The 143,380-nt window shown below is 49.3% G+C and overlaps 1 protein-coding gene across 1 annotated transcript; it reads right to left on the minus strand.

Annotated features, from left to right (window-relative positions):
* Positions 1–37,700: 37,700 nt before the first annotated feature.
* XDH (xanthine dehydrogenase) lies at positions 37,701–105,746 on the minus strand. The gene is made up of 36 exons (XM_062209212.1): positions 105,650–105,746; positions 97,306–97,363; positions 94,681–94,777; positions 93,354–93,462; positions 90,775–90,901; positions 89,810–89,871; positions 83,996–84,064; positions 83,646–83,732; positions 82,107–82,248; positions 78,319–78,411; positions 77,587–77,738; positions 76,340–76,433; positions 74,643–74,752; positions 72,645–72,829; positions 71,090–71,267; positions 69,192–69,275; positions 67,539–67,708; positions 65,262–65,385; positions 63,157–63,276; positions 62,599–62,695; positions 60,904–61,028; positions 60,240–60,373; positions 59,759–59,846; positions 58,460–58,546; positions 51,909–52,100; positions 51,562–51,707; positions 50,423–50,504; positions 49,799–49,894; positions 49,081–49,209; positions 48,477–48,551; positions 46,542–46,594; positions 44,032–44,146; positions 43,192–43,257; positions 41,863–42,051; positions 40,405–40,581; positions 37,701–38,962 (listed from the first exon to the last, which is right to left on the minus strand). Exons 1-36 carry the CDS (start codon positions 105,689–105,691, stop codon positions 38,912–38,914), a joined length of 4,005 nt encoding a protein of 1,334 aa, XP_062065196.1. The 5' UTR covers positions 105,692–105,746; the 3' UTR covers positions 37,701–38,911.
* Positions 105,747–143,380: the final 37,634 nt, after the last annotated feature.

Below are 143,380 nucleotides of genomic sequence, written 5' to 3' on the forward strand. Positions count from 1 at the left end.
GCCTGGGTAAAAAGAACCCTCACTTTATGTACCAAGGACTTCAATCAGGTTACCTTGCCTGGATCATGACAAAAGTCCTCAAAGATTTCCCAAGACCCAGTGCAAATATTGCCACAAGCAAGTGTTAAGACCCTATCCCCCTCATCCCCGCTGTCTGCAAACCCCGAGACTTTGGAGGCTCACCTGCCTTATGCTACCGCACAGTGTTGCCATTGGCTTTGCTTGTTGAATTCCACCCATTTAGAATATACTTGGCACAGCACGGGGGAGACCTTGCCGGGCCTCCAGGGATGAAAGACTTATTACCCCAGCTGCTGCCAGTGCTGCCAGCTGCCAGCCCTCAGCTTCAAGCTGTCTCTGGAAACGCCTTCAGCTGCAGAGACCTGCCTCCCCAACCCCATCAGCCACTTTATTCCCATGGGCAGAGCTGCGTCCAACAACAGGCCAGTGAGGGCAGTAAAGCTGTGCCCCCCTGCTCCAGAATGGAACAACTCACCCTCAGAACTCCTCGTGGGGTCAGCTAAGCCCTTGCGACTGCATTCACTGCTGCCCACTGCTCCCTCTGCCCATTCCTGCAACTTCCTCTCGGTTTCCAAGTGGAAAACTCCAGAGCACCTGCCAATACATTTCCTGCATGCATAACCCTGTCTCAGGCTGCTTCCCAGGGAGTGGGACCTGGACTGAGTACCTGGCAAATGGGAGCTGCTGTTTCAGAGTAAACCAACAGTCAATCAGAGGATGCCTTATCCCACCATGCAAATAGGTCCCTAGGCCTTGCCAGAATATAAGTGCCACGTGGCACCAGACCCTACTTGGAAAGCTATTTTGAATTACTGAGCAAAGACAGAACCATGCGACATGCAGGAGAAGATGAGCATGGTCCCAGAGTTACACCTTGGGCAGTTCCAGCCAGAAGGTTCTGAGTAGATGATGAAAAGGACCACAGGTCTTAGATTCTGTGCAAAATGCGATCTCAATCTGCAGCTGCTTCTTTTCTTTGAAAAGCAAGTCCCTCTACTGGGGGCGGAGGGGGGGGGGGCATGCCACAGTTCAGGGAGCCAGCAGGGCTGAGAGGTGAAGGAGAAAGCATCCTTTCCCAGGGTGCAGCTCCAGCCCCAGCGTTTTCAAGACACAAGCATTCGAGAGGAGGATGCTTCCTTGGGAATGAAACGGATGGCAGTGTCCTAAGCAGCAGCCCAGAATCACCACCGATGAAGGCTGAGATGTGCAGACATTTGACATAAAAGCTCCAGTGATAAGAACGACTTAGTTTTAAAATTCAGACTTGTAGGATATAAAAGATCAGTGATGACAAAGAACTGGGGAAACCAAAGAAGAGATGATAGGGGTCAAGATACCCACAGCGGGCTTCAAAGCCCAGGTGGAAACTGGGGAATTTTGGTACATGCATCCTAAAGTTTCGCCAGTTCCCCAATGAAGAATAACTGCATTTAATGTCAGCTATATCTAGCTTATTATATAATTATGTGCTGTACATAATTAACAGTTAGGTATGCCACACAGATCTTATTCCATAGGCTCAATCATTTTACCAGGTGAAAGATTTTAAGAGAAATTGTCATATTCAGGTACTTTTAAGAAAATAACCATCTGGCCATAGTCAATCCCAATGGGTTTTTATGGTGAGGACCCTAGTGATCAGAGCAGGTAAGTAGCACCTTTCTAGAAATGCTTTTATGTGGATTTCTGATGGAGAATGGCCTTACAGAACCTCAGCATCTTGACACTGATTGGGCTGTTGGAAGTCATCATGTCCCCCTGTCTCCCACATGCACCAATGAAGCTCTGTCTCCTTGTGACTCTCCCTGGCCACCCACATGTCCACACCAATCACTTCTGGAAGTAACATGTTCTAAAAGTGACTATCTGCTCATCACAATGTTTGCCTTTGAAGCATGCACACATAGAACTGGTTATAAAAAGGAATTAGGGGGGCCCGTGCTGTGGCACAGCGGGTTAACACCCTGGCCTGAAGCACCGGCATCTCGTATGGGCACTGGTTCGAGACCCGGCTGCTCCACTTCCCAACCAGTTCTGCTTTGGCCTGGGAAAGCAGTAGAAAATTGCCCAAGTGCTTGGGCCGCTGCATCCGTGTGGGAGACCTGGAAAAAACTCCTGGCTTCTGGCTTCAGGTCGGTACAGCTCCGGCCATTGCGGCCAACTGGGGAGTGAACCAGTGGATGGAAGATCTCTCTCTGTGTAACTCTAACTTTCAAATAAATAAATAAATATTTTTAAAAAAGGAATTAGGGTCATCATATATCTTTTTCCAAGTCTACAGAATGCACAACAGCAAGAATGAACCCTAGGGGCCATCACTGTGGCACAGCTGCCACTGTGCCACATAAGTTGCCACTATGATGACACCAGCACCTGCTATGAGCATTGGTTCTAGTCCCACCTGCTCCACTTCCAAACCAGCTCCCTGCTAATGTACAGATGAGGGTAGTAGAAGGTGACCCAAGTGCTTGGGGTTCTGCCACCCACGTGGGAGACCTGGAAGAAACTCCTGGCTCCTGGCTTTGGCCTGGCCCTGCCCCAACCACTGTGGCCATTTGTGGAGAGAACCAGAAGATAGAGGTTCTCTCTCTCTCTCTGTATCCCATCCCCTGCCCTGCTGTAACTCTGCCTTTTAGTGAACCCTAAAATAACTTCAGGTGACAATGATGTGTCAGTGTAGGCTCATCACAAGTAACAAATGTCCCCTGTGGTGCAGGATGTTGGCAACAGGACGTGTATGAGGCTAGGGACAGGAGGTACATAGGAACTCTCTGTACTTTTTTTCAATTTTGCTGTGAACCTAAAACTGCTATATGACTTGCAGTTTATTAAGTTAAAAAAAAAGAGTAATAATTAAATAAATCAGGGCTCTCTCTGTACAGGTGGCCAATAGCTGTATGTAGAAAGAGGTTAACAGAGTTGAGGCTTGTGGCCCCTTTTTTCTCCATCTCCTGAGAAGAAAATCAATTAGGTATTAGGAGGGATTGTTTGTGTTCTGAGCTGGGGCTTGGGGCACAGTCATTCAACCAATTATCAGCAATTTGCTCATCTTTACAGCTGTAACTTAACTGGGAGCTCCTGGTTTCCTTATCCTGGGATCCCCTTCTCTGCACCCCATTTCAATTCTGTCATTGAGAATCTGCTTCCATCCCAGGCAAGCTTTGAGGTCATCATGTCCCATCACTTCCCTTTGTTTTTGTTAACATTCGATCCCTGCATGGAAAAAAAGTAACCCAGGATGACTTATTGTTGAAGGGAAAGGAGATAAGTCACGAGAAGGGAAAGATAGTTTGTTCTTTGCAGTTCAGGAAGTGCAACTCTCTGCATACGGAAAAAAGAAAAAAAGTGAACTCCAATTTTCTTCCGATGCAAAAATAAAATTTCCCTTGAAAACCAGATGTACTGTCCATGTGTTCCCAAGCCACAGTCTTTTGTGTGAGTGTAGAATAAAGTCAAATTTATGATAAGAGTAAAAAGGTCACTTTCAGTCCACCCCCTTCTCTATGAGCATTAATTAAAAAGCATAAATGGTGAAATGATCTTCCCTGCGCCCTTCCTCTGAGTCCTCCCGCTGCCTGCAAGGCTCAGGTACTGTAGTGGCTGGGCCTGAGCCAGCGTTTTCTGCCAAGGCCTTGGGAGCACTGCAGTGCCTACGGGGCACCAGCATCCCCCAGTGTGTGTGTGTGTGTGTGTGTGTGAGAGAGAGAGAGAGACAGACAGATAGAGAGGAGAGAAACTGCATGCATTTGTGCACATGATTTATACCTGTGCACATTGTGTATGTGCTCATTTGTGCATCCATGCATAGTCATGTATGTGTATTTGTGCACACCTGCGTGGGTACTTGTGTGTGCTTGTGTGTAGCTGTATGTGCACATGTGTGGCTTGTATTTGTGTGCATGCTTTTGCATGTGTTTGTGCTCTGTGTTACGTGCATGTCTTGGTAACTGGTTTGTCCCCGTTTCTCTAGTGCTGCAACCATTTGGTGTGCCCTTGCCTTCCTCTCCTGCTTCTGTTAAGCAATTGTAGTTCTGGAAGGGGGACAGTGACAAGTGCCTCTGGCCAAGCAACTTGAAGATCCAGGATGATGATGCATATGATTAAGCAGCCCATTCTCCAGGCCACTGAGCCCATTACCAGCCCCTCTGCAGGGTATCACCGGGGCAGGTTGCTGAACTGTCTTTGGACCACCTCTGCGAAACACAGATGAGTAAACCCATTGTCACAGTGTCTCAAACCAAACGCAACAGTATCTGTGATGGGTGAGGCACGGAGGAGGCACCCTGTAAATAACCCTTACCTTCCACTCCCTCACGGCTTTAGGCAAGGGTGTGGCTCTGTAGCCTTTTCTCCTGAAGGTGCTTCCCCAAGAAGGCACGCAGGGAGGAGCCCATCCTGGTTGTCACCATTTCCCCCTCATGTTCGCCCTGGTCACAAGCCCACAGTGATCTCTCCCTTTTCTGCACTTGATAGCACTCACGAATTCAGGACCTGATAACCTATGACTCAGCTGCTCACTGAGGGCTTCCAGAGCCTTCTCTTTGTCTGCCAACCCAGCTGTAAGCTACCCAGATAAAGCTTGCTTTGCCTATTCCCATTGTTTCTTCTTTAGAAACACCTGCTCGTGTTTCAGGTTTGGCAAATTGGCACAGGCCCAGTGCTGGAGACCCTGGAGGGCAGTGGTCAGAACAGCCTCCAGCCTTGCACAGCTGGGTGGTCACATGCCTGTGATGTGGCCTTACAACCAGCGGGAGACCGCCTACCTTTCCACCTCCACAGCTTCTGCCCCTTCTGTCCTCTGACACTGAGGCGGACAACTGGTGACAAGGACAAACCTTGGAAAGCAAGAGTGCACCTGTTATCTACAGCTCATCTCCAAGTCCCTTTCCACATGGGTGGCAGGAGACGCTCCCCTATGCCCAACAGATACCAGAGACCTCAAGCAACCTCAATTTCTGGAACTAATTCCTTCCATACCATTGTGAAATCCTGCTCCCTGAGGACTGAAACCTTCTATTTGCTTTCCAGAGTCCATTACTGGGACAAAATTACACTGTGTGGGGGTAGGAAGAGTTTCCTAACAGCAAATACTAATTGTACAGAGTCAGCTGCCCAAACTGGAAACCCAGATCTACCATACAGGGACCTTGGATGACTAAATACCTGTTTTCTTCACCTGCGAAATCAAGGTTCTACCAGCAGTACTTGTGTGAGTTTCAGGGTTCGTAGTGATTGTTCAGTACTTAATGTTTACCCGACTAGGTTTCTCATGTGAATTTCCTTGGAACTCCACAACAACTCTTTAAGGTAAACACTGTTATTAAGACCTCTATTTTACAAATAAGAAACTTAAAGGTTAAGGCTATGGTAAGTGAGAGAGAAAGCTCTGTGCCCAAAGTTACCATCCAACCAATGGCAGATCTGGAACTAACAACAGGAAGTCTTCTTATTTCTAATGAAGACTTCTCAAAGATGGAGAGAGACAGTCAACTGCCTTTATATCCAACTTGATAGTCTTTAAAGCACACCAAAAGTGTTTCAGAAAGGAATGAAAAAAATTTTAACAAAAAGGAGCAAAGGGCACAAACTCTTTGGGGAAATAACAAAAATTAGAATGTAGGAAATAATGAGATTATTTACATAAAGCCCAACCAGGGACCAAAGAATAAACAAATTGCTCTTCAAAGTCCTTTTAGACTTGAGACATGGAATGCCATAAACAGTTTAAATATTCAAGCCATTGACCTTGTCCATGTCTAACATTACTTGTGCTCTATCTGTTCATTAGTTGCCTATCATTATGGGCTCACTATGTTGTCACTCTCTGCCCCTTAATTATAATGGAAAGATGAATGAATCTGTGATGAGTGAAAAGACTTTCATTATCTGGGAGACCTTTTTATTTTTTCACATTAACAAGGCTCCCAGGACTTGACTAGCTGGTCCTCATCTGTTCCCATCAAGGTCATGACTGCCCTTTGATGAACTGTGTGACAAGGAACTTGTTGATCAGCCACTGGGGGTAGGGATAGTACAGAGTTAGAGAGGAGAAGAGCTTGCTCAACCCAACGCAAGGCCAAGAGCTAGTCTCCCAAGGCAAAGATGGGTATTTTCAAAAGTTCTGTTGCTCACAGTGTGAGGGTTTCCTGGGACATGGGACTTTGCTTGCTAAAACCAGCAAGTCTTAGACAACCCTGAAAGAATGGGTCTTCCTACAAAACCCAAGGGGGTCCCAGCAGGATGCAGCAAGGAAATTGCTGGGTCCTATTGGAGGGCAAAGGTTAACCTGGGGGAGGAAGACATATTTTTCCCACCAATTTTATTACACCAAGAAGGATCTCAATGCACAAAGGACAGATGGATTTCTAATTACAGAAGCACTCTCTCGGTCACTCAGTTAGCTTGGCACAGGGCTGAAGTCTTAGTCTCTCTCTGCTACTCCCAATCTCATGCTCATGGTCTGATCACCACTGCTATCAAGAACCTTCTGGTCACCGGCCTTCAGCTCCCTGTCCTCTAGGTCAAGCTATGACTTTGTCAGTCCTCGGTCCTGGCAAGCTCCTAGAAGCCAGCCAGTGGGTCATCTATTTCTCATCACATCACTCTGCCAGCCATTGCCAAGTCCCCTAAACTCCGCCTGCAGGAACTCTCAGAACTTGCCTCTGCTCCAGGGACCTCCCTGGTACCCTCTCTGACTGTGCCCTGCCCTTCATCGTCGCTGGCAGTTTGCTCCTGGCTTCCAGCTCCCAACACAGCCCTTTTCCGAAAAACTCAAGCCCTCACCAGGAGTCCCAGGCCTGGGGAGGAAGTGCTCAGCCCTGCAGCAGGTGTACTGGCAACCAGAGAGTCCCTCTCTGCCTCCTATCCAGCCTTGTACCCCTGGGACCCACATTCTCAACTTCCTTTAGGGCTTCATCCTTCCCAGCCTGCCCCTCCTGGGCCCACTCATTGTAACAGGGATCTTTCTCTGTCTTCAGAGTTTGAGACCTTCTCCAATGCTCACAAAGCTCTCCCCTTTCATCTAGAAAAGATGGAACCTGCGACCTAGGAAACCACAGCTGGCCCTGCCATGATTAGTCGCCATTCTGGGTAGTTAACTTTTTAAACTTTTAAAAGCTTATTAGATTTATTTGAAAGGGAAAGAGACAGAGAGTGATCTCTCTTCTGGTTCACTCTCTAAATGCCCACAACAGTCAGACCAAAACCAGGGGTCAGAAACTCCATTCAGGTCTCCCATGTGAGCGACAGGAACCCAAGTACTTGAACCATCACCTGCTGTGCCTCAGGGTGAGCAGGATACGGATGTGAGCCAGCAGGCCAAACGCCCACTCTCTGGGTAGGTAATTTAAGTCCTCTAAGTCTCTACTCCTTCACCTGTAAGTGGGCACAGCCATTGCCTGCATGTTTGTGTCCCAAAACTCCCATGTTGAGGCCCAATCCCCATGTGCTAGCATTAGGAGGCCGGGCCTCTGGGAGCGATCAGCCTCAATGGTAGAGTTCTCTTGAATGGGACTGGTGCCTTTGCAGAAGAGAACTTGGAGAGGACTGTGAACCAGGAACTGGGCTCTCAGCAGACACTGAAAAACACTAGCACTTCCATCTTGGACTTCCCAGTCTCTAGAACTGTGGGGAATAATTTTCTGTTGTTTATCAGCTGCTCACTCTGCAATATTTTGTTATAGAAACCCAAACAGATCAACACAGGCATAGGCTGCCTACTTCCAAGTATTAGCCTAATGATTGAATTGGAAAGGACAAGCGAAAACAATTTGTCAATTTGAAGGCACACTATACATGAGCTAGCAGCCTCAAAGGTAGCAAAGAGTTAGAAAGACATAATGGAAAACCAACAATAAATATTTAGTGGATGAATGACAAGATGAATGAACGAATGAGTATGGGATTGCTCAGGTCAGATTTGTGGAGGATCCCCAAACCAGTCAGTGTTAACTAACCTAGGTATAAAAACAGGATAAACAGACACAAGCTCAGGACCCCAGAGGGAGGGGCAGAAGTTGAAAGTGGGCTTGAAGACAAGGCAAAGTGGCAGGACACAGGACACAAGGCAAAGCACCAGAGACAGAGGAGGCCTTGCAGCAGGGGACTGCCACTGTTGGTTTAAAAAAAAAAAAAAAGTCTTAAATAAGAGCCAAGTCCGGGGGGGTGGGGGGGCGGGCAGGGACCGCCCTGGCATCACATCCTCGGGGGCTACTGGCCCCGGGAGAGTCCATGTGAGGTTTCTTGTCTGAAGATCCAGACTCAAATGCCGATGAGCAAGCAGACAGGTGCAGTAAGGAAAGCTGGATTTATAGTGGGCTTGAGACCCCATGGCCTTCTAGAGAATGCCAGTTAAAAACTAATTAAAAACAAAATCTTTTGCCATCAAACAAAATACAGATGTGGAAGCTGGCTCAGAGAGTAGAAGAGCCTTCCAGTTTGTGACAGCCTTGTTACTAGAATCTAGAACTTCTTACTCCTAAGCAATGCATTACCAGGACAAGGGAGAGAGAGGAGGGGGTGTAGACAAGGAGATTTGAACACAGATCTGCTGTCCCCCCCCCCCAGGGGATCCTCAGCCTGAGATGGGGCTCTGAGCATTTTCAGCCCTGACTTTTTCCTAATGCAGAATCTGGGGTAAGGATTCTTTTAACAAGGAGGTTGAGATGACAGCCAAGGAGCCAGTTGAGAACAGAACACCGATTAAGCAATGAGAGACACAGAAACAGGGACACCAGCCCTTGGTGACAAAGCCTCGGCATCTTGAGATACCACATCTTCGATGCTGTGTACCCTGGAAATAGCCAAAAGACAGCCTGGGAATGGGAGCAAGGAGATCCAGACACAGGTAAACCTCAGATAACCAGCCTCCCACCTCCACCCCGACCTTAATTCTTTCATTCAAAAAATATCAAGGGCCTGCCTGCTCCTGCCTGAGCACTCTGCCAAGAGCTGTGGATGCAGAGGTGAGCCCTCCCCACCTGCCTGGGCCCCTGGGTCATGTACAGTCTATTGGAAACCTATTTCTTCCGCTGCCACTCTCGGCCAAGTTGCTTAACCCTAGTGAGCCTCAGTTTCCACATCTGGGAGAGAGCATAGCTGGACTCACACATCCCCAGTAGAGGCAAATGTCCCCTCAGTCCCAGGGCCTGAGGTTTCACATCCAACTGCACATACAAAAGAAAAGAGCTTTCCGAGCCTAAAATGGAACTTTTTTTTTTTTTTTTTCCTGCCTGAATTTTGTCCTTCCCATTCCAGGGCAAGATTAAAAGCAGGACCATAAGTTATTAGTGGAGACAATGAACGCGTTATCCGCAGAAATGTACATTCCAAGATAATGCAGATCCTGACTCCCAGCACCCAGCCCATCCCTCCTGCTTCTCCCCCAGTGGGTGGAGGAAGGCCTGGCGCCATCTTGGACCATCAATCACCTCCAAACAGTTACCGGAGGGCGCAAACCCCCCAGGCAGCACCTTCCACCCAGCTGAAGAATTTCCTGCCAAAGGGGATAAGAATTTCCTGTTTTGCTTTTCATTATTACTGTAAATAATCATATCGAGAGTCTTGCAGGGGGTCAGCAGCAGCAAGGGCTCCAGAGGCCGTGTCCACAGGGGTCCTAGGTCTTCTCAGGATGCGAGGAGCAGCCTTGGAACTGGCACATTGGGATCTGATTGAAACTCGCAAAATGACGGGTCAGAGTCGAGTCACCACCAGAAGGGCCCGTGTGAAGCCAGTGCAGCTGCTTGGCCAGCTCAAGGCTGCTGGGGGCCAGGGGTTCCCACCTTGGCCAGGTGGAAACAGGTGCTCCTTCAGCCACCCATGGCGGGGACCCCAAACTGTTAAGTTTGTCATCTGCTCCCCATTTCTGAGGAGCAGTCTGTGCCCAGGGAGAGCAGGACACATACAAACGGCCCTTTAGAGGTGGACCTACCCCTGCAGGTCCTTCCTTCCCCTGGCACTGGACTTTGCCTGTACCTTTGACAGTGAGTCCTGGCCACACAGCCTGATCCTCCCCGCAGAGTTCAGGAGGGAGCTCCCAAGACCCTGAGGCCATGAGAGGGACACATCTATCCCTTGTCCTGCCCAAGAAGGATTCCGAAGAAGTACCTTGGCTCCAGGCCACTGCCAAACAAATTGCCTCTGTCCCTTTGGGAGTCCAAGGCCACTGGACACATCTGTCCAGGCTCAGGGAATTCAGGCTGGATGGCTCGAGTCTTCTCCTGTCCTCCCAGAGAATTTGGGGGACTCTGGCTTGCAATGTCATGGCCCACTGCACTTCACCTCCAAGGTCCCCACACAAGGGGAGCAGAGAGCCTCCCTCTGTATGTCCAGAACTGAGTGCTGTTCCCCTTACTCCAAACCTGCTCACCAAATTCCAGCCATTTGTCTAAGGTGCCAAGATCCAGGATCTTTCAGTCAATCCTCCTGCACTTGTCCTCTGCCCCCTGCTACTCCCACCTGAGAGAGAAGCCTCCGGGTACCCTGCAGGTAGCAGTGGCTCCCTTCTTTGTCTCCCCCATCCCACTGTATCCTTAGCATCGCTTCTGCAGGGATACAGCCCCTTCCACACACAGCTTGGGAAGCTCACACACTTGCCAGAAATTTCCAGGAAGATAGGACAGGGGTCTGCGACATTCAGAAGTGGGAGCTGCTATGGACTGAGTGTTTGGGTCTTCTCGAAAAGGGCTTGTTAATGTTCATGATCTCCTATTAGGAGATAGGGCATTTGGGAAGTGATTGGGTCATGAGGTGGAGCCCTAACAAATGGGATGAATGTGCTTATAAAAGACTCCCTGGAAAGCTGTAGCCCTTCTTTCCAGCCTAAGCAAGTGCAGCTGGAGTGCACACAAGGAAACTCAAGGCCTGAGATGTGAATCTCACAAAGTGCCCAGCTTCCGAGCCAGGGTTAAAACCCAGATGTCCTGAAACACTCTTAGAGTTGTACCCCTTTAAAAAGGGGGTGGGAAAACTCTTCAAGCAAAAAAGGCATTGGGTTATCACATTCCAGACACAAGGCTAAGTGGATATTAGCAGCCTTATGCGAAGGAGTCATGCAACTTGCAAGTTCCAGCAAGCTGGGCACAGAGCAGATCGCTGGCTGCTCTCAGGGAGGAGGCCCAGCCAAGGCAGCGGTCCTGCTAAGCCGACAGATGCTCGCTCCTGGCCACACGCTGGCCACACCCACACAAGCAGCTACTGGGGCCTTCTGCTTTGCTTTGACCTGCAACAAGATGTGAAACCAAAGAAAAAGACAAGAGAACAAGAGCAAGAGCCCTGGATGTGCCCAGTCTCGGTCAGCTCTCTCCAGAGAGATGCTGACAATGCTGATGGCTGCTAGAAGCCGGAATGGGCTGGCCCATCCTGGAACGTGCCAGGCACAGTCAGGCCTCGTGACACTTTGGCTTCACCTCTCCTGATGGCTTTAGAGAAGTGAGATGCCAAGTGCAAGGGCCACGTTTTGGACAGGGCCATCAGCAAGGGCCTTCGGTGAGCATGAGAACACTGCTCACCTGAGATGCTCAGTGAATGTTTCAAGCAGCTTTCCAGGCCCACACACCTCCCGCTCCCAGGGTTACCCTCAGACAGCACTGCTCCCTGGGACTAGAAGGAACCCAAGTTAGGCTGGCAAAGCTCTTGGTCTCACCGCCATATGCCGCCATCTGCCGCCATCTTGGAGAGAAAACCCAGAGAGCAGCCATTATGGAGCAGAGCTGCTCAGCGGGGGGATAAATTTGGAGCATGGCTTGGATATGGGAGAGCCTTTCTCCCCTGTTATATTTTTAATTCTAACATCGAGTAAAAATAGAATTTCCTGTTGATCTGATAAGAGATTCCTGTTTTTCCAGGGAGTGTGGCAGTCCTTCCCGGGGGGCATGGACAGTGGGGGTTACCAACTATTTCCGAGATGAATAGTTAAAGACAGGAGGGGCCGGGTGGGCCTCCATTCATATTTACTTATTTTTAAAGTGTACAGACAGCTCATACCAAGAAGAATCACAGGGTGTGATGAATAATTTCCTACATACATTGAAGACCTTGGCCGGCTTTGGGAAAGCTCTCTGCTGGCTCCCTGCAGCCTGGATATTTTTAGCTTCCAGATGCCGTATGGTGTGGACACATCAAGCCCAAGCCCCTGGACTCCATGCATTATGAATGGTCCATAAGGGCAGCACCTGGTAGAGGCTGTGCAAGTGCTTGGCCCCAAGTTTCACCCCAAATCCTAGACTAGTCCAAGTCATGTTCTGTTTCCATGGCAGCTCCAGGGCCTTTGGCTCGGCAGTCCCAGCCTTGCTTGCCTCTGCATCAGCAGTGCAAAGGGAAGTCTCAGGCTGGCAGTTGAGGCTTTAGGAGCCTCCCAGCATCCACTCCTCTTCTCTCCTTTCAGCAGCTCTCTGGTTTCCTTTTGGGGAATCAGCCCTTCCCGCAGTGTGCAGCCTGGTGGGATTGTCAATCAAGGATCCTTGCCCTGCCCTAGTCAAGCGGTGCATCCATCCTCTGTCCTGGGAGTTTGAACCTTGAGTGGAGTGAAGCAAAGACAGAAAAACAACCATCACCCATTCACTGCGGCAGCCAGCCCTTGCCCCTGGAGTCCTAGACCTTGCCTGGTCGCTGCACTTTACAGGCTGATGGTTTATTTCTCCTTCAATTCTGTGGGCTAGCCAGTAGCCCCCAGTAGAGCTCCATTTTTTACTATTTGCAAAGAGTGCACCGTGACTAACACAAAGCATTCTGCTGGAGTCATCAGTGTTTCGTTGTGTGTCCTCTGACAAGGGAGTAACAGTCACAGCACACATGTGTGACACTTGACCTGTGCAAGCACCCCCACATCGGACAGTGCCTTTGGTCTTTAATAGCTCTGTGTGGAAGGCAAGCAGTGATCTTGGCACCTTCAAAGAAACCAGGAAGCTGAGGGTCAGAGATCCATCTACTCTGCTGCTACACAGCCTGGGAGCAAGAGGACCGTCACTCAAACACAAGTCTGTCTTCTGGCTCAAAGCTTGGCTGCCCCCCACCAGGCCACACTGCCTCTCACTGGCCCCATGGGCCGAATTTGAGCTGTTACCCCAGGAACTGGATTATCCAGTCTTTTGCCTCTTTTGCCTAGGGATACCCATGGCTCCCTGGTAACTAAAATTGGGACCCCCCAACTTCTTAAGTATATTTCTGGAAGTCTTGCTTGCCAAAGCACCCAAGCAGAGGATGTATAAAAGCATGCAAAAGCATTCAAAGTCATCTTTAAAATGTCATCAGGTGGGCCAAGTATTTGGCACAGCAGTTAAGCTGCTGCTTGGGATGCCTGCATCACATATCTGTGTGTGTGGGTTCAAGTTTCAGCTCCACTCTCCATTCTAGCTTCCAGCGAATGCACACTTGGGAGGCAGAAGGTGGTGGTTCAAGTACTTCAGTCCCTGTCACCCACATGGGAGACCTTGATAGAGTTCCCAGCTCTGGGATTTGACAAGGCCCAGGCCCTGCTGTTGTGGGCATTCAGGAAGTGAAATAGCAGATGCAATTCTCTCTCTCCTCTCTCCTCTCTTTCTCCTCTCTCTCTCTCCACCCCACTCAGTTTTCTTAAGATTTATTTATTTATTTGAAAGTCAGAGTTACATAGAGATAGAAGGAAAGGCAAAGAGAGAGATCCGGTGCCCATATGGGATGCTGGCACTGCAGGTGACAGCTTTACCTGCTATGCCACAGCGCTGGCCCCTCACTCAGCCTTTTAAATAAATAAAATACAATTTTTAAATGTCATGAGGAATGTACAAACATGTTCATATTGACTATTCAAAATAGTCAAAAAATGGACAAAGCACAAATGCCCATCAACAGATGGATGAATAAACACAATATGCTCCATCCATACAGCAGACTATTACCCAGGGGCCGGTGCTGTGGCATAGTGGGTAAAGCTGCCACCTGTAGTGCTGGCAGTTCTAGTCCCGGCTGTTCCTCTTCTGATCCAGCTCTCTGCTGTGGCCTGGAAAAGCAGTAGAAGATGGCCCAAGACCTTGGGACCCTGTACTCTTGTGGGAGACCCAGAAGAAGCTCCTGGATCCTGGCTTCAGATCAGCACAGCTCTGGCCATTGTGGCCATCTGGGGAGTGAACCAGTGGATGGAAGACCTCTCTCTGTCTCTGTCTCTGCCTCTCCATGCAGCTGGAAGACAGAGGGCAGTTACCAGAGGCTGGAGGGAGGCAGGACTTTGGCGGGGGGGGGGATCACTCAATGAATTGAGGTCTTTCTGCATGCTGGAAATGTTTTGGAACCAACTAGAGATGATGGCTGTATCGCATTATGAACTGTACCAAATGCCATTGCATTGTACATTTTACAATGATCAATTTTATGTTGTGTGAATTTTGTCTCAATAAATTATATGAGAAACTTACCTTGATATAATAAAGTGAATATAGAATAAACTAACAAGACGAAGATGTCATGGGACTTATCCCTTAATTTCTTTCCCTGTTGACCTCCCTGCCTCCTCTCCCGTCTTCCTGAAGCACTCACAACACTCACACCCAGCTCCCCTCCCATCATTCTCAATGCTTTCTCTCTCAACACTGACCCCCAGTGACTGCAGACACAGGCTCACCCTGATGTGCAAAATCTTCCAACCTCTGTATCTCAACTGCCAAGCACAGCCTTGCTCCAGCCAGGCTGTTCTCACTGTCACTGTAGTAGGCAGCTTTTCTTGGCCCAGCCTGCACAGGAGAGGTGGTCCTCAGGCACCATAATCCTCCAAAAAGTTAGATGAAGATGAAGATGATGATGGCAACTTCCAAACTCCTGCTCCTTACACAAATAGCTACCATTCACCAAACCCCCTATTTTCCCGAGCTGTACGAGGTGTTCTACATTGGGTAGGGCTGTTTCTCATCAGAATCAATACGGAGCCCCCTGTCTGGAGGGTGGGTGTGGTATGAACTGTGCTCTGGTCCACTTTTTCCCCTGGGTTACGGTGCTGGCTTCTCTCCCTCCGCCTTCATACTAGCGATAACCTCTACTCCCTTTTGTTCTACACTTCCCCTTCACCTCTCCCCTAGTTGACAAGCAGGATTTATATGGCTTTGGTATCTGTGTGACCTGTTGAGGCTGGACGATGCCATGAGACCCAATCTGTCAGGACCATCATCATTCATCAGGAACCGACCTGGGGTGGTGCTGGGGGTTCCAACAGGCCACGAGCTCCTAAATAGAAGATAACATGAGATCTTCAAGAACAAATATCTTGGGCTGGGGGGCAAAGGTCCCATGGGCACGGTGGCTTTCTCTCTCCATCACTGAAAGAGGATGTGGCCTCATTAGAGCAGCAGGAAGGGCTGAAAGGGAGGGGTTTGTCGATGCTGCCATGAGTGAAGGGGAGAATCTGTGTGGGGTTTTGGCCGATGGAATGGTTGGTTGTTTATTTGCTTCCATTCTTTCTGATTTATTTGGCTTCGTCAGACACACACCTCTGAGCTACTCCATAAAGTGCCCAGCTCATGGTCAGCAGGCATGGTAGTCAGTGAGAGCTGAGATTCTGAGAGTCAAATTTCAAGAACTAGGTCTACCAAAATAAATAAATAAATAATGTTCTAGTAACATTTCATATATGTTTTCTTAGTTAGTATTTATAATATTCATAGATAGAGAGATTAGAAATATATATTAGAGGGGCTGGCATTGTGGCATTGCAGATAAAACTGCTGCCTGCAAAGCTGGAATCTCACATGGGTGCCAGTTCATGTTCTGGATGCTCCAGTTCCAATCCAGCTCCCTGCTCATGCACTTGGCAAGAGCAATGGGAAGTGGCCCAAGTGCTTGGGCCCCTGCCACCCACAAGGGAAACCTGGATGAAGCTCCAGGCTCCTGGCTTCGGCCTGGCCCAGCTCTGGCCACTGTGGCTAAGTGGGGAGTGAACCAGCAGATGGAAGATCTCTCTGCCTCTCCCTCTCTCTCTATAACTCCTACTTTCTAAATAAGTCAGTAATTTTTAATATATATATATATATATATATATATACACATATATATATAATAAATGAGGAAATGGAGAGTTGAAAGTGCTAGCCAAATTGCCCAAGCCCATAGCTAGTAAACTCGGAGTTAGGACTGAATTCCAAAGCCCCTGCTTCTTCCTCCACACCATCCTCAGGACCCCTCCTCCCCTTTCGTATCCGTTCCTGCAGGCTCTACACTCCAAGAATGATCCTGCCTTAGACAGGCTCCCTGACACAGGGCCCCTCTCCTGAGCGTCTGTGGTGCATGCCAGCTCTGTTGCTCACTTGAATGTTAATTTTCGTGATCTTCTCATATAGCCCATTGTAGTCTAATCTTCTAACATGTCACTGCTTATTTCAAGCATGAATATCTTGTGCTTCCAACGAAAGCATAGCTTCCTTGAGCAGGACAGGGAGGGGGGGAGGCCAGCTACTCTGCTCCCCTTTCCCTATCCTGGCCTTGCAAAATGCAGAACAAACAGGAAGTGACAGGATCCCTGCCCTGTTGCTGGGATCTAGAAATTGAAATGGTTCTTAACTTTATTTTCTCACCCAGGACCAAAGGTGCTTTAAAAACCCCTTACAATCAAGTAAGCAAATGAACAAAGAGATACATAGTTCCAACTGACTCCACTTCCTCTAGCTCTTTCTGCCCTTCTGGAGAATCCATTATTTCTTTTTAAAAAAGATTCATTCATTCATTCATTCATTTATTTATTTGACAGGCAGATCAACAGAGAGAGGGATGGATGGAGGGAGAGAGAGGGATCAATCTTTCATCTGCTGGTTCACTCCCCAAATGACTCCAACAGCCAGGGCTAGGTCAGACCAAAGCCAGGAGCCAGGATCCCCATCCTGGTCTCCCCCATGGGTGGCAGAGGCCCGAGTGCATGGGCTGTCACCTGCTGCCTTCCCAAGCACATTAGCAGGAAGCAGAGCTACAAGTGGAGCTGCTAGGACTGAAACCCGCGCTCCCGTTTGCGATGCCAGGGTTTCAAGCAGCAGCTTAACCTGCTGAGCCAAAACACCACCCCCCAAATCCATTGTTTCTTGAAGGAAAGGGGAGAGTCAAGCCTGTGCCTCGCAAGGTTTTGGCCCTCACAGCTATTGTAACCCAAACAGTGGGCACACAGGCTCTACTCTTAAAAGTAATACAGGCTCAGGGGCCAGCGTTGTGGCATAGCAGGTAAAGCCACCACCTGCTACGCCGGCATCTCAAATAGGAGCTGCTTCAAATCCTGGTTTCTCTGCTTCCGACCCAGCTCATTGCTAATGTGCCTGGGAAAGCAGCAGAAGGTGGGCCAAGTCCTTGGGCCCCTGCACCCACGTGGGAGACCCGGAAGAAGCTCTTGGCTCCTGGCTATGGACTGGCCCAGCTCTTGCCATTGCAGCCACTTGGGGAGTGAACCAGTGGATGGAAGATATCCCTCTCTCTCCCTGCCCTGTGTGGAACTCTTTTCAAGTAAGTAAATAAATATTTTTTTTAAAGTAATACAGGTTCAGAATCCCAAGTGTGTTTTGGAATTCATAATTCCTCAGATTCTGGAATCTACCTGGAAACGAGGTAAGGTACGTGTATAATCTAGGACTGAACAGCCCAGATAGGGAACAGGGCAGCATCTTGTTAGTATTTCTGCAGTAAAATACACGCATATTTGTGCTAACTGGGATGAATAAAACATCAACCTAGCTGTGTTTCACTCCAGGACAGGTTTTTGCTTCCAAATGATCTTTGATACCAACCATACAATTTCCAGGGCTATTTAGGGCTTTTAGAATTGTAGGTGATGAGCTGTGGGCCAAAGACAATAATTACTGGGTGTCTGTCACATACCAAACTGCTGAATATCTTTGGTGAGTTATCTCACGTCATCCACCAACAGCACTGTAAGGTAGGTTCTCATTTTATACCCATTGCACAGATGAGGAAACTGAGGCTTCAGGAAGTTAGCAACCCAAGAACACAGAGAGTGGGGATTGAAGCAGGATGCCACGGGTACAGAATTCAGAGCCATCCTCTCTCCCTCATCTTTGTGGTGCCCTTTTGGGGCATCTAGGATAGTGGACCAAGAAGTGGCTCCCATGCGTACTCTGGGCTACAGGACTGGGCAGATTTCACCCTTGGGCTGGAGAGGCTGAACCCTAGTTCTTGGAAACAGGAGACAAAAGAAAACCAATCACCTTTCCACATTCATTGAATGACAGCTTCAAGGACCAATCCATCTTGTTTGTGAATGAGATAAGGTGACAAGGACTCACATAGTGTGCCTGCAAAGAGCAGGAGCTCTGAGGACAGAACGGGTGACCGACTGCCGTAGCCAGCTGGGAGATGCTGGGCACACGTCCCTCCTTGCCAAGACTCAGTTCCCTCTCCTGTAACACGAGTTCATGATGCTTCTTTGCAAGGCTCTTTGGAAGGATAAATACAACAATTTACATAAGCACAGCACCTGGCACCAGGAGTGATCTCAATATTCGCCTTCAATAAAATGTGTCATGGAAGAAAACAAGAGAGTAAACAGAAGCAGGCAAGGGGGGAAGGAGCTGGTGTTCTGATGGGCCAGGGTCAAGTGCCCGGTCCGAACCTTTTCACTGCTAAAACGGCCTCATTGCATAGTCCTTCACGGCTCAGCCATGCCGGACTGGTGCTTTCAGATGTGCTGTGAGCGACAGAGGCCACACCATTGTGGTGACAGAAGTCGGGACTGGCCACAAAAGGCATGGCTGCTTCACACCGGCAGGGGGTGGGAGGAGTGCGTGGAAGAGCTGCACGGGTTGAAGCACAGTGGGCTGGGTAAGCCACAGCAATGATCTTGCCCTTGCGCCACACTCTGAGCAGCCCACACACAAATCGAGAGGTTGGTATTCCTGCAAGCTCCTTCTCGCCCAGATCCCTTGGAAAAGCTTCCGGTTGACCACGACTTTCCTCCATACTCCTGAGAATATCCATAGTATCGGCAGGTCCCTACACATGGACAGTCTGTCCGTCCCCACTAAACATGTGGCATCAGAAAAGTCCCTCCGTGCGGCCCGCCTGGTGGCATGAGGAGTCAAGCAGCTGTCTACAATGCTGCTGGTATCCCATAGGGGGCGCAGTTCCAGCTCCCTGCTAATGTGCTTGGGAAAACAGAAGAAAATGGCCCAAGTGCTTGGGCCCCTGCCCTCACACGGGAGACCTGGATAGAATTCCAGGCTCCTGGCATCAGCTTGGCCCAGTCATGGCTGTTGTGGCCATTTTGGGGGCGGGGGGGTGAACCAGTGGATAGAAGAACTATCTTCTAACTCTGCCCTTCAAATAAATAAATATTGGAAAAAAAGAGAAAAAACAAAGAAGCAGTGTGAGCAGTCAGCTGTCCAGCTGGCCTTTGAGACCAGACCAGATGGCCAACATGGGCCTAGGGGTGTTCCCTGGGCCATCCACAGGGCCTTCAAGATATTGCAGGAAATGTGCATCATGGAAAAACCATGCATGGATTAAACAGAAGAATCACACTAGAGTACACTTATCTTTTAATTCATTTTCTGAGAACTTCTAAAGGATCTCCATGCCTCTTCACTGGGGTTTCCCAGGGCCACCCCTGGGGCCACCTCTAGGCCACACTCAAGGACACACTGTGTTTACCTGCATGTAAACTCGTGGCCAGGCCCCAGATGGACTGAAGGGCAGCGGAGAACAAAGGTCCTAGGAGACAGACTTGACCAACGGCGCTTCCAAAGCGCTTGCTGGGTCAGCACATAACCGGGCTCACCCCTGCTGGATGTTGCCACGTACAGCCTGGCTTCCCCTGAGTCAGGGTCCCTGCCTTGCCCTCCTCCATCCAGGCTTCAGGCTCCCCCCCTGGCCCATGGGGTCATCCATCTCGGCACCCTGCTCCCCTGAGCAGGCGAGAAGAGAGCCAGGAGTGGCAGCCGTGGACTCTGCCTGCCGGGCTGGTTCCTGTCTGCCTTGGCCTGTCAACCCTCTATTTGGAGCTCACGCTGTCTGCTCTTGTTCCGCAGAGAGACCTGCCATTAGCAGCGTCCAGACCCAAACCCAGCTGCTCTGAAGAGCGGTAATTAAATCAGCAGACCATGCTGTCTGCTCTCTGCTCTTTCCCACCTGTCTGCCACCAGCAGGATCTCCGGGTAAGGAAACATGTGGGACGTGCCCAGACTGACACAGAAAGATCCAGAAGGCCTGGGCTCTGGGGAGCAAGGGCGCTGGTCAGGCACGTGAGGGCCAGCTTCCAAGGCCACACAGCAGCTTGTTGAGCTGGAGAAGCTCAAGATGGGAAGTTGTGGGGCTGGAATGAAGATGCACAGAGATGCCAAGGCCGTGGGTTTCAGCTAGAAAGTTCATTTACTTGGTGTTTGTTGATGCTCCTACGTGGCAGGCACTGTGTTGACGTCTCTGTGGCTCAGTTTCCACCTTATGTTGCCCACAGGTTAGCAGTTTCTAGTGCCACGACCATGCCCCCAGGAGAGGTTCTGGAAATACTTGCAGCAGTGGGCGACGGCTCAGGTTGGAAGCTGGCACCGGTGAGAGGCTCCAGGGCAGGTGCCCCTCTTCTCTGCAGAGCTCAGCTGTGTGCACTGGCTGCGGGCAGCGGGCTGGGAGGAGTGAGACGCAGAGGGCTCCAGGCTCCCAGGAGCGTGTCAGAGGTCAGTGAGTGGAGCTCCTCTCACAGGACCCCTGTGGCTTTCCGTAAACACGCATGGCTCAGAATTCCTGCCCAGCTGAGGTCCAGGAAAGGGGAAAAAAAAAAACACAACACAGGGTCCTGTGCTACCCCCATCCTGGGCCAGGTCCCATAAATGCCTGTGATTAAAAATACTGGGGGCCCTGCGGGTGGGACCCCTGGTCCGAGCAAGGCAAGAACAGCCCTGTTGAGCAGAAAGCGGAGGCTGGGCTCTGGGTGGCCTGTTCCCAGGAGCTTTGTAAGGAACCTGGAAGGCCCTAGAAGAAAATCGCACAGGAAGCTCGTTGATTCTGCATCAGGATGGAATCCAGCGAAGGCCCATTGCCTCCTTCCTTGTAGTTATCATCAAGTGGAAAAGTTGCCTGTTCTTCTCCAAAGACTCCCTGGCGACTCTAACTGCCCGGTCCTTCCTATCTTTTCAACACCCCCAGGAAAGGCTTGGGAATGCCTAGGGTACAGAGACCCCTGGAGAGGGGCTGGGAGCAAAGGAGAGTTTGAACCCTGGGGGGCAGGCTGTGGCCAAAGCTGGAGCTAGAGCCCAGGGAGGCAGCCATGGGAGCAGAAAGACTCAGGGGTGCGCCATGGTCAGGGTTCCAGCTACCCTTGCCGAGCCAGGAGGACACCCTGCACCCTTCTTGCCATGACTTCAAAGTCCTCTTACAACAGGCTCTGAGTCACCAGAGGGAGCACTCCTAAAAACGTTGAGGTGACAGCAGGTGGCTTTGTTTCGGATTGCTTGCATGAACCTCCTTGCCCTTCCCAGATCCCCCACTTAGGGGGCTACAGCCCCCCTGGGTAGAACCCAGGCCTTGGGAAGCAATGGGAAGAGGCCCCACCTGCCACCACTTTCAGCAACCTCCCCAGGAAGCTCTCTCTGTCTATCCCTGAAGCCCTGGGCTCTGCATGTGTAGAGGCTCTCGTTACCCATGGCGCAGGATGTGTGTCTATGTGTGTGTATCTGGCATCACATAAGACTCTCATAGAACTACAAGCTGCCACCCGGACATTTTGCCTTCCTCCTGCCAAGGAGGCAGGAATTTGGGGCAGTCAGCCCTGGCCAGCAGGGGGAGGTAGAGCTGCTGCTGCCCACTGAGGGCAGGAAGGGCTGCCCTTGGCACCAAGTAGTGAATCTACTTGGCTGCCTTTGACAGTGAGTGAAAATCGAGCAGTCACGGGGAGGAGATGCTTCCACAGCCTCTAGGAAGTGCTGGATCCCAGTGGTACAAAAGCAGAACTTCTGTAGACACTGGGATGGGCAGCCCAGACCCCTCTTCAGGGCCGAAGGACTTGTGCCCTTGACTGCCATAAGTGCTGCCAGCTGCCAACTCTCTATAATCACCTTGGTAAGGAGCTGGCATTGTGGTGTAGCAGGTAAGGCCATCACCTGTGATGCCGGCATCCCATCTGGGTGCCAATTAGTGTCCTGGCTGCTCCACTTCTGATCCAGCTCCCTGCTGGTGGCCTGGGAAAAGCAGCAGAAGATGGCCCGAGTACTTGGGCCCCTGTACCCATATGGGAGAACCGGATGAAGCTCCCAGCTTCGGCCTGGCCCAGTACTGATCATTGCAGCCATCTGGGGAGTGAACGAGTAGATGGAAGAACTCTCTTTTTCGGTCTCTCCGTCTCTAACTCTTTCAAATAAATAGCTAAAAAAATCTTTTAAAATAATAAATATTCACCTTGGTAGAAGAGAGTCACCTTGCCCAAAGTCACACCCCATCCTGGGGGAACTTGCATGCATGACCAGTTGGCACCAGAGCTGAAAAATCCTACATCCTTGCCACAACTCAAAACAGACATGAGCAGCAAGCCCATCTCTTCCTTCACTGGGAGAGAAAAGGGAAGGGGTGCAGCCCAGAAGCAAAGGGAAGAAAAAGGACCCGAAGGAGAAGGGGCCTGGCAGGAGGCCAGGACTGGAGACAGAAGAGTTCACAGCCTTGGCCGGGAAGGGGAAGGCATGGGAAGACTTGCCGTTACAGAAGGGGCAGAGCAAGGAGTTCCAAGTGTCCCCTTGTGTTTCCCAAGGGTCTCGTCCATTGCAGTTACAAGCTTCCCTCGCAGCCAGCGGTCTGGCCACCCACGTGTAGAAGAGAACCCATGGCCTGGTGGGGGTGCACACAGGCCCTGGGCACTGCCAGCCAGGAAAGGAATGAGGCAAGGCCCAGCAAAGGCCAGGTGCAGGCCATCAGTCCAGACCCCGCTCTGTGTGTGTTCTAGGCCTGACGAGTTTCTCAATCAGGGGCTCAGAGTGTTATCCAACAACAGCCTCGAGATTTGAGTCAATTAACTTAGATTCCAGATCTGACTCACCTTCGCATCCACAGGCTAGGCGACTTGAGTGAGCCAGCCAACCTCTCTAAGCCTGTTTCCTTATCTGGAAAATGGGATTCGTGCCCAATCATGAAATCACTGTAACTCAAAGCTGTCACTAAGCACCAGAGCGTCTGTGGGGTATGGAAGGCACCAGGGAGGTGGGACAGCAGAGGGGTGAAGAACACAGCCCTGGAAGGGGAACAGCCCTGCATGCCAGGCCCAGCGCCACTGCTCACTAGCCCTGGGACCTTGGACAGGGACTGAAAGTTTTTCATGGGTACTATAATTTTTAGGGCAGCTTTAGGTCCACAGCACAGCTGAATGGAAAATGTGGAGCCCTCTTATACACAGCCTCTCCCCTGTCAACATCCCCTAACAGAGCAGAGTATTTGCTACAATGCACGAACCTCCATGGACACAACACTAACCTCCAAGGTCCAGCGTACACTAGGGCTCCCTCTCAGCATGGCACTTTGTCCATGGGTTTGGACAAATGTGCAATAACACACACCTACCACCTTAGTATTACACAAATCCCCAGAGCTTCCTCTGTTCATCTCTTGCTATCCCCAAGCCCCTGGAAACCACTGAACTGTTGTCTCTGGAGTTTTGCCTTTTCTAGAATATCATCCACCTAGAGTTCTAATCACAGTATGTAACCTTTCCAGATGGGCTTCTTTCATTCAGTAATGAGCATCAAGTTCCCTCCATAGCTTTTCATGGCTTGATAGCTCATTTCCTACTCATGTTAAGTACTATTCCATTGTCTGGACGTGACCCTTTGCCCATGCACCTACCAAGGGACATCTTTGTGGCTTCCGAGTCTTGGCAATTACAAACAAAGCTGCTATGCACAACATGGGTGGGATTTGCATGAATAGAACTCTTCAGCTCATGGGGTGAACACCAAGGGGGCCTGATGGCTGGCTTAGCTGCCCTGTACCTCTCCTGAGCCTCATTTTCTTCACTGGTAAAGCATAGATAACAAGCAGCATCTCCCGTCACTGTGAAGTCTAAGACAATGCACAGCATCACACAGTGCTGTGCCCAGCTCACGGTCATTGCTCCTGTTGTCCAACTCAAGGGCAGTGAAGACACAAATGAAGGAAGCAGTTCAAACTACTTTTATACAAATTGGAGGAGGCAGACAATACAGGCAAATTCCACAGTCTGTGAGCCATCTGTCCACACTCCAAGAAACACTTGGGTGCTGTCAGGGTGCTGCTTCCACCACAGAGGCAGAATCTGGCAATCTCTCATGACCTTTGACCCCCAGTTTTAAGCAGCCCCAGCAAGGGGAGGGGAGGTAGTGGTGAACTCAGTGTGGCTGGTGGCTACCACAGCAGACAGCACAGTGCAGAACATTCCCGTCTTCTCAGAAGCTCCTGGAAGGTGGGTTCTAGAACATTCTTCCCCTAAGTCCAACTCATCCTTCAAGTCTCAGCTTCAATGCTACAACCCACAGAGGCCTCTTCCAACGCTCTAGGCTAAACCAAGATTTGCTGTTTTATCTCTCATGGGACCTGCAACTTTCATTCTTAGTTCTTAGAATTGTTGGCAAAGTTGTATTCATGCATGCAATTGAAGATCTCGGACAGTGTGTTTCGTTCACCCATCACCCCTCAGCTCCTAGCCCAGGGCCTGTCACGTACGGGGCTCATTTGTGTTGTGAATGAATGGGGGAGTGCAGAAATGTACAAATGGATGGAGCAGTGGCACAACACTCACCCGCCTTGAGAAATGTAGAGTAATGTTGGCAGAGCTGGCTGGAATAGAGGTTCTTCATGCAAGGAAAAATTTAGGCATAAGACAGAGTAGTGGTAAGCAAGGTAGCAAGGTTTCATGAGGTAGGGCATCCATTCTAACGATGGATCTGAAACAGTGCCCAGTCATTCAGACTGGGATAAGCCAGGTTGCATCATTTAATGAAGAGAAGACACCTGACAGCCAGGTGGGCATCTCCACAAAGAGCTGAGAGCAGAGGGCTGAGAGTTGAAATATACCTGATAGACTCGGCAGGCTAGTGAGGGGAAAGCTGAGCCTGCAGTTTGCATTCAGACTGGGGCTTATAAAGGAGTGGAGCCCAGGTCCTCCTGCCATTTTTGTCCACCCCCCCACCCCTTCTCCTGAACAGAGTTCGCTGGGTGTGAAATAAGTTTTATTACCCAGTGTTATCAGACTGGGCAGCTCTGGGCGTGGGGCAGAGAGGGTTCTCCAGGGGAACGTCCCTTGCAGGGAAGGCTGGGACCACCTGTGAAGTTGCTGGGGCATGGGCAGGACACGGAAGCCTAAAGTACTGTGCTGCTTCCACGGTGAGCTTCCGAGGCTGCTAGAGGCTGCTCCATTTCTTCCCACAGGTGCTTGGTTTTCCTTTGGCCTCTCTCACACACACAGGCTAACTTCCACCTCCTTGCTTAACAGCCTGATCCACTTCCCACCCAGAACTGAGAGACAGATGACAAAGTGCCAATCTTAGAAGTTCTCCGAACAGCAGGTGCACCTGGCATAGGGTGGGTCCTTTCTCCTTGGTCAGCTGTCATCAGTTCATCCCTGTGAATCTCCTGTGTCAGCATCAACCCCAGAGCTTGTTTAGAATGCAGATTCCCCGGGCCTGTCCCAGACCCACTCAATCAGAACCTGGGCAAGGAGGTGAGGTGATCTGGAAGCTGCGTTTTCAATAAGCAACTCAGGCCACCGATTGCTCTGGGCTGAGACTTCTCAGCACAGAGCCATCTGCCCCAGGGGGCACTGGCGGGAGGGGAGGGGAAGGCAGTTCCTCTGACCACTCACTCACTGAGCCTCCCTTTAATTTCTAGGCCAAGAGATGGTTTACCGAGCGTCTATGCAGTGAGTTACGACGTTGATGACTACTATTGGGAACTCATCCACCTCAGCTACTACCAGGAGGGAAGGCAGCCACACAGCCCCAGGCTACTCTGTACACTTCCACAGGGGCATTCCACAAGCCCACGCCCCCTGGGAAGGGCCCACTCTCATCACAGGCCCCACACTGTTGGCTGGAACAGGCCGTGATTTTAAATCGCTGTCCTTCTGGGTCCTCCTGAGGGGTTCAGCCCCATTCATTTAGGTTACAATGGGTGGTGTGCAGATTGGCATCTACACAAACTGTGGCCTACACACTCCCAATAACCAGCCGCGCAGACACGCAAGTTGCTGTTTAGATACAGATGATCTCAAAGCGAAGGCAGATTTTGCATGCATAATTCCTCCACAATTGGCTTTAGAAGTTTACCATAGTAAGCAGGTTTCGTCACCATGTGGAGGTGTAAATTTGGTGGCTGGCGGGGGCGGCGGGGGGGGGGGGGGGGACAGGCAGAGACAAGTCAGCAGCCCAGAGCCAGGCTCCAAGCACAGCAGAGCGACTATCACCCCTCCATCCTGTTGCCACTGGAAAAAAGACCTCTTCCCTGCTCACCCGGACCCACCTCGCTCAGTCCGCATTGCCCACTCCTCAGGCCCCTGCCTGCCCCTCACGGAGCTCCTCTACACGTCTTGGGCCTTGCCTGGCTCTCAGAAATAAGCAGCCAGGAGCTTCCTCAGCTCCCCCCTTCTCTCCCCTCTTTCCAGGGGCCCCTTGCCTCACCACCCCACCCCCCACAGGGGACCCACTGGGCTGACGTGTAGGAACCCAGCACCGCCTGCAGATGGCTATGAGAAAGCTCCTGCAGGTTCAAGATCGGCTCCCCCGCGTTGGCTGCCTGTCTCATCAGGGGCTAGGCTGGGCGTTCACACCAGGGATCTTAAGCTTTCGTATAGCCCAGGCCTGTAGAGTGGGGCTCTGTGCCTCCCAGAGAGCTGAGGTCAGAGGCTGCCTGCCCCAGACCCAGCAGAGAGCCTGCCCTTCTCCATCCGCCCTGGGGGAGGTCAGCCCCAGGCAGCCCCTCCTGGGCCTCTCTTCCTGTTTTCACCCTGCCTCGGCCCATTTATGCTAACATAAACAGAGATTGTATAGCGAGATCTTGCTGGCCTGCCACTGTGAAAGAACACATTTCTTTCTAAGCAAATTGAGGATCCTTTACCAATAGCGAAACACACGGCTCTTAAGTACACAGTGCATCTTGGTCGAAGCACGACCCACACAGAAAGTTCCCATCACCGCAGACGGCTGCCTGTGCCCCTTCCCAAGTGACTGTCACCCTCCAGACAAAGTGGCTTAGGATGAGGTTGAATTTGAAGAAACAGTTGCAGGGCAGGAATACAGGGGACGGAACAGGGGGCAGGAGTGGGAGACAGTGAAGGACCCAGAGGCCTGGCTGCCGTCCCTGCTGTGGCCTGGGGCAGGCCTGGTCCTTTCCACCGCCAACCCACTGAGGCCATCTGCCTCTCGATGCTGGGTTTGCTCTCCTGCCCAAGGAAACGACTCCGCAGAGAAAAGTCCCAGGGAGAGTCTTTCATGAGGGCTCCCACACCCTGGCAGCCTTTCCACTTGGGCTCTCACTACACTCAAACAGCCATCAGTGGTTCTCTGAGGCCACCTCCTCTGGGGAGCCCTCCCCTAATGCCACCACATGAGCACCAGCACCTTTCCTTTGTGTACCAAAGAGTCCCCGCGGCGGCCCTCAGGTTCAGCTGCAGCAAGTTAATCACGAATCAATGCACAGCGGTTCAGCTGAGAGGCCCCAGATGAAGAACCTATGAGAGGGACTGCACCCACCTTCTGCCTGCTGGGGTCTGATCATGTCTTCCTTACCAAATCCATGCAAGCAGCCCCACGTAGGTTCATGTCTGTGTTGTTTACCAGTGGAACAAGTTGAGGACAAGCCACATGCCAACATGGGAGGAATTCGTTAAATAAACTATAGTGCTATCTGCACAACACAAAACTGTGGATCACTGACAATACCTTGGAGGAAGAACATTGACAGACCGGTTTTAAAGTAATCGGACAAACACCAAAAGGTTAATGGTGCTTCTCACTGCGCATTGGGATCACCGGTCATTATTGCTCTCCTGACTGGCCAGTGCTTTACACAGAAACTCTGTAATGCCAAATAAAATTACTTACCGAAGGTGCATCTAGAGGGACAGCGCTCACACAGGAAGCAAACACTCCAGAGGTAACCTCTCCTGCGGGACGGAGGCCAGCGGCACTTAACTTCCTCCGTGCCTCGGGTCAGGAGCCGGGGCTGTCTCAGTCTCCCAGAGGGCCTCGCTCTGTCCAAAGCTTGCACATGTGTCTCACCGTTCAGAGGAACTGGCTGGTTCACACGGCTCCTTACACGTGGCTCCCCGCCCCCATGGCTGTGTTTGCCCACTCCTGCTACCTGAAGCGTCCTGGCAGCACCACGCGGAGGAAAATTCGACACGGCCAGCAGAAGGCACAGCAATGGCTCCTTGGAGACGCCCATGCCCTCACCCCCAGGTCTCCCAGACAAGCTACACTGCACAGCTGAAAGGACTCTGCTGATGGAATGAAGCTTCCAGAGCTTCCAACAGGGAGGTGCTGGGTTATCCAGGTGTGTCCGATCTCATCGCACGAGCCCTTAAGAATGCAGAACTCTGCGGCTGGAGGCAGAGTGGCAGAAGCGGTCACAGGTTTGAAGTGGGAGGGGGCACACGAGCTCCATTGCTGGAGGAAGCCATGTGGGGCGCATGGCGGCAGTGTGGGCGGCCCCCAGCTGGCAGACAGTGAGGAAATAGGGACCTGAATCCTGCCAGCATCTTGAATGGGCTTAGAAACAGGTGCATCCTCAGAGCCTCGGCAAAGCAACACAGCCCTGCCAACCTCCACCTTGTGAAACACTAAGCCGAGGAGCCAGGGGAGCCACAGCCCACACACAGTGCCTCTGACCTAGGGAACTGTGGAGGAAATAAGTAGCCATTGGGTTAATCCGCTACGTTTGCAGCACTCCAGTACAGCAGCCATGGAGAACGATCCTTCTGCACAGTGCAAATGCTCCTCCAGAAACCTCTGGTTCCTCCGGCTCCGGGGCACTTCCCCAGCATTCTCCCTGCTCTCTGCCCCCAACTTCAGCCATTGCCCCGGTCCACCTGGGTCCAGGGCTGTTTTTGTCCGTGTCCTCTCTCCTAGCAGACCGTGTGCCATTCAGGGCAGTAGCCAAGGCCACTGCATTTTTTCTTTTTCTTTTGTGGCATAGCACTGAGTTAGTGTCACCTCTTGGGTAGTCCTGGCTACATTTTTGTTGGAAGGATGGCTCACTGCTTGGACGGATGGTTATTGGTTTTTTTGTTTGTTGACAGGCAGAGTTAGACCGTGAGAGAGATAGAGAGAAAGGTCTTCCTTCTGATGGTTCACCCCTCAAATGGCCATCACGGCCAGCACGTGCTGCACCTATCCGAAGCCAGGAGCTTCCTCTTGGTCTCCCATGGGGTGCAGGGCCCAAGGACTTGGGCCATCCTCCACTGCCTTCCCGGGCCACAGCAGAGAGCTGGCCTGGAAGAGGAGCAACCGGGACAGAATCCAGCACCCCAACCGGGACTAGAACCCGGTGTGCCGGCGCCGCAGGCGGAGGATTAGCCTAGTGAGCCGCTGCGCCGGCCAGTTATTGTTTAATAAAGTAAATTGCCATGGCAGAGTTGGGATTCAGATATGGGCCCTAGAAATGACTGCAAACAAGGAAGGAGAAGCCGATTCACGTTGAATGCTGACAGCATAAGAACAAACGAGAATGTGGGATATCTAAATATGGTGAATGCTTGGAATTTGATCGTGCTCAGGCAGGTGGCCCGAAGACGGAGTTAGTACCAAAAATTATGATTGCAAGTGAGGATCGAAAATGCCTTAGACCATAACCCTTAAAAGATTCAACTTCTGGCAACATATGTTTTAAGTAAATAAATGTTCTCCTTCATTTACTTCAAATGGGCACATTTTTTAACACCCAGGTCAGCTCAACAGAAAAGGGAAGTTCTAGGTCCTGGAAAAGAGGAGGAAAGGCAAAGTCCAAATGCCAAGGGAGCTGAGCCCGTGTCACCGCAGCCCAGGGTGTCTCACACCCGGACACAGGGCCTCAGGGCTGGGCTCAGGAATTTCAAATCCTTACGTGAAGACGGCATCAGGCTGATGGGGCTAGAGAGCTAGGCTCCTACATAAAATCGGGGCCTTGGCCTCGGCCTCAGTTCCCGAGGGAGCTCCTAAATCTCTTGGAGTTGCTTGGGTGATAGGAGCAGTTTTGTTCTGATAAGGTGGCTCCAGGATGTGAGCTGGGCATCAGAGAGACCCAGCCTCGGTTAGAAGACTGGAATTTTCTCTATCTTACTCCCACCCCCACCCCAGAGAGGGAAGAGGGACTGGAAGCTGAGTAATTGCCAACACATGTGATGAGACCCCCCATAAAGCAAAGGGGTTCAAGGACCTTCTGGGGGGTGGCGAACACATCCACATGCCAGGGGCACTGTTTTAAGCGTTTTATTTGAATTGACAAGATGAGGATTAGAATATCCTGATAGAATGGAGTGAGTGGGACAAATAACAGCCTCGCTCACTGAACATACCAAGAGCTCCCAGACTGCCCCTGCTCTGGCTGAGCAGTGATCCTGGGAGGCAGTGAGGTGTGCTGCTTCCACGCTGGACCACAGGAGGGCTGGTGGAACACCGCCCAGACATCTTCCTCCGCTCTCACAGCTACCCAGTTAACTGGACATTCCAGCAGGTACAGCTCCCAGATGGTGGCGCCTCTGCCATCCTTGGTCTCTGAGTGACAACCTTGTACAGATCCCACCAATGTGCAGTGGGTACCTGGGATAACAAACTACTGTTGTGTTTGGCCATGGAGATCCGGAATTGTGTTGCTTCTGGACCATAATCTAGACAACGCTATTTCAAGTGAATTGGAAAAAGGGGGTGGAGACGGAAGGTACAAATATAAAGCTGTAGTTGCTTCTTGATTTATTTAAAAGGAAAGCCAGAGAGTAGAAGGATCCTTAATAAACTGTGGTGTAGACCTAGGCAATGACTCAGAAAGCAGCACAGAGGTAAAGGCATGAGAAATACAGGAGGCAGTGTAAGACATACGGAGGAGCGAATGAGAAAATCCAATATAAAAGTTCTAGAAGGAAAGGATGAAGAAGAGAGAATGTTGCAAGGATGGCCTAGAATTTTCCAGATTTGAAAACAATCCTCAGACTGAAGAAGCAGAGGGCATGACAAGAACAACAGGTAAAGAGTTAACCTGTACCCAGACAACGGAATGGTGCAGGGGAGTAAGCCACTATTTGAAACACTGGCATCCTATATGTGAGTCCCAGTTGCTTCATTTCCAATCTAGCTTCCTGCTAAAGTGCCTGGGAAGGCAGCAGATGACCCATAGGAGAGATTCAGATGGAGTTCCTGGCTCTTGGTACCTGGTTTTGTCCAAGTTCATTATGGTCATTTTGGGAACACACTAGCAGATGGAAAAAACCTCTCTCTCTCTCTCTCTCTCTTTCAAATAAATAAATAAATAAATATTTTTAAAGTAAAAGGATACCTTAATAGAAAAAGAGCAATCAGATAACTACTGGTATTTAACCTAGTGGTTAAAATGCCTGTGTCCCACATCTGGGTACTGAGTGTGATTCCCAGCGTTGGCTCCAACTCCTCATCCAGCTTCCCACCAGTGTAGACGCTAGGAGGCGGTTATGATGGCTCAAGTGACTAGGTTCCTGCTGCCTGTGTGGGAGATCTGGATTGAGTTCCTGGCTCACAGCTCCAGTTCTTGCCCAGCCCTACCATGTGGGCAGATAGCAGCTCTCCCTCTCTGTCTCTTGGCTTCTTAAATACACGAATAAAAATAATTCTTTAAGCATCCAGGGAAAGAAAAACTATTACCCGCAAAAGAATGACAAATTGGAATTAGCTTGCTTATTTATTTATTTATTTATTTCAGGGACTGGGGGTGGTGGGGGGAGAGAGGATACCTACCTCGAATTCAATACCCAGCTAAGTCAAGTGGAGGATGGAGACAAAGACATTTTTACAAAGACCAGATTAACTATTTACAAATTCTGGCCGGAAAACTGTTAAAGGATGTGTTTCCAAAAGAAGAAACTGAACATTGCAGGAAGGAGTGGGATGTGAAAGCAATGGTGAGAAAAACAAAGGTAGGCATTGAGTAGAAGGAAGCCTCTGCCTGCACAAGGACCAGCTCAACAGTGCCTATTGGGAGTGTCAAAACAGGTGAGACGGAGACGCCTAATTACAGCCACACGCAGGAAGGGAGCAGACCGTCCAAGTTCATGCACACAAATCTTCGGATACTGTCTGGTGACAGCACAGAAACATTAATTAAGCCTAGGCTTTTCTGAATCAAGCACGTGTGGTACAAGTTTAATGATGACTTCTAAAAGAGTAGAAAGGACTTGGAAAACTGCCAGGCCAGTGGAGAGAAAGGGGCGGGGACAAGGTGCTGGGATGGGGGAAAACGTGATGATGCAGAAGTCAGACGATGGGAAAAGAATGACCAAGAACATCATCGACAGAAACATGCCAAATGAAACGATGGAAATAAGTAAGAGAGAGGATTAATCCCAACACCTTGTTTTGCCAGTTAAAAGAGAAATATTCTCAGTTTCGCTTAACTCATGCATCTTCTATACTCTTCATCAGTGCAATCCATGCACACAGCAACCACATTTGTATTTATGAGGCTCAACTGAAACACCACACAAAGAGTTGAAAACAAAGGAACAGAGGTGAGCACAGAAATTCGTTTGGGCTAGGTACCTCACCAGAAAATGCATGCCTTGCAGAGGGCACCAAGTCCAAAGCTGTTCAGCACGGACTTTGTAATAATGGAAGACTGGAAACTGCAAAACCACCCATTAGCATGGGGACGAAACAAATAAATTGTGGCACTTTCGGAGAACCAAGCTGTCTAGGACAGATAAATGACTGAAGTAGAAAAAAAACCAAGAGCCCAAATGGATAAATATCAAAAGTGTAGTGCTGAGTCGCAAAACAAAGCTGTGGCAGAGCATCACAATAGGATATTGCGAACAAAGGTTCTTTTTTCGAATGGAAACTTTGTGTGGAAGAATAATTACACACCTACATAAAAAAGTACAAATCATGATTAACCATTCAACTAAGGCTTGAAAATGACACGGCCTTGTAACCAGCACCCAGACTGATACACAGAACATTCCAGGTCCCCCAGAAACTCCCTGCTGCCACTCCAGGGTCTCCATGGCACTGAAGGTGACCACTGTGGAGCTTCCGGCTTTCAAAGCTCCACTGTGAGCACACAACTTCCTTGCCAGCCTCCAAGGTCTGTGTTTAGTTAGGTTCTGATACCATCCTCTTCCACAACCCCAGGAAAGAACCTTCCCGATCGCCATCCACAAAGGAGGAAGAAACCGAAGGTTTCATCAAGTTGGCCAAGATCACACAGCACTTAAGTGGGAGACCCAAGACAGGAGACCTCAGCTGACTTCAAAGCTAGCGCCCTTGACTGCACCACCACTTTTTCTCCCTCAGTCTCAGTGTCTTCATCTGTGAAATGGGTATGATTGTAATACATCCCTCATAGGTTGACTGCAAAAGGTACAAGAAACAATGAAAGGGAAACCATTGTGCAATTTTTTTTTTGTGTGTAAGAATGCCCATTGTGGTGCCAGTGCTGTGGTGTAGCAGGTAAAGCCATCATCTGCAGTGCCAGCATCCTATATGGGCGCCGATTCAAGTCCCAGCTGCTCCACTTCCAATCCAGCTCTCTGCTGTGGCCTGGGAAGGCAGTAGAAGTTGGTCCAAGCCCTTGGGTCCCTGCACTAGTGTGGGAAACCTGTAAGAAGCTCGTGGCTTTGGATCAGATCAATACAGCCCCAGCCGCTGTGGCCATCTGGAGAGTGAACCAGCAGATGGAAGACTTTCTCTATCTCTTTCTCTGCCTCTGTGTAACTTTGCCTTTCAAATAAATAAAATAAATATTTTTTTAAAAAAGAATGCCCATTGACACCATCAGATGAGAGAAGTAGCATGGGTAACAGCAGAGTCACCTTCTGCTGCCACATTTTTGATAAGGGCTTCCGAAGGCAGGCGGCTGAGTGAGGCTGATGGGTTCTTTCCCCCAGCCTCTCTGCGCCTCCTCCTCAGCTATGGGTTCTTGGGAGCCATCCCTGCTCCCCAGCCCAGCGAGCTGGGAGAAACACATTAGCACGAGCTGCTGAGCCACGGAACGCAGTCACTTGGATCCTTTGTGCCACGACAGAATACTCATTTGCATGGGTTTCAGAATTTTGTTGTTTTTGCACCAAAGTATACTTAGCTTTCATTCATTTTCCATGAACTTTATAAAGGACCCTCATATGATGAGCTGGTCTTACCTGGTCTAAGGCCACAGCTGTGTGCACACTGCCTGCTCCCCATCACCCACCCCTCCCACTGTGGACAGTTTGACGCATTCTTGCACTTTCCCTTCCCACCCTCTCCCAGCAGCCTCTCTCCCGTAAGGCGTGGCCAAAGGCCTGGCGATGCGGATAGCACTGCCCTCTACAAAGCACCTCCTAACCCCTTCCACCTCCACGGCAGCCCAACAGGAGGCATGATCAGCCACGCTTGTCCTGAAGATGCTCAGACTGAGTTCAGGGCAGCCAAGGGACTTGGCCAAAAGAGAAGGGAAGAGGAGAAGACGCAGAGGGACTTACCGTGGTGCCCCTGACCCCTACCAGCCACGAGCGGGCTGAGGCGTGCTGTGTGCTGCCGCCCCAGGGCAAGGACCCATCCAGCCTGGGTGGGAGGAGAGGAAAGCTGGGGTCCCATGAGGATGTCAGCAGCCAGGCGGGCCCTGCAAAGGCACGGCAGAGTGGGAGAGGCGCAGGAGCACTGTACGGCCGTGTGCCACTTGTGGAGCACTTAGACATGAGCAGCACCTGCCGACAGGGCCAGGTGGGGAAGGGGGAGAAAGGGGAGAGGAGCAAGCCCCACGGCACTCAGCTCTCGGTGCTGGGCTCGGGTCTTCCCGGCTTGATGAGGGGCACCGAGGCACAGGGGAGCAGCCTGCGTGTACACACACACACACACACATACACACACCCCTGCCCCCAGCCTTGGTCTCCCTCGCAGGCAGTCACAGAGGCACAGCAGAGAGCTCCCTGCCTTCCTCCCTACTACAAAGGGGCAGTGGGGCTGGGGGCGGGTGGGCTCAGCCTGGAAGAGAGGAGGCAGTGCAAGGGTGTGTGTGGGTTTCTCATGGCCACTCCAGAGCGAGCACCGGGGCATCAGAGTCCTCTCCCCTGTTGGGTTACATCGCCCCCTCCAGGCAGTCTTCTTGGGTGGCCTCGCGGGTGGCCTTGGCCTGCCTCTACAGGAAGAGCAGCTCTCTCGCCCCCTTCCTCTCACTTCCCCAGTGCCTTGGGCTGATCCACCCACAGCTTCCCAAGACAACCCAGGGTCTGTGTCTCTGAGGGGGTCCCCTTCTCTCCTCTCCCTCCCACCCCTGCGCTTTGACAGGGGGGTGTTCAGCTTGCTCTCTCCAAGGAACACCACTGTCTCCATCTTTCCAACCGCACACTTCCATCCTTTAGGTCCCCGAGGTGGGGACCATCTACACCAGGTGGCGGAATCAGCTTGCAGCCGGCTCCTCTGCACGCAGGGTGGAGAGCCTCACGCTGGGATGTGGGGCTGTTGTGTTGCTGCTTTGTTCCCCTCCTGCGGGGCTCGGAGAAGGGTCCACTCTGGGTGGGAGCCCAGGCACTGGCCCTGCCTGCCTTGGTGTTTCTCGGATCCCAAGTGCACCATGCCTCCTTCCCAAGCAGCATAACCACGTTTCTAGCACATTCTCCAGCCCTCTGACCCCAAGGGTGCAGACTAGTGGATACATTGTGCCATTTATCTAGCCTGGACTGGGAGCCGGCCAGTGTGGCCAGTGAGCCTGCCTCTGCCATTGAAGGGCTGTGGCAGCCTAGACAAGTCCTGGGCCACACTGGAGCCAGCTGCCCTGAAGCTAGACTGAGCTCAGGGCTTGTATTTCTCATCTTTGAAACAGAGGCACTGAGTCCGAAGTCCCCAAGGTCTTTGCAGCTGTGGGATGCTGAGCTGGTTCCGGGGGCCGGGGCCAGGGCCAGGCCAGTTCAAGGGCAGCGATGACGCCAGAAGTGCCCTGGGCAATGCCTGACAGTGCCACTCCTGTGGATGGCTGCTTTGTCTCACGGGGACAAGATCATCACAGGCATTGTCTCCTACCTCAGGGACAGGCTGTCCTGCACTTTAGGACAGGGACCCGGGGCCGGCCTCCCAGGCCTGGAAGCACAGGGCAGACCGAGGCCTCTTCTGTCCGAGGAAGCTGTGTGTTACGCAAGGCCTTGTGCCAGGGTCCAAGACAGGCAGCACCTGGCTGGGTTTCCAGGCTCCCCGCAGTTACAGATAAAAATAGCCCTGGCGCAGGGATGTTCCTAGCAGTAAATCCATCAGAAAGGACTATTTCTGTCCATATCCCTCACCCCCGGGGTTCCTCCTCCGACCTCCGCCCTGCCCTGCCCCATCCGCCCTGGCCACCCGGCCCCCCTTGCCCTGCGGTAGGATCGGGCTCCTTGGCTGCGCCACACCAGGTCTGCAGCTCGGCCATGGTGAGAGCGCACCTGCCGGGAGGCCAGCCTGCGAGGCCTGCGAACCGCCCCCGCGGAGCCCCAGGCCGGGCTTGGTACGGCTTGTCTTTCCGGCGCAGCAATGAGACCCTATAGGTAAGGTATAAATGTGGCAGGTGGCAAGTGACAGGTGCTCAGAACGCAGACTCGCCTTCCCCTGCCAGCCAGCCATCTGCAGCGCGCACTCCCGCAGCTGGCCGTTATCCTCCGGGTAAACCCCTAAGTCGGCTCGGAATCCAGCTGGGCGCGACCTCTGAGGACGTTTGGTCCCTGAGATGCTCAATGACCGGCTTCTGGCGCGGTGCTCTGGGCAGTCTCCTACCGCCCTCTGCCGGCCGCGGCGCCGCACTGCAGGCGGCGTGCATTGTGCGGCCCTAGAGGATGGGCCCTTCTTCTCCCTCTCTTTCTTTTTCAGATCAAAGCGAAGAGATTGAGCGGTGTCTCAGAGCAACACAGGGACTTCCAGGTCGCACAGACTGGCTCGCTGGCTCTCCATGCCCGCTCTGCTTCCACCGTGGAACCTAAGCCCTGACGGGGATTCCAAGAGAGCCCCAGTAGTAAGCGACAAGGGGCAGACCCTGCCTGGGAAGTCCCAGAAAATCATCCAAAATGGACCTGCGTGGATCTTGACGTTTGACTTTTTTTTTTTTTAAGATCTAGCTATTTATTTGAAAGAGCTATGGGAGGGGGGAGTCTCATTCACTAGTTCACTCCCCAGATAGCCTCAAAGGCCAGGGCTGGGCCAAGCTGAAGCCAGGAGCCAGGAGCTTCTTCCAGGTCTCCCACTTGGGTGGCAAGGGCCCAGCACTAGGGCCATCTTCCCCTGTTTTTCCCAGTCACATCAACAGGGAGCTGGATGGGAAGTGGAGCAGCCGGGACTTGAAGTGGAGCCCATCCGGGATGCTGGCACCATGGGTGGCAGCTTTACCTGCTACACCACAGCACCGGCCTCTCAGTGTTTGACTTTTAAAGCTCTGTGGTCTTATTCAGGCTGTAAAGACCAGTGTATCTTGAATATTCTGAAGAAGGGGAGCTCACGAGGGCAGAAGGGGAATGTGTGTTTGGTGTGTGTAGTTTTGAGGATGTGTGGCTAAGACATGGGAGACGCTAGCGTTCGGTGTGACTGTGATAATGAACAAGCACTTCTCACACAGCAACAGCAGGGAGTTCATTTATTAGTGGCGTCAAGCCCCACTCACTCAGAGTCTCTGCCATCCTAGCTCTGTGGCCCAACCCAGGGACTGTGACAGGTTGAGTGTTTCATACTATGGGGGCACACGGCGGTGTCCCACCACCCACCAGAGCCACGCTGGGATGACATCGCCCGGAGCAACAGAGGGGGCGTTTTCTTTCCTCCTGTTCGCCGTCCCAGCTGCAGAGACTGGAAGGGATCTAAGCAGAGTGCGTGAGGCCCAGCTATTGCACAAGAGGCCAGGAGCCAAGTCTTTGATGGCTGCAGATCCCTTATGTAACCGGAGTTTTCAGGCCATGTATTTATAGACTTCGAGAGCGGGAGAAGATCTTAGCGATTCCTCTGCTCCAATCCTTTCGTTCTGCAGTAAAATGGAGCGCTGGAAGGGGGGTGACAGTCCAAGGTCAGGCAGGCTGAGGCGGAGCTGGGACGAGAACCCAGGCTCCCTGATAGCGACACTAGATTGATCTGGGTTTAAAGATGATTCATACACCCCAGCATTTTTCTTTTTTACAACACACAGAGAGGACAGGGGAGGAAATCTAGTACACTGTTGGTGCTCCATAATTGCCTTGGTTGCATTTTTGTGTTAGGGACCAATCGTACTTTATGCAGTTTAATAAAATTGGCTCCAGTTAACCTTGAACTTCTTTCGTTCTTTGTTCTCTCCAATGACCCAGAAGTGGTCAGAGGTTTTGTCTCACCCCCGCTGCTTCATTACAAAATTGGAAGACAGCTCTGGGGTTGGACCATGACGTGGATTGGTTTGCAAGGATGCCTGAGGGAAGCACACAGATTTATAGTGACTTCGGCTTAAGCTTCGGAGGTTTGTGGCAATCCTTGAAGGACTGAGACACTGGCGACGGGGGGGAGGTTGCACACGCAGGCTGTCCGGCGAGTGGGGACGTGGTACAAACACTGCCAAAACCTAGTCCAAACGCAGGATGAAAACAGCGAGGACCTCAGTGGCCTGTTGGCCTCACAGGCCCCACAGTTCTGAATTTGCTTCTCATTGTATTTGCAAATCATCTTTGTCAATCAATAGCTTCCAGAGCATTCCATTTGCTTCCAAATGCCGTCCTGCTGCCATCACAGCCTTGTCATCCTGCAGCTTCCAGAGGTCCATGCTCTGCGGGCTGGGGACGTCCCCCGGAGCACGAGAACACACCGCTGGGGACTTGTCCTCAGACCCTCTGAGCCCAGGGTTTGCAGTCCTCGACTTCCCCAGTGACACACTAGTAAGAAATAGCAGAGTCCTCATTGGCAGGCTCCTCCGGGGGCCCCGCCCCACCCTGGCACACGGGGGCCACCTCCCACCATTCCAAGACCACTCTGGTCCCAGGCGTGGAATGCTCCAGGGCCTGACCCCGACATTTCCCAAATCATTCACTTATTGGAACTGAGCACTGGGCATGGGGCAGCCGCCCTTGGAGGCTCTGGAGATACCACGCAGAACAAGAGAGAAGCGGTCCCTTCTTAGAGGCCAGCGAAGTCGGCTGCGCAGGTGAACCCGCTGCAGGGATTTTAAATCGCTGGTGTGTGGTGACACAGCCACGAGCCCTCCAAGGCCCTCTGGAAATGACTGCATTCGGCCTCGGCTCGCTAGCTGTGTAGCTCGCTGGGAGGCATGTAGCACTGGGGAGCCAGGAGGGGTCACTGGTAGCACTGGGGGCCACGGTGAGAAGTATCTGTGAGTGTTTCCACTTCCCAGGAGTGCCACACGCGTAGAACTGTGTAGTTCTCCCCTCCCAGTTATGTGGCCTGACTGGGGACCCACGTGCCCCCTTCACCCTTGCTGCTGAGGCCCAGGGTGGCAGCTTTGCTGGCCCTGGGGGCTGCCCACCACCCTCCCCATGCCTGGAACATGCGTATCCACTCTACCTGTGAACCCTAAAAGCCCAGCAAATGTCATGAGGAGGAAACCCAGTGCGTGTGTCAGGAAGAGGCTGGTCCTGCCGGCCCGACAGAGCAGTAGGGAGTAGCAGGGGCTCCCGGAGAGCTGGGTGGGCGCAGTGCCCATACCAAGTCAGAGCTCAGCTGTTTCTGAGATCCCAGCAAGAGAGAACGCAAAGGAGCTGCCGGACTTGGCCTTCCTTGCCAGCTCTGTCCCCTAGACACGTCCCATGGGGCTTCCAATAGTAATGACCATGGGCTTTTTCTGCCATCTTCTGCTACCCACACCTCTAAGATGGTTACTGAGCACCACATAACAGTCATCTGGTCTCCCCAGAGGGCACCTACATGTCCCCAGGGTCAGCGTGGTAATCCTGGAACAAGCATGGCTGAGATCATTAATGACTTCCTCTTTGTCCTTCCAGCTCCATGCACCCTCACACCGTGTCCTTAACAAAGAAGGCTCCCAAAAACCAGGGACAGGTGATGAAGATTAGGCTCTTCTGGAGTTTTACCCATCACCGGTACCCAGCTGGGCAAAGGTGACATCTGCAGGTGTCAACTACATCCCATGTTCCTCCTGTCTCTAACAGGACCCAGCTATTAACTCCCCCAGGGGGTTTCTCATTGTTCTCTTGCAAACCACAGCCAAGGACACTCTTTGACCCAGGCCGCCTGAATGAGAAACAGCCCGATTTCCCACGTCTCCGTGGAACCTGACCCTGTAACGGGCATCTGGCCCCTGGCTGCCCCAGGTGCACGGGCACTTGAGGGGGCATCCTACCAGGGTGGTGAACTGGTCCACACAGGCATTGCGGATCTTCTCCGGGGTGGCAGGGCTGTCCAGCCGGAAGAGCGGCTTCGTGTTGTAATCCGTGTGCTGGCTTCGAGCTGCGCGGATGGCGTCCTTGATGGCGAAGAAGATGGAGGCGGCCAGGAAGAGGGGCGGCTCACCGACAGCCTGAGCAGACAAAGCACGGAGCAGGGCATCAGATGGGGCAGCCCAACTTCCACGTCGCTGTGCAGACCCAGGGCGCTGGGCAGCGAGCCTGCACCAGAGGGATCGGTGATGTCATCAGAGACAAGTACCACCCCAGCACCAACAAGTACAGCAGGGAGTGTGAAAATTCGTCAGCGGCTGACAGCAATGGAGCCTGTGAATGAATGGACCCCGTGGGCGTATTTCCTTACCTCTCGCCGTGTCATTTTCTCAGAAGATACCATGCAAACATGATGTGCTACTAAGTGCTCTATTGTTCTAGTAAGGGATCCTATTTTATAAACCCCAGACCTGCCACGAGTCTTAACTCTTTGCTCACAGCCACTAACCCAGGGGAACAATCCGCTCGCAGCTCTGACTCACACCTACAGGCGCTGGACCCGTATTTGCAACATCTGCTGGAGTTCCAGGCACAGCGACAGAGAGGCATTGAAGCACTCTACAGCTCCGCGGCAGGGTTTGTCCATCGCCCCAAAAGCATGGCTCAGAGACCACCTGCTTCAGAATCACTAAATAGACTTTTTCAAAAGCTGTTTCCCAGGGCCTTACCCTAGACCTATTCAATCAACATTTCTTGGAGGGGAGGGACTGCATGGCAGTGCATTTTAGCATGAACCCCGCTGATTGATTTGCACTGGATGGTGTGCCCCAAAGGGTCACAATGTGTCCCAGACCTGCCCCCAACCCCTACACACACACACAGTCAACCAAAAGGGCATTTCATTGGGTACGACCGGCGCTTTGTGCTCCTTCTTACAACTAGAACTACACCACCGCAGAATGAATTCTCTACCACATCTTCGTACTGAATGGGACGAGGAGGAAGCAGGACAGTCACCCACAATCCTGCAGGCACCGGGATCCAGTCCTAAGGTCTCAGCGACCGAAGGAGCACAGAGGCAGTGCTCTCAGACACAGCAAAGATACCGAGTCTCACGGAACCATGGGGACGCCAGACCTGGCAAGTCCTCTCTGAGGATCGAGCATGAGGCATGCATGCCCGAGACGGGGGCGTGGTCTGGATTGGGCCTCCTGGATGTGATAAAGGGACCAAAGAAGCCAGCTGCAGCCCATACTAGGTTGGTGTCCTCAATCCAGCTGAACTGGTTCTCACACCCTTTCCTGCCCTTACCAAGGTCAAGATCAAGCCTTCTTCGCTCTTTAAGATGTAGACCCAGCCGCACCAACCAGGGGCTGCAACAGTGCAGCTCAGAAGGCAGCACAGACCCAGAGCTACAGTACCTTGGAAGCGTAGATGGCCTTCTTGTTGGGGCAGTCACGGAGCAGGGACACCCGGAACTCCACGGGGATGCTGCCAAAGGCAGGGATCTTGTAGGTGCTGGGCCCACGGGTGTGCAGGCTCCCCTCGGGGGAGTAGTGCAGCTCCTCCAGGGTGAAGAGGCCCAGGCCCTGGACGAAAGCCCCCTCCACCTGCAGGACAGAGAGGGACCATGGTTACCCACTCGCTGCCTGCAGCAGGGCCTGGGAGGAAGCCCCAGCCCAGCACAGCCTCTCTGGCTGGGCTCTGACTCTGGCCGAGCGAAGGCACTGGCACTGAAGTCAGTTTCAGCGATCTGAGGAGCTCACACAGGGGTAGGCCAACTCCCTGTGACAACCTGCCATGGTGCCTATGGAGACACTCCCTGCACACTGCCACAGAGCAAGTGGTGGCCCACAGCTGAGACGCGAGCTGACAGGAGGTGTCCCTTGGATGGTGGCTTCTGTGAGACATACTGAATTCACACCTGCCTGTCCGCAGGGAGCCAGTTCCCCTGCCGAACCTTCCAGGTCCCTTTAAAGCACCTGCCCCCGCTGTGCTGGCCCACATATCTGCTCCTCCAGCCTCCTTGCTCAGAACAGGGATGTAGGACACCACAGTGGCCAAACAAGGACTGGGGGAGATCAGGTGTTAATCACCCTCAAATCTGTGGTGCCTCGTGCGGGCCTTGCCCAAAGCAGGGTCACCCCAAAAATTGTTCAGTGGGTGAATGAGAAGATTGACAGATGACAGATTCCTCGAGTCCTGGTAATGGTCCATTTTTGAGAAACAAACTTTACATTTTCTACCAGCTGCTCAGTAATCCCCCTCTGCCTTTTCCTGCTGCCCAGTGGTTCTCTATTTCCCCAAAGCAGTCTTCCTTGGTCTTCCTTGGTCCATCCCTTCACTCCTCGAGGCTGAGCCCCCCAGGGCTCTCCACCAGGCTGGGGAGCATTTACTTCCTGGAGTACAAAAGCGATCCTGGGTGGATGAGGAGTGAGTAGAGAAACAATTCTGACCCCACTGCCACGACATTGACCGCAAACACAAGCTCCACTCTCTGTCAATCATTCTCCTTCTCCGACCATGCGTGGGAGTTCATGTGCGCACACACACACCCATGTGTGCCTTCTCACTTCCACATTTGTCACCTTGTTCCCTGAGGTGTGAATGCCCTAAATCGAAATCCCGCTCCGGGGGAGACTCCGGAGGTACCACGTCCTGGCCTGCTGAAAAACGACACGAGGCCAACACGCTGTGGGTGGGGAGTTGTGGCCACGTCCATCACCGCCCTGGTGCCCCAGGAGCCTTACCTGTCCAATGTCAATGGCAGGGTTCAGACTGGAGCCGACGTCCATGACAATGTCGGTGCGGAGGTTCTAAAGTGAATGGTGAAACAGAAGCGGTCTGAGATGACAGAGGTCTGTGGAATAATGCAGATGGGCCTTGGTGGCCCTGAGACCGTAGGTCTGGCCAGAACGGAACCCAGCAGCAGCAGTGAGCCAGGCACGCTCGGCCAGAAGTGACAGCGTTCCCGCCCTGCTTCCGCGGCTGTCTCCCAGCTGAGGCCTGAGTTCCTGGCAACTGGGTGGGGCTGGGAAGCAGCCATGATCTCCGGATCACCAGAGAGAGCTGTGCTTACTCTGTGCGAGCAGCAGAGCCGGTTCCCGGACCTCGGGAGCCTGCACAGATCATGTAAGAAAGGAGTCTGCCAGCTATGCTCTGTGGGCTGACTCCAGCCTGTCCCCCCCCTTTCCGTAGGGTCTAAACGCTAACGATTACATTATTAAATGACGGGAAAAAATAAAAAGCATATTTTGTGACAAGGAAGAACCATATGAAATTCAAATTTCAGGGCCCATCAAAAACATTTGATTGGAAAACAGCTATGCTCATTTGTGCATATGATTTCAATTTTTTTGGTACCAAAATCAAGTTAGCTTTTAACTCCATGAACTGTTATTGAAGTCGCCTGTTTGAGCTGAGGCAGATTCCGTGCGACCCATAAAGCCTCAAATACTCCTCTCTCGCCTTTCATGGACTGGGCCGGATGTGAAGCAGTATTTTCCCAACTGCAAAGTCTGTCTCCACCTGCTCTTCGTGGTTTCACTTCCCTTTTTCCCTGCAGAAGGAAAGTTCGGTGAACTTCTCACCTTATGATCTCCTGTTAAGCAGTCAATTTCCACTTCCGAGCAAGCCACCCCATAGGTGAAGTAGTGGAAGGGATTCCCCGAGTTTGTCTCAAAGCTGTAGCCCAGGTTGGGTGTTCTAGAAGAGAACGGAGGATACTGTGTACGTATTAAAATAAACACACCTCTTCCCCACAGACACACGGGTGTCCACCACAATCTGTATACCCAAAAGGTTTTATTTTTTCATTCGGTAGATCGCAGGTAAGAAAAACAAAAACAAAAACAAAACAAAAAAAAACCTGTGTTTGGGAGATTTTGAACCTGTCCATGAAACTCGAGTCACCAAGAGCATTTTGTCTCCTGTTTCTGCTGTTTTTGCCAATGGTCTTCACCCTGTCATTCTACCCAGTCCAGCAGTGTTACGTATCGGCAGACAGATTCACCTGAACTCACAGAGATCGCACATGAAGGGTCTCCTGAATTAGGATCCAGGGCTCCAGAAGCAAAGGTGCTGCCTGTGACAGTGCTTGGCTGTGCTCACAACTTCACCTGACACCCTTGTCAAGGTGAAAGCTAAAGAGATTGATAACTCGTACCAGCCTGGGCCACCTGGAAACAACCACTCCCCACCTTCTGCTCTGTGGAAATTTCCACAGACGATTAGAGGAAAATGTTATAAATAGAAACAGATAGTCCCTTCTATATTTTTTTCATTTTTTAGGTACTGGCCTTATTTTTTAAAAAATATTTATTTTATTTATATGAAAGTCAGAGTTACACACAGAGGGAGAAGGAGAAGCAGAGAGAAAGAGAGAGAGAGAGAGAGAGGTCTTCCATCCACTGGTTCACTCCCCAGTTGGCAGTAACGGCTGGAGCTGCACTGATCTGTGGCCCAGAGCCAGGAGCTTCTTCCAGGTCTCCCACATGGGTGCAGGGGCCCAAGGACTTGGGCCATCTTCCACTGCTTTTCCAGGCCATAGTAGAGAGCTGGATTGGAAGTGGAGCAGCCAGGACTCGAACAGGTGCCCATATGGGATGCTGGCACTGCAGGTGGAGGCTTTACCCACTACACCACAGCACTGGTTCCTCACATGGCTTTTGTATGGTAACACAAAAAGCCACAGAGATACAAGATATTATAAACTCTAGGGTATAAGTATACACACACACATACATGTGGTTCATGCAAAAATTGAAGTTGTATAAGGTACTGAAGGGGGCCTGTGCTGTGGCATAGCGGGTAAAGCTGCCACCTGCTATGCCAGCATCCCATATGGGTGCCCATTCTGTCCTGGCTGCTCCACTTCCAATCCAGCTTCCTGCTGACACACCTGGGAAAGCAATGAAAGATGGCCCAACTGCTTGGACCCCTGCTACCCATGTGGGAGACCTGGAAGAAGCCTGGCCTAGCCCTGGCCATCACAGTCACATGGAGAGTGAACCAGCAGGTGGAAGATCTTTGTCTGTCTGTCTCTCCCTCTTGGGCTTTGAGATAAATAAATAAATCTTAAAAAAAAAAAAGAAAGCAAATGAACTTTTTTTTCCCAAATCTATTGCGCTAAGGAAGAAAAAGTCCTGGTTAAACTTCCCAGAGAAAATGAAAAGCTGATGACAGCCAGGTGGGCTAGGTCCCTAGCTATTTGCACTGCCACAGGATTTGCAAGTTGCAGAAGATATGTGCTATCTTCCAAATCACACTGCTAAGGAAGTTCCACTGCACCCTACATTTGCAATGAGACTGCGTGTGCAGAAGACCCTCACTCCTGTGAAAGAAACCCTCTCTAAAGAAATGCAATGCGCAGAGGCACACGTCTGGCCTAGCGGCTAAGACACCAGACAAGATGTCTTCATCCCACATCAGAGTGACTGGGTTCGGTACCCAGCTCTGGCTTCTGACTCCAACTTCCTGCTAATGCAGACCTTGGCAGGAACGGTGATGGCTCAAGTGGTGAGGTCCCTGTCCCCGATATGGAAGACCTGTATTGAGTTCCTGGTTCTCAGCCTCAGCACTGACCCAGCCCTGGCCATAGTGGGCCTTTGGGGAACGAACAACCAGATGGGAGAACATCCTGTCCCCCCCATTCCCTCTCTGTTTCAATTAAATAAATAAACTTTTAAAAAGGAATACAATGCATAGTACAAAGCAGCACACAGGTAACAGCAGTGCCTGACTGAGATCCCCAAATACCCCTGGATCCTGCAGGGGAACGCTGACACTGGCTGGGATGGCGGAGATGAGAACAGGATCAGAGGGCACCACTGACCCTGCCAAAGAGTCCACTCTGAGGCCAGAACTAGAATGAGGTCCTCAGAGTGCTGACTCCTGCTTTAGCTCCCTGGCACACAGTTGGGTAAGCCACGTATTTGAGAGCATCACTAGACTGAAACCAGCACAAGTCTGCTGGAGAGATGAGCATCTCGGTGCACCTGCTCTCTCCTGACCTCGGGCTGACGGGTGTTGGAGCTGGAGGGCACCAGGGAGCTAAGGCTGACATCATGCAGTGAATGGGCCAGAGCTGACCCATACTTACTTGTAAAACCCAGTAGCAGACAAGCTCACGGCATCCAGGTAGGCAGCTGTGACCTGCAGACAGAAAGGGTCATCAGGGACGGGTAGGCATGGCTTCCAGATACCCTGAGCTGCCACCAAGCCTTCATGAGTTCAACCTCGTTATCTGGAAGCTGATCAACTCGTTTTCCTGTGACTCAGACTTCCATACCTCACCTCCCATTCCCATCGCCTCTGCGGCACCACGGCCTCAGCAGCTGAAGCCTGGAGTACTATTGCCGCCTCTTGCCCGGACTTCCTGCCCACGCCAGCTCCCCGGCAGAGCAGCAGTGATCCTCTTACCAAACCGCGCTTCCCATGTCACTGCTCTGCCCTGGAGCTTTCAGTGACTCCCCATCACCCACGGAGCAGAGCCTGGGGCTGGTGTCACATTCCTCTCTCTGGCCCTTTCTAGAACGCACACCATCGGCACCCTGGCCAAACTCAGCTGGGAACTCTCCCAACCCTTCCTTGTTCCCACACCACTGCACCTTCATCTATGCACTTCTGCTGTATTCATCCAAATCCTTGTTACTCCTCAGTGACCAGCTTGAACTCACTGTTCCAATCGCCTGTCCTTGATGCCGATGCCCTACTCAAGCCATTATGAAAGGAACTCTCTGCAGTGCCCACGCTAATTACCATGTGAGCCTTACAGGTTCCTAGTGATAAAGCCATCCGTCCACCACCTCTTTAACTATAAAACAGGCCTTTTTGGTCTCCCCAGCATGAACACAACACTGAGCTTTCAGATGGCCTTAATGTAATTTGTATCAATGTCATTGTCAATTATCAAGCTCATTACTATGCACTGATTGCTAATTAGCACTTTGCATTCATTATCTTACTTAGTATTTACTGTAACCCTGTAAGATCTGCACTGTTCTATTCATTTTACAGATGAGAAGACCAAGGCTTCCCAAAAAAGACTTTGGCTTGGGATTTGCACTAGGCACATCATATCATGTGTCAGTGTTGATTTGGTGGTACACTGTGGGTGATTTATTGGGATTATCTGCTTACAAGGGAGTTGAGGGCAAAGCTCAGATCAACAGGTCTGACATCACAAAACTGCCACCAAGGCTGCTGTGAAGATATTAAAATTGCCTGACAAATCCATGCCCAAAACCCAAATTACTACACTCAAGTTACATCGCTAAGGTGTTCACACACCTGATGTCTGTGAGTGCGGGAAGGGGAGAGAAGGTCCTGGGAGGCACAAGAAGATGCATGGAGCTGATGGAAGTGCTGCTTTCTCTAAGCTAGGGAGAGCTGCTCGTGCTCCCTGAGCTGGTTTCCATGAAGTTACACTCTATATGTTACAGTTAGGGCCATTCCAACTCTGGGGATCGAGGACACGGGCACCACCGGTATTTGTGCCTGATGGAGGTATGGTGGTCCCCCAACAGCCCCTTCCTGGCCTCTGATCTAGAGGACCGGGTTTATCTTTATGTGGAGTGTTTACTCCACCCGTCAATCCTACGGTCACAGGGATGCTATAAGCTCTCTCACGCATGGTCACGCTCTCAGTAGACCCAGGTTTGAGGGTTGGTAAGAGTAGAGGCTGCCAGGGCAGCCCGTGGACAGGCAGAGGTTTGGAGAAGACCAGGCTCATCTAGGCTGTCCAACAACTGGGGCATGGGACAAGTACCGAGTGAAGCAAGACCTCACAACAGGGTGTGCTCCGTGGGCATCCTTCCTCTGAGGCTCAGGGAAGCCAAAACTCCAAGTCCCACAAGGCCATCGAGATCCTGGACACGAGGGGCCCAGCATTCCTTGTCCTGTGAAATCATACAGACCACCTGGCTTCTCTTGGTGGGATGAATTGCTGGCTCCCACCCTCGTTGGGGGTAAGGACAGAGGTCTTGCTGTTGATGCCTGTGCATCTTCCAAAGCATCCTGGAGGACTCAGACTCACCCAGTCTTCCCAGGAGCCACTGGGATTCTTCTTCTTGAAGGGCTCCAGCCTTTTCAGGATGGTCTGACAAGCCTCCTGCAGAAAACACAGCCACCCACATCAGCCCTCTGCACTCTATGGCTCAGGCGAAGCCAGGGCCTCAGTCCTCTCCAAGCCAGGGTGCCACCCTCCCGGGAATGACGGAGGCCCATGGTGGAAACACTACCCTGCACTTTAGCCCTTGTTGGAAGAACACTTTCCCACCCAGCTCTTAGGCTGAGACATAGCCAAATGTTGGAAGGATTCCCGTCAAGTGGCTCTGACCAAGTGGACCCCAGCATCAGTCTTCAGTTGTGATCCACTGCCTTGTGGCCAGTTCCAACAACAGGCAGAGTACCTTCCCAGAAGCCCCTGCTTCCCCCCACCAAAACCCTTCCCCCTCCCTCACTCATCCCTCTTGGCTTTGGTGGAAGCAATTATGGTTCTTGGGCCTCCCCTTTAACATCCTCTAGGAAGGAGAGCCAAGGGCAGGGCTATGGCCAAAGAAGCTGAAAGGAACCATTGCCACAGCCACCCAGGAGACTCGCCAGGCCCTCCGCCCTGCCAGCTCCCACGGGCTCCATACATAGACCGCCTGTCCATTGATGTCAGCGCTGACGGACGCCGCTGTGGGAGAGGTGTTGGGCACCGTGCTCGTGCTCGTCTCACTGATATAGATCTTGGAGGTGGGGATCCTCAGGGCCCTGCTGGCCACCTGTGAAAAGAGAAGACAGCACCTTCTAGGGAAGGGGTCAGCGTGGGGCTTGGCTGACCGTCTCCCCAAGACGGAATTCAGGTTCACTGAGAGGGGCAAGCAGATAATTTTGCAGGTTCTAATCCTGTTGATTCTAAGATACTCAGACATCTGGCTGAGTCTGAAACAGCACTCTGTGGAGTGATTTGGTTAGATAAAACATGCATAAACTTAATTGGTGACAGTGCCTTTTTAAGCTAACCTTGGCTTCAATTTGGCCAGCGCTCATGAGCCAAACAGATGTACTGACTCTAGGCCAGCTTCGTTATCCTATTCCACTGGGAGGAGTCTCGCGGAGTGTGGCAGCCAACTCCTCCTACGCAGAGCCATGGGGCCCTGGAGGGCTGGCGATGGAAGTCTCCTGGCCAGTCCTTTCACAGATAAGGACGCTGAAGCCAATACGGGGAGAAGACCGGCCCAAGGCGGCATGCGAATGACTGGCAGGGCCGAGGGAGATCCCACACCTGCTCCTGCTTCTGGAAAATCCCACAGCATTTTCCCTCACAACAGACAGCACAGTGCTGGAGGGGACACCTGGAGGGCTGCTTACCTGCACCATCTTGGTGTGAAGGCCTTGGCCCATCTCGGTACCCCCATGAGTCAGGAGAACAGAGCCATCCGTGTACACATGAACCAGGGCTCCAGCCTAGAGCCAGAGGAGGAAGACAGACAAAAAATCAGTGAATTGTGACTCAGCTTAGGCGTCCAACCAAAGGCATGGAGCCGAGAACAAAGAAAGCCAGCAGCAATGTTTTGGATGCAAACCCCCAACAAAAGTTACATCTGAATGAATTTCATGATTAGATTATACAACCTTTGGTCACTGACAACATGTGTGCATGCCTTTCTCTCTGTCTCTCATCCCCAGAGGGAAGGGGGTCAAGGGTCTTGGTCCCCACTCTTCAGATGAAGAAGTAAAATGGAAAAACAGAGAGCCACAGTTCCACACGCAGGAAGAGAAAGCTAGAGACTAACCCATTTCTCAGAGTCTCACTGCCCTGTGACATACTGCGCAAAAAGGGACATGCAAGCTCAACGCTCATTTAACCAGCAAAGGGCTCCTCCGGTCAGCTCTGTTACCACTGTCAAGGGGATTTCCCTTCACAATACGGTTACTGGGGGGATCTGGGGCTCCAGGCCAGTGAAGATGGGTGAAGCCACAGGAAGCAAATACCTGATTCAGAAAAGGAACTGTGAAGCTTATTCCAAATTTGGTTGGGATGATGCTTAGTCCTCTCTTCTTCCAACAATTCTCCCTAGAGAAAAAGGAATTATTCTCATGGAAGCTTCTCAACCATCCTCACGTGAGAGTGGACATACTCTCAGGCAACATCTTCATATCAGAGAAGGACAGGACATCTCTGGTCCTGCACATACTGAGTTGTGACCAAGTAAGTGCAGACAAGGAGAAGGAAGGTGGGAGTGTGGGTTCTGGGCCCTCCAGCCCCAGGAATCCAGGCTTCAAAGCAGTACCACCCTTCTCCCCTGGGTGGCATTCATACTGGGACAGAGGGCCCTGGTGATCTTGGGCTGTGATACTGCGCCGTGCCTTGCTAATGGATAATGCTTTATGTCTGACTTTCTCCAATTCTGTGAAGACAGAGTCAGTACCACCAATCCCACTGTGCAGATGACAAACTCCAGGGGGATTTATCAACAAGATGGTGATGGCCACCAAAGTCATGTTTATAGATAAGCATCAGAAGCAGCTTTGTATCTGTGGTGTTCAGAGTCCTAAGCAGTGAGGTGAAGGAGAGCAAGCCACCTCTTGGTGTGCCCCGTTTGTAGCCCATTTTTTTCCAACCTAATTTTCTGGCAAATGCAATCCTGGGAGGCAGCAGATGATGGCTCAAATGGTTGAGGCCCTGCCACCCATGTGGGAGATCTATATGGAGTTCCAGGTTCCTGCTTTTACACTGGCCCAGCCCTGGCTACTGTGGATGTTTGAGGAATGAGCCAGTATTTTCTCTCTCTTTCTCTCCTTGCCTCCCGGCTGCCCTCCCTCCTCCTCTCTTTTTGACCTCTCAATTGAAAAATAAATATAATACGCTGTCGCCAGAAGGCACGTAGCTGTGTCAAGCAAACCACACGTGATAGATCATGGCACTGAGGGCAGACTTGAGCCCACCTGCTCCAGGCTGAAGTTCATTAGCAGGTCATAAACAGGTGGCTAGGAACAAGCTGGCAGACCCAACCAGGTCTGTTGTTCACCACTGGAGTGTTGACTTCGTGTGTGGGGTTCAGCAGAGAAGCCTCAGACCATGAAGCCCCAGGGGCAGCAGCACGTGAGTCCCACCCACCCTCAGAACTTACTTGTTGAACTTGTCAACCTCGCTCTTCCGCGCCTCAAACTGAGAGCTTGCCAGGCATTCGTCCCAGCACCTGGGCAAGGTGAAGCCCTCCAGCTTCTGGTTGAAGTGGGTCAGGTCCCCTTCTTTGTACATGTTCTTCCTCCGCACCTTCCCAAGGAGAGAGACATTGAGGCCTTGTCAGCGGCAAGAGACTGGGGATGGGGGGGTCACAACCTAAAGTTAAGTTTCCAGCCCCTTTGGTAGCATCTGCCCACCCCCCAGCCCATGAAAGACACCCAAGACACAAAGCCAGGCTTCCCCCAGTGTCGGCTGAGCCCTCCCTGGCTCTGAACCAGGTTCCCAGCTTACATCCTCCGCTGGCAGCCCACAGGTGGTGGCGACTTCACTCATCCAGTACTCGGCAATGAGCATCCCCTGGGGCCCTCCGAAGCCCCGGAAGGCTGTGTTGGAGGGCAGGTTGGTCTTGCACAGCCGCCCGGTGCCCCGGATGTTGGGGATTTTATAGCAGTTGTCCATGTGGAATAGAGCTCGTTCCATGATCTGAAGCAGAGGAAACCAAGATGGGAGAGAGCAATTCACTGGTTCCCTTGGATCCTCACAATAGAACTCAGAGGGCTGTGGGCAGGCCTGCCTTTCCCAGCCACACTGTCTGCGGCTCCTCTTCAAGCCCAGTTGCTCCTTCCCTGGCTTGTTGAAATCATCTCCTTACTGCACGCTGTTTACCATAATCCCCCCACCCACCTCCTCTATGGGGACACGCTTTCCTAACCTGACAGCTCCTTTAAAAGAAGAGTTGATTTTATTAATTCATTGTCAATTTTTTTTAATTCCCATGAAAGCTCTAGTACAAATACTTGAGAGTCAAATACTCCTGTAGGTGGTGTTATGAAAAACAGAAGCTCCCTCCACTTTCCTTCCTTCCATCCTCCAGAAGCAGCCACTTCCGACTCTCATCAGCCATTCAGATCCACTTCCACCTCTCTAAATAATGTGCTTATCTAATACCCCACCTTGACCTCGTCAGTCGGGGATTCTATTCTCTCTTACTGCTACAACACAGGAGGACTTCATGCCTGCCCACTCCCTCCTCCCCATACATAGCAGCTTCCAATCCCCTAGACGTTCGCAGTCTTGGGACTGTAATGTGATGGCCCAATAGTCTGTCCAGAGGTGTCAGAGAATTCCAGGTGGGGAGCAGAGACTTTAACCTTCAACGGCCACTAATAAGGCCCTCCTCCAACCCCTTGAATCACTGGAGAACAGAGGAGAAGCCTGGACTTCCACCCAGCCTAGCCATAAAGACACACCTTCTCCCTGGCTGGGTGGTGTCAGGGAAGGAGAACTCCAGTCCAGTAGTGAGCGGGCCATCCCCTCCAGTGTCAGTGGGCAGCACGTATGACCTTGATTTGCCACCCAGAGTAAACAGTAGCTGCTACCACTCTGTGAATCAGCAAATGCCAAGTGGAAAATCAAGACTTCTACCTCGACTGAGCAATAGTGGGGAACAGTATCAAAAGAGAAAAAGTAGAAGGTTTAAATAAGATTCAGCATCTCGGCAGATCATCACCATCTGCACACTAACTTTGGGTTGCTCCAGGTTTCAATGAATAAAACCAAGAGACAGGAATCTTTCAAACTGAATGATACAAGATAAAGAACAAGGACATTGAGGTGAAAAAGTTGTAAAATTATCTGATAATGGTTTTAACACAGCCATGATAAATATGCTCCATGAGCAATTACGAACACACTTGATACAAATGAAAATATACAAAGCCTTGGAGTCAAAACCAGGAAGTCTCAGCAAAGAAATACAAGATATAAAGAATCAAATGGACATTTAGGGGCTGAAAAATATAAAAACCAAAACAGCTCGTTAGACGGGTTCCACAGCAGAAGAGAAGGGTCAGAGGAGAGAACCAGCGAACTGAAGATTAGAATAATATATATTACCAAATATAAGCATATTGAGAATACAGAATGAAACAAAAATTGTTTCCTGGGCATGTGGCATGATCAAAAGGGACCTAACATTCATGTTGTTGGAGGCTGGGAAAGAAAGGAGAAGATGAGGGGCTAGAAGTAGGTATTTTGGCACAGTGGGTAAGCCACTACCCAGGAGGCTTTAAATACCAAATTGGAATACCTAGGATTGGGGCCTGCAGTACTGGCATCACACTGGGCACCAGCTCAAGTCCTGGTTATTCCACTTCCAATCCAATTCCCTGCTAATGTGCCTGGGTAAGCAGTGCAAGACGGCTCAAGTCCCTGGGCCCCTGCACCCATGTGGGAGACCCAGATGAAGCTCCTGGCTCCTAGCTTTGGCCTGGCCCAGCCCTGGACATTGCAGCCAGTTGAGGGGTGAACCTACAGATGGAATAACTCTCTCTTTCTCTGTCTGCCTCTTTCTAAATGACTTTCAAATAAATAAATCGTTAAAAAAAAAATACATAGGATTGAGTCCTGCCTCTATTTCCACCAGCTCCCTGCTAAGGAGCCTGAGAGGCAGCAGAAGATGACTCAAATGCTTGGGTCTCTGCCACCTACATAGGAGACTTGGATACAGCTCCTGGCTTCAGCCTGGCCAAGCCCTAGCTATGGAAGGCATCTGATGAGTGAACCAGCAGATGGAAGATAGCTCGCACTCTCCCTCCCACGCCCATTCTCTGACTTTGCCTTTCAAATAAATAAAAATAAATAATTTTTTTTATAAAAGAGAGGGGCTAAAAATCCTTAAAAAATAATAACTGAAAACTTGCTAAATTTTTCAAGAGGCATAAACCTACAGATTCTATTCTGAGTGACCACCAAACAGGATAAACTTAAAGAAATCCATAAGCAGACATATAATCAAATTTCTAAAAACTAAAGATAAAGGAAAAACCATGAAAGCAATCAGAGAAATGAATCCTTACCTATCTGGGGGAGGTAATTAGAATAACAAGTGATTTTCAGCAAAAACTATGGAGTTTCTAAAAAAGTGGCACATTTTTCAGATGCTGAAATAAAAGAACTCTCAATGTTCCTATGGGGCAATGAAATTACCCCACAGGAGTAAGAAAGAAAAACACAAGACATTCTCAGATGAAGGTCAACTCAGAAAAGTTGTTCCCAGAAGATCTGTAATAGAATAATAACTGCAGGGGTTCTCTAAACAGAAACAGAAGGATCAAAGAAGGAACCTTGGAATCTTGGGAGGAAGAAAAACACTTTAAGCAAAAACATGGGTAAAAGCAACAGGCTTTTCTTCTCGAGTTTTGAAAGTCATGTCCACTAGTTGAAGCAAAAATTATAATACCATTTCAATGTGGCTCCAAATGTATGCAAAAAAGAATTCTAAATAAAAATTGTGTAAGTAGAGAAGGCAAGAAGATGTAGAGGGATTAAGGTTTCTAAATTTTGCCAAAACTGGTGAAATGACAACTCATAGACTGCTGTCAGTTACAGGTATTGACAGCGTCAATTCAGTGAGCAACCAAGAATAACTATACAAGAGATACCTTCAACAATACCACAAGTAAATAAAAATCAACTCAAAAAACTGTGCAAGTAACTCACAGGAAAGGAGACAAAAAAGCTAAGAGAACAAACACAAAACAAAACAAACAAAAAATAAAGTTGCAGACTTATACCCAACAATCAGTCATTACTTTAACCAATATAAATACAGTTAAAAGATTAGCAGAGTTGGTTAAAAAAACTTCAAGAAAGTCACAGGTTCAAAGTCAAACGATGCAAAAAGATAAGTCATACAATCATTAATCAAGAGAAAGCAGGAGTGGTAGGCTTAATGTCAGATGAAGCAGACTTCAGAGAAAAATATTATGGGGGGATATTCTATAAAGATAAAAAAGTCAGTCCTCCCAAAAGAACTATGCCTGCTTCAAAGAACAGAGCTGCAAATAAAAAGCAAAACCTGGCAGAACCGTAAGGGAAAACAGAAAAATCCATAATGCTAGTCGGAGATATCAATGCTCCTCTCTCAAAATTAATTTTAAAATAGACAAAAAAATCAGAAAGGATATAGACTTATTCAATAATACCATCATTCAATAGGATCTAATGGACATTTGATACAAAAATCTGTGATGGTGGCCGGCGCTGTGGCTCACTAGGCTAATCCTCCGCCTTGCAGCGCCGGCACACCGGGTTCTAGTCCCGGTCGGGGCACCGATCCTGTCCCGGTTGCCCCTCTTCCAGGCCAGCTCTCTGCTGTGGCTAGGGAGTGCAGTGGAGGATGGCCCAAGTGCTTGGGTCCTGCACCCCATGGGAGACCAGGATAGGCACCTGGCTCCTGCCATCGGAACAGCGTGGTGCGCCGGCCGCAGCGTGCCAACCGCGGCGGCCATTGGAGGGTGAACCAACGGCAAAAAAAGGAAGACCTTTCTCTCTGTCTCTCTCTCACTGTCCACTCTGCCTGTCAAAAAAAAAAAAAAATAAATAAATAAAAAAATCTGTGATGGGAAGAAAATGCCTCCCCAAGATATTTTCACTTCCAAATCACAGCACCTATGAATACTACCGTACTATCATCCACGGCAAAAGGTGTGACAAAGTGAAGGCTCTAGAGAGAAGCAGCTTATGTGGGATTATGGGGTGGGCCTTTAATGCAGTCACAGGCATAAACAGTCCCTAAATCATGATACAATTTGTTGACCGTAGGATGGTGTGAAAGCAATATGCATTTGGTAGAATCTGTACTTGGAAGTTTGAACTTTGATCTTGTCTTAGATTCATAATATGTGGAATGATAAAGTCTCATGATGTCAGGCAGGGAGAGTGAGCCACGGCTGCCAACCAGCGACATGACCATGAAGAGAAACAAGTGATGTTCTACAGAGCACTGCGCTGCTAGGCCGTGGTGCTAGGTAGGCAAGGGGCATTCAACGCGTGGGTTTCCTAGGATGGAGACACCTCTGGGTGCTAAGTCAAGAAGCACTTCCAGGCTGGCGCTGCGGCTCACAGGCTAATCCTCTGCCTGCAGTGCCAGCACCCCGGGTTCTAGTCCCGGTCGGGGTGCCGGATTCTGTCCTGGTTGCTCCTCTTCCAGGCCAGCTCTCTGCTATGGCCCGGGAGTGCAGTGGAGAATGGCCCAAGTCCTTGGGCCCTGCACCCACATGGGAGACCAGGAGGAAGCACCTGGCTCCTGGCTTCAGATTGGTGCAGCACACCAGCCATAGCGGCCATTTGGGGGGTGAACCAACGGAAGGAAGACCTTTCTCTCTGTCTGTCTGTCTCTCTCTCTCTCTCTGTCTCATTGTTTAATTCTGCCTGTCAAAAAAAAAAAAAAAGAAAGAAAAAGAAAAAAGAAGCACTTCCAGGTCTATAGAACTAGAGGAAAGCAGACACAGACAAGGTGTTAGGAAGACAGACAGAGACTGGAGTCATGGAGTACCATCAGCTGTCAGATGCTGGAAAGAACAAGAATGGATTCTCCTCCGGAGCCCTGCACAGGGAGGGTGGCCCTACCCATGCTCAACGGTAGCCTACCGGCCTCCAGAACTCTGGGACAATGATGTCCACTTTATATGTATATAAGTATACATATATATGTGTGCATGTGTATATATAATATAAATTATATAACGAGCTGCACATAAACTCCCTGCAAGCCTACCGTGGAGGTACACACTTGTACCAAACAACAGAGCCAGTCCCAGATCAGATCAGCCCATGTTCAAATGAGGCAAATGCCTGGCCAGAGCCAGTCTGTGTCTGTCCATCACTTTCACTCCCTGCCCAGAAAGGCTGCCTGCCCACACTGTGCAGCGAGGCTCTGTGAACCTCTTCTCCTTCTGAGGGCTCCTGGATTTGTGAATCGTTCTTTGCTCAGTTTAGCCCTGCTAAATTTAGCTTCTCTGAAAGTTTTATTTTATTGTTTAAAAGAATATTTTTAAATTGTTTTAAAAATTTATTTTCATTTTATTTTAGAGGCAGAGAAAGATCGCCTGTCTCCTTCAAATGCTGGAATAGCCAGGGCTGGGCCAGGCTGAAGGCAGGGGTGTGGGACTCAATCCAAGTCCCCTATGTGGTTGACAGAGACCCAAGTGACCCCAGCCATCCTCATTTGCCTCCAAGGGTGTGCATCAGCAGGAAGCTGAATCAGAGGTGAAGGAGCCAGGACTCCCAACAGACACTCCAAGATGTAATGTGAGCATCCTAAGCAGTGGCTTAACCACAGCATTACACATCAACCCCAATAATTAACTAAACCCAATTAACAGGGACTGCCGCCATGGCACAGTGGGTAAAGCTGCCACCTGTGATGCCAGCATCCTATATGGGCACCAGTTCAAGCTCCAGCTGCCCCACTTCCCATCCAGCTCCCTGATAATGCACCTGGGAAAGGAAGCAGAAGATGGCCCAAGTGCTTGGGTCCCTGCACCCACAAGGGAGACCTGGAAGAAGCTCCTGGCTCTTGGCTTCTGAATGGCCCAGCCCCGGCTGTGGTGGCCATTTAGGGAGTGACCCAGCAGATGAAAGATAATATATCTCTCTCTCCGTCTCTTCTTCTCTCTGTGTAACTCTGATTTTCAAAAAATTAATAAATACATCTTTTTTTAAAAAATCCCAATTAATTGAATTCATAATATATGCACGCAAGCACACACATACACACACAAAATAAAATGTCACCACACCATATATAAAGCTCTGGAACTGTTTTGTTTGGCAGCATAGTTGCACAAGGCTGTTTCTAATCCGAGAAGTACTATGACCACTTTTGTGCTTTAGAGATTAACCAAGGATGGAGAGCCTGGGATGCAGACCAGGTGGGAGGCTACTTGCAACAAGGCGGGCAGGAATGGAGGGGAGACCTGTGCCTGTGTGTGCCATCGGGCCGTGGGGTGTGCCCTTAAACCCTGTCACCCCAGGAGCAGGCAGGGGGTCCTACTTACACCTTGAGAGAGATCCTGGGTGTTCCCTGCATTGCTGAAGTGTTCCACCTCCAGAGCCACAACCTTCCCCGTCTTCATGAAACCCACCTGCCAAAAAGGAGAGCAACTTCTCAACAGCAGTCCCCTCCTGTGCCCCTGATCCTCCAGTCCCACCTCTGCTACCTGGGGGGAGGGGACAGAAAGCAGGAGATCTCACCCCATGAAAAAGAGGGCCTGACCCTAACAGGGGAAGAGGAGAGGACCTCACACCTCCCCACTGGGCACCCTTGGCTCCCCGCCCCTCGCACGCTGTTCCCACACTCTCATCCCTTCCACCTGCGCCCAGCTGCTGGCTCTGACAGGAGTGAGGAGGTAGGAGAGAGACAGCTGATCAGGATAGGGCAGGCAGGGGCGGGCCGGGAAGAGACTGGGAAGGATTTGGCAGGGCTCCCCGTGGACCTTTGGGCAGCAGACAAGAGCTACGCTTCACATGAGCATGAATGTGCTTGCATGGCATCAAAGCACTCCTTCACAGGACATTTTACAAATGGGGAAACCGGGATTCCGGAAGATCAAGCTGCTGTTCTACAGGCTCCTGAGAACTTAGGGATCAGAGAAATGTGATTCCTCTCGGAGGGTGAAAGCATGAAACAAAGTCAGAGCGGCTCAGAGGGAAGCTGCTCAAGGCCAGTGCATGGCACGAGAGGGCTCCCAGGCAACGGGGCCAGACGCAGGCCTGGGAGGCCACCCTGGTACATAGAGGAAGAAGGGCTCTTTGTCAGAAGGGGGCTGGTCATGCACAGAGCCCGGGAAAGACACTGTCCCAGGGGGAGGTCTGGGCAGTCCCTAACCATGTACTGGGAAAGCGGGTGCCCACCCTAACAACTGCCCCTACCCCAGCCCCTGCCCGGGGGAAGTCTAATTTCTCAGGTGGTCATTCTGGTTTTCACAGCAGGCCATGGACACATCCACACTGGGCACCCAGCATGGTGGGTTATCCCTAGGTCTGATGATAAACGATGTGTCAGAGGCCAACTCAGTTCCAAAGATCCAACTTGGATCCTAGCAAATGCACAGAACTCAAGGATGCCACCCTCTGAGGTTACTCTCGGGAACTGGCCCGTCAGTCTCACCCAGCACACCCTTCCATGCTGCTGTTGGCAGACTTGAGTTTCTCTCGTTGCTATTTCCTCCTTGAGCTTTGGCAGAGGGACAGGCAAAGGGTGACAGTGCAGCTCTCATTCCCTGGACCTTTGTCCTCTGGCCCCTCACAGGGAGACCCGCCCACCACCCACCCTGGCACACCCCAACACCCGGGACCTTGTATCTGGCCAGGAAAGGGTGTCTGCCGCCAGTTATGAGCATGTCTTCATCACGGTCCAGCATGCAGCGCACAGGGCGGCCAGTCCTGCGTGGGCACCAAGAGCGTTAGGAGCCTGTGGGCCATCCACAGCTGCCCAGCCCTGTGAGTGTGGGGGATGGAGACAGCAAGGGAGCCCTCTTGTACCAGCTGGCTCCTGGGGCAGAGCTGAACTGAGACAGGACGGGGACTCTACAGGACATGACGAGGGCCTATCCCCGGGGGAATTGCGGCCAGCTGGAGGGAGAAGACGGGAGCACATGTGTCAGAACACTAAGAAACGGCCATGTTGAGCTCATCCCTAAGCCCGAGAGTTCTACAAATAGATAGTTGTGAGCCTTCAAAGCAGAGGCAAACTCCTTCCAACGAGGAGGAATCCAGGAAAGCTTCCTGGCGGACACAGACCCACTTCTCTTCCCAAGGCCTGCTGGGAGAACTCACTTGTATGCAGCCAGGGCCACTGCTGTGGACACGACAGTGCTCCGGGTCTCTTTCCCTCCAAAGCCTCCTCCCATTCGCTTCACTCGGACCACGATCCGATTTGCTGGAACGCCTAACATATTTGCGACAAAGCTCTATGGGGGGAAAAACATAAAACAACACGGGCACTGTTGCAAATTCTGAAATCCCTTGATTCAGAAAGCCCCTCCCCTCTGAATTTGGCCCTCTGGTTGGTGGTACTGGTGTCCAGCCCTCATCAGGCACTGCAGGCTGAGTTGAGACCATTCAGAAACTCGCTGTTAAACCAGAGGGGCGGGCAGCTCACAGTGCACCTGCAGAGCCAAAACTCCTTCTGTTTGGCCAGAGGTCAGTAGGTCAGCACAAGGCCAGTGGGCAAACCACTGTCCCATTATAGACAGTTGAGAACATTCAAGTTGCTGTAGATACGTTTGTTGTCCCTGTGGTTGTCACCAACCCCTTCTCAGGGAGGATATGACGTAACCAAGGCTGCCCAGCACTGGAGTGATGAGAGCTAACAACAGGCCCCAGCACCACTGCTCTCCAGTCCCCTTCCGGACCAGCCCAGGTCTCCATCTTGCCATTGGCCACCTTGCCCTCATGGTCTGCGTGGGACTTCCCTTTGTCCTCCCCACAGGTCTTCTACCTGGGTCTTCATGGTGTTCTGTGTGGACACGAAGAGCTCCATCTCCCCTGCTTCGCCTTTTGGGACAGCGATGGTGCAGTGAGTCTCCAGGTAGAAGTGCTCTTGGCCACCAATGTACAACTCTCCTAAGGAAGCAACGAGAGCCCACAGTGAGCCCCAGGCTGTGAGAGGCAGGTTTGTCTGGGGACAGAATGTCCTCTGCATGTGGCCCGGGCAGGAACCAACAGCTCACAGGGAGCCTCTAGGCTCCCCAACTGGGCTGCAAAGGAGTCTCCATTTTCAGTCATCTGGGAACTACAGAGCCTCCCTACTCCCCATCCCCCCAAAAGAAACCTGTGCAACACTAAAATACATTAGGTGCAAAGTTCGCTTCTCACTGCAGCCCGAGGAAATCAAAGATTGCTAAATACAACTCTTTATAAATGTTTAGAAAAGGTAAAAGAAAAGATGATTGTGTGGGAGGAAGGTAAAAGCTGTTGAAACCAAGAGGGAGTCGCTGGGGTCAACTGTAACGAAAGGAAAGCAAGAAAGTGAGCCAGGAGGATACAGAGAAGGGGTCCTCGCACTTAACAGCCTGACAGCAGCTAACACAGCAGACTCTGCCAGGACCACACGACACGGAGGCCACCACAACCCTATGTACAAGGCACTCTCACAGGGACAGCCGCCCAGCAACTGTTCATTCAACCGCGAATGAACTTCATCCCGGCTAGTTCTCATTGTGGGTAAAGATTATTTCAAAATATCTGATAGAAGGCTTATTTAAAAATTATTTATGTATTTATTTATGAGACTTACAGAGTTCCTATCTGCTGGTTCACGCCCTAACTGCCTGCAATAGCCAGGTGGCCAAAGCGAGCAGCTGGGAACCCAATCCAGGCTTCTCCTGTGGGTGGCAGGGACCTGATTCCCTGGAGCCATCACTGCTGCCCTCCAGGGTCCATGCTGCACAGCTTCTTAACTGCCAGATGCAACAGCCACCGCCAAGGTTGTCTTTCTCCTGGCTCTGCCTCTCTGACTTGCCCTACAGTCCACCATGGCATGCGTATCCCCATTGCAGTGCTCAGCTACGCGCCCTCTGACTGCTGCTCTCTCTTTATTCAGGCTGCCAACCAGAAAGCTGCAAATAAGAGCATCTTCTGACACTGAAGCTACCAGGCCTTTGAGAGAGGTGGCTTGCTAGTGACTCAGCAGTGCCCCACAGCCAACCTACAGAGCAATTCCAAAAGGCACACTAGTAGCAGCCATGCCCTAGGGGAAGAGCCATAGACCCCACTTCAGTGTCAGAGACAGGTGGGGGGAGGAGGAGGGAAGGACAGGCAAGGGGAGAGAGCCAGCTGCCAATCGGTAAGGACCACCTTCATGCACTCGGGGCAGGTGAGGACTCTGTGGCTACGGCCTGGCAGACCCACGGCTGGCTACACCTGTGGCTGTTTACTTCCCAGGACGGCTCTCCAAATTAGAACACATTACTCTGCCTAAGCTCTCAAGAACCACATAGGTTACCCAGTCTAGACACAGGAGATTAAGGCGACTGAGAGTGGACGCCAGCAAGCTACCCACCGTTTTGTGACAAATGGCAGAGGAGACCTTCTCCAAGGAGCTGTTTAGCACTCACTTCCCTGCCCTGAGATCAACGTGCAGTTTTGCTTTTAAGGGGTCAAGCAGGGGGCACCCTCCTCACTGCTGCTGTACCTGAGACAACGTTATCGGCTTCGGAAAACCCCTTCTTGAGGTCTCCTTTCTCAATCTTCAGCTCAGGCCCATAAAAGGATTCGTTCTTTATAGCATCCTGAGGATCAAAAAGAATCTTCAGTCACTTGACTCCCGGGGCGGGAAGAAGACGGCTTCTGACCGGGGAGAGGGACGCTCTGGGTCTCCGCCTCGCTCTTCTCCGTCTGAACCTCTACCCGCTTCGCATGCAGACAAGGGAAGCTCTGGCGGAATTCCCGCACTTCTTCAGCAAGAGGTGGACCACCCCAGCTCTTGCGGAAAAACAAGGACCCCCACGAGAAACCAACTGGAGCCAAATCTGGGGGTGGAGGAACTCAGTTCGGCTGTTAGTGGACTGAGCCCAAGATCATGAAGAGGAAGGCTTCACGGGACAAAAAAGTCTCCAAGGACTGGGAGGGAGTTAAAACCCCATGTAGCCAAGTCTCTACCTGCTGCTCCTGTCTCCTAAAGGATCCTAATAAATGGGCCTGCAGGTATAGGATGCTCACTCCTCACTGCAAGAAGTGCATTCGCAATTACCTCAATCGTGATAATGGCTGGAAGGTCTTCATAGGTGATTTTCACCCCCTGAGCAGCTCTCTGTGCGTGTTCCGGGGTATCAGTGACCACGGCACCAATGATGTGCCCAACACACGTGACCTAGGAGCGGAGGTGGACTGTCAGAAAACATACCTAAGTTCCTCGTGAAGCAACTCAGTTTTTGCATTGTTCAAAAAGGCAAAGAAATCCCTGCTGTTTCACAGTCAAAGCACTTTTTCTGATGGCCCTGGAGCCTTTTCATCCCCTTGTCCTACTAATTGAGGTTATATGCTTCTTCCTAAGTGCTTAGAAGCAGGTGCACTGGAATAGAGCTTGAGATCCCCAGGATGAGGATGGCAGACAGATTTCATCTCAAAGAAAATTTTCCCTACTCAGCTCTGGAATTCCTTTGTGAATCTGGGCAGGATGGAACTGGCAATTGTTTATTAATAGCTGCTGTGAGCATAATGGGAGCTGTGGCACTAGGCAGTGTGTGTGTCACTTTGGCTCTATTCCAAGACCGTTGGTCTTCATATGAAGAGACAGAGACCCGGAAGACCACAAGTGGCTAGTTACTAGATCACGAGTAAAGCTTAGGCCTTGACTCCCACTCCTATCTTCTTTCCATTCCTCTCTTGCTTTCTGTTTCCCAGCTTTATACCAAAAGCTTCTCAAAGGCCGCAATCACATCTTATATTTCATTTATATGCTCCAAAGCAGCGGCTCCCACGTGCTGGTTTTCTTGGATTCGATGGCCCATAAACAAGATTTTTAAGAACTTACAGAATAATAATTGTTGCTTTATTGTTTTATTTTCTTTGAATACTTCACTTCCAGGGGCCAGAGCTTTGGTGCAACAGGTTAAGCTGCAGTTTGCCATGCCAGCATCCTCTACTGAAGTGCCTGAGTCCTGGTTTCTCTCTTTCCAATCCCACTTCCTATGAATGCGCCTGGGAAAGCAGCAGAAGATGGCCCAAATACTTGGGCCCCTGCCACCCACACGAGAGATCAGCATGGAGTTCCTGGCTCCTAGTTTTGGCCCAGCTCAGACCTAGCTGTTTTGACCACCTAGGAAGTAAAACAGTAGACGGGAGACATCTCTCTCTCCCTCTCTCTCTCTACGCTGCCATTCAAATAAATAAATAAATCTTAAAAAGAAAAGAAAAATTCAGTTCCATAATAGTTTAATGGATCTCTTTCAGGGACAATTTTCATCCTACACACATACACACACACACACAGCAACAACAAACTGTTGTCCAAATCATCACTTTGGAATATGAGGCTTCTGACAAGAGGAATGAATACTTAGCAAGCAAATCTCTGGCAGTTATCTCTTGAGGACCCAACAAAGTCATTGGCTTATTTGGTTCGTGGTGGTTGAACTTGGATGACCCTCATTAAGCATAAGGCAATGCTCTCTGGGGCTCCCAAAGTTCATAAAACAATTTGTTCTTCCACTAAATGCTCTCCTGGTAGAGTTCTTGTGCCTCTTGTGGGTTTGTTTTCTCCTTCATTTTCACATCAAAAAGTGAATCTACCCTTCAGTAATACCCACTACTGTCTAGTTTGCAAAATCTGATCTATATTAGAATTAAAGAAAAAAATGATCTTCAAAAAATATCCTGTGAGTAAGGCAGAAGGATTTTTCTAGCAGTCACCCTAAATGCTTGGAAATGTCTTGTTGTTATTGTAGAATTACATATGGCCAAGATCAACAGATGAACTTTCATACAAATGAATTATCAACACATACAGTGGTACTATTATGGTTTGTTTGCTGTATCTTTCTTTCCTATGAATAAAGGACTTTGACATTATTCTTTAAGAGCTTAATTGTTAATTCAAATGCAACTGCCAGTCAGGGTTTGCTGCCACTTTGGCATAGAATTAGCCTACTGTGTAAACAAGAGCCATCAATTAAATGAATGAGTAACATATCCTACCTCTTAATGGATTGTTCCCTAGATGGGCCAAGTGGATGATGGCCAGATATTTGCATATGCAAATGTAATCCTTCAGGATCAGGGATTTGGAACAATGAGCATAATTGAAAATGGCAATCCTTATTCCATTTACTTCTTATAAGGAAATCCAAGACATACCTTATCCTGTGCAAAGACTGTTTCATCATTACAAAGTCCAGTTACGTTACTCCCAGGAATATCAGCAGCTGATAGGAAGCAAACAAATCCTGGCACCTTTTTGGCCTCTGAAGTGTCTATGGACCTGCAAGAATGACTCAAGTGAGGAACCAGGCCAGCACACAGAGCTGGAGCAGTCACCAGATTGGACAACCTGCCTTCATTTACTTCACCTTCATTCCTCCCTTTGCTACCTTCTTTTCTATTAGATTCTACTTCCGTTCTTCTCTGTAAATGCTGATGAAATGGTTATCACGCGGAGGCCACTGTGTGCTGAACGCTGCTAAGGGTATAAGATGAGTAAGCCAGGTCAAGTCTTCATGGACCTTATGCTGTGTCCTGTCTGCTCGCCAAGGGCAAAGGAGACACAGCATGGTGAGCAGCACTTACTGTGGAGGTCACCGGCTAAACTCCACAGCACCAGTTAACCCCCACCCGGAATCAGCCCAGGAGGGCCCTTGCTGTGTTGGTGATCCGATGGCCCTGAACTTGTGCACACAGCTGAATTTCTGTCCTGCTATTCATGGCGCTCTCCTAGCACAGCAGGCAAACCACACATAATGAGTCAGCGCAGATTGCAAAGGGAAAAGGCCCAGCTTGTTTAGCAACTACAACAGTCGCAGTTGTGTACTGATGACTCTGGCTTGTGTCCACGGGGGGGGGGGGGGGGGGGAATGGGGGGGGGGGACTTAGTGAAATGCTTGCAAACCGCCCTGAAGTATCAACCACCTTCCAGTTAATCCCCACAAGCAAGCTGGAAAGGAGTGAGCGTTTTCCTCTTTCTACAGATGGGGGAATTCAAGCTTCAGGCAGTTAAGTGGCTTGTCCAAAGTTACTCGGTCTGAAGGCGTGGTAACTGGGATTAGCGTTGAGGTTAAGCTGTGAGGGTGCCAAAGGCAGAGGATTGCCAAAGTCAACCCAGCTCTGGTCCACCAGGAGCCCTTCCAGGTACAAGCAGCCCAGTTCCTACAACGCTTCCCCACCTCCTACACCCATTGCACTGCTAGAGTGTGGACAGTAGGGGTCACGGTACTGTCACCATGGGCTCAAGACAAAGACAAAGGCAAATGAATTTACCCCACAGCTGGGAGCCCTAGCCACTTACATAAACATTTTTTTTTTCAGTGATATGGAAAAGCTTATGTATGTGTTAGAGATTATCTGTGTCCTGGCCGCCATTCCTGGAACCTGTGCCCAGGCTAGGAGCAGCTGCAGAGAAAACACCAATGACAAAGAGACGTGATTTCTAACCCATGCAGTGGCAGGGCCCAAGGGAGGGGTTTCCAAGCTAATATAGTCAGCAGGTTGGGTGTCCAGTGCCTACCAGGTCATGAATCTCACAGTCTCTGGCTTGAACAAGCAGAAGCGAATGCCACTTGGCTTCCAACTCCAACTCACTCCTTGCCAGTTGGGTAACCTGCAGAGTCTGTTACTAACCTGCTTGTGCCTTACTTTGCCCATCTGGAATGGGGGATAATAATAGCAACTGCCAATAGTGTCGATGTGAAGCATAAATGAGACAATATATACAAAATTCTTCAAATCAGGCTGCATGCAGCAAATACTAAGTGTCAACTGCATTCTAAGTTTTACTATTGTTATGATTGCATTGTTATTATTATTACTATAGAGGTGGCAGTTGCTTGTCGTTCAGGCTCTCAAAAAGAAACAGGTACACATGGCTGTTCTCTGCCAGGTGTTTTGAGGACACCATGGCTAATCCTCACATGCACACACACATACCCGACTACACGTGGGCAGATGAGAACTTGCGCCCACAGGCCCAGGACTCAGCCGCTAAGCAGTCAAGCAGCTTTAAGAGCTGCAACTCCAGCAATCCCAGGTCTGTGAGATTCCAAGGCTATGGTCTCCCCTCGAGTGTCTGACGTGGAAGTCTAGCCCAGTGCTCACCAGGCCAATGTAATGTGTGGCTTGTCAAAGCCTACAGCAGCTGCCCACTTAGGGCTCCGAGGCCTTCCTGCTGTGGCCCCCGTAATGTCAGCCCCTCTCCCTTCCAGGAGCAGATCTCCCCCAGGCACCAAGGAGCCCCAAGCCCTGCCTGCTGCTCCTCAGACTGCGGTTCTGAGATCCTTTCCCTTCCTCCAGACTGGGAGGCGCAGGAGGAGCCTCGTGGTCTCTGGGCTTGCATCCAGGCAGGGTGCTCGAAGTCTCATGCATGCGTCCTCCCAGCATCCCCCTTGCGCAGGGCCACTGGCTCCTGTGGGTGACTACACTCACTTGATCTTGGCGTGGGCCCGCGTGCTGGTGACCAGCCGGAGGGACAGCTCGTTCTCGTACCGAGGGATGTCGTCACAGTACACGGCCTCCCCGGAGGCCTGCATGCCCGCGGCCAGGTGGGGCAAAGGCCTGCCCACCATGTCCTCCTCAGACTGACCCTTGGGCACCTCCTGGAAGAGCAAGATCACCGGTCAGGCTGAGCTGTGGAGGACACTGCTCCCCTGCAGGCCCGGGGAACTGTGAGGTTGAGGCGAAGGCAGCGGAAAGGCACCTAAGAAGCCACTGATAAGTGGTCATGGTGTCAGTACATAAAGAACGGGGAGGATCCTAAACGCTCATAACCATCAGAGGATGGGTTACACCATATCAGACAGTGAAGCCTGAAAACATTCTTTTGAGCAGTTTTAATTACAAGAAGGCTCATGTTGAGAATAAAGACAGATCATAAAACATTGTATGTAGGGACTTGAATTCAGTAGGAGAAAAGAATATATGCTATAAGTAAAGTGTGTTTATGTGTATGTGTGTGTTTGTGTGTATGTATGAGCAGTTTCTAAAAGTTTATAGAAATTAGAAATTTTAAAAAAGTTTATTTTGATGCAAAAAAATTTTAAAATCCATGCCATTTTTGCATAATTCACATTTTCCATCTACATTTTGAAGATGCCCTCATATGCATGGATTTTCAAAAAAATTTGCAACAAAATAAACCTTTCCTTTAACCCCATGTTCCATGAGCTTTCTAGTTCCCTTGTATGTTGACACACGAACAAGAGAAAGTACAAGGAGGTCAACAAAAATATAACATGATCTTCCCTTGGAGGTGAGACTTGGGTGATTTTCATTTGCTTCTTTGTACTTCTCTGTATTTTCCAAAATGCTTTAAAAATGTATTAATTTTCCAACAAAGTTCTACTTTTGTTTTTCAAAACAATGACTAATGGTTTTTGAGTGTTTTCTATATGCCAAGGACTACCCACATGTTTCACTTTTATTAACTCATGGAGCTCTCAAAAACATTCTGTGAAACAGGTGCCCTCACTACCCACGCTTGCAGGGGGTATAGTAACACCCAAGAGGCACAGACTCAGCAGGCAACGTTCTCAAGGCTACACAGTGGGAAACTGGCAGAGTTTTGATTTGAAACCAAGAGGTCAGGCCTCGGAGTGCATGCCCCACTCTAGTGTAGTGGTCACAAATTATAGCCTGAGGCCCGATCTAAATCACTGCCTGTATTGGGAAATAAAGTTTTATTGGAACACAGCATGCACACTCACGTACTGCCTATGGTTGCTTCTGTGCAACAACAGAGTTGACAAGTTGCAGTGGAGGCTAGATGGCCCCCAAATCGAAAATGTTTGCAGGACAAATGTATGGGCCTTCACCTTGTCCCTCTCACGCTAAAGACAGTTTCTGGCTTTGCACATTAGCCCATAGCAGGTTCAGAACAGACAGAATGAAGATTTGTTTTCCATAAGCAATGAGTACAGATAGCTACACTGACATCAACCTGGTACTCATTCTCCGAGCATTTCTGCCCAAGAGTAAGGAGTTTTATGTACCTACATACAATTCAAGTTAGTCATTCACCAACCACCAATCATGTTCACCAGTGTGGCCGGCCAAGGCCCCTGACACTGGCTGTCTACTCACTTGGAAGAGCTGGACATTGGCTGGAGGGTCTTTCTGGAAAAGTAAGGTAGCACTGGCGAAGGTGGGGTCCAGTAGGCCGCATTTCTGGGGTGGGGAGACAGCACAGGTAACCATGACTGTACTATCATTGATGCCTTCCTTGGTTGTCCCCAGGCATCAAAGGTGACAACTGTCCCTCTCGTCCCCTCCTTTTCTACCCCTTTGGGTAACAGTTGGATCCAGCTTGACACGTGGGCTCTGCACGTGTGGCACTGAGTAGCAGACTCCACTTCAGACCCGGCCACCCCGCTGCGTGGGCATGCGGAGAGATCTGGACCTGCCACCTCAACTGGCTGTCTCTTTCCTGAATACCCGGCCACCCTGCTGCGTGGGCACTCAGAGAGATCTGGATCTGTGTGTGTGCTGCTCCCTCTGCTGGCAACACCTTCTCCCCAGCCCCTCCCCCCTGGGAAAGCCATCCTGGTCCTCCTCGGGTCCATGCAGAGTATTCAACATACACAAGAGCATCTCAACAGAAGTGGTGCAGGGTGGTGGACCTGCTGTAGCAGGACAAGTTAAGCTGCCACCAGCATTGCCTGCATCCCTTGCACAGCTGGTGCGAGTCAGGGCACCTCCACTTCCCAGCCAACGGGCCTGGAAAAGCAGTGAAAGACAGCCTGAATACTTGAGCTCCTGTCGCCCATGTGGGAGACCCAGATGGAATTCCAGGCTCCTAGCTTGGGTCTGACTCAGCTCTAGTCATTGTGGCCATTTGGGGAGATGGAAGATCTTTCTCTCTCCCTCTCTCTTTGTAACTCTGCCTTTCAAGTATATAAATAAAATAAGTCTTAAGAAAAAAAAAAGAAGCAAGGGGGTTACAAAATCCTCTGTGCAGTATATATCAAATCTGTTTAGGAAATGATATATCCAAATCCAAAGATCACAAGATGATAGATATATTGATGGATGGAAGGACAGATAGAGACAGGCAAACAGTATGACAGACAGCTGGACAGGTAAGTATAGGAAAGAGATCCAAGAAATACTGATCGAACTATCAGCCACGGTTTTCTCTGGGATCTAAAAGTAGGGGTAATTTTAGTTGTTTTTCTTATGCAAATTTGATTTTGAATTTTTTCACAGTAAGTTTGTACTACTCTTATAATCAGAAAAAAATTAAGTATTAATTTTTTTGTACTTTTGTTTAAGAGGCTGCAAGACACAGAGGCAGAGTTCTCACCCACTGGCTCACCCAGCAGCCTGGGCCAACCTGGGAGCCAAGAACTCAACCCAGGTCTCCACATGGGCGGCAGGGAGCCCAGCGCTTGCGCCATCACCGGCTGGTCTCAGCAGGAAGCTTTGAGAGTAGGGAAGGGAACCCAGGACCCAGGATGTGGGATGCGGGCATCTTAACCAAAGCCAGGCCAGAGCTAGGCCGGAAGCCCACCTCGTTATTAAGGATTTACAGAGGGAGTTCGCTGTCCCTCCTGCCCCGCTTTCTCTCCGCTCGCTGGCACAGGGCCAGTCTTTCCAGCTATCACGTGAGGCCGCCTCCACGGACGCCTTCCCCCCACCCTGGGCTGCCCGCTGTCACCGGGCACGCGCTCCCAGTAGGCACAGATGTGCTTGCTGGTGAGCAGGCCTCTGGAGCTGGGCGCCTTCTCCGCACGCACGCGCTCCCGCACCCCACGTTCAGGTCCCGCTCCACTCTCCCTGCTCACAGCGAGCCCAGAGACCAGTCCAGTGCCATGGGGGTCTAAGGGCGCACCCAGGGCAAGGACCTGCCTTCTGGAGTCCCAGCCCGGTGGCTCCCGGCCTGGCTCACTTCCTGTTCCCCTCTCTGTGCCCGCAGATGCCCACCCAGTCCCGCATCTCGGTCCCCAAAGGACCTCGCGCCGAGGCTCGCCCACCGCACTCACGCCGTCGTCGGGGTTCTCCCTGCCCAGCTTCTGCAGCACGGTCAGGTAGAACTTGAAGAAGAAGCTCAGGCTGAGCGTGCGCCGGAACTCCACCATGCCGCCCGGGGCGTCGGCGGGCAGCTGCAGCTCCTCGGCCAGGCCCGCGCACACCTCCTGCAGCAGCTCGGGGCCCCACGACCTGCGCGACACCGACACCGGGACCGTGGAGGGTGCTCACACCGCCTGCTGCACCCAGATGCCGCTGTGCTGCAGGTCACACGACCTCCCTGCAGAACGTGGCCCAGACACTCGGGGCCCGAGGCTCTGCACCAGTGGCCAACTTCCTTGAGCCTGATTTTATTCGTCCTTAGGAGCAATTTTTAAAGTCGTAATAATAATAATAATAGTACCGAGACCCTACAAAGGAGGTAGGCAATGGCCAAAAGTTTTTATAATTAAGTCACTTGTCATTTAATTAAGGGAAAAATCTTATGCCAATTTACCAATGTAAAAAATTTGAGGCATGGGGAGATAAACTAATTTATGTCACTCATCTCCTAAGTGTTGAAGCCAGGAACTTCCTGGAACCATGGAGGCAAACTCCAAGTTAAACTTTCTCCATCCCACATGGGTATTATAGGATATATAGGATACTGCCAGGGAAAGACCTGCTATAACTGCAGCCATGGAGTAAGCACCAGTACTCTTAATAGCAACATTAACCATAGCAGTAGTAATAGTAGTAGCAGTAGCAACATTACCATGAGTAGTAATACCAGCAGTAATAACACTAGCAATAGCAGTGGTAGCAATAGTAATAGTAATAGTAGAAATAGAAGTAGTAGTAAAAGAAGAAGCACTAGTAATAGTAGGACCAGGACTGGTGATAACACTACTAGTCGTAGAATCATTAGTAGCAGCAGCAATACTAGTAATAGTAATAGTACCAATAACAGTAGCAGCAGCAAAAAGCATAGGAGTCACAGTGGTAATGTTAGAAAATATCAGTAGTTTCAAATAAATGATTTTATGACTAAAAAAAAAGAAAGTATCAGTAGTAATAGCAGCAGCAGGAGGGGGAGTGCCAATAGTAACTGTAGTAGTAACAATGGCAGTATTAATTGTAACTAGCTGAAATACTAGTCATAGTAACAGTAGTAGTGGTAAAAGTGGCAGCTGTAGTAGGAACAACAGTAATAATAGGGGTCATGGTAAGTGACAGTAGTAGAAATACCATCAGGGAAAGTAGTAATAGTCATAATAGTAGTACCAGTGGTAACAGTAGTTGCAATACTGTAGTGGAAGCAGCAGCAGTAGTAGCAATAGTAATAGTAGAGGCTGCATTGAGAGTAGTAATGGCCACGGCAGCCACGGTGGGAGGACAGCAGTAGTAACACTAGTAGTCGCACTAGTACCAGTAGTGGCAGTTACAGTGGTTAAAGTAGAAGTGGTAGCACCAGTAGCAGCAGCAGTGAAGGTGGCCATAGCAGTGATGCTCCCCACAGCCCGGAGTCATGGGAGCAGCAGTGGCCGTGGCGTGGCAGCAGTCACAGTTCGCTCTGTGGCTTGCTCTTACTTGGCTATCTGCCTCTGAGTGGTCTTGAGGGCCGAGATGGTTCTGTTGGCCATCCCTCCATAGCAAAGGGCCAGCTCCTTCACCTCCATGCTCCCTGGCTCGAAGAGCACTCGCATGCCACAGGTGACCTTGGCAATGTCGTCTTCCCTGCGGGAGGCCTGCTTGAAGGCTGAGAAAAACTCACCCTAGAAAAAGAGCAGAAAGCATCATTTTCCCACCTTGTTTAGCAAGGACTGCAAATGGCCAGGGGAGGTGACAACACAGGGAGTGAGGTGAGGCGAGGGGACAACACCATTGCAAACCAGCAGGCGAGTGATGTGGGGACTCACAGATCAGGGTGTGCCCAAGTCCTGCACTTGTAGGAAAGTTCCAGAGAACAGTCCCAGCTGCGGGAAAGGATCTGCAGGCAGGTGGCAAGTCAGAGACAAAGCACAGGTTGCAGATGCTGGCCCACCTGACGTTTTCCCTGGGTTGCCGGGAACTGGCAGCATCAGAATGACAACAGCCTCAGGAGAAGTAAGGAGAAGGCATCTTTATTCTGGGAATCAAAATCTCCTTTCTCGGGCCAGGTGTGTGGCCCAGTGGTCAGGTCACCACTTGGGACACCTGCCTCCAATATCAGAGTGCCAGGTTCAAGTCCCCACTACTCTGCTCCTGACTTAGCTCTCTGCTGATGCACATCCTAGGAGACAATAGATGATGTCTCAGGAACATGGTCCCTGCCACCCATGGGGGAGACCCAGCTGGAGTGCTAGGCTCCTGGCTGCACCCTGGTCCAGCCCAGCATCTGGGAAGTGGACCAGCAGATGGAAGATCTCCTCCAATCTCAACCTTCATCCCTCTCTCCCTCTCTCTCTCTCTGACTCTGCCATTCAAATAAAATGGAAATAAATGTTTTAAAATTATTTTAAATAGAATCTTTACTTTGTGAAATGACTTTTTTTTGATAAAAACCAAGTAGTGCTGTGCCTGTTTCCTTACCCTCTCCCCACTCATATTCAAATCATTATTATTATTATTAGTTGTACTGATCTGTAAAATTTAAAACTGCTCTAAATGACTTACAAGGGCAAGCTAGAAAATCATTAAGAAACCACCTCGGGGACATAATTGCTCTAATTTCATTAGCATTCTCATTAAGGAGGTCAAAATTTATAAGGATAAAACATGCCTGGCAGCACTTGCTGAAACACAGAAGCCGCAACCCTCACACTGACCTTGAGAGCCGGCCTCCGCCTCTGGCCCAACACCTATCTAAAAGGCGCCTGGTGGCAAGTGCCCTGGCTGGTAGCTGCTACAAGAGGAGAGAACCACACCAGGCAGGGCCAGGACCGGCCCCGAGGAACAGGAGCAAGGCATCTGGAGCTGCCCAGACCTGCCCAGTGGGCCAGAAAAGCTGCTCATAGAGCAGGAATCCCTCAGCACCAGCCCAAGCAAGGTTGGTGAGCCAACAGCTCGGCAAGTCCATGGTCAACATGTGGGGATCTGACTCATGGGTGGCTTCTCCACTCAGCACCCACACCCCGCTTGGTTCCACAGAGGAAAATGAGCCTCCTCTGATGTGGCCCAGGACGACTGAACAGCGGGATGTGTTCCGGGACTGTTTTTAGCTAACAATTGGTGATCACCACTGGTACCCAGACACCTGCCAGGAGCCTTACCCAGGAATTTCAGTCCTCTCGATAATCTGCACAGAAGGTAACACCATGCCCATTTTACAGATGAGGACAACAGGACTCAGAGAGGGAGATGAGTCACTCAGGATCACACACACAGCTCTCTGGTTTCAAAGCTCATCGTCCTATGCACCCCTACCCTGCAACATCTTGCCCAGAGGGGAATAGGGCTGGTTTGTTAGAGATGAAATTGAGAGAAAAAAAGTCAGTGTTGAAGGAGAGAGATGTAATGCTGGTCCCCCATGGCAGACTCTGGTCTCCTTGTCTGGAGCCTGGCAGGGGGAGTAGCGTGGGCAGTGTGGACCAGCTCCTGACTTCTCACCTCCCTGCTATAGGGGATCTCTATGGAGAGCAGGATCTCCTCCGGGCTCAGCAGGGTCCTCCGATAGCCAGGGAAGAAGGTGTGGTCCATCCGAACCGTTCTCCTGGTGCCTGTGTGGAGGCAAGATGAGAAGGGACCAAAGTGGGGCCCGTGCTCCAGCAAAGTGGGCTAAGCCACAGCCTGAAGCGCTGGCATCCCACATGGGTGCCGGTTCACATCCCGGCTGCTCCACTTCCAATCCAGCTGCCTGTCAATGCACCTGGGAGAGCAGTGGAAAATGACATGAGTGCTTGAGCCCCTGCCACCCACATGGGAAACCCAGAAGAAGCTCCAGGCTCCTGGCTTTGGATCAGCCCAGCTCTGGCTGTTGTGGCCATTTGGGGAGTGAACTAGCAGATGGAAGACCTCTGTCTCTGTCTCTTCCTCTCTCTGAAACTCTGCCTCTCAAATAAATGAATACATCTTTAAAAGAAGAAGGAGAAGACTCCCCCCATTCTGTCCATTGTGCCTGCTGTGGTTACAGAAACAGCAGTATATACTGAGCACTTGCTTTTCTTCTGGGAGTCTGGGCTTTTGGCAGGTGTGAGGCAGGTTGCCTGTGTGCCCAGCCCCTAGGAACACCTGGGTGTTGAGTTTCTAAGGAGCCGCCCTGGGAGGTGACACCACACAGGTGTTGTGGCTGGGAAATTAAGCACCCTCTGTGAGACTTCCCTGGGTAGAGAGCCCTCCAGGATCCTGTGTGTGTTGGCATCCTGTGGATGTCCCCCAGCCCCTTCTCCCCAGGGCTGATTTTGCTTTGCATCCTGCTACGCTAGGCTGGCTTCCAGCAAATGGTCAGAGCTGGGGGTGGTCCCAGGGTGCACATGGCCAGGAGCACACCCTCCTCCAGCATTTCCACTGTGCAGACACAGGAGGCGTAAACAATGGCAGGAGCAGAAACAAACCAAGCACAATCATTTGGCAATGATGAATGGTAGAACTCACTTCATTGTAAGTTCCTGCAACTGAATTTGCAGCAATGGCCATGTTGGCAGAATTGCTCCTGATGCTACAGGTGGCTATGGTAAGCTGGCACCTCCTGGCCCCAGCATCCTGCCAGGTAAGGCATCTAGGGCACAGAGAGTGCTGAGGATTCTCTATAAAGAAATGGCCCAGGCCGGCGCCGCAGCTCAACAGGCTAATCCTCAGCCTTGTGGCGCCGGCACACCGGGTTCTAGTCCCGGTCGGGGCACCGGATTCTGTCCCGGTTGCTCCTCTTCCAGGCCAGCTCTCTGCTGTGGCCCGGGAGTGCAGTGGAGGTTGGCCCAAGTGCTTGGGTCCTACACCTGCATGGGAGACCAGGAGAAGCACCTGGCTCCCGGCTTCGGATCAGCGCAGTGCGCCAGCCACAGTGGCCATTGGAGGGTGAACCAACGGTAAAGGAAGATCTTTCTCTCTGTCTCTCTCTCTCTCTCACTGTCCACTCTGCCTGTCAAAAAAATTAAAAAAAAAAAAAGAAATGGCCCAGCTCTCCTGACCTCCAACCTGCACATAATCTCTTGGAGTGTCCAAAAAATCCAACCCTTAAGATGCCTGGGTCACTGAAGTTTAGACTCCATTCCTCTAGGAAATGACTACCTGGGAGACATTACCGCTACCCCACCCCCACCCTGAATCCTGCAAATTTCTCTTTCTAAGCCTCCACTTCAGGCACTCACCTCTGGACACAAGGGTCAGCTTGGCTCCACTGGACATGAACACAGGGTTGAGGTCGGAGATAGGGCTGGCAGTGATAATGTTCCCTCCAATGGACTAGGACAAGCAAAGAGTGCGAGTGAGAGCCTGCTCCAGGAAACCCTGGCTCAGCAGCTGGCTCCCGGGCATGGGGCACCCCCATGGAGACATGAGAGTGGCATGGGAGGACTTGCACATTTAGGAAAACGGGATCAGAACATTTGGGATGGGGTGCCAGCTCTGATGTTTACCCACTGGCAAACCAGGGAAAGCCCCTGTAGATTTGTCTGGCAGCTTCCACACAACCTTCTTTCACAAGGACAGAGGTGATTTATCACAGGGGCCATGTGGCTTCGTAAAATAGAAAGAGTAGATACAGATCAAGGAAAAAGAGGAGGAAGATTTAAAGACGCACAATTTGCTTTAGTTGGAGCTGTGCCTCCTGGCAACTCAGCAAAAGAAAATGTAAGAAGAATCAGATACAGGATTCCCATTACTGGAAAAGATGTTTGCACAATAGACAAATACCCTTCCTGGAAGCACGCATTAGCAGAACTGGGCAACAAAGCAGAGCTGCCCGAGTTGGCGATGCCTCATTTCTAACTGAAAGTGGCAGGTGCGTGGGCAGGGTGAGAGCTGTGGGAGTAGACTGTTTTGTTTCATTCTGTTTTAATTTAAAAAACAACGAAATGCATGGAATGGATGGGACAGCTTTCCTCTCAACACCATAAATTGCTGTGAACCTTGAAGGGCCAGAGCTGTGAGCACCACTATTTGCAAACTAGGAATCTGGGGGCTGGTCTGAGAGGTCCTCCCCTCCCCTCAGTGCTGCCCTGTGCTTCTCCCCAAGACTCTGGGGGCAAACCCCCCTCCCGATTTTGGCTTCCTCCTAACATATCTCTCATTCATCTAAAGAGAGCCTCAGCCAAGTCCATGAAGAAGAAAGCAGGAAGCTGTTTCTTTCTGGCTTCAGGGGTAAAGGCTGAGTCACTGACCAGGGGTCTCCTACAGTGACCCCGCAAACCTCTTCCTCAGAAGCAGCTGAGGGGCTTGTTACAAACCTGACCTCTGGGCTGCACCTCAGATTCACTGAGTCAGTGGGGCCCTGGAATCTGCTTCCAGGCAATTCTAAACAGTAAGATGTGGGACTCCCCTAGGCTGAAGCAGCCGCGGCCAGAGTCACCCTGCCTTCCGTGCTGCCGGCCTCGCAGGCCTCTGGAGGGGGACTCACCGCCACTGACTTGACCTGCTTCCCAGCAAACCAGCGTAGCTGCTCCAGGACACCCCTGAACACCTCTGTTTTCTGGACAGGCAGCGTAGCAACCGCATCAACCAGGATCTTCTCCACGGAGCTCAAGGGGCAAGCGGCTCCAAAGGTGATACCTGGGGATACATACTCGCAGTGAATGCCACCCCTCAACAGAGCCCATTGAGGCTGTGCAGCTACCCAAGCAAAGTTCGACCAGGTCTCCTGTTTGTGTGAGTGAGGACACGAGGGCCCAGAGATGCTAAATGACTAAACCAATGCCACACAATGAGTAAAAGAACCAGGACTTGGTCCTACAACAGATGTTCTTTCCTCTAAATCAGTGTCTCTCAACTCACTAAAATCAGCATCTTTGGGATGGAAGCCCTGGAAGTTTTTTGAAAAGCACCCAAGTCCTAGCCTCCCCGAGTTCCCCATCGCCCCCTCCAAGAGCTATTCCAACGCGTAGTCAGGACCCAGGACAGCTCCTGAGAACATCCCAGCCTTCCTCCTGCTGGCACCCACCACAGATGCTCGTAGAGGAGAAGCAAAGAAAGTAACCCCTTCCTTGGTCACCCCCTTCCCTGTGCAAGGGCAGCTCCAGGAGAGGCAGGTAGCAGTGAGCACCAAAGGGGAAGCTGCCCTGGCCCCGCCACTGTTCTCATGACCCACGCCAGCTTCCCAGCCCCATTGTGGGCTCAGGACAAACCCCCTTACCCTCAGGCCCATGCTCCACAGAGTTCAGCTCAGGAATCCAGGCCGGGCAGACAATCATGGGAAACAGCATGTTCTTAAACTTCATCTCAATGCCTGGAACAAAACCAGATGCCTGGGTTATAGGCCCAGTGTAGTATCACCGAGTCAGGCCTCAGCAATGGTAGCACCCTACCACACAGGGTTATATGACACAGTCACAATGTGTTCCATGTGTGTCTCGGGATTAAGAAATGCAGATGAGGTATGGGGTTAGGTGTGGCCTCAGACTGTCAGGCCTGAAACTCTGTCTTTCTCTCTCGAAACTAAGGGCCCAGCGCTGTGGTGTAGTACTCTAAGCTTCCGCCTGCAGCACCAGTATCCCATGTGGGCACCACTTCGAGTCTCAGTTGCTCCTCTTCCAATCCAACTCTCTGCTATGGCCTGGGAAAGCAGTAGAAGATGGTATGAGTGCTCAGGCCCCTATACCCCCATGGGCGATCCGGAAGGAGCTCCTGGCTCCTGGCTTCGGATAAGCCCTGCTTCGGATCAGCCCAGCTCCAGCCATTGTGGCCAGTTGGGGAGTGAACCAGCAGATAGACGACCTTTATCTCCCTGTCTCTCCCTCTCTCTGTTTGTAGCTCTACTTCTCAAATACATAAATAAAGTTTTAAAAACCTGACAATATGGGCGGTGCCGTGGCTCAATAGGCTAATCCTCCACCTTGCAGTGCCAGCACACCGGGTTCTAGTCCCGGTCGGGGCGCCGGATTCTGTCCCGGTTGCCCCTCTTCCAGGCCAGCTCCCTGCTGTGGCCCGGGAGTGCAGTGGAGGATGGCCCAAGTGCTTGGGCCCTGCACCCCATGGGAGACCAGGAGAAGCATCTGGCTCCTGCCTTCGGATCAGCGCGATGCGCTGGCCGCAGCGCGCTGGCTGCGGCGGCCATTGGAGGGTGAACCAACGGCAAAGGAAGACCTTTGTCTCTCTCTCTCCCTGTCCACTCTGCCTGTCCAAAAAAAAACAAAAAACAAAAAACAAAACAAAACAAAAAAAAAACAAAAGCCTGACAATAACAAAAACCTAACCAAATGTAAAGGAAACAAACTCGAGTTTCCTCCAGTGGTTGTGTGTGTGCACACATATGTGCATGCACGCATGTGTAATAACATTAGAAAACATGGGAAACTAAGGCATGTCAAGAACCCTTCTAAGCACTTGACCTACTTTAACCCACTTAAGCCTCACAACAACCTTTTGAGGTCCTGAGGTTTTCTACTTACACGTGAAGAAATTGAGGCAGAGGGAAGATAAATATCTTAATCAGATCACACAGCTAAGAACAGGCACATTTGAGTGTTGGGGTAAACAGTCATGGAAACACGAAAGTGTAACATGAATGCAAATGAGAGAGAAGACTTCAAATCTGCCTTGCAGCGCCCAGTGGGGAGTGCTTCACGCTGCCTGGCTTTGCACAGCCCACACAGCTGTGTCGGGTGTCTGTCCTTCCAGGCTAATCAGGTTAGAAACTCTGCTAACATGATGCTCCTCTATTCTTTTTTTTTTTTTGCAGAGTGGACAGAGACAGAGAGAAAGGTCTTCTTTTCCGTTGGTTCACTCCCTAATGGCCACTGCGGCCAGCGCACTGCAGCCACACACTGCGTTGATCTGCAGCCAGGAGCCAGGTGCTTCTCCTGGTCTCCCATGCGGGTGCAAGGCCCAAGGACTTGGGCCATCCTCCACTGCACTCCCTGGCCACAGCAGAGAGCTGGACTGGAAGAGGAGCAACCAGGACAGAATCTGGTGCCCCAACTAGGACAAGAACCTGGTGTGCCAGCACCGCAGGCGGAGGATTAGCCTATTGAGCTGCGGCACCGGCTCCTCTGTTCTTAAAACGAGGTAGTTGGGGCCAATGCTATGGTGCAGCAGGTTAACGCCATGGCCTGCAGTACCAGCATCCCATATGGGCGCCGGTTCAGGACCCGGTTGCTCCACTTCTGATCCAACTCTCTGCTGTGGCCTGTGAAAACAGTGGAAGATGGCCCAAGCCCTTGGGCCTCTGCACCTGCATTCGAGACCCAGAAGATGCTCCCAGCTCCTGGCTTCTTATCAACACAGCTCCAGCCGTTGCAGCCAATTGGGGAATGAAACATCAGATGGAGGACTGCTTTCTCTCTCTCTCTTTCTGCCTCTCCTCTCTCTGTGTAACTCTGACTTTCAAATAAATAAATAAAATCTTAAAAAAAAAAAAAAACAGGTAGCACAGCACCTCCCCCAGGGCCATGGATGGGAAAGATTCACAAATGCCTGTGTGCCCCTCCCCCACCACACTGCAGTGCTTTTGCGGGCTTCTGAAGGGTGGCCCCACTCCAAGGAGCCTGGCGACTATGGGGTACCAGGACCAAAAAGGCAGACAAAGCAGTAAGTGTGCTATTGACAAGGTCTTCTCCGCCCACCTTTCCTCGAGACTGTGCTGGTCATCAGTGCCAACACTGTTGGGCAGCGTGGAAGGGAGGAGGCGGAGGAGCAGGTGGATGTGGATCTGAGAAGTTGGTCCTCACCGTGGAGCTTAGAAAGTGCTTGTGGGCTCCTTTCTCTTGGAATCCAACTGAGCCCAGGACAATGTGTGACTCACAGCAAGAAACATGCCATGTGCCAAAGCCTCATGCTCCACCCAGACCCCAGGGCCAGGAGTCCTGTTAAGCCACAGCGATCGGATCCCTCCCTCCAGGCATGTCTCAGGGCACCCTGCCAGCCCAGTGTATCACAAACGGTGGCTGGGGTCTCTGCACCGCACCTGTGTTTACAAGGGCACAGGCCAACTCCCCATCAGCAAACCAAGCCAGGCCCTCCCCTTCGTAGCCAAAGACCCTCAGGAGCCTGGGCCAGGAATCTCCCACAAGCTGGACTTGACTGCTTTAAAGCCTGTCCTGTGCCCAAACCACAGGTGCTCTCAGAGAGACCTCAGCGGTGCCATGGCCTCCTCCTGGGATCCTCATCAGGCTTGGGCCCCACATAGTGGAAAGGCACCCAGATAGGTGTAGGAATGAGGGGAGGGTAGCAGGGACCATGGCCCCTCTGCCATTGCTCCTTATCCCTTAAAACATTCAGACTGAGTGCTGCACACCCAGAACCTCCCTGTTCAATTCCCATGAGCCTCACGCCTCAGCTGCTGACACCAACAGGGCAGATGGCCAGAGTCAGAGGCAACACTACCACAGCTGCACCTGGGCGTCTCCTCTGCTTTACCTAGCACATCATCCCCTAGAAAAGGGGCAGGAGGGCGTGAAAGGGAAACATTTCTGGAGCTCTCAGCGTCCCTCGGACACTGGCCTGAATACTTTACCCACGTTCCCCACCCCCAACCCCACCTCAATCCAGGAGCCTTGAAGGAAGGAGTGGGGTCCAGGTGAGCTTCCTATCCTGCACCCTCCTCTGAGCGCCCGGCTCACAGCTTGTCAGCTATGAAGGTTTATGGAGACGTCAGCAAGCATGCAGGCATCTCACTGAACACTCAAAGCAACCCTTGGAAGACGTCCTGCTGCCCCCGTATAAGGAGTGGGGAAGTGAGAGTAGAGGAGGACCAGTAACTTTTCTGAGGACACACATCTAGCAAGAGGTTGAACCAGGACTGTGGGACTCCAAAGCCTGGGTTTTTGCAGGAATCCAAGTGTCCAAGGTCCCTTGGTGGGTTTCTAGAGCAATCAGCAGGGCAAGGGTGGAGTGCAGGAGTAGGATAAGGTCAGGGGGAGGTGAGGGCAGGCGGGAAGATTCCAGCAGCATTCCCAGGCCCCGGGACCAGGCCAGGGCCCTTACCGATCTCCGTGTTCCCCACCACCAGCTTGGCATCAGGGTGCTGAGCTTTGAGGTCCAGCAGCTCCCCCAAGGTTGAGGCCTGGATCCAGGTCACACGCTCCCCTTCAAAACGCAGCTGCCTCCGAGGGGTGTCCTTGAGTCTCTGGGAAAGGTAGAAGAAAGGTAGTTCTCCTACTGCCCTGTCCCCTGCCTCCCGCTGCCATTCCCCTAGTGTGCCAGGCGGTCAGCCCCTCTGCTGACCAGTGTGTAGCACTGAATTCAGATCTCTCAGCAGGTGAAGGGAGGAGAGAGGAGAACTAATACGTGCTGAGACAGGAGCTCCACTCAGGCTATTACACTTTGCCCACTTTGTCTGGGGGACACCTTGGCCAAGGAGGCACATCCAGTAGGAGGAATATGGGGGCCCACGAAGGCACAAAATGACAGGGCTGGAACCCTGGGTTCCTTGAAGCGGCCCCCCACTGTCTCCCAGAGGTACAGCAGGCAAGATGTGAGAGGACACAGGCCAGGGAGGATGGGTGTCGGTCAGAGGGGAGCGCATGGGAGGACTGGCTGTGAAATGTGCAGAGTGCCCCTAACTCAAACTGACTGTGGCTTCAAGATTCTACCATCCAGGAAAAGCCCTGCCAACATGCTCTCTCTGCCCATGGAGACTAGAGGCAGCCTGCATGAGCACAACACCCTCAGGAGCACCTTCTCAGCTCCATGTGTTCTGAGCCTTGCCTTGTCACACATGTTGAAGAGAGGAAGTGGATGTAAGCAAGTATCCTTCAAACAGAGCTGTAAAGCCACAGATCACGTCCTTTGAAAATCTCTCTTCTTTGTTTTTGTTTTAAGTAGACTGTATATAGAGGAAAGAATAGATTGCTTGGGCTCAGATACTGACAGGAGGTCAAGAAATGGTTACTGAGCACCTGCTACTATGATGCAGTGTACTACAAATCCCAGTCCCTGTCCTTGTGGAGATTCTAGTCTAGCAATGACTACAGATATCAGATTAGTAACCGTAGGTGTGACGTGTGTGCAGGAAGCATAGTGTGCTGTGGGACAATGCAACAGGGGGACTTGACCTGGTAGAGGCGTCAGAAACATGAAGGGAAGTTGGTCAGGCATTTGGCACGGTAGTTAAGACACTGCCTATCCCATATCAGAGTGCCTGGGTTTAAGTCTCTGCTCCACTTCCAAGTCCCGTTTCCTGCTAATATGCACCTGAGAAGCAGCAGGTGATGGCTCAGATAGTTGGGTCTTTGCCACCCACGTGGGAGACCCAGATTGAGTTCCTGGCTTTTGGCTCCAATCTAGCTCAGGCCTGGCTATTGCTGGCATTTGGGGAGTGAGCCAACAGATGAAAGTGTCTCTCTTTGTCTCTCTCTCAGTAAAAATAAATAAACAAGAAGAAAAAGGATGGAAAATTTAGATTGAAACCTACAGGACAGGAAGACACAAAGTTCCCAGTGGGCATTAAAATAAAGCAGGTCTCCAGGGACTGGGACTCAGGGTCCTGAGATGTTGCTGGTCTTCCCCTGTGATGACACCTACCAGCAGCTCAGGGGGGAAGATGGGCTCCTGGGTGGGATCCAGGGGTGCGAACTCCTCTGGTTTGAACAAGGATGGCGAGAGAGTGACCTGCAGGCAGAGAATGGGTAGTGGCAAATCATCTCCGCCTTCAGCATGCCCTGCCGGACCAACCCAGCCCTTTCTCCAAGTTCATTGCCAGCCCCTGGCAGGCAGCTTCTGGCAATCAGGAACACGGAGGTCTTTTCCAGAGGACCCAGGGCTGCCGTGCACCCTCCCCACCCTCACCGATTGGCCACCACCAAGTCTATCCATAGTTTTCTCTTGCAGAAGTGTGCTGACCCCAGCCTTCCAGGGCAGAGGGACTGACTTACCCTCGGCTCTTTCCTCTGGTTCATGCAGCAATTTGGGTTGTCCCCACTTCCTCCACAGCACCCCCCATCCTAGAGAGACAACGTGTGTGTAAGAATATTCGCAGAATTTGCACAGGAAGTCAGGACTCTAGATGATTAATACCCAGCAAACTCTCTCTGATGCCTAGGCCAGCAACAACGTGGGGAGCAAAGACCCCACCCCGCCACTCGTGTTTCTTTGTGTAGAGCTGAGGCCTCCCCTACATTCTTTCTCACTTGGCTAATGTATAACCCATGGATAAACAAATAGGAAAACAGGAAAATTCACCCTCAAAGAATTTTCCCCATGAAAGCTAGACCCTACTTATCAACCTGCGTCTTTCTGCCCCTTCTCCTTCTTAGGAAGCCTCTAGGAGAGACATTCGTATTGGCTGTCTCACGACTCAAGGGGATCTACTTCCAGATCAGCCAAGTTCTATGGGGCATACTTGGCTGTCCCCCAGGCTGGGCTTTCCATGGGACACTCCCAGGGATGCCCAGGACTGGTGCTGGAGCTGGAGCGTACAGCTGGTGTGCGCCATGGCCTCCCCACCACTGAATGGGCCCTTCTGCCCAGACAGCTCTGCTTTGCCTTCTCTTTGAGGGCCTCTTCTGGAATGAGTGTGCCAGCCAAGTCACCCAGAACCTATAGGAATGGACTTGCTCAGGGCCTCTCAGGAATCAAGTCCAGAATCACAGGCTCCCAGAGCCAGGTCACTGCAGGGCAAGGGTGTGTCCATGTGACTGATCGGCCTCTGGAGAAGAGGCGTTGCAGTTCAGGGCTCAGGAGACACTCCAGCGTCGTGGAGTTGTGCTAAGATGCAAAAACAGGGAGGACTCACAGATACAAACCCAGTTACTTTCTGGGGTGGTAGACTCCTGAAAGAGCAGGCTGGGAGCAACCTTCTACACAGGAGCCACGGGAGACACCATCCCACTCAATTCCCAAAGAATATCCTCCACAAGAAAGCTCCCGGAGAACCTTGGAAGCCGTGGGCGTCAGTGTGACAGTGTCACCTGTCAGGTGACCATGGCGCGGCTTTCACCCCCTGCACCTGCAGCTCTGCGAGCAGACCACTCTGGGTCCACTGACTGCTGGACCTGCTGGGTCTACTCTGCAACCCCCGCTGTCACCTTGCCCTTCCGCCTCGTTATATAGGAAGGAAGAGAAGCAGGGAGAGAGAGAGTGAGGCTCCTGTTCCCCTTCTCATCTTTCTTCTTGGAGAAGGAGTGATCCGGAGAATTCCTAGGCAGTGAGAAGAACCCTCGCATAGTCAGCCATCAGCCTTCCTCGCCTGGCCTGTCCGGGGACCACCGTATTTCACAGGAGTACATTTTCCAGATAATGAAAAAGCCAGTGCATCGCTACTTAGATCTTTGGTCTTGATATTTCACTGATGTGTTTATTGTGATGTACAATGTGCACCACCGCCCACGAGGTCTGCCCAAGTTGGATAGGGCTGGATTTTTCCACCCCTACACTACTGAACTTCCACTTCACAAAGTAAGCTGAGACTTCCAGGCTTGTGTTTTTTTTTTTTTTTTTTAAATAATAACAACATCGTTTCATAGTTTGAGGTTCGCAGAAAAACTGAATGGAAGATACAGAGAATTTCCAAATACTTCCCCCACCCTATACACACACACACACACAATCACCTTCACAATGGACATCTACAATAGAATTCTACACTTGCTTCACTTGGTGAACCTCCTTCACACATCACCTCCCCTCCTGTTTACCTGAGGGCTCACTCTCAATGTCCCATCAATAGGCCTTGGCAACTGTATCACAGTGTATCCTCTCTGACAGAAGAGAGCCACACTGCCTGGGAACCCCTCGATGCTCTGCCAATCCTCCCTCCCCCCAATATTGGCGGCCATTAATCTCGCCTCCGCAGCCTCGCCTTCTCTAGAATATCGTCCAACTGGTGTCATATACATGAAGTCTTTTCAGACCCGTTGCTTTCACTGCAGGGCACAAGGATCTATTTTGGGGCAAGAAATTTCTGAAATCCATGCATATGAAGAAAGGCCTTCAAAAAGTTCATGAAATACATATTAACTAAAAACTACAGATTTCAAAATCTCTTTTGCACCAAAATTAATTATCTCTAATCCCATTTTGAAGTACCTGCATACACAATTGAGTTTCATGCATGCCTTTCTAGGGCTTGATAGCTCACTTCCTTTACCGAAATATTCTGTTGTCTGCAGGCAGTCCAGCTTATTTATCTATTCAGCGACTGGAACATACCTTGGTACTTCTAGGTTTTAACAATGATGAATAAAGCTGTTGCAACACTCCTGTGCAGGTTTTCTTGTAGGCATATATTTTCAACTCTTGTGGATAAATACCGTGGAGGGCAATTGGTGAGTGTTTGGCTTTGTAAGAAACTGTCAAACTGTCTTCCAAAGTGGCTGTGTATCTTGCATTCCCATCAGCCACGAATGAGAGATCCCACTTATCCAGCTCTGCTCTAGCATTTGATGGTGTTAATGTCTTGAACTTGGTCACTCCCATGGGCGGGAGTGGTATCTCATTGTCTGAGTCTGCAATTCCCCAGTGACTTGGGATGTTGAACCCTCCTGTGATGACTTGCCATCCATAGCCCTTCTCTGTGAGCTATCAGTTCAGGTCTTTGGCCCATGTTTTAAATCAAGTTTTTCTTTTTCATAGTTAAACTTTAAGAATTTTTTGTGATATTTTGGATAAATCCTTTATCAGATGTGTCTTTTGCAAACACCTTCTCCCACAGGGCTTGTTTTCCATTTTCTTGACTATGTTTTACAAAGCAAAAAACATGTTCATTTTAGGGAAGTCCATCTTATCAAGTATTTATTTCTTACTTTTGGTTACTGTATCTAAACAGTCATCATCATATCTCAGGTCATCTAGGATTTCTCCTATGATTTTTAAAGGATTTTTATGTTATGTTTTACATTTAGATCTATGATCCAATTTGAGAGAATTTTGTTCATTTATTTATTTGCAAGGCAGACTTAGAGAGTCAGAGAGGAGAAGGGGGAGACCTACACCAAAAGCCAGAGAGAGAGACAGAGACACAGACAGAGAGATATCTTCCATCCTCTGGTGCACTCCGTAAATGGCCTCTGGCCAGGGTTGGGCCAGGCCAAAGCCAGAAGTTTCATGTGGGTCTCCCACGTGGGTGCAGGGCCCAAGTACTTGGGCCATATTCTGCTGCTTTTCCATGTGCATTAGCAGGGAACTGGATCAGAGGTGGAGCAGCTGGTACTTGAATTGGTGTCCATATGGGAAGCCAGCATAGCATGTGGAGATTTAACCCCCTACACCACAGTGCCGACCCCTTGAGTAAATTTTTGGAAGCATATAAAGTCTGTGTCTAGATTCATTGTTTTGCATCTAAACGACTGGTTGTTCCAATACCATTTATCTTTGCTCTGTGTATTGTTTCTTGATCCTTTGTAAAAGATCAATTCATGGGGCTGGCACTGTGGCTCACTTGGTTAATCCTCTGCCTGCGGCACCGGCATCCCATATAAGCGCCAGGTTCTAGTCCCGGTTGCTCCTCTTCCAGTCCAGCTCTCTGCTGTGGCCTGGGAAGGCAGTGGAGGATGGCCCAAGTGCTTGGGCCCCTGCACCCACATGGGAGACCAGGAGGAAGCACCTGGCTCCTGGCTTCGGATCGGCGCAGCACCAGCCGTGGCAGCCATTTGGGGAGTGAACCATTGGAGGGAAGATCTTTCTCTCTCTCTCTCTCTCACTAACTCTACCTGTCAAATAAAAAAAAAAAGATCAATTCACTGTATTTATGTGAGACTATTTCTGGACTCTATATTCTGTCTAACTGATCTGTTTGATCTTTCATCAATACCACAATGTCTCAATAATTATAACCATCAATATCAAATCAGCTATTTGGGATCCTTTGCCTCTCCATATAAACTTTAGAATCAATTTCTCAATATCCACAAAACAATGTGCTGGGATTTTGATTGGGCTTATGTTGAATCTGTGGGTTATAATTGATAAAGACTGATGTCTTGACAATATGGAGTCTTGAAAATCTCCATTTATTCAGTTCTTTGATTTCATTCATCAAAGATTTATGGTTTTTCTCATGTAGAGCTTAGACTTTTTTTGAAACTTTTGTATCTAAGTATTCCCATTCGGGGGAGGTACCAATATAAATGATATTATATTTTTCATTTCAATTCCACTTCTTCATTGCTGATGTATAGGAAAGCAGTTGGCTATTGTATTCCATCCAATTCTATTTTCTGGAAAAGATTACAATTTGTTCCTTAAATGTTTGATAGAGTTCAACATTGAATCCATCCGGGCCTGGAACTTTCTGTTTTGGAGCTTATTAGTCATTGATTCAATATCTTTAATAGGCATACACTTAATTCAAATTACTTCTTTCTTTTTATGTGAGTCTTGGCAGATTGTGTCTTTCAAGAAATTGATCCATTTCATCTAGGCTATCAAATTTACAATCATAAAATTATTCATAATATGTCTTTATCCTCACTTTAAAGTCCGTGAAATCTGTAGTGTTAGTCTCTTTTTAACACTAAGAATTTGTATCTTTTTTTCCTCTGCTTAGGTTAACAATTTTACTGACCTTTTCAAAGAAACAGCTATTGATTTTCTCTATTGATTTCCTGTTTTCAATTTCATCAATTTCTGCTCTACAGCAGGCTCTTACGAGGTAATTAGGCAAGATGAACAATACCTGGTTCTCAGAGAGGCCTGAGAAATTTATGACGATCACACGGTGGTAGTGACAGAACTGTATCGGCGTCCTAATTCACAGGCCGCTTATTCAGTACTTACACGTGTCAGGCCCTGTCCTAGCAGCCCTACAAGAGGTACTCAGTTCTCTCAAGCACTGTGAGGGATGTACAACTGTAATCCCCATTTGAGATTTGAGAAACAGGGAGATTTGCCAAGGGTCGTGCATCAGTGAAGTGAGGGAACAGGATTTGAACCCAGGTCTGCAGATTCCTAGTTTGTGCTTTCAATCATTTTCATTTCATTCCACAGCTGCTAATTCTTCGTCACCAGGGTGTGATGTTTTCCATTCCTCTAAGGCTTTGTCTCCCTCCCTACCCACCCCTTCTTGGCTTGTTTGGACACAGCACAACCCTAAAGGCGAGCAAAAAGCATCTATAACTCTCCCCTGGACCCAGAATCACATTCAGGATGATGGCTTGATTGCAGTCAGGATTAGCTAAACCCAGTGGAGGAATCAGGTAGAAGCTGGGAGGATTAAGCCAGGGAGGGAGAGGCCAGGGCTCTGGCCTCTCGCCAAGCACCAGGTGTGTGTCCAGGTTCATGTAATCAAACACCCACACCCTCAGCTGTGGCTTCTCACCAGGCGTTCTGTGGGCACCACAGGGGTTCACAAACTGTCTGGAGAGTTAATTAGCAGCTTCATAAGCTCAGCTGAGTGCCAAGCACAGACAGCAGCTTGGAGAAGGGAGGCAAGTGCTGAGCCCGGCTGGGTTGGTGTTAAGTACCACATTGAGCACCTGTGCCACAGGCTGAGCCTGCCAGTCTCCAAGGGAAGCTGCCAAGCCTGAAGGCACTGGAGGAAGCCAGGCTGGGGCGGTGTGCCTCTTCCAGGGAGCAAGTGAGAGTCCCCAGACTGTGGCCGTGAGCCCCTCCCTGCACAAGAATGGCAAGGCAACTCCCTCGTAGGAGGACGCATTAGCTGACCCTCTTGGGCAAGAGGCCCTTGGCATCCCTCCCAAGTGTGATTCCCCCAGGAAGGGCAGGGCCACTGCTCTTCTGGGGCCTCCACTTACCTGGGCAAAGGTCCGGAATCCCTGGAGGATGGGTCTGTAGCCTGTACAGCGGCACAAGTTTCCTGTGAGCCAACGACAAAGCTGTGATGTCAGTGCCGGCCCCTGGGGCAGCTGAGGGCCTTGTGACTTTTCCCAGCACAGTCTGGCACTCCCTTTACCACCCTGCCTCTGTACGTTCTGCTTCCTCTACCTGGCAGGTCCCCTTTGCTCTTCCTACCTTCAAAGCCTGTATCGGGACTTCTTTCAGGAAGCCCTCCTAGAATGCACAGACTGGGCCAGGATCCCTCCCAAGCGCTCACTTGGTGCTTGGTCATACCTTTGCCAGTGAGCTTATCAAACTGCATGATGGATTCCCATCAGAGTATGCACCCCTCTGAGAGTAAGGACTGTGTTTTTCATCCTCTGTCCCTAACACCTGATGTAGCACCTGGCATAAAATAGGATGCAAAATAACCGATTGAATAATGGCCGGGTGAAATGGGGCATGGACAGAGAGCCTTCTGTATTCAATTCTGAGGAGTGGGTACACAGTACTGGCCCCTGGGCCTGTTCATAGGAGGCGAAATGGGAAGCCAGTCCTAGCCAATGCCTCAGAATCCTGGCCACCTTCCACATAGCAAAATCCTATTCTGGATGGAAGGTGAGAGGGAAGGAAGCCATCTGAGCAGCCTCTCTGGAGTCCCCGGATGATCTCTGGTGCCAGCTGCCAATCACCAAGCCCAGCCCAATGATGATGAAGGATGCGAAGGCACACATCAGGAAGATAAGTGCAAAGATAAGATGTCCCAGGAGGCCTCCAAGCCAAACGGGAGTCTTCCAAACTAATACAGGACTAACTTTCTAGTGGGTGTCAGCTGCCACACTGGGGTGGTCTGACCTTTCCCCCAAAGGGCCACCCCCACAGCTGTCCCCCTGACCCTGTCCCCCACCGGGCACTGTTTGCCATTCCCCCTCCTGAGCTGTACCTTGGAAGGCATTCTCAATTTCCTCAATCGTAGGCTCAGGCTGGTTCCGGAGCAGCGTGTACATGCTCATGACAATGCCGGGGGTGCAAAATCCACACTGGGAGCCATGGCTCTTGGCAATTCTCTCCTAAAGGGGACAGATGGCACAGACACAGGGTTGGCAAAACCTCTCCCAGGGGCCCTGCAGGCTTCAGTCATCCCCTTCTCGGGGCAGTGGGGGACTGTGGCAGGTTCCAAGCCCTTCTGAGCCATAGGTTCCTTGTCTGTGTGATGGAGACCATCCTAGGGCTCACCTTTAGAGCCACATAAAACTCAGCGTTACGCCTGGCATATGGCTGGTAGCTGATCAATGCTAGCTGTCAGGGGAAAGACCCCCTTAAGTGATAGAGACAATTGGAGGCAAGGAGGAGCTTCTGCCACTCAAGTTAGCAGAGGAAGAAGCAGGCTCAGGGAATTCAGCCCAAAACCACACATGTTGAACGGAAGAGAGAGTTGTGTATCATTCCTTGAACTGTGCTACTTGCATTCAGCCTCAGTTGGCATTTAGGAAGCACCCACAGAATACATTTCATTCCACACGAGAGCATTGTTGTATTCCTGCATTCTTATGTTAAGGCAACCCTCGAAGCCCAGTGGGGACATAAGAGATGTGTCAGAATTTAATAGGTGCACTGAATGTCACAGAATTTCCATTCAAAGCCAAAAGACTTTTTTTTGCAAGGGAATTCTTTTCATCCGCAATGCTTTTTATTTTTGTCTCTTGGGAGACTCTCTTCAAACTTAGTTAAGTAAATATGTATCTATAGCCCGTGATTTTATAAATATTTACTGGGAACCAATTTTGCATCAGGCTTGGTAAGGTGCTGGCACAGAGCCGTGAAAAGGAGAGATGAGGTCTCTGATCTCATGAGTCAGTCATTCTAGCAGGGAAAGTACTGACAAAAATAAACAAGGAAGGGCCAGGTAGAAATCAGAGCTAAGCAGAGAATGCGTATACAAGGACATGATCCAACATGACAGAGCAGTCAGAAAAGGCCCCAGAAGAAGGCATTTAGACCAAATCAGGAACACGACTCAGATCAGAGAAGAGCATGTCACAGGCAGAGAGAATAGCAAGGGAGAAAGCTCTGAGGACAGAACCGGTCTGGCACGCTGGACCGTGGACAGAACCCCACTTGGGCCAAAGGAGTTGGGTAGGGAAGCTTGTCTTCACAAGCCATGGCCGGGCTCTTCAGTTTTGTGCTGGTTGTGATGTGAAACCCTTCGGGGATTCTCAGCAGGAGGGTGCATGCTCTAACTGATGCTGGCTGCTGAGTGCGATGGGTTGTGGGGGACAAGAACGGAAACACTGCCTCTGCAGATCACTGGGCGCCAGTGCTATAGGAATAGGAGCTGCCCATGGGAAAGGGAGGGCTCTCAGACTGGCCACGCAGACCTGATCCCTCTGTCTCAGCCACCCATGCGTTTGCTTCAGAGAAAATGACAAGTCCTGATGAAGCTTCCCATGCCTCCTGCAGGGCGGACAAGTTCAGCCATGGTCCTTCCTCAGCTGTCCCAAACCTAAAGTGCTAGGAGCAGTGGTCTTCCTGCCCACTTGTTTCCTCTTGGCCAGGGAGTGTTCTGATGCTCTCCACTGCCCAAGAGTTCATGGTTTCCCTCTACGGCCAGGGGCTCTGATGCCCTCTGGGAGAAAACCTTGGTCAGGCACTAGGCTGTCTGCAATCTTATTAGGCACTAATCTGCACTTCAATGAGGGCGGTGGCCTGGAAATCCACATTTGCATGATCTGATGGTGGGAGGGGAAGGGTTCAAGAGGAATCACTGGAGAGCTGATGGTGGTTTTTGTTTGTTTGTTTGTTTGTTTGTTTGAATAATCAAGGGGAGGAGCTGGCATTGTGGCCTAGCGGGTAAAGCTGCTGCCTACAGTGGCCCGCATCCCATATAGGCACCAGTTCAAGTACCAGCTGCTCCATTTCCAATCCAGCTCTCTGCTATGGCCTGGGAAAGCAGTAGGAAGATGGCCCAGGTCCTTGGGCCCCTGCACCCATATAGGAGACCAGGAAGAGGCACCTGGCTCCTGGCTTCGGATTGGTGCTTCTCCGGCCATTGCAGCCAATTGGAGAGTTAACCAGTGAATGGAAGACCCCCGCGCCCTGTGTGTGTGTGTGTGTGTGTAACTCTGACTTTCAAAGAAATAAATAAATCTTTAAAAAAATAATCAAGGGGAACAGAGAATGTGGACCCAGAAACTGGGAGGTTGGGGGTCTCTCAGCACACTCAGGAACCATGAGGAGCTCCCCAGCCCCTGCTCCTTGCAGTTCGGGGACAGCTGACCGCCCTGTCCACCAGATCCACTTGACCTCTTGGTTCTCCTGGGAGCATGCAATGTTACACCGACCCCAGCCACAGAAGGCAGCTTGGGGCCTGGGTGCCTTCTCTTTCTGATTGACAGCTCCCAGGCGAGGTGGGGAGGTAGCCAGAACACAAAGCCTCCGGCGCCCAGCCAGTGACCCGCTGCCCAGCCACCTGAAGTGAGCATGCAGCCTGAGCTCCAGGGCACGGCTCCCTCCTCTGCTTACCTGCACGGGGTGCAGCCTGGTCTTGGTGCTTCCTATGCCTTCCACAGTTGTCACAGCAACATGGTGCAAGGAGCAGATGGGTGCCAGGCAGGCATTGGCTGAGAAGTGGCTAGGACCCCAGATTAAGGCCATTCCGCTGTCCATTCAGGTCATGGGAACAGGGCAGGGTCAGGGGACTCAGTGGGACTTTCTGTTGTGTCTTCTCTCCATCTTATGTTCTTGTTCCATCTACTGGTGCCCTCACCTCTCCGCCCAAGGCTCTAGGCAAGGGACAAAGGAAACTGCCCAGGTGAGGTTGAGCTCCTCCAGAGTCCTGCAGGGTCAGGCATCCATGCACCTTCAGCCTCTGAGCTGTGGCAAAGGAAGCCAGGGTCACGGTCAGCTGCCTGTCACTCAGCCTGGCCCCGGAGGCTGAGTGGGTAGTAGCTTCTGGCAGGCTGAAGCCTTGAAACACTCTCCTGTCTCCACAGCACCCTTCCTCGGCCTCTGCGGTGTCAGAACCTGCAGTCACCTTTGCTTCCCTGCACTCGCCCACCTCTATTTCTCCCATTCCTCCAGGGAGGGAGGGCGGGGGGGAGACCCTGGGGAGCATGAGGCACACATCAGTCCCTTAGAGCGAACTCCTCTCATTCTTTCCTTTGTTTATCACTCATTCACTCAACAATCAACATCCATTGCCGAGTGCCAACCTCACACTTGAGCATCTTCCGGTAAGTGATTCAGGAGGGTGGTGCACAGGGCCCTCTGGGACCAGCACAGGCAAGGGGCACCTAACTCAGTGTTGGGTGGTCAAGGAAGTCTGTTGGAGCAGGTACTAGTTTGCCCCAGTCCTAAAGAGCTAGTGAGAGTTAGCCAGGTGGAGACATCCTAGGAGAAGGGACATTCAAGACTTGGGAATCGGCTTACAAGTCCATGGGATGGCAGCAGTACACAGGTGTCTCTGCTGGAATGAGTGCCGGCCCAGGTTGAGGTAGCGACCAGAGGAAAGCTGGGGCATGCTTTGAAGGACCTTGCCTGCTAACCAAAGAGCATGGACTTTATGCTGGGGGCAAGGGAGAGTTATGGAAGGATATTATGGGGTGTGATATGAGCCAGGATTTCAGAGATCACTGTGTCAGCAGTTCAGAGTCTGATCAGTGCTCATGAGCCAGGAAGATACCTCCTAGGACGTCATTCTTCGGTTTCCCTGTCTGTGACCCAAGGCTGCTCAGAAACACAGGGGCTCCCCCACATGTGCACATGCACACGCACACGCATACTCTTTCAAGCACAAGCTGACCCCACATTCGAGTCCTCACATGGGCCATCACCAGCAGACAAAGGATACATGATCTTGTTCTGGAGACGATCGTACTTGGACAGCATCACCGTGCAAGCGCCACAGCCCCCTTCTCCACAGCCAAGCTTGGTCCCGCTCAGCCCCACTGGGAGGTCAAGTTCAGGAAAGTGGATTCTGGAAAAGGAGACTGACTGCTGGGCTGTGCCCGGAAGGGTGCCGTGGATTCAGCCATCCCCACACTGAGGCTCAGAGCTGTCAACGTGGGCAGGCAGCAGACATGCAGGCTGCTCATTCAGAGAGGCGCACCACCTACCAGGGGGCAGGGAACAGGGCCATCTCCCCTGCACAGGCATCAGGGTCCCATCACACAGGACCCAAGTAGCATCCCCTGGGACCCAGCAGCCTGGAGACTCCTCTGGGGGAGCTGTGGTGCCCTTGGGCAGGTAAGTCACACGGCCCAATGGCTGAGCTGGGGGACGGCTCACACCTCTCCCACGCTGGGCATGTGGTGAAGCCACGTGGGACAGAAGGGGACAGCCATCCTGTCTGTGACTCCCTGGGTCTCAGCTTTCACCCTGGCCCTTTGGGGCTAACAAGGTCCTGGGAAGCAAAATTAGGGCTGGATCGGGGGCTTGTGAAAATCCAGCTCAAGGGAAATGTGAATGGAAATTAAAATGAAGATTCTTGTTTTTGTGGTCAGGGACCAACATCCAGCCCAACTCTCATACACACATGGACTTGCAGAGAGAAACTCTGATGCTTTGCGATTTTACAGGAGCCTAACTGCTATTCTGGAGAACAGCAGTGGCGTTGGTCACTCCCTCAGGACAAGGGGGCCTGGAAGTCCCCGAAGTCCCCAGGTCTCCTCTGAAGACGGAGGTTGCTAACACAAGGTCAGGTCCCTCATGTTCAAGATAAAGTTTAGCAGCTAACAATGATCAGGCATCTAACCCTGGAAAAGCCTCACCGAGCCTGTGTGATCTGCATGATAATTGGATTAGCAGGTGGGGCATCCACTATTTCCCCACAAAAGCAGAGACCTAAGAGGTAATGTGAGTCCCGCAGCACAGGAATGCCAGTTGCCCTGGAGCTGGGGCCCAGCACAGTCATCTGACCCCAGATTGGGTGTGTACCCCTTCTCCAGGCTACCCCCCCCCCCCAGCACACCTAGGGAGGACTTTCTATGCCCTAGGTTTTGTTTTGTTTGTTTTTCGGGCTGCAGGCAGTTCATCATTGGGGCACTGAAGGATGATTGGCGGCAGCCGCCCGAAGCCCTGCCAGCTCTGGCCAGAGGCTCCTGGAAGCCAGGGAGCACTCAAGGCAGGGGTCTCCTCTCTCAATTGGGATCCCCACGCCTGCACTCTCTGCACAGGGAAGAGTAAGCTGCCTGGATCTCCCGGGTCCGTGCCAACTTTCAATTTGGGATTGCACTTGAGCTTTGACCTTCTGAGCAGCCACCTGCTATGATAAGGAATTTCTGAGGCTTGCAGGTCTTCAAGACTAAAATCAAAACTGTGCAAACACGATAATCAGTTTCAGTTTTTAAAATAAAAATTGATCTCAGCAATCTTGGAGAATGAGCGTCTCTTCCCAGTCCTCCCAGGTCAGCGGGTGAGAGAAAGGGAGTCCTGTGCCCTCCCCCAGATCCTGCCTAGGCTGTGACACTTCCTGTGCCCAAAGACCACCAGCTTCCTCTGTAGTGAGCCTCCAGAGGGGTCCATCCCAGGTCAAAACCTGCTATCCTGAGTGAACTCTCACTCCCTGGGGGGCTGAAAGACTCTTTTGCTGTCCCCAAATATGTTTCATCCCTCTGTAAGCAAGAAGGCTTCCCAGATGAGGTCAGGATGGGTAGAGCCCTGGCAACAGACCTCTGGAGACTTCCCAGCATGGATGAGAGGTCAGGGCCAGGGCTCTAGGCTGTAGTCCAGGCCCGGACACAATTCGCCCAAAATGTGCCAGCAAAAGAAGGTCACTTGACACGGCCAGCCCTCACTTCCTCCCCTACCAATGCAGGGAGGATTACACATTACACTCGCATGCAGGTGCTATGGGGATTAAGTGAGATAAGGTATGCAAATAACACTGAACTTTAGTTTCTGGTCTCTGAATGCTTTCACACTCTGAAAGGACCGAAGGTACAGGGGATCTTGAGTGAAGAGAGGAACCCAGGTCCCTCTGAGGAGTCCCTGGTCCCCTGAGGCCTCCCAGGGTCTCCACAGCGATGGCGCCTCTACACCATTCCTGCTGCAGCCCTTTCCCCTGTCACCCTCCACCAAGGCAGAGCTGGACATGTCCCCCAGGAAGTCCACCTGTGTGTTAAGCAAATGGGAGCTAAGGCAGGTCCCACTCTTCCCAAGGGACAAGGACCAGAAGCTCACCGGGGCTAAGGAGGGGCTTTCCAGTGGCTTGTGATTAAACCTTGGCATTGCCAGCATTAGCCGCAAAAGACCTTAAAGAACATCAGGAACAATCCGCTCACGTGGTCGCTAGAAATTCCAGATCTAGGGAGCTGAAACGACTGGGTGGCCGAGCCACGGAGTGACACAGCTGCCGTGACACGTGCAAGTGCCCACCTTCCTATTCCTCCACATTTTGTGGCCACCCTGGTCGTTAGGAAATGAGGCTGAGTCCCTGTCACCCCTCCCCCTCACTCCCACTCCAGAGGCAGGATACACTTTCTCCTCAGGTAGGCCAAAAGCGTTGTTTCCGGATCTGCATTTTTCTCCACTACCTATTAAAAAAAAAAAAAAAAAAAAAAACAGAAGAGAAGCATATGGTGAGTATACTTAGCCATCCTCAATGTCCCCCTTCAGTGTCTCACTCAAGAACTTACAGAGTTAATGATCATGAAACGCAGGCATTTTTCTAGGCAAGTCCTTAAGAATGAACATAAGAACCATACTGCAGGCTGTGTGTGTGTTCGTACTTTTAAATGCTAAACTTCAACCTTGGGGTTCAGATCTAGACCCAGCACAGAACACTGAGGTGTTGCACCAGCCCTGCTGGACTGACCAAGACCAAGGCCCCTTCAAGTCAAACATGCCTGCTGATGGACCACACCTGCAAATCCTGGGGACTGCCAACAGGATCAACGTGCAGCTCTGGCTTAGCCTCCAGCGATTTTAAAATATTTATCATTATAGGGGCAGAGGGGAGAGATCTTCCATCCATTGGTTTACTCCTCAAATGGCCTCGTGGCCAGGGCTGGGCCAGGCTGATGCCAGGAGCCAGGAACTCCATCTGGGTCTCTCACATAGATGGCAGGGTAGTAAGTACTTGGCCATCCTCTACTGCCTTCCCAGGCACTTTAGCAGGGAGCTGGATCAGAAGTAGACAACAGGGACTCAAACGGTGTTCTGATATGGGATGCCAGCGTCACAGTTGGCAGCATAGCTCACTGTGTCACCGTACAGTTGGCCTCCTTGAGAGGGCCCTGGAGGTGACTGCAGAAGCCAGTCCCATGGCCTGTGCTCATGGCGGAGTATTGCATGTGATGGGCTGTCAGTCAACAACATTAACACTCATCAGAAATGGAGGAGAAAGCCCAAGCCAAAGATCCAGCCGTGTGTTCAGTGAGGTAAAAAGGTTGTCTACAGCGAGGTGCTAGTTCCCAATGCAAATTATCAAAGGAATTCTATGAAACCTATTTCACCACTCCTCATGCATACAAAGGCTCTCAGGCTAAGGGTTCCTGGGATGGTTAAGGGAAGAGAATTTATGATAGATTTCTGTACAGAAAACTGTACTAGGAGTGCCACACCTCCCTAAGCTGGGAGGGGAGAAGGTATCTGCCTCATGTTTCCAACTTAGTGAGGGGGTCTCCTTTGTGCTACACACAAGCTAACGCACACTCTTGCAGCATAGGGGATATGGTGGTCCGGTGTAACTCAACTCCTACTCATAGGCTTAACCTAAAATTCAAAACTAACAACAAGGGCAGGCATTTGGGCTAGCAGGTGAGATTAGGTTGTCCAATTAGGTTGTCCACGTCCCACACTGGAAGACCTGTGTTCAATTCCCAGCTCCAGCTCCTGACTCCAGCTTTCTGCTATGCAGACTCTGGGAGGAAGTGGTGGTGGCTCAGAGTAATTGGGTTCCTGTCACTCATATGGGAAACCTAGACTGAGTTCCCAGCTCCCAGCTTCTGCCCCCTGGGACTTGGTGGGCATCTGAGAAGTGAACCAATGGATAAGAACTCTAACACTCATTCACACACACACACTCTCTCTCTCTACTTCTCAAATAAATATTTTTTAAAAACTAACAATGGTAAGTTTAAATGCCTACTTAAACCTGAGCAGATGCGGCAGAGTTGGGGTTGGAGCATAGCCCTGACGTTTGCTGAAGCAAACACTTAGGGAAGCCTTGGCCAGGGCAGAGTAGAGGCTGTCCAAGAGAGAGCGAGCTGGCATGAAGGCATTTGAACCATTCTCAAGAGGACTGCCTCAGCAGCTGATGCGTCCCGGCTCCCAGTACAGAGTATGTAGACTGGACCATCCAAAATGAGAGGCTGGGGGAAAAAAACTCCTCACTCCAGCCGGGAATGTATGATCAAGTGCCCCCTGTGGTGGCCATCATAAGGGGAAAAACAGGGTTGGTCCCAAATGCCTGAAAGGCCCAGAAAGCCAGAAGCCAACGTCAACAGTACCAACGGGGTGAGTGGTTTCTTGATCCTTCACCACGCCACCGACATTGAGACTGTTGGGCCGCTTAATGATAACCTAGGAGATTTTATCAACTAAGATTAAACAAAAGGCTCTTGAAACTGTCAGTTGCCCTTTGAGTGCTTTAAAAGGAAACAGGAGATAAAATCTGGATATCGAATAAGCTGGTTTTGGCATATATACATAGCTTATATATGTCAGCTCATTCAGTACCCAGATGACACAGTTCACAGAAGGAAACCCTTCTGTTATCCTGCAGAAGAAATCATAAGTGCACAAAACCAGGACCCTCTTCACCTGCGTGGCAGATGACAGTAGGAGCCTTGTAGCCCACTGCTCCCCTGCCCTGCTGCTCCTTCCTCCTGTCCCACAGTTCTGCTCGCATTGCGTCCTATCATTGCCCTGCTTGGTGCCTTCCGGGACCTCCCACGTACCTGAGGCTGGTTTTTTCACAAGCCCTTTTCAATATGTTCCCAACTCCATTTTTAGTTTTTCTTCCTCCCACTTCCCTGCCAAGCCTGTCTTCTGTTTTTTTCTTTCATTTATTTATTTTCCTTTTATTTGAAAGGGTGGGGGAGAGGAAGAGAGAATCAGACAGAGAGAGAGACACAAACAGAAAGACAGAGATAAATCTTCCATTTGCTGCTTCATTCTAAATGCCCACAACAGGTGGGGCTGGGCCAGGCTGACTCCAGGAGCCTGGAACTCCAGCTAGGCCTCCCACGTGGGTGGTAGAGATCCAACTGCTTGAACCATCACCTGAAGCAGACCCAAGACTCAAACACAGGCCGGCGCCGTGGCTCAACAGGCTAATCCTCAGCCTTGCGGTGCCGGCACACCGGGTTCTAGTCCCGGTTGGGGCACCGATCCTGTCCCGGTTGCCCCTCTTCCAGGCCAGCTCTCTGCTGTGGCTAGGGAGTGCAGTGGAGGATGGCCCAAGTCCTTGGGCCCTGCACCCCATGGGAGACCAGGAGAAGCACCTGGCTCCTGCCATCGGAACAGCGCGGTGCGCCGGCCGCAGCGCGCTACCGCGGCAGCCATTGGAGGGTGAACCAACGGCAAAAGGAAAACCTTTCTCTCTGTCTCTCTCTCTCACTGTCCACTCTGCCTGTCAAAAAAAAAAAAAAAAAAGACTCAAACACAGGCATTCTGACAGGGGATGTGGGCACCCTAAGTGGCATCTTAATCACTGCACCAAACACCCACCCCAACCTGGTCAGCTTACATCGATGGTACATCTTATCTTCTCCAGTTCCTGGGCCTTTGCCCAGGTCATTCCTCTCCCACCTGCTTCTTGCATCCAAAGAACCCAAATATCACCCAGTAAAGGCTTCCATATTACCCAGCCACAGGTGAGCCACCTTTCCTTGAATTCCTTCCAAGAATCTGCACCACTCCTGGAGAATGGCTGTAGGGTTTGCCCAGTGTGCTCCGTGGAATGTTCTCTTCCAGGATGCCAGTGGGTGTTCCCAGGGAAAGGTGCTTCATGGGGAAGTGGGTTTAGGAAATGTTGGGTTAAGACGACTGCTCTAGCAAAACCCAAGCATCCAAACTCTTTAATATGTAATTGATATGTAATCTACCATGTCAATGCTCCTTTACAATGAAGAAGGACAGCAGCTTCTCCAAGGGACCACAGTTCACATCACTAACAGTGGACCAGACTGACCTCCTGTGCCGGCCAACAGAATGCACCGGGTTCAGATGCGCTGCTTGGAGGCAGTCCTGCCTGAAAGGCTGACTCAGAACCTAATCACAAGAAACCAGGAGACCAACCAAAATGAGGGACACACTGAAGACTGCCTGGCCATTCTCTTCAGAAACATCAGTGTCCCAAAAGATAAAGGAGAGCTGAAGGGCTGTCTCAGACTAGAGTAGACGATCAAGACGTGGAGGCCAATGGTAGGGCAGGACCCTGAGTTCTAGGTTGGGGCAGGGGGTGAGTATCAGTGAAATTACTGGGGAAATTGGAATAATTTTGCATAAATCTATAGTTGTATTTATATTAAGTTAATGTCCTGCATTTTATAAAGGAATGAGGTTCTCTAAAAATATCTTCATAGGGGCCAGCGTTGTGGCATAACAGATTAAAACAGGTTAAGCCACCACCTGCGATGCTGATATCCCATATGGGCTCAAGTCCCGGCAGCTCCATTTCTGATCCAGCTCTCTGCTAATACCCCTGGGAAAGCAGTGGAAGATGGCCCAAGTCCTTGAGCCCCTGCACCCATGGGAGATCCAGATGAAACTTCTGGCTCCTGGTTTCGTCCTGGCCCAGTCCCAGCCATTGAGGCCATCTTGGGGGTGAACCAGAGCATGGAAGATCTCTCTCTCTCTCTCTTTCTCTCTGAAACTCTGCCTTTCAAATAAATAAAATAAATATTTTAAAATAATAATTAAATAAGTATATAAGTATTTATATAATTTATATATCTGAAACTCTTTATGTATACATACATTTATATATGCACATGTATGTGTGTTTATATATGTATGTATGGACATGATAAAGCAACTATGACAAAATGTTATAGCTGATGAATGGAGGCAAAGGCTATTTCATCTTTTTTGAATTCTCCTAGCAGGTGTTCTGTAAGCATACAATACTTTTAAAATACAAACAGATTTGTTTAGTGCAGAATTCCTCAGGGGTTTTAATATTCATCTATGAGTCACATCCGTATTATCTGGGCACCTAATACACATACGAGACAGTTTCTCCCCCTCCCTCTCTCCCCCACTCTCTCCCTCCCTCTCTATGTAAGTCTTTCAAATAAATAAAAGAAATCTTTTTAAAAAAGAATATGCAGAGTATACCACGGGACTAGTATTCTGTAAAAGACATTTTGGAATGTATCATTTTGCCTACTCATAATTCACCTCTCCAACTAGTCCATAGACTCCCAAATGGCAAATGCTTGATCTTAAAGACCATATTCTTCCAGGGCTCATTCCACAGCCCTAGGCCTCAGAAGGAGCGTGGCAAGTGTTGGCCATAGGAGTGAACGAGGGGTGAGGGAAAGCCACTCAGCACTCTGTAGCTGACCCCTGCTGGTGACAGGAATCACTCCCAGACACCTCCCTCGGCACCATGAGAGCCAGATCCTCCCGGTCTCCACTGAGCAGAGGGAGCGAGGCTGCTCAGGAAACGGCCTCCAAAAGGGGTAGCGCTACAATGCTAACAAAATCCTGGCAGCTGTCAAATGTCAACAAGACTATCATCAGATCGTCAAATCAAAACCGCAAGGAGATAGCATCTCGCCCAACTCAGAGTGGCTATTATCACAAAGACCAAAAGTAACAAATGCTGGTGAGGATACCAAGAAAGAGGAACTCTGCACACTCTATGGTGGGAATGAAAATTAGCGCAGCCACTATGGAAAACGGTATGGAGGTTCCTCAAAACACTGAACATGCAACCACGAAATGATCCAACAGTCCCACTACTGGATGTATATCCAAAGGAAATGAAATCCTTCTATCAGAGTTACCTGCACACCCCTCTTTATTACAGAACTATTTCCAAAAACCAGGGCTTGGAATCAACCCAGATGCCCACTGACAGATGAATGGGTTCTTAAAAATGCGGTGTATATATACAGTGGAATATCACTCAGCCATAAAAATGATGAAATCCCGTCATTAGCAGAAACTGAATGGAACTGGAGAGCATTGTGTTGAGTGAAATCAGCCAGACACAGGAAGACAAGTATCCCATGTTCTCACTCACATGTGGAAGCTAAAAATGTCAATTACTTGGAAGCAGAGAGGAGGGGCCGGTGCTGTGGCAAGGTAGGGTAAGCCTCTGCCCACGATGCTGGCATCCCATATTTCAAAATAAATCGAGGAGTTTGAAGGCTCTTACCACACACACATGATATTTGAGAAGAAATGCTAACTGCCCTGAGTTGATTATTAGACTTTGCACACATGCATTGCATTACAGTGTGCACCCCAAAAATAAGTACTAGTCTTACACGTCATCAGTCAGTCAAACCCTGGACAACTCTTTCCTTCTGACTCTGACTTGAGAGCAGGAAACGATACGAAGATTAGAAGGCAGTGCCACCATGGAGCACCTCACAGGCGTTGGATCCGTTTGCATCTCCTACCCTCTCTAGCACCCCAGCTAACGGGCGCAGAGTTCCCAGCAGAACAACAAAACAAGGAGTAGGGAGCTCAGATTTGAGAATGAGTCACCACATTTTAACAGCTCTTTTGATGACTTCTTTGCACAATATCCTTTCACAAAAGGTCTAGAACATCTTGAGACTAGAAATAGGAGGAAACTTCCTACTGCCTTTATTTGCAAGGAATTCCCTTGCTGGGTCTTGTCTAAGGCCCTGCTGTCACATAAGTGCTCTGCATTGCCTCCCCCACACGTCCGGCAATTTCTCCAGAGCCTACATCTTCCTCCAATGCAGATGTGGCTGCTCACCATGGAACCTGGCATTACTGGATGCTTCCAGAGAGAGAGAGAGAGAAAACAGCATTTGCTACGATGGTACCATCTAAAACTGGCAAATCGCTTTCCTAAAGTGACAATAAAATTCAAGGGCAACCCATTTCCAGCAAGCCAGATGTACCTTGAAACGCTCCTTGGAACTTACACTCTCACCCACGTGCTGATGGCTTAATCAATAATAAACCTTAGCATAAGATGCGGCTGTGGAAGTCACTGACTGGCTGCTTACTGAATATAAGAATTCCCAAAAAAAACTACAGAGAAGATGTCTTTGTGTAAGTAGCATCTCTAGAAAGCCAGTGTGGCAGCTGCTTCTTACAGCACTCTGATAGAATTGCTGGCCGCAAAGAAGGTGAGATGTTGGAAGTGAGAGTCTGATTTCAGTCACCTGAAAGCTTTGCCTGCCCTCTTGGTTTGGTGCCACCTGTCAACCCTGAAGAGGAAGTAGCGCAGAGAACTCTGGACCAGAAGAAATGCAGCTGACCCCTGTTTCCCAGTGCGTTCTTGGAAATCACTTCAGAAACTCACTCAACTCAGTGCCCTTCTTAGAGGGCTCACTTGTCACTCACACTGTCCCTATGGCCAATTACAGTGGAACAGATATGGTGACCCTTTTGCCATATTTCTCAATCCCAAACAGGACTGAGCAGAAGCAGAGGTGAGCCTCCCAGCACGGGGGTCAGGGGGCCACGGGAAGGCCAGAAACACATAATGTGCTTGTCTTCTCTTTCCCTGCACTTGCATGAAACTGCACGATCTCACCCTTGCTCTGTCCTAATGACTGGCTGGTACCTCTGCCATCTGCCCTAGAGTTTTGAAAAAGTTAACCCAGGGCCGGCGCTGTGGCGTAGCGGGTAAAGCTGCCACTGCAGTGCCGGCATCCCATATGGGCACTGGCTGGTTCGAGTCCTGGCAGCTCCACTTCTAAAGCTCTCTGCTAGGGCCTGAGAAAGCAGTAGAAGATGGCCGCCCAAGTCCTTGGGCCCCTGTACCTGCATGGGAAGACCTGGAGGAAGCTCCTGGCTCCTGGCTTTGGATCAGCACAGCTCGGGCCATTGCAGCCAATTGGGGAGTGAACCAGCGGATGGAAGATCTCTCTCTCTAGCTCTGCCTCTCCTTCTCTCTTACGTAACTCTTTCAAATAAATCAAATAAATCTTTTTTTAAAAAAAGTTAACCCAAGTGGGAAAGAGATTTGCAATACTTAAATGTAGTATTAAATCCAGTGGATGGGGTGGTGGTGAGTAGGAGAGGATGTGTGTTCTATGAAAAAAAATTGTGGCTCACCACAAGGTGTCAGTGTATGTCCCCACACAGTAAATGGGGACTAGCAGATACACCTATACAACTAACACATCGAAATCACAGCTATGTCTTATCTCCTAATACTAACAAGAAGACTCACTTCGTTCCAGAGAGAGAGAGAGAGAGAGAGAGAGAGAGGAGCAGAGAGGAGCAAAGAATTTAGACATCTTCGCTGAAGCATGGAATGTGAGCAGTGACCTCCCCTCTCAGCTAGAACTCCGTCTCCCTTTCTCACTCCATACCAGGTCTGCTTACTGCAGCCAGCAGCAAGCTCACGGATGCCTCTCTCTTTCGTTTGCCCCAGGAGCACCTGCCTGGGCTCTGGCCCTGACAAGCTCTTCCTTCCCCAGCGTTACCAAAATGCAGCAGCACCTTTGGAGAGAGAGAGAGAGAGGGAGAAGAAGATACACACACAGAGAGAGAGAGAGAGAGAGAGAGAGAGAGAGAGAGAGAGAGAGAGAGAGAGAGAGAAGCCCAGTGAGAGGGAACAGGAAAGAGAGGGGACCAGGCATGCCTCTCCCATGGTATGAGCCTCCCCTCCCAGGGGGCCAGGAACAACAGGCCAAAGGTCAGCTCCTGCTTACCTTTCTACCATTCACAAAGAAAACCAACTCATCAGCTGTCATTGTCACCGGCTGGGGTCCCTGAACTCCAGGTACCTTACTCCAAGAGGGAGAGAGAGACTCTGGTAGTTATCACCGCTCTGAAACTTGAAAGGTACGCCTCCCAATAAAATGAAACAAAATCAGCCAATCAGAGGCAACCAGTTTGGATCTTCAGGGCACAGACAGTTCTTGGCAAAAGCTGCTGGCTTACATAATAGAGAAAAATCCAAACAATTATCTACAGCAAATCACACCCTCCACACCTGTGTCAAAGAGCACAGAGGAAGGTGCACGCAGATATCAGTAGGGCCAATGCCTTGGCACCTGCTAACTACGGGACTCGGGCACTGCCCTCATGGAGCCTGCTTAGCCTGCTGCAAGACCGAGAAGGGGCAGGGCCAGTGTCAGCCACGGGCGATGGACTGATTCACAGCAGACTCAGCACCGACACGCAACCCCTACTGCCCCAGAGCCTGGTGGAGCAGGCAGGTCCCAGGACCCAGGGCCCAGTGATCCAGACTCGGATCCGCCATCGGACCTTGCAGCATATGTCTTGCTCTTTTCAGAACTCGCTGTCTTCATCCTGTAGAGGCATAAGAATGACACCAAACTCGGAAGGCTGGGGCACAGATAATTCGGAAGTGACTTTTGAAGAGTGAAAATATCTTTCACGGCTACGACACAATCGCTCAGCAACACAACCAAAAACATCCTGCTAGCAACCCATTTTTGAGATTTTTCTTTCACAAAGTCCTCTCAGGAGAATGCCCTTGATAAGTTATCAGGGTAAACTGGCAAAATTTTTCAAAATACTAACTAAATTAAAATGCACGTAGCTCACAGGCATTGGCCCAGTTAACAAGGAGTAAAAGCCCTCCCCCATTCAGTGTCCATTAACTCCCAGGGTAAACACAGGGCACACTGCCCTCCTGAGCAGCACCAACAGGTTCTCTGTGGGTCCAGCACCCTCCCACCTGCCTGCCGCTCCCCAACACCTCCCTCCTACCTGCCTGCCCTTCCCCCACAACCTCCATTCATTCTGGGCTTCCACCCCCACCCCCACCCCACCCCCCCGCCACCCACACAGCTTCATTAAACCTTCACTTGTAGAGTGACCAATCATCCCCATCTCCCTAAAGGACCCTGTTTTAGCACTGAATCTCTTGTGAATCCCCTAGACTCAAGCGAACAGGGGTGGTTGGTCAGCAGGAAACAGCAGGCACTAACCAGGGTGCGTCTCCCACCCCAGAGACCATCGGGTGGTATCTGGACATCGGTTTAATGGTCGAAAGTTGAGAGGCGCACTGCTGGCGTCTGGAGGATAGAGATGGCAAATGCTGCTAAATATCCTACGAAGCACAGGACAGCCCCTGCAATAGGAATTAACCAGACGAACACATCAGGAGAACCAGCATTGAGAAATCCTGTTCTAACAGGAAGAAGGAAGGAGGTGGGATCAGAGAGTGGCTCAGCCTGGGGCAGGTTTCGTAATGAGCCAATTTCCCCAAACTCCAGGAGGAGAGGCTCTTCCTCTTTTTATTGACCCATCTGGCTTCACCAGCCCTCAACTTCCTCCTGGGCCAGCCCCACCAAAGTGCTAGGACACCGTGGAGGCTGAAGGAAAGGGCTAAGGAAAGAGCTTAAGCTTTGGGGCCCAGTAGACTGGTTTAAATACTTGCTCCATCACTTCTGTGTGACCCTTGGTGAAAATCAGTATCTTGGCCTCACTATCCTCAGTTACAACATGCGGGTGACTACACTGACTGTAAGAATCAACCCTTGGCCGGTGTTATGGCATAGTGGGCTAAGCCTCCACCTATGCGCATCCCATATGGGTGCTGGTTCATGTTTCAGCTGCTCCTCTTCGGATCCAGCTCTCTGCTTATGGTCTGAGAAAGCAGTAGAAGATGGTCCCAGTGCTTGGGCCCCTGCACCCATGTGAGAGACCTGGAAAAAGTTCCTGGCTTCAGATCAGCCCAGCTCTGGCCATTGTGGCCATTTGGGGAGTGAACCAGTGGATGGAATATTTTTCTCTGTCTCTCCTTCTCTCTGTAACTGTACCTCTCAGATAAATAAATAAAATATTTATTAAAAAGAAGCATCAATCCTAGCGAGAATGAAATGAAACACAAGTTAACTGGGATGCCTACAGCAGATAATTCAATGGAATGGATTGGTTTGATTCTCTCTGCTCAGCCAACCTCCACCCACGTCTTGTCTCTGGAGGTGAAATTCTTCTCTATTATGACAAAGCATTGAAAGATAAGTGAAACAGATTTCCAATAAGGATTTACATTGTCACAGAAATTTTATTTCAGTAACAACTAGTGGAAACCCCAAATACTGAAATTTGACCAACACTTTAACTTCATATGATTCCTTTTTATCCAGCAAAGTATTTGCTGTCCTTTCTCTATCTGTGTCTTCTATTTTGAATGAATTGACAAAAATTGTATATATTTTCATGTACAACGTGATGTCAAAATATGTACCCACTGTGGAACGGTTCAATTCAGCTAATTAGCATATGCATACCTGCATATTTATCATTCTTTGTGGTTAAGAATACTTAGACTCTGCTAGTAATTTTCAAAATATAATGTGCTATTAAATGCAGTCCCCTTCTACAATAGAACTCATATACTTTCTCCTTCGACCTAACCAAAATGCTGTATTCCTTGGCAGGCATCTCACCAACCTCCCATGCCCCCTGCCCTTGGTAGCCACCCTCGCTCTCTTCCCTTCTAAAGTTCAACTTGTTTAGTTGGCTCATTTCACTTGACACAAAGTCCTCCAGATGCATCTGCGTTGTTACGGGTTGACAGGATTTACTTTTGTAGGGATGTATAGTATTCCCTTGAGTATATACAACACATTCACGTTATCTAACTTAGATTGATTTCATATCCTGGCTGTTGTGAACAATGCTGCAGGGAAGAACTCTGGGAGTATCCATGTGCCTTCAGCACATTGACTTCATGTCCTTCGGATATATATCCATAGTGGTACTGCTCGATTGTGTGGTAATTCTGTTAGCATTTTTGAGGAATATCTACACGGTATTCCATAGTGGCTGTACTACCTACATTTCCACCTATAGCACGGCAAGGTTCTCTCCTTTCACCACATCCTCAGAAGCACTTGTTAGCTTTTCTCTGTCTGATAAGTCATTCTAACAAGTATGAGTCAATAACTCATTGTGTTTTTCATTTATCTGATGATGAATGATATTAAGCATTTTTCAGATACTCATTGGCCATCTGTATGCCTTCTGAGAAATGTCTAGACATCAGGGGGCCAAGAATTCAATCTTGATCTACCACACGAGTGGCGGGGTCGCGACTACTTAAGCCATCACCTACTGGCTCCCAGGGTGCGCATTAACAGGAAGCTGGACTTGAACCCAGGTATTCAGATATGGGATGCGAGCATCCTAAGCAGCACCAGGAAACCTGTGGCAAACACCCAACCCCCTGTGCCCATTTTTAAAAATTGGGCTATTTATTTTCTTGCTATTATGTTGAGTTCCTTGTATGTTTTGGATGTTAGCCCCTTATGGCTTGCAAATATTTTCCACCATTCCATAGGCTGTCTCTTCTCTCTATTGCTTCCTTTGCTGTGAAACAACCTCTTTGTCTAATGCAATCCCATTTGTCTATTTTTGCTCTTGTTGCCTGTGAGTTTGAGGTCAGATTCAAGCAGCCATTGCTCAGACCAGTGTCATGGAGCTTTTATCCTTAGTTTTCTTTGAGTAATTTTCCAGTTTCTGGTCGTAGGTTTACATCTTTAATCCATTTTGAATTGATTTTTGTACATGACGTGAGGGTCTAATTCCATTCTTCTGTCTGTGGATAACCAGTTTTCCCAGCGTCATTTGTTGAAGAGATGCTCCTTTTCCATTGTGTATTCTTGGCATCTTTGTCCACAGGGAATTTTCTGAAAGTGTATGTGTTTATTTCTGATCTCTCTTGTGTGCCCTGTGCTATATCCCTGTTTTTATGACAGTATTTTGAATACTACATCTTTATAGTACACTTTGAAATCAGGTAATGTGATACTTCCATGTTCTTTTGTTTTTGTCTATTTGAGGTCTTTTATAATTCCATATGATTTTTTTTATTTTAATCTCTAATTCTATGAAAAATGCTTTTAGAATGTTGACAGGGATTCCATTGAATCTGTAGATAGCTTTGGATAGTATTGACATTCAGGCAATATCAGTTTTTCCAATCCATCAATAAAGGATCTATTTCCATTTATTTGTATCTTTTTTTTTTTTTACCAGAGTCTTAGAATTTTTAGTGTACATGTCTACCACCTCCTTGGTTAATTTATCCCCAAGTATTTTTGTAACCATTGTGAATGGCTTGTTTCCTTGACTTCTTTTTCAGATAGTTCATTGTAAGTATTTAGAATTGCTGGTGATTTTTGTGTATTGATTTGTATCCTGCAACTTTACAGAATACCCTTACTAGTTTTAGTAGTTTTTTCATGGAGTCTTTAGGGATTTCTAAATATGTTATCCTTTATAATGGATCATGTCATTTGTACACAAGATGATTTAAATTCTTTCTTTCCAGTGATGAGGTGTTTTCTTTATCTTATCTAATTGCTCTGGCTGGGACTTCTAGTGCTAAATTTAATGGAATTGGCAGTTATCTTGTTCCTAATCTTACAAGAATAAGCTTTCAACTTTCCACCATTGAATATGGTGTTAGCTATTGGCTTGTCATGTAGCCTTTATTGTATTTAAATACATTGTTTCCATACTAAGTTGATCAAGATGGATTCATATAAAGATGACAAATTTTATCAAAGGCGTTTTTGTCCTCTATTCTGCGAATGTGGCATTTCACATTTATAGATTTGCCTATACTGAACCATTTTTGTATGCCAGGGATAAATTTCAGTTGATCCTATGAGTGATTATTTTAACATGCGGTTGGACACAGTTTGCTAGTATTTTGCTGAACTTTTTCTTTCCATCTATGTTCATCAGGGATATTGCCCCATAATTTTCTTTCCCTGTAGTTTCTTATGTGGTTTTGGGGTAGCACCGGTCTCATAAAAACAGGTTTGGAAGTATCAGTCTTCAGCTTTTTGAGAAGTATTATTACTCATTCTTTAAATGTTTGATAGAACTCAACAGTGAAGATATCAGGTCTCATGGTTTTTTTGAAGAGGTGGTTTCTCTAAACGCATGCTTTAATTCCTTACTTTCTATCTTTTGTATATTCACAATAGGTTTTTGTTTTGTGGTAACCACGTGGTTTACATAAAATATCTTGTAATTATAATAGGCTATTTTAAACTGATGGCAACTTAAGTTTGATCATATACAAAAACTGTACACTTTTTAAAGATTTGATTTATTTATTTGGCAGATTGAGTTACAGACAGTGAGAGAGACAGAGAGAAAGGTCTTCCTTCCGTTGGTTTACTCCCCAAATGGCCACAACAGCCAGCGCTGTGCTGATCCGAAGCCAGGAGCTACGTGCTTCCTCCTGGTCTCCCACAAGGGTGCAGGGAACCAAGCACTTGGGCTGTCCTCCACTGATTTCCCAGGCCACAGCAGAGTGCTGGACTGGAAGAGGAGCAACCAGGACTAGAACCGGTGCCCATATGGGATGCTGGAGCCACAGGTGGAGGATTAACCCAGTGAGCCACGGTGCCAGCCCTGAAACTGTACATTTTGACTCCATCTCTTCCCCTAACATTTTGTTTTTATATCACAATTTGTATCATTTATATTACATATCCCTTAACAAGTTATTTTTAATGGATTTGTCTTTTAATTCATACTAAAGATATGATTTGCACATTACAGTATTAGAGCATTCTGATTTGACTCTACTTATTTTACCAGTAAGCTTTATACTTTCATAAGCTTTCATATTGCCAAATAGTGTTCTTTTCTTTCAGCTTGAAGAACGTCCTTTAGTATTTCTTGTAAAACTGGTCTACCAGCAATGAACTCACTCAGCTTTTGCTTATCAAAAAAAATTTTTAACCTATTTCTGAAGAAAAGCTTTGTTGTATACAATATTCTTGGCTGGCAGCTTCTTCTTTCACAGGTTGGATATAGCATTGCACTCTATCTTGGCCTATAAAATTTCTGCTGAGAAATCCACTACCTTATTGGGATCCCCTTATACGCTATTTGCTTGTTTTCTCTTGCTGCTTTTAGAATCCTGTGTCTTCAATCTTGGAAATTTGATGATAATATGTCTGGATGTAATCTTGTTTGCATTAAAACTGATCGGAGATGCCTGACTTTCCTGCACTTGGATATCTGTGTCTTTCATCAGATTTGGAAAGTTTTCTGTTATTATTTCTTAAAATAATCTTCTACCACTTTTGTCTCTCTTCTTCCTGAAATCCTATGACCCAAACATTTTTTGATGTTGTACCATAAATCTCATAAGCTTTTTTCATTCATTTTTTTCTATTCTAATTGTATATTTTCAAAAACCTTGTCTTAAAGCTCACATTGTTTCTTCTCTGTTCTGCTTTTGATGCTCTCTACTGTACTTTTTATTGATTCATTGTGATTTTTCAACTCCAGAATTTATTTGTGTCTAAAATTCTATATCCCTTTTAAATTTAATCATTTTGATTGTTTTCCTGATTTCTTTGCTTCTCTGTGTATTCTTGAAGTTTTCAGAGCATCTTTAAACAACTATTTTGAATTCAGTTTATAGATCTCCTTTCCTTTGCGGTCAGATACTGAAGATGTGTGTGCTCTCTTTTGTTGATTTTTGTATCTCCTGCTTGCTTCATATTTCTTATTACCTTACACTGATGTCTAAGCATTTGAAGAAATGAGAATTTATCCCAGCCTTTGCAGACTAACTTTATCTGAGACAGCTCTTCACCAGTCATCCAAAATCCAGAGATTCTGGGAAAGCTGCCTAATGGTGCACTTGGAGCAGGAGTCCTCAGACAGGATATCTTGATGCCTGGGTCAACAGGTGGTAGGAATCAATTCTTGGGTCACCAAGGTTGGGTTTGTGGCCAGGATCCATGGAATGGACCTGTTGATTGGATAAAAGGGGGTTGTCTTAGAGCCTGGGTCTCTGAGGGTGAGCCTGGAGCAGGTTTCCAAGGGGCCTACATGGAACCTGGATCCACAGGAGCCAGGCCTCTAACCTGAGTCTGTAGGGGCTTGCCACATTCCAGGATGGAACCCTGCACTCTGGAATCCTATCAGATAGCAGGGTGGGTTTGGAGGCTTATTTCACAAGTACCAGCCTGGAGTATGGGGTCCACGGTCTTGTCCACCCTGGGTTTTACTAAGGAATACCTGGTGTAGGGTTTTAGGTTGGTGTCTCTCTCCCCATACTAGATTTAGGGTAGTGATGACACAGATAATGTGAAACTATCCTTCCAACCCCCTTCAATGCACATTTTCTTATTTCTGTACGATACCCAGGTGCTGTAATCTTCCACCTGGTTTTCATACCTCTTGTGAAGGTATCTTTGAGCATGGATAGTTTTTCAAATTGACATTCTGCCAGGCATCAAGCCCTGGAAAATACTGTTCAGCCATCACGCTGATGTCAGATGACCTTTCTGTGATTTTTTTAAGATATTGTAAATTAAGGGAAAACAATATAAAATTAGAAAATTTTACAAACTGAAGACTTTTAATGTGTGCTTATCAACATTAGGAAGAATTATGAGAATTTGACTGAATTAATGGAACTGCAAGATTTGGGAGTAGGCCAACTCTAACTCATATGGCATTACACTAACTTAGGCCATCTTCTTAAGAGATATCTTGGCTTGTGATACCCCCTGTATTGGTATAGAAGGTTCCAAAGTCCATTGATAAATCATATAATCCCTGAGGCCTTCTGGACACACGCCTTTTGCCTTTTGGAACCACATTTCCAGGAAATCACAAGTGAAAGGAAGAGTGAAAATGCTGCCAAGAGTCTTGGTTGCCGGCCAAGCCCTCTGTGGAGGAAGAGCCAATTCACTTTAGAGTGTTCCCTGAAGGCCTGATCCGGGCTGAGCTAACAGTTGTGAAGCCATTACAGAGTTTTCCCTAGTGCTCTGGCCTCTGGAGCCCTGGCTGTGCCCTAACTCCCTTTACAAGTCTATCACCATTCTTTAACCCACCTCCGCAACAGCCCATCTGGTATGCTCACCCCTTCTCTTTGCTTCCAGGTGTACATTCTTGTGTGGAACTAAGGGGGCACCCTCTGATGGAACAGAAGGACAGAAGGCTCAGCCATTCTTTCTCATTGCCCAAAAGAGAGAAACTTTGGAATGTATTCCATGCCCTTGAACTCAACTGGGTCTGGCACCCCATTGCCTTTACACCCTACCCTGCATTCCTTTCCAGGCTCCCAAGGGCCTGCCCAATTCCAGGAATTCCCCTCGGCTAGCTGCCTCTTACCCCCACTCCTAGCCCTTCTTAAAAAGGCCCAGCCCCTGGGGATCCGGGCCTTCTGCCACGCGTTCCATCAAAGTGCACTCTGACACCTCTACGAATTTATATTCTCTGAACACATTCGGCCTGGCTGTAAATTCGTGCACTGCCTCCTCTCTATTCTTCCACTCTTTTCCTAACATTTTGGTGCCCCGTATGAGGAGGCACCAATCTGCGACTCTTTTCCTAACACTCTGTTCTTTTTTTTTTTTTTTTTTTTTCACTTAAAATAAACTTTGCTTGATAGGGGAGAAAATAATTTTTATTTCAATAGATTCCATTGTAATCCTGATTTCACTACTACATGTACTCCACTGTAGACGAAAGACTTTGTGATATTCTCAAAGCATCACCATCCAAGTCCTCCCTTGTTCGTCCAGACATCTGTAGTATCAACTAATCCTAGTAATCAGCCTTGACACCTGATTGGTATTTTGTTCACATACCTTGATTACATCTTATCCTTACAATAGCCCTATAAAGGGAAGCTTTATTATTATCCTTCTTCTCCAGAGATAATAAGGACTCGAGAGGTTGACTCCCCAACTCTCACATGTTGAGCAGAAGCCATTTTCTATATCTGTGACCCGCTCACCAGCAAAGAAACTCTCTCTTTGACAGCTCTTCACTAACAAAACTGGGATCGTTAGCACACCACACACAGCCCTTCCCCGTCCGAGTGAAATCCAGTCTTCTTGTTGATGAAGTGTCTCTAAACTGCATGAAGGGTGAGCCCCTGAGATCAAAACTGTGGTCCCCACCATATCACCTGGTGCTTAGCATAAGGCCAGGTCTGTAAGAAATATCAGTGTATTCTTGCTGACTTGAGCCCACAATGCAAGCAATGGTGGTGTTTTCAGAAATGCCCAAGCCTCTGCCTTTTCTTAAACACAGAACTTTCTTCTTCCACTTCACATGTCCTTAGCACCGTCTAACCTCCCTCACCAGCTCCTTTCTAAACAGCCCTGTTCGGTAACCAGCTGGTGTTTTTCAGCCTAAAAGCCACATTACTCTCTTGGTTTCCTAAACAGATTATCCAAGAATGGACACAGAGTTAAACTAAAAGCATGTGAACTTCAGCCGGGCTCTGCACTGCAGACACACAACTCCAGGAACAGAAAGGCCAACAAGCACAGGTGAGCCTGCCTTGATCTGCCTGCATCACCCTGTCATCCTCCTATGTTTGACAACCTCATTTGAGGCAATGGCAAGGTGAGCATGGTGGCTAGCTGCACACACAGAGGTCTCTCTGGTTTGAGTTTCTCTTGCTCATTAAGGGAGGACAGTCCATGGCCGATGCCGCAGCTCACTAGGCTAATCCTCTGCCTGCGGCGCCGGCACCCCGGGTTCTAGTCCCGGTCAGGGCGCTGGATTCTGTCTCAGTTGCTCCTCTTTCAGTCCAGCTCTCTGCTGTGGCCCGGGGAAGGCAGTGGAGGATGGCCCAAGTGCTTGGGCCCTGCACCCGCATGGGAGACCAGGAGAAGCACCTGGCTCCTGGCTTCGGACCGGCGCAGTGTGCCTGTCGCAATGCGCTGGCCGTAGCGGCCACTTGGGGAGTGAACCAACGGAAAAAGGAAAAAGGAAGACCTTTCTCTCTCTCTCTCTCTCTCTCTCTCTCTCTCTCTCTCTCTCTCTCTCTCTGCCTAACTCTGCCTGTCCAAAATAAAAAAGGGAGGACAGTCCTTCTTTCATGACTCATTGAAAAGACCGACTCACTTGTGCTCTGTGAACATCATGAGCAATGAGCAATCCCTGGGGGGAACTGCACAATTGTTTGTACCCCCATTCCCATCCCCCGGCCTCCCTTGTGATCATCGGAGATACTCTACAATGTACAGCCTTATACATTTATCTTCTTGCACTAAGAGAATGCACAGGTGGAAGGGATGCTGCCTGCCCACAAACATTCCTGCCCTCCCTCTCCAAAGAGTCTCTCTAGGGGAACCACTGCCCAGACAGGGGCTACAATTACTCAATGGATGAAGCTGGTGGTGTAAAGTGAGGGAAATGAGGTACTCAACACCTGTGCTCCCATTCTCCCTCTTCAACCGGTGACAGCTCGCGGTTAATGTCCAGGGCGACCTTGGAAGCCATATGGAGAAGAAAGCTGAGCTTCCAGTCATCTCAAGTCCTTAAATGAACCCAAAGAGCTGAATGCTTCCCTCCCGCCTCTTTGCTTTTTTGTTGCCTAGTTTTTACAGAAGCAAAAACAAAAACAAAAACCTATGTATTTACCACTGAGATTTCTAAGTTTGTCTGTTAGAGCATTTGGTATTACTAATACAATAAGGTCTGCAAGGCCAAAGATGTTTATCTGCTTTGTTTCATACAAAACACTCATGGTAGATAGAATACTTAACTGAAAGATATTTGTTGAGCAATGAATGGGTGAATGATAGCAATGACAAACTCAGGTTTTGGTTAAAAGGCAAGGGATCAAGGCTTGGTTGTGTGGCCTGGTCCACGTGAAAAACTGTGTGTGCAATTGGTGTCACTGAGGACCACGAGCTCCTGGGTAGAAGAAAATTGGTCTCATCCCAGATCCTGGATTTAAAGTGTCCCCCACACTCTGTGTTAAGAATGAGCCCCAAAGTAGGCAATATTCATGTATCCATTTTCTCATCAACTTTAATGAGATTCTGCCATGTGTCATGCATGTCCTGGGCATGGATTAACTTCAAGGTCAAAGAGACTTAAAGCTCATCCTTATTGTACGTGATAGATAATCCATGGCCCTCGGAGCCAACATTGCAGAAACTGAATCCAGGGCTCTTCATCTGCCCTCCTACACTTCACCACTCCCCAGAGAAAGAATGCAGAATACAGGCTTGCGTGAGCATATTGATGTATTTAAAATAGCTATCATGTGAAAACTTGAGAACTTCCCTCATGTGTCTTGTGGCTGACTCCTCAGTTCTGTTACAACAGTCTGGGAAGTCAATTTCGGGTGCAAAATGCTACAGAAAGATCACCTGCTGTTCCTATTCCAAATATGTCCTGGCACTGGAACCCTCTATAAGAAATTAGTATTGCAAATACTGTTATTTGCTCTGTTTTTCTACAATAAAGGAAGGAACCCCTTTTTCCCTTCAAAAAGATATTCATTAAACCACTGTTTACATCCCTAGGCCGATGGCCCCCAAAGTGAGTAGAGTCCATACAATGGCTTAGATGTGATTTCCTCCCCTCCCCCAGGGATTCCTGTGTTGGCAGCTTGGCCCTCAGCAAGGCAGTATGAAGGTTCTTAGACCTTTAAGAGGGGGGCCTAGCAGGAGGCAATTGGGGTCAATTGGGGTATTGCCTTCTGAAAGAATTAGGTCAGCTCTTGTGGGCCCCCTCAGTTCTGATAACAGGGTTAGCATAAGAGCAGGTCTCTCACTCCCCCACCCTACTGTGGCTTCCTGACTCACTATGCAATTTCTTCTCCCATGTGCTCCTACTACTGTGATGTCATGGGCCACGAGATCCTAACCAGAGTCAGGCTGATGCTGGTGCCATGTTCTTGTGAGCCATATAAACCTCTTTTTAAAACAAAGTTACCCAGCTTCAGATATTCCATTACAGAAACAACAACAACAATAAAAAACCAATAGAGTCCCCAAAGCAAACAGGGAGAGAGAGCAAGCGATCACCTGTTTATCAAGAGTATTTCAGACCTGTTCTCAAGAGTATCTCGATTTTCCAGCACTCAGGGGAGGAAACAGAAACCAGATTGGCCTTCTGCATAGAGCCTTCCTCACTACGTGAGTCACTCACTGGTGGTATTTTCCATGCCTGGCCCGTGTTATGCCTGCTAACGGGAACTTCCCTTCCATCCTTTGTTAGACTCTTGGAAGAAGTCTCTCCCTCTCTCAGAGCCTTGAAGGCCAACTGATCCTCAGCATTTGCAGATTAATGTTTGAGATTCTAGCTATTCATGAGTAATCCCAAAGGTTCATAATACAATATTTATCATTTTTTGGAAGGGTGACATTTTTCTCATGAGCTACGACAGTACAGTTGCATTTCAGTGCACTGAAAAATTGTGATGGGGAATTCTAAGGGAATTGCCTGTATTGTTAGCTTTATTTCAGTACATTTTTATGAGGTTAGGGTAAGATAAGACATTCAGAGCTCTTTCCTGTTCTATCAAGTAACTTTAAGTTCTCTTGGGAGAGTGTACAGCTCTTGCTGTAAACGTTAGCATGAGAGATCTCCACCTTGAGGTTAGCCTACTGGTCAAGGCAAGATCACTTCCATCATGGGAGACATTTTAAGAGGGCAAAGGTTTATGAAGCAGCTAATATGTGCCAGGTCCTGGACATTCCATATAGATCTCACTCACCTTTTAAAAAATCCCTAGGAGATGAATATAATTTCCTATGTTATAAATACAGAAGGCAGAGTTATGGAGAGAGAGGGAGAAACAGAGAGGGAATCTTCCACCGCTGGTTTTTCCCCAAATGGCTGCAACGGCCAGGGCTGAGCCAGACCAAAACCAAGAGCCAGGAGCTTTATCTGGGTCTCTCACATGAGTGCAGGGGCTCAAGCACTTGAGCCATCTTCTACTGCTTTCCTCGCTGCATTAGCAGGGAGCTGGATAAGATGTGGAGAAGCTGGGAATTGAACCAGCGCTCATATGAGACACTAGTGTTGCAGGTGGCAGCTTAACTTGCTGCACCATAGCACTGGTCCCTAGCTCTGTCTTGTTAAAAATGCAATTACTTATTCCTCTGTTTTTACTCTCAAAGCTCCAGAAAGTGCTTTGAGAATGGAAATCATCCAATAAACAGAAACCTAGCATTTGACTAAAAGAATCCTTTGATCCCAAACTAAAATCTAGAGTATAAAAAGTTACAGGGAAAGAGGAGAACCAGATGATTACAATTCTAGCAGTCACCCATTTGACAATTTGGCTCTATGGGGATTTAGAGAAGGGCTCCATGTCTCAGACTTCCTCTGCCAAGAGGAGCAGAGGCAGGGAACGTGTGACACCTCCCCGGGCCCCCAGGCCCAGCACGTACAGAGAAAGGTGAGGGGAACAGCACTCTTGCAGAGTCTGCTCAGTACTTGCATTTGGTCCTTATTCTCTCAGAAGCTCCAGAGCCTTGTGTAAAACAGTGCCTTTTGGTGGCTAGAGGCTTCCTGAAACAAGAAGGGAACATGAACTTGGATAAGAAAGGTTTTAACCCTCCATACGTGGCACCTGTGGGCCTGAGCAGAGGTTGTGATAGATTCAGGATTTAGGCAGGAGAAACGGCAGAAGACCCCCAAGAAGGACTCACAGCTGAGGGGTGAGTCCAAAGAATGGTGACGAGCGAGGCAGCCATACTTATCACGGGGTCTCTTGGTCACGTTTCCTTTCCCTGTGATTCCTGGCTGTTTTCTGTCTCCAGTTGAGAGCCAGACCAGAATAATAGTCTTTAGTGACTTGGCGGCTATAATCTTCTAGCCTTGATCACTATCAGTATTTTCAGTATATTAAACTGCCCCTATCCATCATCTCTATCTTATTATTACCACCCTTCTGAGAATCCCAGGTGGAAGTAGGAAGGAGAGACAAGACGTTGAGTACTGGCTGCCCCATGAATCTGTCACACAGCCCAGCGGCTATGTCTGGGGCGCCAGTGAAGTGGCAGCTCCTGGGAAGCCCAAGAAGCATCTTTGCCTAGAGGCTAACTGGGGGTGCTTCAATGGGAGGTTTGTGAGCGAAGGTTATGAGAGGAGGAGGGGGTGGAAGAGGAGATGAGGAGGGGGAAGAGGATAAAGCAGTAGCAGCAGCAAACTCTTGCCAACCTCCCTATGTCTCTGCTATAAACAGACAGAAGCCCCATTGAACTGGTCTAGAGGATTTTGGAACCAAACATTGGGTTGAGATGAAGCTGTGGCAAGAGTCCCAGTGTAGAACAGGAAAGACTCAGGTGACAGCCAAAGATCTGCTCTGTCACTTTTGGCAAGCTCCCTTCCCATCCGTAAAACCCCAAGGACCATCCCAGTCCTGACACGCTAAAGTATTATGGCATGGGATAATATTTGAGTTTTTTTTTTTTTTTAAGCTTTCTTTCCAAGGGCAAGACCTGCCCCTGAACGCAGTAGTTCTTTATCCTTTGTGGCCTCGGAGTCTCACTCATATCTGAGCAAGCTGTGCCCATGCTAAGGACATTGCCACTTCTTGCTCAGCATTTGTATAGCTAATACCAGATTACAGCAGCATTCTAGCATATGGTGTGCTTGTCACTTTTGTGCAGTTAGTTGGACCAGTATTTCCTGATATAGAACATCCTGGAGTAATCCTCTCTCTAGTAAGCTTCTAAAATTTTAACATTCTTGTGGCATGACAAAATATGACTATTAGCCCAAGCCTCTTGTCTGGCAAGGGCCACAGTGTCTCCCACTGGGAGACAGAGGTGATGAGAAGTCTTCCTGCGCTTCTACAAACTCAGCCCAATAAATCCAAGAGTAGGACTTAGTAGAAGGTGGCTCATCACAGCCCACCCTGAGACCTTTGCCCTGGGCTACCACCGAAGAGGGTCCTGCTCTGGCCTGCCTGGTGATATGCCTCTCCCACAGAGTCCTAAGGAAAAGGACCACTCAGAGTCATTGTCACTCCCCTTTTACAATATGCCTCACATCCCGGGGTCCCTTCCTAATACTGTCTTCCAGCTCACTTCCAAGCTTTGCCTGGCCATTTCTCTTGGCCTGTCCCAGAGGAGAGTTGTGCTCCTGTTATGCCCAACTCTTGACTCTTAATTTGCACATCCCTAGATCCCCTGGAGTGACTCCTGGGGCAGTGGGCATGGCCTGGAAATATTCCTGTGCTACCCACCCACATGCTTGAGAGAGGAACTGTCACTGGGCCAGAGCTTGGAGGGGAATCAAGTGGAGAGGGGAGTCAGGCTGGGGGGCAGGGGAGAGTGGTTCTCTGCAGGGCTTGAAAATTAAGTTAAAACTTGGATTTCAGGGCGATGATGCAGGTACATTTGTCAAGTGAGGTGCATAGAACCTTTGGATTTCACATTTTAAGTTAGTTTACAACTTAGAAATATGCACACATATGACCTCTAGGCTTCCATTCACTCTTGCCCTGAGCCCTGCAGATGGACCTGGCAAGTGGTGCTGCTGCAGAAGTTGCTATCATGGTGTTTGAGGAGGGCGAGCAGCTGCAAAGATGCACAGATTCAGGGGAAAGCAGCTCCGAAAACTCAAAGCAATGCACAAAGGTAGACTCCCAGGGCAGTGAGAAGGACAGTCACGGCACACAGGGTAGGAGCATCTTACCCACCTTGCCCCAGCCTACCTTCTAGCCTCACGTCAGCTACCTCACCCACACACAGCCCAGCTTTGGACACAGTCCACTACTCTCTGTTCTCTGAACTCATCACTATTTTTATGTTTCATTGCCTTTGCCGAGATCATCGGCTCAGCCCAGGACTCCCTCTCCCTACTTCTTCTCAGCTTAAATGCAACCACTCTTCAGAGCCCACAGCCTTAGATTCCCACAGGCAATCACATCTAGCAAATTTTCTTGCTTGCTCATCTATTGCCACTGTATTTCACATCTACCTCTATTATGGCACATAACGCAGAAACCAGATCTCTCTTATCTTGGTATCTCCAGGAACACACATTGCTCAGTGACCTCTGCTCAGCTGTAGAGGGCTGAGGGAAAGGTGCCAATTCTCTCCCAAGGTTTGCCTAAGCCTGCTTCCATCACGTCCAAAGGAGAAACTCGTCTTAATCATGTGCTTATTCTAATCAGTAGTCTCATTTTTCTCCCTGTTCACTACCAACATCATTACGCACAATGGTCTGTATAATATTAAGTTTCTGTTGCATATAATAACTCATGAAAACTTCACAAGTATGTGATATTGGAAGCCCCACGTTCACCTAAAAACAACAGGTTCTCAGAATGAGCGACTAGCAGAACTTGAACTTGAACCCCAGGTTTAATTCCACCATCAATGCTCCTTTCAATCTACTGGATGCCCCGGATTAGGATTTGAGCGCCCACATTGTTCTCTTGACTGAGCAACTCACAACAGAGCCTGGCCAATAAGGAAAACACGACAATGACAATTCAGGAACAAGGAAGTGAGTTCCGCTTGAATAAGCTCTAGTCACTGGAAATGCTGACTCAGTCGGAGCAGGACTTTCCAGAGAAGGGCAGGGCTCAGGGTAGAGACTCGTGGTTTGGGTTTATTTCTTGGGTAGGGATTACTGGAAACCCTCCATGAGGAACATTTCCAAAGTGGGTTAGAAAGAATGCTTGCTAAGAAAATAGAAATAGGCCAGAAATGGACAAATGGGGACTCTCAGGGAAAGCTGAGAAAGGGACAGTTGGGAAACCTGGTCTGGGCAGAGGATGAGGAGGGAAGCCAGAGCAGCTCAAGAAGAGCCAACGCCAAGCAAGGGAGGGTGGGCCAGGCACCTCTGCCCACCTGTGAGCTCTTATCATCCCCAGGGGCCTGATGCCATCTTGACGCTGCGCCAGGCCAGTTCATTCAGCTCTGGAAGGAAGAGGGCACTGAAAATGGGCCAGACCATGGGCTTGTCTGTCCCTGCTCCACACAGAGCGCTGGAAAGTCAGGCAGCCTCTTCCCACTTCCCTGATGGCTGCTGCTGCACACCGAACTTTCCCCTCCCAAAGCCGCCCAGGTTCCCTTGGAGAAAGGGAAAAGGCAAGAGGAAAGCAAGCAAAAGCCCACACTTAATTCTCTTTCTTGGACCGAGGTTCAGGAAGCTGAGACCCATTTTCACATGGTGTGGGAAGCAGCATGGTTCCGTATCAGCAATTGCAGAATGAGCTAAGTAATATGTTAATGTCCAACTCACGTTGCTAAAGGAAGTTTTCCGGAGTCTAAGAAAAAGGCACGGAAATCAGATAGCATCTCCAAGAAGCAGTAATCGGCAGGCCTTGAATTAAGGAGTCCAATTCTGCACCCATTTTCACTTGGAAGATAAGGGACAGGAGCCCCATCCCTTTCCCACCCAAATTCACTGAAAGGGATGGGGCATGGCATGCAGGGCAGTGCTCAATAGAACTTGGATACGCTATTCAGAGTCCCACCAGGAGCTTCTCAGGGCCTCAGCATCTGCAGGCCCCAGGATGCCCAGCAGAGCCTCCAGCAAAGGATTAGTCACTGTCAGGAGCCAGTGGCCCCGAGGGAAGAGGCAGGCCAAAGCAGTGGGTGGCACTGTCTGAGATGTGGGTGTCAGTGCTATGCCCCAACACATCCCCCTAATTATCATGTGCTGTCTACCTTGGGAAGCCCACAATTAGTTCTGGGGAGAGGGGCCTCTCTGCCCCTGGAGCACCCTGCACTGCATTCAGAGGGACGCTGGGCAAGGTCTGGGATGGATGGTCTCAGGCCTGAGGCTCTAGCTGGAGTGCTATGCTCCCCTGGTTTCTGACATCAGCCTGAGGCTTGGTTTGGCTGCCACAACCTGCACAGAGTGATCAACAGGAGTTGGGAAAAGAGGTTTTGCTATTTTGGTTCCCTGAGCTTGCCCCTCAGAGCTCTTCCTTCACACTTGTAAGAACCAATTTTTGTCACAAAGGAACTGTTTTTGGGAGACTGAGAAATGGTCTTTAACACTGGGCCAGCAGAAAGAGCTTTCAAGGGAAAATATCCAGGGATGAGCTATAGAGAGTGGCAGGTGTTTGGCATAGCAGTTAAGATGCCACGTACAACGTCCACACCCTATACAGAAGTACCCGGGTTTGAGTACGAGCTCTGCTCCCAATTCCAGATCCCTGTTACCGTGCGCCCGGGGGGCAGCAGATGATGGCTCAAGTAGTTGGGCCCCTGCCACCCTTGTGGCAGACCTGGATTGGGTTTCTGGCTCCTGGCTTCAGCCTGGTCCATTCCTGGCTGTTGCAGGCATTTGGGGAGCAAACCAGCAAATGAGAGATCTTGCTCTCTTTCTCAATAGTACAATAAAATAAAAATTTAAAAGATTAGTAATAGTATATGCATCATTGTCATTATCACACAGCATGGGAGGGAAGGGAGAAGAAAGAGGCATAGAATTCACAGATTTGCAAATCTCAGGTTCCCCACTTACTAGTTCTGCATCCATGAGCAGATCTCTGCTCTCGCTGAACTTACATCCCCATATGTACAATGCTTATAGAAATATTTCCCCCACCTGGTGGTTATCGAGAGACCATGCTTTTTAATTGTGAGGAATACAACAAGAATTCAAGGAATGCTTCTTGAAGCAGAACTTGGAGCCTGGAGGTATTTTATGCCATATTTCAGGCCACTGTCCCAAGAACTGCACATCTACAAGGAGAAAAGTCCCTGAATACCACAATGAGACACACGGGTGACCTCGAGCAAGAGGAAGGGGGTGTGGACTCCTCAGGTCCAAGTGCACGGTACCCTCATTTCATTGTGAGGAGTCCGGCAGAGAATGGACTAGGGCTTCAGTACTCTCACAGACCGAATCCTACCCACGAAAATGCCAACAGTTAAGCATCTGGGCTGCAGAGTCCAGGCGCCTTTGTGTTCAGGCTTCTGAGCAATCTCACCCTCTCTCTCTCTCTTTACCCAGTCAGCAATATCTAATCCACTGCACATTTTGTTCTGAACATTTCACTGCCTCACTGCCTTTGGGCCCAGAGGCCCTGACTTCTAAAACTCAGAGAGACTTAACCAAGCTAAACCCACCCGGAAGCGACACATGTTACTGCGTTCCACATGTTGTTGACATACCCAGTTATCTAGCCACAAGTAACTTCCAGAAAGGGAAGCCATGCATCAGCTTGTGTTGAGTTAAACTGGGGGAATGGCCAGTCCCAAATCTCAATGGGTTACAGAAACAGTGATTTCGTGTGATGGGACCTATGGTATGGAGGTTGTCAGGAATGAGGGATGAGGCTGCAGAAGCAGCCCCTATGTAGTTCACTGCCATTCTCCTGGCTGGAAAGAGAGTCTACAGACCACAGCACCAGCTGCAATGCTTCTCCTCACAAGGGGGCAGCTCCCACTCTGCTTGCTGGCCAAAGAGCTCACCATGACCAATACCTGACATGAGAGAAGACTAGCCCTATGTATAGAAAGGCACCACAAGCCACATAGCCAAGACTACTAGCTCAGTAGGAAACGGTCCTCCTTATCACTTGCAGCAGGAGGGAATGAGCCAGTGAGCATCTGTAACATCTACCATCAGGTGCAACATAAGTGTAAATACAGGGCCATAAAATAGCACTTTGTAGCAGGAACTGAGAGAACCCACCTGGAGCCACACGGAAAAGCAGACAACTGATCCGTCCCTGTCCCTGCCATTGGAAAGCTCACCATCATCTACTTTTTCCCCAACAATAAACCATTCACCCAAAAAGTCTGCTGCATCTACACTGGGCCAGGAACTGAACCCACTGCAATACCCCAGTAAACAAAACAGGCTCAGTCATCACCTTTTAGAGATTAAGTGAGGCTAGAGAAAATTAACATCAAATATGATACACATATTCAAATATATATGTGCAAATTGGGTTCCGTGTTACGGTGGGAAAGACTGGGTAGCCTGAAATCCCTCAGAGACAGGACAGCTTCGAGAAGGTGCCTTTGAGGAAGTGACACGGGCATTCGGGGCTGACACAGAGTCAGCCAGGTGGAGTGGAATGAAGAACTGAAGTTGAGCAACTTGCAGTGGGGGCGGGCTTGCATGTGGGTGTGGGACACTCTGTTATGCCCATGTGTTTAATACCCTGGCTGCTGATGAAATTGCAACAGGAAACCAGTGGAGGTCAAACAGGGCTCAGGCAAGGGATGCTGGTGGCCTGACCTAGATCTGTGGAGACAGGTACGGACATGTCTGTGATAATTCCGGCACATGTTTTAGAGGCCAAATTTACAGCAATCTGTGATGACTGAGTGCAAATATGTGGAGGAGGGGCAGTGAATGAGAAGACCACAGCAAGAAAGAGGAGCTGGTTCGCCCCAGGTTCAGCGTACCCAGAAGAGGACGGGCAGTGGAAGGGTGGGCGGGAGAAAGGAAGCTGACATTTGATGTGTTACTTCTGAGATTTCTGTGAATGATCCAAGTCAGGAATACAAACCAAGCCATTGACTGTGAGAGTCCAGGGCCCAGAAGACACATCCGGGCTACTGGTAGTCACATAAGGGTCATGGCAGACAGCAATATCCAAAGTCCTGGTAATGGATGCAACGCAGACTTAAAGGGAAAAGAGAACAGGGCTGTGGGCTGCTTGATTCATGAGAAGTCACATTGTAGAGTTTGGGTAGGGGAGGACCAAAGGAGATCAGCAACGGAGCCTGAGAGGCCAGGCAGTTTGGAGAACACCGGGAGAGTCTGGCATCTGGCAAGCCAGGAAAAGTATCTTTTACGAAAGAAGAAGTGATTCGCAGCCTAGGGTTACATACAAAAGTTGCCCAATAAGCTGAGGACAGAGAAATCACCCTTGGCGTGGGCAGCATAAAGTGACCTCAGCAAGAAGCCTTTCTCTGGAGTGGAGGAGGCAAAGGCAAAACCCAGTAACACCAAAGGCTGGATGAGGTGAGGATAGGACTGCAGGTGACTCACGCAAGATGGAAGTAGAGAACTGGAGCGACAGCCAGGTGATTGGGATAACAAGGCTGACATGCGAATGCTGGGACACTTCCTGGGTGCCTCCAGCAAGAGTGAAAGTGAAAATGGGAACAAAAGGCCTGATGAGGCCACAAGGGGTGAGATTCAGGGCACGAATCAGGAGCAGAGGAAAAGGAATCTTCCTCCTAGAAACAGGAAGGGAGGAGGAAAACTGGGTGCTGATGCCACCAGGTGTTTGGGTTTGGTAGTGGGACACATGGGAACAGTTTCTGTATTATTATTATTTGTTGTTGTTGTTGTCATTATTGTTTTTAATGTGGCGAGGGATACTTGATTTGTTTTTATTGAACATGAGGCAGGGTCATTCGCTGAGAGCCAGGCAGCTGGAACACTGGGAAATCTACAAATATTCCTTAAGGAGAACAAACAAAAGAGTTTACCTCTGCAGCATGGTGGCTGGCAGTGCCAACATCCCATCTGTAATTTGGAAATGATGAGCCTGGAGTAAAAGTGGTCATCATGGAAGTGAAAAGTCCTATCGAGCAACCCAGCTGGGGGATTGTTACCCAGAAACCTTCAGCTGCATCCAGGAAGGCGTGGAAATGGTCTCCAGGACTGGATGGCATACACAGGGAAGGAGCCAGAGCGCTGAGAATATCTGCAAGGGAGGGGTGGTAACAAGGGACCAGGGACGTTGCCCTGAGAGGGCAATGAAGGCCAACAAGCTGGCGGCTGCGGACAGCACAGTGGGGTCATAGAAGCAGGGAGCATCCTGTGGTCAGGAGAATGTGGTCCAAGAACAGGCCACCTGGCTTTGTGAGTTAGGAATCAGTGTAAGTGGTTACCCTATAATAAAGTACTTTCTGTTCAGCTCATATACGACTAGAAGCACAAGTCTCAGTTGAAGGGTTTTGACAAACATACATTCATTCGTCTCCCCCATTTCTATCCTCCTGAAAAGTTCTCCAATGTCCCTTTCCAATCAACCCCCATTCCTTACCCCCAACAGTAGCAGAGAGCTGGGATTTCAGGGAAAATAGACTCATCCATTTGATACGCATCCATAAAACACTTATCAGAGAGTTATTAAAACTTGATCGTTAGATTCAGCAGCAACTTTTGATTCAAAGCTTTTTGTAAAATAGCAAGTAATAGTAAGCCCTGCCAATTATTTAGACTGTATGTCAAACATTATGCAAAGAGCTTCAAATACTTTAGGTCATATTATCCTGGTGGGCATATGGACATAAGCATTGTATGTCATTTTGTAGATGGGTAGATTGAGGTTAAATTACTGTCCCAAGCCATGCAGTTACCATGTACAGAGAGAAGACTTAAAATCATAAGTCCCAAGTTTGCAAATTTAACCACTAAGCTCTGCCTCTGAATCTCATACCACATTAAGGGGGCGTCTTGATTACCCTTCTCAGCACTGCCCCAGGACCTGCACTGTCTGCTCCCTCAGACCCAGGACCACATCTGTGTGTCCCCGCTGCAAGCCAGCATGTCTAGTAGTATCTAGCACTAAACATGCACTCAACCCAAAGAACACAGGGGATGGGCATTTGACCTAGTGGTAAAGATGCCACTGGGGATAACCTCATCCCATAGCAGAGTGCCTGGGCTTGAGTTCTGACATCTCTTTCATTCTAGCTTCCCCTTAATGTGTGCTCCGGGAGACAGGTAATAATGACTCAAGGACTTGGGTCTCTGCCACGAATTCGAGATATGCATATTGAGTTTTTGGTCCTGGCTTCAGTCTGTGTGTGTGTGTGTGTGTGTTTATGTGGGTGTCTACCTTTCAAAATAAAAGTTCAATGATACATTATCAGTTAATCCCAACCATAACATAGCATTGGTTTTACCTATCAGTAATTGAAATTTTTTTTATTAAAAACTTCAATTCTGCTGTTGCATTTGCCCGCTTCTCTGGTAATTCCAATTACCCTAACAATTTTTGCTTTATGTTTTAGAACATGTTGGGGCATTTTTCTAGTGATTTAGGTTTTTAAAATATTATATAGAGATCTCTTTATTCCTAAAGATTGGTTTTTGTCTCAAAATCTATTTTCTTTGCAATTAATGTCATATTACCTGCCTTCTTTTGTTTGGAGTTTATGTGTTTTAGCTTTCGCTATAGTTTTTGTTTTTAATTTACCCAAGTCTTAGAATTTTAGGTAACTCTTAAGTAAGTAAGTGCGGTAGGTGCTGGCATTGTGGCATAGTAGGTAAAGTCACCGCCTGCAGCACGTCCCATTTGGGTGCTGGTTTGCATCCCAAATGCTCCACTTCTGACCCAGCTTCCTGCTTATGGCCTGGGAAAAGCAACAGAAGATGGCCAAGTGTTTGGGACCCTGCCACCCACATGGGAAACCAGATGAAGCTCCTGGCTTTGGCCTGGCCTAGTTTTGGCCACTGCAGCCATCTGGGGAGTGAAGCAGCAGATGGAAGATCTCTGTCTCACTCTCTCTCTCTTTCTCTCTCTCTCTGTAACTCTTTCAAAAATATTTTTTAAGGAAATGTGTATGGTAGAATATTGTGTTACCATCTATCCTAAGTCTATTTTAACCAGCATGTTTAACTCTTCTAATGCTCTTTTTTTTTTTTTTTTTTTTGACAGGCAGAGTAGATAGTGAGAGAGAGAGACAGAGAGAAAGGTCTTCCTTTTTGCCGTTGGTTCACCCTCCAATGGCCGCTGCGGCCGGCGCATCACGCTCATCCGAAGCCAGGAGCCAGGTGCTTCTCCTGGTCTCCCATGCGGGTGCAGGGCCCAAGCACTTGGGCCATCCTCCACTGCCTTCCCAGGCCATAGCAGAGAGCTGGACTGGAAGAGGGGCCACCGGGATAGAATCCGGCGCCCCAACCGGGACTAGAACCCGGTGTGCCAGTGCTGCAAGGTGGAGGATTAGCCTGTTAAGCCACGGCGCTGGCCTCTAATGCTCTTTTGATTATTGGAATATCTGGGTTTGTTCCTACAATTTTTCTTTGTCTTTGCTTTTCATTTTTCTCCTTTCTTTTAATTAATTTGTTTTTTTTAAAAGATTTATTTATTTATTTGAAAGTCAGAGTTATAGTGAGAGAAGGGGTGATAGAGAAAGAGAGAGAGATCTTCCATCTGCTGATTTACTTCCCAGATGGCCACAACAGCTGTGACTAGGCCAGGAGGAAGCCAAAAGCCAGGAGCTTCATCCTGGTCTCCCATGTGGGCCTAGGGGCCCAGACACTTGGGCCATCTTTCATTGCTTTCCTTGGTGCATTAAAAAGGAGCTGGAATGGAAGTAGAGCAGCCATGTCTCAAACCCACACCTATAGGGGATGCCAGTGTTGCAAGAGGTGGCTTTACCCATTATACCACAGCATTGACCCCTGTTTATTAATATTCAGTTTGTTGCATGTTTCTTATTTTTTTTCTCTTTTTCTGGTTCGGATGTTTTACTCTTTCAATTATTTTAATGGTTGTCCTCAAATGGTATCATTTACAGATGTTTTTAAAGCTTCATTTTTTTTCACTTGTTAAATGCTCAATTTTCTTCTGAAAAAGTTAAAATTTTAAAACGTACCTTTTCTAAGATCAATCTGTTGAAAACTTGGCAACAGAAGTTAGCAACAGTTAGCGCACATTCCCACGGACTTACCCCTAAGGATATAGCTAAAAACTTGCCATGGGACACCAAATTCCATTAAGCTGGGTGGTACTAATGCCATCTTACATGTTAAAGTGATCATATTAAGTGTGTAATTGATCATATAGATAGGATTAAGTGTCAAAGGGATCACATAAATAAGACCAAGTATCTGGTAATAAGAACAGATAGCATTAAAAAGGAGAGAATGATCCAACATGGGAAGCAGTCCACACAGCAGACTCATAGAATGACAAACTCCCTGAACAGCACTCTGATCTCAGAATCAGCCCTTAAGGCATTCAGATCTGGCTGAAAAGCACATGAGAGCATTTCAGACATTGAAAGCTAGACACTGTGGCAAAAAATGATCTACATGAAGGATCTCTGTGAATGAGAACCCAGTGGAAAGAAGGGGCCTTCAAAGAAGGGGTCACCTTTCTCTGAAGGGAGGAGAGAATTTCCACTTTGCTTATGGCCCTGTCTAAATACTGACAGAGTTTGTGGACTCAAAAGGCTTTCCTAGCTTTGGAAGCTCATGACAAGAGTCTCAGGTGATCACTGACATCATAAATAAGAGTGTTAATTGCTAAATCAACAATAGGAGTCACTGTGCACTTGCTCCCCATGTAGGACCTCTGTCTTTTTTTTAACTTTTATTTAATGAATATAAATTTCCCAAGTACAGCTTATGGATTACAGTGGCTTCCTCCCCTCATAACTTCCCTCCCACCCACAACCCTCCCCTCTCCCGCTCCCTCTCCTCTTCCATTCACATCAAGATTCATTTTCAATTCTCTTTATATACAGAAGATCTATTTAGCATATATTAAGTAAAGCTTTCAACAGTTTGCACCCACACAGAAACACAAAGTGAAAAATACTGTTTGAGTACTAGTTATAGTGTTAAATCACAATGTACAGCACATTAAGGACAGAGATCCTACATGAGGAGTAAGTGCACAGTGACTCCTGTTGTTGACTTAACAAATTGACACTCTTGTTTATAGCGTCAGTAATCTCCCTAGACTCTTGTCATGAGTTGCCAAGGCTATGGAGGCCTTTTGAGTTCACCGACTCTGATCATATTTAGACAAGGTCATGGTCAAAGTGGAAGTTTTCTCCTCCCTTCAGGGAAAGGTACCTCCTTCTTTGATGACCTGTTCTTTCCACTGGGATCTCACTCGCAGAGATCTTTCATTTAGGTCATTTTTGTGTGTGTGTGCCACAGTGTCTTGGCTTTCCATGCCTGAAATACTCTCATGGGCTTTTCAGCCAGATCCAAATGCCTTAAGGGCTGATTCTGAGGCCAGAGTGCTGTTTAGGACATATGCCATTCTATGAGTCTGCTGTGTATCCTGCTTCCCATGTTGGATCATTCTCTCCCTTTTTTATTCTATCATTTAGTATTTGCAGACATTAGTCTTGTTTATGTGATCCCTTTGACTCTTAGTCCTATCATTATGATCAATTGTGAACAGAAATTGATCACTTGAACTAATGAGATGGCATTGGTATATGCCACCTTGATGGGATTGAATTGGAATCCGCTGGCATGTTTCGAACTCTACAATTTGGGGCAAGTCCAATTGAGCATGTCCCAAACTGTACACCTCTTCCCTCTCTTATTTTCACTCTTATATTTAACAGGGATCACTTTTCAGTTAAGTTTCAACACTTAAGAATAACTGTGTATTAATTGCAGAGTTCAGCCAATAGTATTAAGTGGAACAAAAAAATATTAAAAGGGATAAAGTATTAAGTTGTTCATCAACAGTCAGGGCAAGGGCTGATCAAGTCACCATTTCTCATAGTGTCCATTTCACTTCAACAGGTTTCCTTTTTGATGCTCAGTTAGTTGTCACCGATCAGGGAAAACATATGATATTTGTCCCTTTGGGACTGGCTTATTTCACTCAGCATGATGTTTTCCAGATTCCTCCATTTTGTTGCAAATGATCGGATTTCATTGTTTTTGACTGCTGTATAGTATTCTGTAGAATACATATCCCATAATTTCTTTATCCAGTCTACTGTTGATGGGCATTTAGGTTGATTCCAGGTCTTAGCTATTGTGAATTGAGCTGCAATAAGCATTAAGGTACAGACCACTTTTTTTGTTTGCCAATTTAATTTCCTTTGGGTAAATTCCAAGGAGTGGTATGGCTGGGTTGTATGGTAGGGTTATATTCAGGTTTCTGAGGAATCTCCAGACTGACCTCCATAGTGGCGTTACCAGTTCACATTCCCACCAACAGTGGGTTAGTGTCCCTTTTTCCCCACATCCTCGCCAGCATCTATTGTTGGTAGATTTCTGTATGTGAGCCATTCTAACCAGGGTGAGGTGAAACCTCATTGTGGTTTTGATTTGCATTTCCCTGATTGCTAGTGATCTTGAACATTTTTTCATGTACCTGTTGGCCATTTGGATTTCCTCTTTTGAAAAATATCTATTTAGCTCTGCCCCAAGGACCACACAAAGGGTCTATGCAGCCCTTAGTGTGCTCTCAAATTTCTCTGCAGTCTCCCACCAGGTTGCCAAGGTTACCAAGTTTGTCTACTCCGTGAGTTCTCTCCCACACCCTCATATTTTCAGTCTCAGTTCATTAGCTCCAGACCTTCACTAGGTCCTAACCTCCTGTTATTTCTCCCCACCAGAGTCAGGTTTTTCTGCTTGGCTGATGGTGGGCGCTGCTTTACGTATGTCCAAAATGGTGCCTGCTCTTTGTCTTGCTTGCCTTTGTAAGGTGAGTGGAGAGAGAGGCTCATGTCCATGCTGGTCCCTTTTATTTATTTTTTTCTCTCCTCTAGTTAGCCTGGTGAACTTTACCCAGCGGGGCTTCAAACCTCATTCCCTCTAGGCTCTTTCTCCCATTTCCCTGCCAATGCCTCGGGCTACTGAGGTTTTGCCTCACCTCCCCTTCCAGTGCTGGTGTGTAGACTCCGTGGCTGGGCTCCCAAGCTGTGGGCATCCTTGCTCTCCCCATAGGTCCTCCGTGTCACATCCACTAGATCTGGAAGAGTTTCCTCTACAGTTTTTTTCTGAGCCTTTCCCTGAAACTACAGTAACTCCACTTTTATTAAACTATCTTTTCCCAGACTATCAGTGTGCACCCTCACTATTCTGCCATCTTGGCTCCGCCCTCAGGACCTCTGTCCTTAATGAGTTGTACTAGGAGAATTATCAGTAAAACCAGTCTCCAAACGGTACTTTATACTTTGTGTGTCTCTGTGGATACAAACTGCTGAAATCTCTACTTAGTATAGAGTTAGTCTTCTGTATATAAAGATAATTAAAAACTAATCACAATGAAGAATGTGATGCGAGATGGAGTAGGAGGTGGGACAGGAATGGGAGTGAGATGGGGGGAGTATGGGAGGAAGAACTGCTATATCCTTAAAGCTGTACTTATAAAATTTGTATTTATTAAATAAAAGCTTTCTTTAAAAAAAAACAGAACCCCTAAGTGTTTTGCAGGGATGAAATATAAACTACTTGGAAATTACAGATATTTACAAGACAGGAAGTATCTAAACCTCAACATCTTCATGAGGTAGACACAGATGTGGACTTGCCAAGAAAAAGGAAAACCATTCTTTCATCTGGGAAAATAAAATCTATTTTTCTTAGACTGGCAGAAATTTATTAAATCTGATCCAAGCTCCTTGTTTCCAGAAAGTAGAAATGATCTGCCCCAAATATTGGCTGTGAGCATGAGATACTGTGGGAGAGAATCTCTTCTCCTGTGGCGATTCCCTGGATGGAGACCCAGGAGAAATAATAAAACAGTAACAGTAAAGCAATGTATTTTCTTACATAAGCCCATCCATCCAAGCAGGACCAAGAAATGCTCTTACATTAAACAGGGTAAAGGGGAATCCCTGGAGGACTTTGAACAGCCTGTATGGGACAGCTACTGTACCTCACTCAACTTCCATCTGCAAGAAACTTGCCTGTAATCCACCTTGCTGCTCCCAGGGGGCTTCTATTATCCACAAAATCTAAATACCCCGTTTGCAAGAAGGTAGGTCAGCTCCTTGAGAGCTTTTGTACTTATGGTCTTTTTATTGAACTAACAAAGCACTACAAAACAATCTCCAATGGCTGATCACAAGGTTCCCTGAGTCTATCTATAAGGAATTGAGCTCCCAGTGTTCATGGAGGAAACACCCATTACTTTCCTAACACAGCTACTAAGTACATGGGAGGATGATTTAAAATAGTGAATTCCAAGCTAATATTTTTGCAGGAGAATATCTGAGGGGAAAAGATGTGCTAGGGTCAAATACACAGGAAATAACTGAAGTTATTTAATTTTCAATGCAGGTCTTCTCAGAGACTTGCCTGTGATTAGCATGTTTTGTGTGCATGGTTCCCTCACCAATATTCAAACAACAGAATATTTTCCCCTGAGTACTTTCATGGAACATGAGTTGAAAAATGTAATCTAAAGAAATGCAAACTTTTGCAAGTGAATCAATAGCTTTCTCACCAAGCTTTTCTTTTCTTTTTTCTTTTTTTTTTTTTTACTGTGGTAAAATGCATATGACATAACACTTACTATCTTTATTTTTAAATGTACAGTCCAGTGACATCAAGTACGTTTACACCCTTGTGCTATCATCACCAGTCATCTGAAGGCCATTTTTCATCTTTCCATGCTGAAACTCCATACCCATTAAATTATCACTCCCCTATTACCGCCTCCTTGCAGCCCACGGCATCCATCACTCTATTTTCTGTCTCTATGAATCTGACCCTCCTACAGTCTCACTTAAATGCAATCATACAGTAATCATCATTTTTATGACTGGTCTATTTCACTTATTTCACAATGTCCCCAAGACCCTTCCCTGCTGAAGCATGTACCAACACTCCCTTCCTTCCTAAGGTGAAACACTACTTCATTATGTAGCCTACATTTTGTGTATCCATTCATCCATTGATGGGGACACTTGGGTTGCTTCCACCTTTTGGCCATTGTGGAAAAAATGTTGCTAAGACTCAGTAGGCTTTATTTACTTATAAATTTACTCTGGTCCTATTCATGAAATTGGAAAAAAACTTCGTTGACAATTTTCCTCTCACCCACAAAATTTTTTCCGGTGAATAAAAATTTCTGGCTCTGAGTGTGACACTTAAGAGCACTAGACAGGCACTCTCTTTCACTCTTGCAGGGGAAGCATTTGGCAGCCACAGAGAACCTTCCAGAGAGCACACGTAGCAGCCTGACTCTTCCTACAGCCCTGCTTAGCTTCCACACTGCAATCAGAAATCATTTATAGTAAAGGCAGCGGCAAGACTTGACCTTGAGGATCCGTTTCTTTCTAATTGGAAGATGATACTCTCCTCCGGTGGAGAAGGGCCTTTCATCAAGGATATAAAGCCCTGCAATTACTGTCTTTACTGGGATGGAGTTTTATTGCTCTCCATCAAAATTCCTGTAAGACTTAAAGAACAAAGAGGAGGTGCCCTGTTCTCTTTTTACAGTCAGAGAAGCGTGAGTTGACATGACGTTGTGCTCAGTGAGAAGAGAGTACAGGGATGCTTTTAGGAATTAGAAGGAAACCACATTGGCCAAACAACATGAGATGGGAGGGAGTAGCCCAGGAACACAAAGCAAAGCTTCCCCCTCCAGCTTCCAAAAAGTTATCAGCACCTTCCAGGAAGACAAGAAGAACATTAACCAGTTCAAAGCTCCATTCTATGTGCAGAGCACGAGGCTGTCCACTACATTGTCATGTACTTGACACCTTCTTCCTGCTTTAAGCCAAACCTTACAGCTCCTGGTCGCATAGATTTTGACTCTTCAAGCTCTCTTGCACACATATACCCCGACTGTCCTATCCTTTGTGATTTAGATCAAAGCAGATCAAAGTAGATTCTGCACGTGGCATCACTCAGCGCCCTCCTGTGCTGTGGTTGCTGCGGATTCTTAGAGACATACTTCTCTTGGCCATCACTTGGTCCAACTTCTTCCTTCTACATAATTCTTGTCTTATGTTATGACCTCCCTTCTGCACTTTGTTTTTTCTCCAAACCTAGGGCTCAGCCCCTTCTCCTTATTTTCCCAAAGCACCACTCTCACAAGCTGGCAAGAATGGTAGTGTTTTATCAAAGATCCCAGAACACTAGCAAAGGGGTCACAGCCCTGACTAATTCCACAGGACTGGATATGGAACTCCTCACTTGCCTCCCTCTCTTCTTAGTGTATCGTGTTGAGTCCTCTCCCCAAACACCCTCCCTCTAATCCTTAGAAGATTTCTTATGTCTTTGGTGAGGGGAGGAAGGTGAAAGGAATGGAATCATTGTCCTCACCTTGTCCATTCTTAAGTTGCCATAGGATGATCAAAATTCTGCTTTCATTATTCGTGCAGAATTATGTAGTCTTTGATTGATGACACTCAATCCATGAGGTTAGCCAAGGGTTACTCTTTCATGCCCCCCCAAGAAAATTTGAGAGGGGGGGGACTTAAAAAGTTCATGGAAGATGGAATCAGATGATGCTCATTTTCCATGATTGTTTTGAAGCCCTTTGTAGGTAGCACATCAAGATGTTTGGTTAAACACAGCTCCTTCTCTAAGAGGAAGAGTTACTCTTCATTACCAATATTAAACCTGCTCTCCTGACCTTATCACAGGTATTGCACACTTTCCTAAAGACAGGAAGCATTAAATAGAAATTAGGTTAGACTCCTGTTGGAGAAAAACTCCCCAGGTTGAGTCTCAATGGCAGATTGCCAAGAGAGGTGCATTCAACGTTCACCCTGCAATTTCAGTCGCAGCCCCTCCATGTTTAGTATTAGAAGGGAAGCTGATTTCCTTATAAGCCCAGAAAATGAGGAGCTCAGAGCCACCTGCTTTGAAGAGTGCATTCAACCATTGTCCTCGATGCGCTGGACCGCAGTTGATCTGGCCAGGGGCAATCCTCTGTCATGGCTCTTCCTTTGCTCCATTGCCGGTTCACTGAACAAACTTTGAAAATTTGAGCTTCTGTGTTACTTAAGTACAACCAAGAGAAGAGCTGGTCATGCTGATAATTGCATCTGGCCTTTTTGGCAGTGCATTCCTCATCGTAAATTATTAAATCTGCATGCTGGCTTCTCAAAGCCTCTTCTTGAGAGCTTTGTTAACATGAGTCAACACCCATACCCCATCTAGTAGATCAGGTCCTAAGGTGGTAAGCCAGAGGTCTAACCTGGATCTCAGTGCATGCATCAAAGTAAAAGCTACATGTCCTTGTGAGGTTCCTTTGTGATGCATCAAATGGCCTTTTTCAAGCAACAGCTTTCAAGTCTTTCCTGTTCTTTGGTTCAGGAAATAGAAATCCCCCTGTTGAAAATTCTAAGCAGGAAAGGATTTAATCTGAAGAAGTGAGTCTTCTCAGAAGTCCATGGACAGGCCTCAGGACCGGGTTCTAGACTGGTCCTTCTAAAATAATCTCCAACAATATAGAGTTGGTCCACCATGGGAGGTACCCCTCTGAGACTGTCACTACAGCTATAGTAGCAAGACAAACAAACAAACCAACCCTCAGCCTTTCCAGCTGCTTCCCATGCCCAGGAATTTGGGGAGTGGATACTCCAATCTCTAATTAGGATTAGAAGTCAGATCAAGAAGCTGTGGACTTGACAACACCTTCTTTATCCCAGGAAGCTGCAGCCTATGACCTGAGCCCATCTGCAGGGATAGTGTATGTCTCTAGAACTTTCTTTGAAGGAAAATGACCTGGATTTTACCTCTAAGTTTCTAAAAAACTCACACAAGGGTCAAATTGCATGATTGGCAAAACCAAATTCACATCCTGAACTCTGATTCCAGAGAGATGTTGAAGAAATGTAGCTTTTAGTACTCCAGGTTCTCCCATGAGAAGAACACTATTTGGAAGCTGGGGGACTCAGTCCAAGGCATCCAGCACAAACGCTCCCTTCCCTCTTGCAGACGGACTCTCCAAGAGTCAGAGTTTGCAGGTAACTTCAGCAAGCCTGTACCTCACTAGAATTTTAAAGCAGGTATCTCTTATTCTTTTTACTCTTCCATTCTCGTGGGCACATATCTGGCAGTTCGCATTTGCAGAAACCCTTATTTCCTGAACTTGAGGACAAACCTGTAGAGCCTTGCCTCTTCCTGGTAACACTGCACATACACAGGTTCCAGGAATATAAAGGAGGAATGAGTGAATCACCATTTATGACAACACCATGACTTTTGCATGGACCCGCCCACCTATGCTGAACCTTACAGGCCTCATACTTCCTCTAATGTCTACTCTGTCCCCTCCTTCTGAGTCTCAATCCCTGAACATGTCCCCAAACATCCCATACCTGCCTATGCCTTCCAGGCTCCAGGAAACTTTCATACTGATTTCAGCATAAGCCTCCCAGTTGTGTGGTTCACATATGCGTACTCGGAATGCCTGATCTCCCATCCTCACGGAATCTGCTTGGTCTCTGTTTTACCTGCCTGAGGGACACCACAACCACGGACAGCATCAATGCTATCTGAAAATTGAAATCAGAGATAGGCAAAGGACAGATCTGGCCATGGTAAGGAGTTTGCATTTCATTCTAAATGTGATAGGAAATCATTAGAGGGTAGTGTCATGGTCGGAGTTACAGGTTGAAAATATCATTCTGGCTGCTTTGCAGGGAATAAATCCCTGGGGAGGGAGTGTTTAAGGGGATAGAAAAATAGAAAAGTTAAGGGGTTGTTAGGTAGGAAGTCAGAAATGAGCTTCTGTGTATGTGACAAAGGCCTAAGACATTGACATCTACAGCTGTATCTCAGTCATCCCGATAACCTTCCAGGTGCAGCCCAGTATGTGCATTTCAAACATCCTGCCGGGATCCTGATGACCTTCCAGGGAGTCCTGCCCCTTCTACCTGATAAACATCCTTCCTCTAAGATGGGGTGATGCCAGCCAGGCTTCCCCTGTCTGATAACTTCAGGGGGAAAAACTCAGAAGGGAATTTTTTGTATTTACATCCAACAAGTCCTTTGTTCTGGGAGGAGAAGAAGGAGAGGGGGAGGGAAGGCAAGACCCATTCCCTTAAAAACCCCAGCCTAAATGTGAAACTGCGCACTCTCTCTCAGGTCCTATCTAGAGAGGTGCCCATCCGTTCTTACGGATGTCCCTACCCTAATAAACCTTGCTATGTTGCTTTCCCCTACTCTCTGTCTCACACCTGAATTCTTTCTTGCACGAAGACAAAGACCCTTTACTTCTCCGGTAACAAGGTTATCCTGATAAGAAATGATGATGGTGTATATAGAGGGTTGAAGAGTTGCTCCTCAAAAGATGCGTCTACATCATAACTCCTGAAACTTGCAACAGCTGCTTTATTTGGAAAAGGAGTCTTTGCTGATACAATGAGAGCATCAGGATTTTCTAGGTGGGATCTGATCTAATGGAAAGTGTCAGTAGAAAAGACAGAGGAGAAAGCCAGGTGAAGATGGAGGCAGAGGTTGAGGTGACGGAGCCAAAATCCAAGGAATGCCTGAAACCCCCAGAGGCTGGAAGAAGCAAGGCAGGCTTCCTCCCTCAACTCTTCTGAAAGACGGCCCTACCCACGTCCTCATGCCAGACTGCTGGCCCACAGGGCTGTTTGAGAACAAAGTTGTGGTGATTTGTCATGACAACGCTGGGAAGCTAATACAGCGTATTATTTACCTCCTCTTGTATAACAAAGCATTGTAAAATTTAGCAGCCTACAATAATAAACATATAGTGCTTTCCAGAAATGACTCAGCTTGGTAATTCTGGGTCAGCACTTCTCAGGAAATTACAGTCAACACATTTCTACAGTCACCGGAAGGCCTCACTGGGGCTCCTAGGTGGGTCATTCACACGCCTGTTAGCTGGAGGCCTCAGTTCCACCCCAAGGCTGCTGGGGAGCCCTCATGACAGCAGCTGCCCTCCTCCAGAGCAGACTGCATAGAGTCACTTCCATCATGTCATGTTCTTAGCCGAGACTCACTAAGTTGAACCCACACTCAAGAAGAGGAAAAAACCTCCAGCTTTTGAAGGGACTCAAACTTGTAACAATATTTTTAAACAACCACTGTAGCACAGACTAAGATAGTAACCATGGGGATGAAGGTGAATAGAAATATTTAGGAAATAAAGGTGGAAGATAAGATCAAGGTGGAAGGTCTTCAAATGGGTTTTGAAGATAAGGGTGGGAGAACATCAAATGGGTTGCATGAAAGAAAAAGAAGAATTATAACATCTCTAAGATTTTGACCCAAGCAACCAGGTACATGGGATACTGTTTAATGAGAGATGAAGAGGTTTGGAGGATGGGGAGGTTAAGTTCTTCCCCAGACTGGTCACATTCATGGAATCTATTAAATATTCAAGTTGGATTCCAACTGAGTGGACAAATTAACAAGTTTGGGTACGAGAGGAGATAGCAGAACTTAGATGTCAGCCTACAAGTGGTATCTTAAGTCTTGCCGTTCGTTCAGATCACTGGGAAGTGAGAAGACGAGAGATCCTAATACTGAATCCTGGGAAACTCCAGGACTGATGGGTAGCGTGAGCAGAAGCCAAAAAAGAAGGAATGGCAAGAGACATAGGAGAGAAACAGAGTGCGGGTTTCACAAGCCAAGTGAAGGTGTGTGTGGCTTCAAAAGAAAGAGGAGCTGCTGAGGGCCGGATCAGGGATGGGAAGGGACATGGCCGCTGACAGTAACAGCAGGAAGCCTTTGTTGGCCTTCATAAAAGTGGCTTCAGTGAGAGATGGATTGCAGGTGGCAGAGGTGAGAATGGGCAGTAATGGTGTGGATAAGAAAGCATGGGCTAGGACAAACATTGTGGTGCAGTGGGTGAAGCCTCCACCTGTGAAGCCAGCATCCCAAACAAGCACCAGTTCTAGTCCCGGCTGCTCCACTTCCAATCCAGCTCCCTGCTAATGTGCCTGGGAAGGCAGTCAGTGATGACCCCCTGCCACTCATGTGGGAGACCTGGATGGAACCCCGGACTCCTGGCTTCTTGGCTACTTGGGGAGTGAACCAGCAGATAGAAATTCTCTCTCTCTCTCTCTCTCTGTGTGTTATTCAAGCTTTCAAATAAACAGATCTTTCCAGGTAAGCATGGACTTTGCCTTACTGTGAAGGAGCAGAGACATGGAACAGTAACAAGCTGGTGTGGAGCTGGGAGGATTTCTGAAGGGAGGGAGACACAGAGAGAAGCAGGCGCTGCTCACCCTGGCACAGCCGGGAGGCCTCTGCAGGTTGCTGGGTGGATTAGGTCATGGGGAAAGGAGAGAGGTCTCTGTGGTGCTCCTGCTTTTGGGAAGGGGAGGAGCCATGGATGAGTTGTCTCACAACAGGAAGGTAAGTAAGGAGGGCACGCAGGAGGGTGACTTGGGGCCCATTTGGAATGTGGAGGCTTCAGTTTAAAGCAAAACCATTCTGCGGGGTGGTGCAGCAGGCCAGAGAAACAAGGGTCTGATTTGCCCAGAGCTGAGGGTTTGCCCCCACATAATAGGGCAAGGGACAGGGGGAGCCCAGCCAGAGAACTGTACAAGCGGGTGAGGAACTGTCTATCGGTGGCTGTCCACAGAGCCAAGTGGGGTGAGAAAGGGTGTGAGCTCACAGGCGAGCAATGGAAAGGGAGAAAGCTGGGCTGGTGCTGTGGCAAATAAAGTCGCTGCCTGCAGTGCCAGCATCCCATATGGGTACCAGTTCAAGTCCCGGCTGTTCCACTTCCAATCCAGCTCTCTGCTTTGGTCTGGGAAGGCAGTGGAGGATGGTCCAAGTCCTTGGGCCCCTGCACCCACATGGGAGACCTGGAAGAAGCTCCTGGCTCTTGACTTTGGATCGGTGCAGCTCTGGCCATTGCAGCCATCTGGGGAGTGAACCAGCAGATGGAGGACCTCTTACTCTGACTCTGCTTGTCTATAACTCTGCCTTTCAATTAAAATAAATAAATCTTTAAAAAAAAGAAAAGAAAAGAAAAAGAAAAGAAAGGGAGAAAGCTTTGGTGTCCACGGACCTTGATATAGTTACAGACTTGTTCTGGTGAGATTTTTGGGACAGGTGAGAAGTTTGGGGGAAAAATTATGAATTTTTGTGATGATAGAATTTGATTTTGGTTAGTCTGGGACAAGGGTTAATGAGCCATGGCCAAGTCCTGCCCTCCACCTGTTTGTGTAAGCAGTTCTGCAGGCGCGCAGGCCGAGCTTGCTCTGCACTGCTGGGCGCCTTAGGGCAGCCGCAGAGTGGCGTGTCTGCAACAGCGCTGGGGGTGGGGTGGGGGGAGGCAGCAAACCTCGAGTATTTTCTCTCAGGGCCCTCCTACAGAAAATATCTGCCGACCACCTGGGCTCCTCCCACACAAGCTCCCACGGACAGAACCATCCCTGAGTCTTGCACACTGCCCCATCAGATGAGCGTAAGCGGGAGCGAGCGGACATGAGCCCAGCAGCCCATCCTCCCACCTGCAGAGCAACCCCCTGAGTGCAAGCGGAAGCTGTTGCCCCCTAAGACCGCCTGCGACTGGGACTTCTCAAGGCCCAGCAGATGCGGCTGAGAGCGGAGACGTGATGGCTGCCCGAGGGCAAGTTGTCATGTGTTGGGACACAGGGAGGGGTGCATGCACGTGTGCGTGCTTGTGTGCGTGCGTGTGCCTGGAGTGTGGGGGAAGGGTTCAGGGGGAAAGAGCAGCAGCAGCCCCACCCCCTGTGGAACTCGCCGCCCTTTCTCACGAGGTTGGTGAGGGAACCCCACCTCTTGTCCAGGGTCAAACAGGGCCGCAGTGAGAACAGGGCCCGTGGTCCCAGTGCCTGGCTTCCTGCCCCACCCCCGGCAGCCACACCCTGTAAAACAGCACAACAGAGGCCAAGGCTTTCCCAAGAAGCTCAGGACCCTGTGAAGGCAGCAGTGAGACAGACCTGTAAGCTGGCTGAGCTCAGAGGGCTTGAGGAGGGCCAGCCTGCCAGGAAAAGGCGGCAGCGTGTTCCCGGGCTGCTCGGACGCTGCTCACATGCCTCTCTGCCCCTACGCTGCTGGCCCCAGGAGAATGGTGCTGTGCTGGTCTGTTCCTCACTGCCTCTCCAGTGCCTAGCAGATGAATTCCAGAGGGCTCTGATGAGCCACTAGGGCCA

This window comes from Lepus europaeus, chromosome 13, assembly GCF_033115175.1.
Source record: "Lepus europaeus isolate LE1 chromosome 13, mLepTim1.pri, whole genome shotgun sequence".
Taxonomy (NCBI): Eukaryota; Metazoa; Chordata; class Mammalia; order Lagomorpha; family Leporidae; genus Lepus; species Lepus europaeus.

What these genes read in the sequence shown, in the direction of transcription:
- XDH (XM_062209212.1), bottom strand. Translation starts at nt 105,691, where the DNA reads ATGACAGCTGATGAGTTGGTTTTCTTTGTGAATGGTAGAAAG. An exon ending in GGGAGAACCCCGACGACGGC is followed by an intron (nt 69,276 to 71,089) that starts GTGAGTGCGGTG and finishes TCCCCACCCCAG; the next exon opens with AAATGCGGCCTACTGGACCC. An exon ending in AGGCCATCTACGCTTCCAAG is followed by an intron (nt 40,582 to 41,862) that starts GTACTGTAGCTC and finishes TTGTCTGCTCAG; the next exon opens with GCTGTCGGTGAGCCGCCCCT.